The 138779-nt window shown below is 54.5% G+C and overlaps 5 protein-coding genes and 2 long non-coding RNA genes across 13 annotated transcripts in view; 3 read left to right on the forward strand and 4 right to left on the reverse strand.

The window, feature by feature from the left end:
* The first annotated feature begins 19444 nt into the window (after positions 1-19444).
* On the forward strand, positions 19445-25397 carry WDR73 (WD repeat domain 73). Its single transcript, XM_068180786.1, has 8 exons — positions 19445-19530; positions 19607-19674; positions 20049-20137; positions 20809-20897; positions 22030-22097; positions 22772-22936; positions 24049-24423; positions 25000-25397. The coding sequence occupies exons 1-8, from the start codon at positions 19490-19492 to the stop codon at positions 25236-25238; spliced, it is 1134 nt and encodes a 377-aa protein (XP_068036887.1). The 5' UTR covers positions 19445-19489; the 3' UTR covers positions 25239-25397.
* A 4263-nt stretch (positions 25398-29660) lies between these two features.
* ARRB1 (arrestin beta 1) lies at positions 29661-41721 on the reverse strand. Of its 2 annotated transcripts, XM_068180700.1 has the most exons (16): positions 41476-41721; positions 36404-36434; positions 35723-35783; positions 35217-35261; positions 34648-34844; positions 33992-34051; positions 33803-33870; positions 33225-33360; positions 33061-33145; positions 32891-32963; positions 32417-32554; positions 32145-32228; positions 31925-31948; positions 30986-31056; positions 30555-30606; positions 29661-29916 (listed from the first exon to the last, which is right to left on the reverse strand). In XM_068180700.1, the coding sequence occupies exons 1-16, from the start codon at positions 41493-41495 to the stop codon at positions 29805-29807; spliced, it is 1257 nt and encodes a 418-aa protein (XP_068036801.1). In that variant the 5' UTR covers positions 41496-41721; the 3' UTR covers positions 29661-29804. The 2 variants fall into 2 exon arrangements, with proteins under 2 accessions (XP_068036801.1, XP_068036802.1); XM_068180701.1 differs by lacking the exon at positions 31925-31948.
* Positions 41722-43830: 2109 nt separating this feature from the next.
* Positions 43831-84758, reverse strand: PDE2A (phosphodiesterase 2A). Of its 2 annotated transcripts, XM_068180753.1 has the most exons (31): positions 84584-84758; positions 66817-66868; positions 55719-55808; positions 55067-55155; positions 54524-54633; positions 54041-54096; positions 53906-53965; positions 53648-53807; positions 53508-53560; positions 52967-53041; positions 52816-52857; positions 52661-52729; positions 52410-52540; positions 52171-52282; positions 52047-52086; positions 51530-51593; positions 51359-51437; positions 51099-51276; positions 50139-50251; positions 49805-49882; positions 49476-49598; positions 49241-49311; positions 48737-48859; positions 48546-48633; positions 48389-48436; positions 48218-48292; positions 47962-48061; positions 47620-47732; positions 47322-47360; positions 47069-47175; positions 43831-46869 (listed from the first exon to the last, which is right to left on the reverse strand). In XM_068180753.1, exons 1-31 carry the CDS (start codon positions 84649-84651, stop codon positions 46644-46646), a joined length of 2832 nt encoding a protein of 943 aa, XP_068036854.1. In that variant the 5' UTR covers positions 84652-84758; the 3' UTR covers positions 43831-46643. The 2 variants fall into 2 exon arrangements, with proteins under 2 accessions (XP_068036854.1, XP_068036856.1); XM_068180755.1 differs by lacking the exons at positions 66817-66868; positions 84584-84758 and adding an exon at positions 65988-66028.
* LOC137468778 (uncharacterized) lies at positions 53804-58836 on the forward strand. The gene is made up of 2 exons (XR_010996175.1): positions 53804-54123; positions 58674-58836. It is a non-coding gene; the product is annotated as an uncharacterized lncRNA (long non-coding RNA).
* Positions 84759-97537: 12779 nt separating the features above from the next.
* ARAP1 (ArfGAP with RhoGAP domain, ankyrin repeat and PH domain 1) lies at positions 97538-133536 on the reverse strand. 5 transcript variants are annotated; one of them, XR_010996172.1, is made up of 35 exons: positions 133399-133535; positions 125180-125931; positions 118979-119127; positions 117407-117474; positions 116389-116492; positions 115671-115835; positions 114007-114076; positions 113608-113728; positions 113287-113492; positions 112804-112910; positions 112523-112722; positions 112352-112437; positions 111016-111198; positions 109862-110036; positions 108327-108461; positions 107954-108089; positions 107384-107486; positions 107101-107296; positions 106723-106768; positions 106346-106509; positions 105827-106039; positions 104786-104891; positions 104415-104562; positions 104128-104211; positions 103901-103969; positions 103623-103740; positions 102647-102760; positions 102093-102235; positions 101585-101617; positions 100659-100741; positions 100130-100180; positions 99680-99743; positions 99343-99498; positions 98367-98471; positions 97538-98185 (listed from the first exon to the last, which is right to left on the reverse strand). XR_010996172.1 is itself a non-coding variant. In XM_068180703.1 (35 exons), exons 2-34 carry the CDS (start codon positions 125851-125853, stop codon positions 98387-98389), a joined length of 4485 nt encoding a protein of 1494 aa, XP_068036804.1. In that variant the 5' UTR covers positions 125854-125931; positions 133399-133536; the 3' UTR covers positions 97538-98185; positions 98367-98386. The 5 variants fall into 5 exon arrangements, 4 of the variants coding, with proteins under 4 accessions (XP_068036804.1, XP_068036806.1, XP_068036803.1 ...); XM_068180703.1 differs by having other exon boundaries at positions 98367-98404; positions 113287-113489; positions 133399-133536; XM_068180705.1 differs by having other exon boundaries at positions 98367-98404; positions 99431-99498.
* Positions 133537-134204: 668 nt separating this feature from the next.
* LOC137468748 (uncharacterized) lies at positions 134205-136904 on the forward strand. Its single transcript, XR_010996173.1, has 2 exons — positions 134205-135581; positions 135951-136904. It is a non-coding gene; the product is annotated as an uncharacterized lncRNA (long non-coding RNA).
* Positions 135337-138779, reverse strand: part of STARD10 (StAR related lipid transfer domain containing 10) — a 6862-nt gene continuing 3419 nt past the window's right edge. Inside the window, exons 2-6 of the mRNA XM_068180707.1 lie at positions 138236-138383; positions 137914-138017; positions 137610-137727; positions 136785-136837; positions 135337-136710 (exon numbers count right to left, since the gene is read on the reverse strand). Coding sequence (XP_068036808.1) covers positions 136483-136710; positions 136785-136837; positions 137610-137727; positions 137914-138017; positions 138236-138383 — 651 coding nt within the window. The 3' untranslated portion in view covers positions 135337-136482. The remainder of the gene's footprint in view (positions 136711-136784; positions 136838-137609; positions 137728-137913; positions 138018-138235; positions 138384-138779) is intronic.

The raw sequence follows: 138779 nt of genomic DNA on the forward strand, positions 1-138779 counted from the left end.
TGGGCACCAGTGCTGGAAGCAGCCACAGGGAACAGAGCAGCAGCAAATGGAGCTGAGCCGAGTTGAGCCAAATGGAGCTCAGCTGAATACTGCCAGACACAGCCAAGCCCAGGGGACCAGTCAGAGCAGCGCAGCCTGGACAAGATGGCTTGGAGGGTTTGTCTGTCATTGTCTTAGGCCTGGGGAAGGGGAATGCTGATTGCAGAAACAACTACCATCTTCACAGAATCACAAAACATTCTGAGTTGGAAGAAAGTCATAAGGATTATCAAATCTGACTCCCGGCCCTACACAGCACCACCCCCAAGAGTCACACCCTGTGCCTGAGATCATTATCCAAACACTTCTTGAGCCCTGGCAGCCTTGGGGCTGTGACCACTTCCCCGGGAAGCCTGTTCCAGTCACCAACCATGCTCTGGGGGAAAAACCTTTTCCTAATATCAAACCTAATCTTCCCCAGAGACAACTTCAGACCATTCCCTCGGGAGTGTCACTGGTCACCAGAAAGCAGAAATCAGAGAGCTGCCCCTCCTGTTCCCCTCACCAGGAAGCTGTAACTGCAATGAGGTCTCCCCTCAGTCACCTCTCCTCCAGGCTGAACAGACCAAGTGACCTCAGCTGCTCCTCCTACAGCTTCCCCTCAAGGTCCTTCACCATCTTTGTTACCTTCCTTTGGACTCTCTCTAATCATTAATGTCTTCCTTGTATTGTGATGCCCAAAGCTGCACACAATATTCTTGTCTTTGTCTCAGGAAAAACTGCATGTCCCTGCCAGGCTGTGCAAACACCCACCACCTTGTCTTTGTCTTGGCAACTACATGAACTGAGCCAAAAAGGAACTCATCATTCTCTTGGTGGTTTAACACCGTTTTTCATCCATTTATACCAACAGTGCAGCACTTGGTGACAAAGAGATCTGTCTTTAACCTTGCATATATATCTGCATATATTCTTCTTTTAACTGGCTCCCTCCACTGGCTCCCTCCACTCCCTCCCTCCAATCCCAGGGAGCTACGTGACTTTTGCTGTGCATTTACCACACCATGAAAGTCTGAAAATAGTTGAGAAGTGACAGCAAAGCTTTTTTCTTTTACAGTGAAGAAAAGCCAACTGGGAAGCCATTCCCAAACCAGGCTTTACTGCAGCTTTCTGACTCAGTAGTTTTCTTCTCCACGTCTTCCTTCGAAATCTGTGCAATGCCTGGGGAGAGCTGGGCATCTTACAGGGTCCTTCAGTGTCAGTCCTTCAGTTCAGACCTTCCAGGTCATGAAATCATTGGTCTTCCCGGCATACCTCTGATTTGAAATGTCATCTCTCCCATACCTGGGGAGGGTGACCTGACTTTTCAGAGCAGGGATGATGCTGTGTCTGAGATGAGACGGCTCCTCTTCAACCTGACCTGATCAACAGAGCACTCCCCTCCTTCCCCTTCTTGCCGCTGAGACCATTCTCCTTGGTCCATCCCCCCAGGCTAGTTCCTATCTACATTTGGCTGTTACGCTTTTCAAATTACATAGAGTTTCTATTATGAGGGTGTTGAAAGTTAATTTTTTTTCTTTTTTTCTTCTTTCTCTCAGGGAATGTTTCTCCCATTTGTTGCTGAAGAGATTATGAATTACAATACTTAAAAGAAAAAAGATGTAGAAAGGATGGGGAGGAGGGGGGAAGGGGTACAGTTGCTGCAGTCTCTTTGCTGGGGAGTGAGCTCACTGGCAGGGGGGTATTCTCTTGGGGGGGGGAGGGGTGCTAACCAAGACCTGGCTGGGGGCAAAGGGACTGAGCTCAGCGCTCTCTCTCTCTCTCTGTCTCTCTCGGATTGGAGGGCGGACAGTTGTGGTTTTGGACTGCTGCTGTAGAGAGGATTCACTGCTGCTGTGGAGTTTTTTGTCCTTCGCTACCTCTCCTTACTGTGGGTAAGCCTCTGCTCACAAGAGTGGTCTTTGAACGGGGACCTGTAAACATCCAACCTCACTGGGAAGGACCCTTAGCATCTGCTTGGGTGCCTCAGGGGAAACCCAGGACCACCTACCCCCACCCTCTCTCCAGAGGAAGCACCTCCTGGGTGCTTGCAGAAGCCTTGTTGCTGCTGCCATCAACAGGATGTCATGTGGGACACAAGACAGAGAAAAATTTTTAAAAACCCAAAACACACCCCCGCTATGCCTTCTCTCTCCTTGTTTGCCACCCTGGGGTGTGCTTACCTCTGCTGTTCCAACCCACTGCTCAGCTCACCACCCAGAGTGCCACTGAGACCGGCTGTTCCCTGTGAGTTTTGCAAAGAGAGCCACCTGCCCTCCCTACCATCGCCATTGCCATGTGGGGAGGCGGCTGAGCTCACGCCACAGCGCCCCCTGCAGCCACGGGGGAATCGTCGCACCTGCCCTGCCTGGCCGGGAGCCAACAGCGCCCCTGCCAGCTGTGGCCGTAACTACACCGAAGGGGAAAGTGCTTGACGTCAAGAAAAAGCTGTTATTGGGTTACTGGTTTTGTTGTTTGTTTGTCTTGTTATTTTTACTTTAGTAAAGAACTGTTATTCCTTTCTCATATCTTTGCCTGAAAGCCCCTTAATTTCAAAGTTATAATAATTTGGAGAGAAGAGGGTCATCTTTTCCATTCCAGGAAGGTTCCCACCTTCCTTGGCAGACACCTGTCTTTTAAACCAAGAGAGTATACAGAAGCCTGTCAACTTTACTCCACCCACTTCAGACATCTCTGTATGCAATTCCTCCTTGAATAACCCTTACTTTCTGACTCTTACTAACACAAAAAAAAAAAAACCACAAAAAGGAACAAAGCTACCAAGGGTTAAAAAAATGTCTCCTCTCAGTACCTGATAACAGAGACATTATTCACAAGGATAGAAGGTAAATGGAAGACATTTGGGGTCTGGTTTGAATCCATGTAGTTTGTCATGCTTCTGGCAAAGAGGGAAAAGGAAAAGGGGGAAAATTTCCCATGACACAAATATGAAGGGTAACAAAATTGATTTGGGAAGAGCTGCCGTGATCCTGTACTCTACAGCACTTGTGTGCTGGCTTTGATTTACACAGAGCATGCACTACTGAGTTGGAAATTAGGTGTTAACGCTTGAGAAAAGGCATGAAGACAACCATGGGAGCTCTCTGAAAACATCTGCCCACCACCATTAACTGCCCCTGAAATGGAGCAGGGCTATCACCAGCACTGGGAAGCAAACAGAGCCAGAGCAAAAGCATCATTATCTCACACAGTGCCCTGAACCCCCAAATACTACACCAACACTTTTATCATTTTTTCCACCTCAAAACTGATTATTTACTCCTGCCACAAACCCACCCGCAGAAGCTTTTCTCTGGCCCTGGCTGACTTTGACCCTTCACATGTTGCTTCCATTTTGTTCCTGCAGCCTCGTGCCATGACCACTGTGGTTTGTCTTTTCTGCTGTGTGTCATTGAAGAGTTTCTAAAAGGCTGATGTCACCCTTTAATTTTTGTCTTCTCTTTGTTTCACAACCATGCACTCAACACTATTCCTTCAAGGCTGTTACCTGAGGAGTCACAGGTGACCCAGGAAGCTGGGAGCCTTCCTTCCAGGTGGTCACTCAAGTACAGAAGCCTCATGCCATGGGCAGAAGATGGGCTGAGCTTGTCCACCAGGCCCCTGGGGGTGAGGAGAGATGGCATGCACATGTGATGCAGCAGTTTCCATTTAAATGTTCTGATGGGAAGAATGATTATTTCAGCATTAACAGCCCTGATTTGTGGAATTCGGTTATGTGCTGCTGGGAACGGCACAAGCTGAGGTCTGGGGGTGGCTGGTAACCAGTGGGAGTTCAGAGGAGAGGGCCCAGGTGGTAAGTAGAGGTGGAATAGGACATGACAAGATGGGAGAGGATGACAAGGTGACAGTGGAGGGGTGGTGACAGCTTGAAAGAGCACAACAGTTTTGAGCTCCATCTCAGGGGGAAGGGATCTCAGGAAGTCTCAGGTTCCACCTCCTCATATACACAGTCAGTCTGACCTGGTCAAACCAGATTACCCAGTGCTTTAACCATCTGGACCTTGAAGACCGCCAAGGACGGAGACAACACCTCAGGGCAACCTCCTGCAGTGAGTTGAATCTTCCTCATTAGTGTGTTAGAAATAGATGTCCTGAGGTGTAATTCCCCTTTAGAAAAACTTCTTAACATCTTTCAGTGCTCTGCCTTTCCCTTCCCTCCTGAAGCACCTGGGAGGTGCCAGTCTTTGGGACTACAGCTGGGTGCCTCTGCTCTGAAGTCCAGTGATCAATGAGTATGGGGGAAGGTTACATCACTTCTCTTACTGACATTGGGGATTCCTGCTTCTATGTCCTGCTTTTCTTTTCCTTCATTGAACAGTAGAAGAATTTCAACTCCTTTCCACACATCATGCTTCTCTGATGGACTTCTCTGCAAATCCACCAGCAGGCTGCAGGCGTTAGCTGCAGGCGTTAGCTGCAGGCGACTGGGATAGATATTGCACAGTCCTACTCTGGGTCTTATATTACATTAGGGTCACAGTTTGGAGAAAGGCACATGACCAAAGGTCACATGACAACAGCCAAGATTTATTGATGGGTGCCCCCTTTTATGGGGGTTCAAATTTCCCACGCTTGAACAACTGATTGGTCGAGGTTTCAACACCACTCAGCTCACTGGCCAGTGATATGTCTGCATTCATGATTGAATGGGATTGGCTGGGGACCCTGGCTTGAGTTCAAATCCACCCTATCATTGCCTCACCTGGGGACTTGTTTACTTTTATTCTATAATGAACTAGGCTAGCCAAATTGGTTTCTGCTATGGCCAAATTTATCTGTGCAGCTTCAGACCAGCTGTAGCTGTGACAGTCTGACTCCCTTGGGACTTCATTTAATGCATCTTTGCGTCTTGGCAATAAAGGTCAACAATTGCTCTCTCTGTCTCTGTTTAATATTCACCTTATAGTGAATCTAAATTCTATGGCAAATCTAAATTCTACTATCACAGTTTGCTTAAATAGCATACCAAAACCAAAGCTTTAGCAATGCCAAAATGCATATCTCTGCTGTTTCTTTTCTGTTGAGAAACTCAGTTTACATATTTTCAAAGGAAATTAGTTTGCTCTGACATCATTTGATATTGGATATGAATTATATGGTTGTTTTCAGAAACACCTTAGTTTAAAAAAAAATTGCTTTGATTTATATGAATGCTTTTGAAGTTTGTGAGGACCTTTGTCATTGCTGTTCCTGCTTTCAACAGAGCTGAGATAAAATGTTATTTTTGTACCTTTGAGTGTGGAATATTTATAGCAACAGCCTAGCCTATGCCAGTGCACTGTGATTGCATTAGGTGAACAAAATAAGGAGTGACATTCAGAGATGCTGCCTCCTGATAACAGTATGAAGCATTCAGATGAAAAAAAATTACTTATCAGCACTCACACAGTTTTATAAATTGCTACCATTTCACTGAATTTACTGAGAACCTACCAGGGCAAGAGGACAATTTATAACAACAACAACAACAACAACAACAACAATAATAATAATAATAATATGCTAGTTGTTCAAGAGATAGGTGAGTCCCCATGGTTAAAATGACTTTTAGCAATAGCATCTTTTTAGCCATGCAAACCCCAAAGCATTTAGAAAGTTGTCTTTCTGAGAGATAGCAAACCTGCCTCCCCTCTTCTACCACCAAAGCACCTAGGAACTATTCAAGGGGAATGCTAACATGTCTTCCTCATTTCCATCTCCCAGCTTGTGCCAAAGAAGCCACCACGATTGTGTAGGGTCAGTTTCTTATTCTCCTCGCTGCCTGACCAAATCTGCAGATCACAAATGCCACCTGGACAGTCTTACTGTTACACTCACCTTATCAGAGAGGGGACAATGCTGCCACTGAACAAGACCATGCTGCGAGGAAAAGAATGCATCCAGCTCCAGGGCCCCCAACACAAGAAGGACATTGAGCGAGTTCAGAGGAGGCCAGAGAGATGGTCCGATGGTTGAAGCCACTCTGCTCTGGAGCCAGGCAAGAAGAGCTGGGGCTGTTCAGCCTGGAGAAGAGAAGGCTTCAGGGAGACTTTAGAGCCCCTGCCAGGGCCTTAAGTGGGCTAAGAGCAGGATTCATGAATAAGGGAGAGAGACTTTGGGCAAGGGCCTTGAGTGACAGGACAAGGGGAATGGCTTCACACTGCCAGAGGGTAGGGTTAGATGGGATATTGAGCAGAAATTCTTCCCTGTGAGGGTGGAGAGCCACTGGAACAGATTGTTCATAGAAGCTGTGGCTGTCCCATCCCTGATAGTGTTCAAGGCTGGATATCTCTTGGAGCAACCTGGTCTAGTGGAGGGTGCCTCTGCCCATGTGTTTTGGGGTGATTTTATGATGATACTTTATTCCCTAATCAACTGCTTTATGCCCAGAAATGGCTGCTGTATATTTAAGGTGAACCAGGGGGCAGGGCTGCAGCCCAGGGAGCTCTGGCACGGGCTCTGTTCAATCTCTTTCTCTCTGTTGTAGTCGGTGGATACACGGATTGTTACTTCATTGCCTTTGCTAGATCAATTTCGCCAATTTAGGCAAGAAAGTTCTGGTATTTTGGGTTTTCCTTCCCCTGGCCTGGAGGCTTTTCATTGGCAAATCCTTTCATCAGCCTTTCGTTTTTATTTCCCTGAACTGTCCCAGTTTATTGTTTTTCTTTGACACAGACAGTCCAAATCCTGGGAAAGACTGAGACAGTGAAAGAAGGCATATTAAACTCTACCAACTTCACCTGCTGTGAGGACAAGAACCATGCCAGAAATCCAACAGGTTCCCAGCTGCTGTGTGAATTCTTTTTCCTCCTCCTAAGGGCAGCCACCATCTTTGCATCCCAGCCATGCAATGAGGTGCTTTTCTTCCCCTATGTTTTGCGGGTATCTTGCTTTGTTAATAAACAGTTTTACTTTATTTTTCACTTTCACCCAGGGGTATTCAATCTTCTCATTGGAAAAAAGGGATTATTGAAGCCCTTCTCTTTGGACAAAATGTTCATTCCAGGGTGCTTTTCCCCTAAAATTTGTCTCTAAGCCGAGACACCATGGCAGGGATGTTGACTGGATGACCTTTTAAAGGTCCCTTCCAACACAAACTCTTCTGTGATCCTGTGATTTAAGGAATACCCTCCCCAGATTACCTGTTAACCAATTGTTATCAGCAATTAACATGCTGGATGTACAAACTGTAGAAGTCAATCAGCTCTACTCAGCCCAGGCCTATCACACTTAAGAGCAAATTTTAACCATGGAGCTGCCCATGAGCAGATAAATGTGCAAAGGACACAAACAAGAAATACTTGGCTCCACTCAATTCTCCCTTTGAGGCAGTTTTTGTGGTGTCAAATGTAATGATTAAAAAATGGTCTAAGCACATGCAAGAGCCTGCAGCAGTGAGGTGATTTAGCATGGGCAGTGCCAGGTAATGCCCCAGCTGCCAAGAAAACTCCATGAACAACTGTGCTCTGTCTCTGGACTTCTCTGCTTTCATGCTGATTTCCCATTATATTCATTAACCTTCTCTAATGCACAGTTGCTCTGTGTTCTTGTACTTAAGGGAAATTCTGGATTAGTTTGAGTAACACCACTTTGGGCTTTTGCAATATGGTGTAAGCTTTAAAGCTCCAAACCTACATCAATAACTGCAGTCATTTGTTCATTTCCAGGAGGTTTCTGATCACCAGATCCTGCCAGACTCTATCCTAATGTAGCCCTATCCCCTTTCATTTTAAAGCTAATACCTACAACAAAACCCTGATGCTGCATCAGTTCATGTCCATAAACAAAACTCCTGAATACAGAGTTTTAATGACATGGTAATAAAAATTACCATTCTGCACCACTGGCTGGTTGTCCAAACCATTGCCCTGGGAAAAGGAGGAATGGTCTGTGCCTGATTGAAGCTACTTAACCAGGAACCAATGTATTTCTCAATGCTATAACACCCACTTCAGCGGTTCAGTTGCTTCAAATATGACTGAAGTAAGTGTAAAGATCGTTTTGACACTACACCTTTAAAAGACTTGCTTGGGAATACACATTATTATTCCTAATTGCTTCCTGGTAGCTAATTGTGACTGATCTGTCTCTTCACCTCCCTCTTGCTCTGAGTCCTCCAAAGCACCACATGACTTTCCATCTTCTGCTGTTTCTGGGTAAATGCACCAATAAGGTGCTGGGGCGTCAGCAATAAAGTATGCAAAAATGACACAGAAAGCTCAAATTACTGGAAAGCATGAAAATAAATTGCATGCCCAGCTCTTTCAGCTTAAGCAAGAAGCTGTTTCTTGCATGAATAAAGCAGGGATAAGCATGGAGCCCAGGGTCACTGCACACCCCATGGGCTGCCAGGGATGCCAGCTCTCACTGTCTTCATAAAATCATAGAATAACAGAAGGGTTTGGGATGGAAGGGACCTCAAAGCTTATCCAGTTCCATTCCCCTGCCACAGGTAGGGACACCTTCCACTAGATCAGGTTGCTCCAAGCCCTGACCAACCTGGCCTTGAACACTTCCAGGCATGAGGCAGTCAAAGCTTCTCTGGGCAACCTGTGCCAGGGCCTTGCCACCCTCACAGGGAGGAATTTCTGCCCAACATCCCATCTAACCCTGCCCTCTGGCAGTGTGAAGCCAAACCCAGCTCTCTTTAGGCCCTGGCAGGGGCTCTAAGGTCTTCCTGGAGCCTTCTCTTCACCAGGTTGAACACCCCCAACTCTTCTTGCCTGGTTCCAGAGCAGAGTGGCTCCAGCCCTCAGACCATCTCTCTAGGCTCTGGACTCACTCCAGCAGCTCCATGTCCTTCTTGTATTAGGGGCCCTGGAGCTGGAGACAGCTCTGCAAGCTGGGGTCTTCCAGGTGTGCAAGTGCATCAAGCTGCAGACTGTGGTCAGCACATCAAGACAAGGACTGGGACAGGGTAGGTGTAGTGTGCTCCCCACCTGGCCTGGACCCTACATGTGGGGGCCAGAGAACCAGCAAAGGGGGAGCCTACTGCACTCCCCTGGAGGCCCAACCCCTGAGCTACAACCCTTTCGCTTAGGGAGAGCAAGAAAATTGCCCCCAGAGTCCTTTGTGACTGTATGTTGATTTCTTCTACCCCATTGGTCCTTCCCCTTTGTTCTGCCTCTGTGCCCTCATCCCACTCGCTCTAGTGTTCTGTCCTACCCCCTCAGATCCCTATATAAAACCCTGCTTTCCCTACCTGAGTGACTCTTTTCTTCCTGGATCCCTTCAAGGAAGAAGCTCAATAAAGTTTCTCCTTGGAACCTCACACAAAGACCCCATATTTGGGGAAGATGAAATAGGAAAACCTTATAAATATGATTGCCTGGCAAAAGATTTGGAAAATACAGACATTGAGATGAGAACTAGATTTGAAATAACAAACCTTGACTACTGAATAACTAGAAAACAATAGTATAGCCAGGTTGAAAGCAATTCCCCCCTTCTGATTAAACAATGCCCTTTACCTGCAGATAGGTCCAAAGGTCAAATGGAATGCTCTGTCTCACCCCCAATGTATGGTTCATCCCACACCTGTAACCCTCCCCTGAAGTATCAGATATCTGTAACCCCATTGGCCCAAGTCCTGTTCCAGCCCACCTTGAAGCCCCCTGATAAAGTGTGCCCGAGGGAGCGGATGCTCTCTTTGATCTTCCCCTGGGACCCTCACCTGGAACCCTCGCTCCCTCTCTCTCCCTCTCCCTCTCTCCCTGGGCCTGCCACGAGTTGCGCCTGGCAACTCCAAGCAGGGCTTTTCACCCCTTTTAATAAACCACATCTTCTATGACCTGACTTCAGATATCTCTCATCCATCCAAACCGTCCTGGAGTCCCACGCTCTCTACACCCCATGTCTCTCCTTCTGCGTCACTCCGATCACAGAAGGACTGAAATCACCTGGCGTAAGCACAGATATGCCTGTGCCCCTGAGGTGTCTTTTTCAAGACGCTTCTTCAGGAAGGTTGCAGCACTCTGATCACCGCCCGCCGCGGCACTACAGGCCTTGGCTGCCAGGTGCCAGAATGCTGTCAGTCACATTAATTGTGACCATGTCTGGTTCTGGCTGTAAGAGTCCTTCACGTTACTTGCTCAACTCGCACACCAGCTCTGGGGAGATAACTATGAAGCAAGAATACTTTCATCTGCTTATTTTACTAGTTTTTGCATGTATATGCTGATAAGTCTTTTGTCCCAGTAATATCTTATGCGGGGGGAAAAATATAACAGTTTAATCAGTCCATGCAGTAATCAGCACTTATCTGTCATACAAATTGTTACAAGAATTCACTTTTCCCTTTCAGAGTCCTCTCTTGTATTTTTCTATTCATGAACACACACAGAGGGCACAGCTCATTTCTGATTTTGATACAGCTGTCTGTAATGGAATAATTTCCATCTTGTTTTTAGCTTTATTCATTTTCATATATACAAGCCACTGGGGTTGGGTTTTTTGTTTGTTTGTTTTTAAGATATAATAATTTATATATGTGGTTCACAACTTGAGATTTCAATTAAACCTTTTTGATAGGATGAGGCGAGGTTGGACAGGGCTTGCAGCAACTTAGTCTAGTAGAAGATGTCCCTGCCCATGGCAGCAGGGATGGAATGAGATGATCTTTAAAGTCCCTTCCAACCTTAACCCTCCTCAAATTCTGTGTTCAATCCCTTATTTCACTCACTTGCTTTTTTTAGGACCTAGCAGCTTGCTTCTGGTTTGGGATAATTTTTTTTCTGTTCCTTTTTCCTTCATTTTGGGGGAAGGAAACTTTCTGCATAGTAAAATAACTCAGAATTTATTGAACATTTATTTTTTCAAATTCATTGTATTATATTGCAAAATATTCTAAAAAAACTTTTGAATAATTCTATTTTATTGAGTAGCAAAATCTTTTTTTAAATAATTTTGAGTAATTATATTTTACTGAATATCCTATAAAGACACCCTTCTCTTTTAAGTAGAGAAAATGCCTGTGATATCCCTTAACATCCCTGCTAGCAGGATGCATTGCTGCTTCTTGCACACTTGGCGTGTGAGTACCTGCCTGACTACTCCCAGAGGAGAAATGGATGATGGTTGGGTTTTTCCCCAAGAAAGGATCTCCTTGTTACCCAAACCCTTTATTTACAGCTGTAATTTAGGTGAGGCTTAACATTATTAAGGCAAAGTTGTTCTGCATTTCTTTAATGTTCAAATATTCCTGCTGCTAATATTTTTTCCATTAGAAGGGAAAAGAAAAAGTTTGTGCTCTTCTTTTGAGGCAACCAACCAAAGTCAAAGTTCATTTGTTGTACATTCAAATGAATTTGAGGTGTAGTCCCAGGAACAGGACTAACTTCTTCCTTTTAACCCACACAGAAGACCAAGCTCCTGACAAGCCAGTGACCTACTTAAGGATGACTTTCCTGCTTGTATACAGCAGGGAAAAGATTCCTAAGGAAAACAGAGGTGCTGAGTTCCACTAAAAGGAATTGATCAGTAGTGGTTTTAATTGAGTTCTCTTTTCAGGAGACAGGGATTTCACATCACCAAATGCAAACATTAATTCCAAAAATAACTAATTTGCATGGCAAAAAGCTGAAAACCTCTTTCCTTCACTCTCCTGCGGCACAGAGGAGATGTATTTGGGTTTCCCAGACTGAAATAGAGATTTTTGGAGTTCACCTGAGTTAAAAAAATGAATTAAGCATTTCAATTTTAGCTTGTAAAATTATGTGTTGAATTTTAACCTTTTACTTAAGAAACCTCTGCCATGGTACAAAAGGGCATAGGAAAATGCAAATTTCTGAAGCTTCTTGCATAAAGAACTATACTAAGAGATACAAATAACCCAGATAAAGGGGGCTCCTCTGTCTCCAAGCCTATCAAGACTGACAGACGTACTCAGATAAGGACCAAAGGACTAAAAGCGCACGTGCAAAGGGGAAAAGTTCAAAAGTTCAGTCATGAGGAAGACCAGAATCTTCAGCCTCAGAGACCACCGAGAGACCCCTGTGCGACCACCACAGCAAACCAGGCATGCCTAGAAGGGCGTGGACCTATTTAGCATGAGAGGCGAGGACAGGCGGGGCCAGGGGTTGAATATGCATGGGAAAGTTGTGTAATGTATTGCATATGGAACACCTTTGTGAATAAAGATGTGGGTCAGACTGAGGCTCGGGGCACAAGTCTTTATGAGAGATATCTGACTTGTGTCGGGCACTGACATACATACCCACTTCATAACTACCTGAGGTTGTGGAGTCTATTTATTCCGTGTATCGCTTCAAGACCACAAGTTACTCACTGCACACATCAAATATCTATTCTTCCAAGGTCTTGTTCACATTGTGATCTGGGCAGGACAATAACAAAGTTTCTGAGCGACACACTCGTGGGAGCTAGGAAACGGTGTTGCATTTCCAAGTTCAGAACAGTTGTGCAAGGTCAGTCCAAGAGTCCACCCAGCCCCAGTACCCCACCAGTCTCAGGCAGGTACCTCGAGAAGAATATGAGTAGAGCAGGAGCATAGGGCACTTTCTACTAATACTGACACTATCTTCAATTATTTTCAACTCTTAATTACTCAGTTCCTGAGGGAGAAGTGTTTTCGATGCATTTTGTAACCCAGTTCAGTCTCCCCTTTGGTTTGTCTTGAACCTGGAACAGAAGATCATCATTTTATGCTTCACTGGAGGTTAGGGTTTTCCCTTTTGTTTTCTTTCTCTTAGGGAAGTTTCTCCCATTTTGTTGCTAAGAGACAATAACGACCGGTACCTAAGAGAGACAAAACAAGTCGCCTCGGGAACAGTGCGGCTGGCTACTCTCTTATCTGAGGGTTTCTCTCGGAGGAGCAGATACCTCGAGAACTGAGCTGGGGAAAAGGGGGCTGAGGAAGCTACTGGCTCTTCTTGCTCTCCCGGCTTCAGAGAAGGACGGTCGAGCTGCTGCTTGGAGGGAAGGGTGGGGGGGGGGCGGAATTCGCTACTGCCGGCGAGCCCAGCTCTGCCCTGTTTGTCACCTGCCGTGGGTGAGCTTTTGCTCTTAAGAGCAGCCATTGCACTGAGACCTTATTAACACCCTACCTCACCAAAAGAAAAAGCACTTTCACCATCTCCTACGGTGCCTCAGGGGAAAACCCGGGATCCCGAGCCCCCCTCCCAAGGAGCCTCTACCTGCCGTGTTCGAGAGCCACGCTGCTGCTGCCTAGCCCCAGCCATCCCTCTGTCAGTGCTCCGGGTTTTTCTAACACTGTAGCCACAAACCCTCTGCCTGATGGGACGCCCTGCGGTTCCAGCTACAGCTGCAGAGTTTCTGCTGGCTCTTGCTTGCTGCCCCGGGTGTACCCGCCCTGCCATTCCATCTTGCTGCTTGCAAGGCTCCTGCTGCAGCTCCTTTCGCTATCCAGAGGGGGCACCGGATCGGCTGCTCCTGGCGGTTTGTAAAGGAGGCCCCGTCTCCATTCCTTTCTGCCGGCTGCGTCCGCCATTGTCCATATGCGGAGAAACGAGCGAACTCGCGCCACAGCGCCCCCTGCAGCCAAGGGGGAATCATCGCACTTGCGCAGCCCAGCTGAGTAGCCACCACCGCCCCTGCCGGCTGTGACCGGAACTACGCCGAAGGGGAAAGAGCTTGGCAGCCGAGAAGAGGCTGTTCTTGGGTCTCTGGTTTTGTTTGTTGTTGGTTGCTGATTTTGCTGTTTGCCTTGTTATACATACTAGCAAAGAACTGTTATTCCTTTTCCTATACCTTTGCCTGAAAGCCACGTAATTTCAAAGTTATAATAATTCAGAGGGAAGGGCGTCATATTCTCCATTTCAAGGGAGGCTCCCACCTCCCTTGGCAGACACCTGTCTTTCAAATCAAGACATGCTTGTCTGGAGAAAGAAACGTCTTGAATAAAATTAAATAATTAAATGAATGACTGAAGAGACTTGGCCCACTGTTTCACACTACTTTTATGCAGTCAATGTCCTTTGATAACATCTGTCATGGAATCATTTTATTAATATAAACTGCCTCTTACTGCAGATTTGTAGGAACAGGATGTATATCAGGGCAGCTCTTATGAAAAACTGTAGTGACAAAAAGCTCGATGGCAAAGGGCTAGGTTTGTGTGGCTAGGTTTTGATAGCAGGGATGCTACAGGGGTCACTTCTGTGAGAAGATGCCAGAAACTTCTTCCATGTCTGGCACAGCCAATGACAGGTAGCTCCAAGGAAGATCCATCGCTGGCCAAGGCCAAGCCCATCAGCAACACTGGGAGCACCTCTCAGACAAAGCATTCAAGAAAGTAAAGAATACTAAGCAACTTCAGCTGGACAGAGTGAGAATATGTGAGTGCAACAGCCCTGCAGTGTCCAAGATCAGTGCAGAAGGAGGGGCAAGAGGTGCTGCAGGTGCCAGAGCTGAGATTCCCTGGCAGCAGATAGTTCAGCCCATGGTGAGGCAGCTGTACCCCTGCAGCTCATGGAGGGCATGAGGGAGCAGAGATCCACCTGCAGCAGCTGGAGGACTCCATGCCAGTCAAGTTGAGCCTTGACTGAACTCAGGAAGAGTGGAAGAATAGAGGAATACAAGGAAAGTGTTTTATTATTTGGGCTTTATTCCTCATTATCCTACTCTGATTTGACTGATAATAAATTAAACCAGTTTCCCCAAATCAAGTGTGTTTTGCCTGAGATGGTAATGACTGAGTGATCTGTCTCTGCCCTTATCTTGATCCAGCAGACTTTTGGTAGATTTTCTCTCCCCTGCCCTGCTGGGGAGGGAAGTGACAGAGCCACTCCCTCACTACACCTCATGAGAAGTTTTTAGCTGTTACAGACCATGAATGAGAAACAAGGAACACAGGAGCTGAGTAGTCCAGCCTGGACAGGGAAAATAAATGTGCAACTGAGGGAGTAATGAGCCTATCTTGCAGGAAAACCTGTAATTTTGAAACTGAAGGTGACAATTTCATTTTGAAGGTATTTGTGAATGTTGTCATGGCAGAAACAGAACATTTACAAGAGCACGGTTGCTCTGCAATTAATAAAGAGTACAGAAGTGTTTTTCAACTTCGAGGTGAAAATGGCTTGAGACATGCAAAAGGCACTCCTATTAAGCTGCAAAAAGACAAGTACAACCATATTTCACCTTCTATGTGCTGTCCTCTCTTCCCTGCTGCCTTTGTAGCACTTTCTAACATTACCATTACCTCAGTGATGGATTGGGAATTTGCACTGCCCTCCTCTCGCCAACATAGCAAGCACCAACAGATCAGTACAAGCCACATAGCCCACAGCAGCCCATGACCAGATGCATCAGACTGTCACCTTTGCACCCAACGGGTTGAACATTACTAGAGTGGCAGCTAAAGCAGAGTGACAAATTTGTCCTAGGAGATTATTTCATCCAGCCTGTCTCTGCTGTGCTATTCCCCAGACAAACACAGGCCCACCTCAGGATTTATTTTTCACACTGTAAAGCACATGTTTTATTTTAGGTGTGTGACCAAAAGGATTGTCACTGCGATTTTGGATGGACCGCAAGCTGGAAGAATTTGAAGGCAGTGCTGACAGTGGAGCACCTCCTCCTTTGCAGAGTCAGCACAATTTGGTGGGACCCCTCTGCACATCATACTGCCTGTCTCAGCTTCATTTTTCCAACAAGTTCCCCATCTATACTTTCAGACCACTTTAGGCTTTATTCAGGTATCTCTTTGTCCCTTGCTTTTGGCCATGTCAGGTTTGATAGTGAGGAGGCTACAGGGGTCGCTTCTGTGAGACCTGTATTTCCTCTTCTTTTGCCTTTTATATCATTCCTGTTGTGTTTTTCTTGCCCGTCAGACTACTCTCCCAGCTGCAGATCAATTAAATTAAGCACGGAGGCCAAGCAGCCAGCAAATAGTTCATTAAGAGAGTTTATGAGGTGTTGTTCTGAATTCATCAAAACCCTCTTGAGAAAATCCTCCTCTTCTCTTAACAGGGATATGCAGCTGAGCTCCAATCCTGAGAGGACAGGACATACAGAGATATTTTGCTGCCTTCCTATACATTAGGTGTTTTAAGTCACTCAGCAGTGCTCCACAAACCCTTTGCACACAACAGCTGACATCCTTCCACCTCTTCCTCAACCCTCTGCTCATTAATTTGTCTACTGACAAAGAGCTTTTAGATCTTTCTGCTGTTTACTTGCTCAGGCAGGAAGAGGCCCCATGGCACTGCAGAACGACAACTGTTTTGGGCAGTAACAGTTTATAGATCAAATTAATCATTCTTCAATTATCAACTCATGGTGACATTTCACCTCTCTGTTTCCTTGGGAGGCAACCCAAGTGGCATTCCTTTGATTTCCACTCTATCACTCACTGAAAAATGTAAACAAATATTGAAAAAAAAATACTTTAAGATAGTGTGTGAAGATAAATTCTCTCTTATCCTCTTACTGTTTTATGCATTTTTTGCAGGTCAAATGGGTTTGTAAGCTTAACTGAAAGAATATGGAAACATGGCTGTAGACTGGGAGAATGTTTAAAATCCCAGACTAGGAAATTAACTGTTAAGGAATACATTTAGGACAGGTAGCTCAGTGTGCAAGCTGCAAGTGGAGTTCCGCATGGTGGGAAAGGGCAGGAGCCTGAGGCCAGAGGCAGGTGAGCAGCCACTCAGAGACACGCCAGGATACAATAACTCCAAAAGAAGACTCCAGACTATTGCACATGGGATGGAAAAAACTTTTCCTATTAAAAAAAAAAGTAAATTAGAAAATGCTTTAAAGTTCTGTTGTGGTCTTCAGGAAGTAGAATCACAGAATCACAAGATGGTTTGGCTTGGAACAGACCTTAAAGATCATCTCATTCCAAACTCCCTGCCATGGGAAGGGACACCTTCCACTAGACCAGGTTGCTCCAAGCCCTGACTGACCTGGTCTTGAATACTTCTAGGGGTGGGGCAGCCACAGCTTCCCCAGGCAACCTGTGCCAGGGCCTCCCTATCCTCACAGGGAAGAATTTCTGCCCAATATCCCATCTAACTCTGCTCCCTGGTAATGTGAAGCTGTTACCCCTTATCCTGTCACTACATGACATTGTACAGATCTTTTCTGTAGGCTCCCTGTAGGTACTGAAAGGGGCTCTAAGTTTTCCCTGGAGCCTTCTCATCTCCAGGCTGAACACTCCAAATTCCCTCAGCCTTTACTCACAGCAGAGGTGATCCACCCCTCTAATCATCTCCATTATCTCCTCTAGACTTGCTCCATCAGGTCCATGTCCTTCCTGTGCTGGGACCCCAGAGCTGGATGAAGTTCTGCAGGTGGGTGTCATCTGAGTGGTGTAGAGGGGCAGAATTCCCCCCTTCTCTACTGCCCACAGGGCTTTGGATGCAGCCCAGCATACAGAATTTTCTGGGCTCCCAGTGCACACAGCCAGGGCATGTTCAGCCTCTCACCCACCAGCACCCCCAAGTCTCTCTCAGCAGGGCTGCTCTCAAAACTATTCCCCACCCAGTCTGGATTTGTGCTTGGACTTGACTCAACCCAGATGCAGCAGCTTGCACTTCGTCTTGTTAAACCTCATGAGATTCCCATGAGCCAGTTCTCGAGATATCCAGGTCTCTCTGATTGACATCCCCTCCTTCACATGGGTCACCTGCATCATTCAGCTTGGTGTCATCTGCAAACTGGCCAAGGGTCCACTCGATCTCTTTGTCTGTGTCATTAATGAAGATACGAAGTAACACTGGTCCCAGTACCATCAGGACATCAGTGCCATCCTTCAGGAGCCAGTGATCACTGATCACTGATCACCACCCCCTGGATGTGACCATGCAACCAATTCCTTATCCATCTCACAGGCCTGTTGTATCTGCAGAGAATTTTGGTACTTAATGCACTGCAATTAAGGGATAAAATTACTCTACTTATAGCAGACACTGTATATTACCTATTGTTCTAGCAAAAGGGTAACAGTATGTCCGTCCAAACCTCAGCTGTGCCAAAGAAAGCTGAAATATTTAGTTTTATTTTGGGGAAGGGCCAACAAATGATAAATCCAGAAAGAAAAGGGGCAATAATTGAGCTCCCATGTCTGGTCGCAAAAAGCAGGTACGAGGTTTTCTCAGAGGTGTGGTGTTTTGTTGACTGTGGATTGCAAGGTTGGGGAATTGACTAAGTCTCTAACTAAAGCAACCAAGAATAGAGAGACAGAAGAGCTGTCCACACCTGGACCCAGGTGCAGCGGGAGTACCAGACTGCATTAAGTTGTTGTCAGCAGCAGCAACTCTAACATCAGAACAAGCATAAGATGATTTAAGAAGATGCATCACCCTAAATCCAGCGAGCCTATTACCTCTACCTGATGATGGAGAACATTCCAGTGTGCACAAGTGATGCACATTTCAAATCCATAGACTGATTTAACTGATATTCCCTCACATTACCCAGATACAGTTATATTTGCAGATGGCTCATCCTGTTCCCTGCAAGGACATCTCATTCCACCCCCCCTGCCATGAGCAGGGGCACCTTCCACTAGATGAGGTTGCTCCAAGCCACTTTCAGGGATACCATTGCCACACAGTCACAGAACCATCAAATGGTTTAGGTTGAAAAGGACCTTAAAGTTTATCTCATTCCAAACCCCTGCTATGGAAGGGGCAAAGAATTTCAAACATTAAGCATTGAAGATTATACTGGATGGAAAGCTGGATATGATCTGGCAAATGAGAGATGTGACTGTACCTGTGTTTCTGGCTGTGGCTGCTGACAGAGAACATCCTGCAGTTTGATTATAGGCTTGTGTCATGTCTGCAAAAGAAAACAGACCAAAAGGAAGAGGAACAAAAAGGAGAGAACTTTGGCAAGAGCCTGGAGCAACAGAACAAGTGGGAAAGCAGGTTTTATGTTAGGAGTAACACGTCCAGCTCTGGGACCCCAAACAGCAGGACATGCAGCTGGTGTGGCAAGTCCAGGAAAGCCGTGGAGATGCTTCAAGGGCTGAAGGCCCTCTACTCTGGAGACAGGCTGGGAGAGCTTGGGGTGTTCAGCCTGGAGAAGACTGAGAAGAGCAGGAGCCCCTTCCAGTGCCTAATAGGGCTCCAAAAGAGATAGAGAGGGACTTTGGGCAAGGGCCTGGAAGGACAGGAAAAGGAGAATGGCTTCCCACTGACAGGGGCAGAGTTAGATGGGATACTGGGCAGAAATTCTTGGTTGTGAGGGTGGTGAGGCCCTGGCACAGGTTGTCCAGAGAAACTGTGGCTGCCCCATCCCCTGGAAATGGGCAAGGCCAGGCTGAACAGGGCTTGGAGCAACTTGGTCCTGTAGAAGATGTCCCTTCCCATGCCAGGGGAATGGAACTGGGTAATCTTTGAGGTCCCTGCCATCCCAGCTCGCTCCGCCATTCGGGGTTGCCGCACGCTGCCCTTTGGCTCATGCCGGGGCCTCAAGCCCCGTGACGTCATTGCCGCGCGTTGGCCTGTGACGTCAAGAACGCGCCGGGCGGGCGGACGTTGCCATGGAGGCGGCAGATGAGTGGCTGCTGCAGTCGCTGCGACTGTGAGGGACCCCCGGACCCCCGGCACCCGCCACCGACCCGGGCACCGCCAACCTCACACCCGCCCTCTCCCCGCAGGTACCGCGACCTGCACACCTTCGAACTCCAGGCACCCACCCGCCTCATCGAATGGGCCCGCGGGAACCGTGAGTGCGAGGCGGGCAGTGCTGAGGGGAAGAGAGGGACCAGGCTGGAGTCTGGCGGGGTGGGGTGGCTGTGGCTGGCCGGAGGAAAAAAGTAGGCCCAGGGGCCGGGCCGGAGCCCGTGTAGCGGGAGAAGGGGGAAAGGAGCCTGTGGGGTTGGACCAGTCTGGGGTCCCAGAAGGGAGGCCAGGGTGCAGGGCCAGGACCCCAAAAGTGGGGCTAAGTGGCTGGAGCTGTTCCGGGTTCAGCCTGGGCTCGAGCTCAGGGCCTGGTGGTCCATGGACTGTGTGGTAACTCGGGTTTGTCTCAGGGAGGGTGTGCTGGGCAGGGGGGCAGCCCTCACCATGTTCCTGGCTCTTTATGCCCACTCCACCAAGATGTCTGTGTAGCTGGGTATGGACAGTCTGATGGGAACGAGATCCTGCAGCTGATACCACCGCCTACGCTGCTGACAAAGGAGACCCAGGTAGGTGTTGCAGCCAGGGTGGCACCAGACCTCTCTGACCTCCTTGGCCTGATATTTTCAGAGACCAAGCCAGGGCATGGTGGCCTTCATGAGCTGTTACCTGTTGCTGTGACAAGGGCATGCCCAGGGATTGAGCAGCTTTGTTTGAAAGGAAAAGCACATAAGTCACCTATTTGTTGTCCAGTCATGTTATCCTGCAGCTGCTCTGCAGACAGCTTGGGTTGTGGACACTTCATCTCCAGGTATGTGAATGAAAGCATTTCATGGGGAAAGAGAACAGATGAAGACAGCAAGCCAAGTGAAGAAGGAGCTTGCTGAGCAGCTCAGGCCTGGGGGACCACCCTGCAGAGCACTAAGGTTAGCCCTTGAGGGGGTGACCTCCACACTAGAGTAGAAGGTGGTATTGGTCACTAGGAGTGTAGAAAGCTCCTGAGCCAGGTGTGCACAGATGGCAACAAACACAGGCAGAGCTCTTGGAAGCAGCTTTTTCCAGACTTTTGTTCTCACTGACTATTTTGGGATCCTTCAGACCTATATCTTCTGTTGAAAAAGGCAGCACTGGACAGGGAAGAGCTATACCAAGCAAGAGTTTGCCTCTGTCATTTTTTGTGATAACTGAGCACAGGTTGTGCACCATTGTGTGAAGAAATGGTTTTGCCTCTGATTTCTAGGGCCTGTGTCCAGAGAGAGATTTCAAGGTAGAATGTGGTGGATTTTCAGAGCACCCAGTGTACAGCCTGAAATATGTGCCGGACACCAGGTATGACCACAAGGTCCTTCCCAGGATGTATTGGAGAAGGAGAAGGGACTTACTCACTGAGAGCAAATTCCTTTTCCATGCCTGCTTCCCAACCCAGCTGGTCAATCCTGCCAGCTCTGAGACCAGTGTGAGTCTGGGCCAGTTATCAAGAAGTGCTGATGTTGCTGCTCCCTACCCCATTTCTGAGCAGTAGGGGCCTGTAGAGTTATCCTGCTCTGCCTTTCTCCAGCATTTGACACTGTTTGGAGCTGCTTAGCAGCAGAGTAGGATACTGGTGGGTGGTGCCACTGCTCTGCAAGACCCTGTGTGTGCAGGTTCAGAAGCTTTTTTTCCTGCTCTGGATTTAGACCAAACAAATACCACTGGCTGATCTCTTGTTCAGTGTTTCTTCCTACACAAGTCCCCATTGACTACTTTAGGGCTGTCTGGATCATTCTTAGTCTAGTCCTTCTGGAAAATGTGATAATTAAATCATAGAATCATTTAGGTGGGAAAAGCCCTCTGAGACCATTGATTCTAAGCATTCCCCTATCACTGCCAATCCCACCACTAACATGTCCCCAAGTGCCACACACAACTTCTAAATCCCTCAAGGGATGGCAACTCCACTACTGCCCTGGGAAGCCTGTGCCAACGCTGGACACCACTTTCAGGGAAGGAATTTTCCCAGTATCCAACCTAAACATCCATTGGTGCAACTTGAGGCCATTTCCTCTTGTCCTGTCCCTTGTTCCTTGGGAGTAGAGCCCAGTTCCCACCTGGCTGCACCCTCCTGTCAGGGAGTTGTAGAGAGCAAAAAGATGGCCCCTGAGCCTTCTTTTCTTCAGGCTGAGCACCGGCCCTCCCCCTACCCCCAGCTCCCTTAGCCGCTACTCATCAGATCTTCATAAATTATCCTCATAAATGCTGTTGCCTGGAACTGTGTCTGCATGGGCTATGTGGAGCATCCCTGCATGAGGAGTTCAGGGATTATGGTCCTTCCAGCCACCACTCTGCTCCAAGCAGAGGCAGGAGTTCCTACTTACAGGAGCAGCAGACCAGTTTGTCCCAGGCTGGGGAAAACAAGGCTGTTCTCTGCTCCTGAGGAGACTCTTTTGTGAGACTCTTCTGTGAGACTCTTCTGTTTCCTCAGCTTGCTGGTAACAAGTGGCCCACCCGACAGCTCCCTCCAGGTCTGGCAGGTGTCAGCAGAGGACTCTGGTAAGGGTTTCTGAGCTCAAATAGTTTCCCAATGCAGTTGTTGTTGCATCTGACATCTCTAGCTTCCCCTTCTTCCTGTGTGTCAAAAATGAGGAGAGGAGTGCCACTTCCCTGTCCTGAGTGACCACACTTGTGTGGCACAGGCTGGAGAAGGATACAAGACAAGGGTCTACACCAGTTTTGGTGGTTTGGACTTAACAGCACAAACGTCATCAGAGAATTGGTATGTTTAGGCCTACCACAGTAGCCTTGCACTGCAGGTAGTTGGCACAGTGTCCCTTTAGTAACTTCAATGGTTTAGAAATATAGCTCCATCCATTGCCTTTTGGGAGAGGCCATGATCCACCTTAATTCTCTCAAAAAGAGAGAGACTGCTACTGGGTAATACTTGTAAACCACCAGAAAGGAAGTGAAAAAGAAGGAGAAAACTTCTTCATTGAAGATAAACATCTCGATTCACAAATTTTCATTCATTTTGCTCAGCATTTTGTCAATCCTTGCTGGATGAGTTGGAAAGGGGTTTTGCCCTGAAGAGGGGATTAGGCATAATTAGATTTCTTATTGGTTTTGTAGGTCAGTTTTTACCTTTGTGAGGTATTGTTTGAAACAGCTTAATTGGATGGATTACTTGGTTCTCAATGTGTTTTACATCTGTTTCTGTCTCTTCCTAATAGATGTTATTAAATCTGTAAGCACCATAGCAACAGAAAATGGCACTGGGCAATCCTGGGCTAAAATTGCCACCATTTCAGCCAGAGCCCCATGGGTCCTTCATGGCTCAAGACTTGACAGAGTCCAAATTACAGAGGTTGAATCAAGGAAAAATGTCTACACAGCAGGTATTCAAGGCAAGCTTAATGTCTTATTTTTGGAAAGGTGGAGTTTGGGTAAAGCAATTGCTTGAATAGCAAACATTTCACTGAGCAGGTACTTTTGGACATCTGCAAGTGGTTATAAAGATATTTGCCACAAGTATATTGTCTTGAGGAAAGAGGTGACGATTGTCAGGTCCATCCAGCTGCTTACCGCTCTCATTACACTGATTTCTCACATTTCTGCTCCAAATCTGGGCACTACCTGAGTCCTGCAGATAGTTTGTGTGGAGAACTGGGTTCACAGAGGGATGCTGTGTGTGCTGCCTCAAACGAGGGAGGTGACAGCCTGGTTACAACAGGTGGTGGGTGCAGGTCTAGTTTCCTTGGGGATCTCGGGACTCTCTGCCTTCACCTGTGCAGTGACACTCAGTCCCCACTGAGCTCATTGCTGGGGAGGGAAGAGGGGATGTGTGTGTCCAGGGGCAGTATCACAGCACTGAGGAAAAGGAAGGTGAGTTTGTCACTGTCCTGCCACAGGGACTCACAGAATCTTGGAGTGGTTTGGCTTGGAAGAGATATTTAAAGTTCATCTCATTCCAACTCCCTGCCATAAGCAGAGACATCTTCCACTAGACAAGGTAGCTCCAAACCCCGACCAACTAGCAGGCATGAGGCAGCCACAGCTTCTCTGGACAACCTTGTCAGGGCCTCATCACCCTCACAGACAAGAATTTCTGCCCAATATCCCATTTAACCCTGCCTTCTGTCAGTGCGAACCCATACCCCCACGTCCTCTTACTCCAGGCCCTTGCCAAAGTCCCTCTCCAGCTCTCTTGGAGCTCTGTTAGGCACTGGAAGGAGCTCCTTCTCTTCTCACTGGAGCCTTCTCTTCTCCAGGCTGAACATTTCAAGCTCTTCCAGCCTGTCACCAGGACAGAAGGGCTGTAGCCCTCAGAACCTCTCCATGGCCTCCTCTGGACTCATTCCAGCAGCTCCACTCTTTCTGATGCTGGGGGCCCTAGAGGTGGACACATTACTCCTGAGCATACTCCCTGCTTTCTTTCTCAAGAAATACTGCAGCACAGAAATCCTTAAAATGCTTCACATTGGACCTGAGACTTGCCTCTCTTTTCCAGCTTCCAGAGGCAGTGAAGAGCTCAGCAACCTAGCCTTCCTGGACTGCAACATGCTGCTTCTGTGCTGTGCCACAGGCCAGCTGTGCCTGGCCGACATCCGACAGCCACAGAGTCTCGTGCAGGCCATGTCAGTGCCCTCGGTGCCATGCAGTGAGCAGTGGTGCATGGGCACCAGGCATGGAGCTCAGGGCTTGGAATCAAGCTCCCAGCCCGTGGCTCGCCTCTCAAGCAGAGGGCTCCTAGCCCTGACAGACCTCAGGAAAACCTCTGAGTTCTTGGCCTTGGCAAAGGCCAGAGTCTCCTCTCCTAGCTCCAGTGCAGAGTTCCTGTGCGTCTCCTGGGCTCCTGCTCTGGAAGGCTACCTTGCCATTTCAGGTAGGTGCTTAGGGCAGAGATCTCCTTTTCTGTGTGCTTTTTTGATTTATAATTTTGTGAAGGCCCAGTTCACTCCACCTAAAACCCCCCAGTGACAGGGTGGTTTTTCAGTGCTGCCCCTGGAGCCAGCAGAGATGCCAACTAATTGTTCTCTGCAGCTGCCTCTTTCCAACAACTCTGGAAGGGGCCTGGGTGGGTTCTGGAAGATGCCTGCTGTCTTTCTGTGAGATCAAAGGCCCCAAGCTGACCCTGATAGTACCAGTCACAGCCTGGCTGCAGGCTACAGCATTGATAATGCCAGCTGGGCAGCAAGGCTGCCTCTTGATCAGAGCCTTGCATGTTCACACCCATGAATCCACAAACTTTGGGGATCTGGTCTGGGCTCTTTGCAGCAGCTGTTTCCTTGAGACACTCTCCTCAGAGGCAGAGCTGCTCTCTTCTCACAGGTTTCTAGTCTGGGCCATTTTTCCTTGTTCCTGCTGGGAGGTGATCCTGAGCCCAGCTGGACTAGAACAAAGCAGTTAATTTCTGCACTCTCTATTCCTTCTTTATCCTTTTAATTCCCTTTTATCCAAGGTTTTGATGGCACCGTGCATGTGTATGACACACAGAGCTGGGACAGCTCTGGCAAGGAAGCAGAGCCCATCTTCGTTCACAAAGGCCACACATTTGGTGGAGCAGGTGGCAGCAGGGACCCTCCCCTGGTCACTGTGCACACGTGGCATCTGCAGAAACCCAGAACTTTGTTGTCAGCAGCGAGTGATGGTTCCTTGCATGTCTGGGACTGGGTTCAGCCCTGTGGGAAGTGTGGGTAGGTGGTGTTTTGGTGAGATGGGGCATTTCCTGCCTCTGCTGTAGTGTGCGTGGGCTGCAGTGTGTATGTTTGCCTGCAGATACTGCTTGGAGACTGTTGCAGTGAGCAGAACAACTGTAACATTTCTATTTTAATAATAGTAAAAATTTTGCCTGTGTTACTTGTTCTCCTGTGTACCAGCCTTCAGATGAGAGCTGTGCCTGTGGTTCTGGCTGTGGCTGCTGGCAGAGAACATCCTGCTGTTGTTTGATCATAGGCTTGTGTCATGTCTGCAGAAAGGGAGAGGAGCAAAAAGGAGAGACTTGACAAGGGCCTGAACTGAAAGGACAAGGAATGGCTTCACACTGCCAGAGGACGGGGTTAGATGAGCTATTGGGAAGAAATTCTTCCCTGTGAGGGTGGGGAGGCCCTGGCACAGGTTGCTCAGAGAAGCTGCTGCTGCCTCATTCCTGGATGTGCTCAAGGCCAGGCTGGATGGATCTTTCAGCAACCTGGTCTAGTGGAAGGTGTCCCTGCCCAAGGCAGGGAGTTGGAAATGGATGAGCTTTGAGGTCCCTTCCAAATCAAACCATTGTGTGATTTCATGAAAAAAAACAGGAATTTGAGGAAACAGGCTCTTCTGTGGGATATTTACCCACTGTATCCCAGGCCCAGAGCACCAAAGGGAAGCTGCACACCCTGAGGAGTGTTGACATTTATGAAGGCTGTACTTCAAGAGCACCTGGGGAAACCTTATACTGGGAATGTGCTGTACTGACTCATTCTGTGCCATGGCAACAGTTGTCTGCCTGGAACCTGCTTCATTTTTCTCCCACGACAAGCCATGTGAGCACTTCTCCTTGTCCCATAACTCCACCTGGCAGCACGTGAAGTAGGGGCAACATGTCCTGCCCAAGGCTGGGGATGTTAATGTTTTGTCACTTACTAAAGGCATGGGTCTGTGTCACCACCAATCAACAAAAGGAAAAGCCTGTTTGAGTCCTAGAGGAGCTGAGCTCTCCTGCAGGAGTGTCTGAGCATCCTTTCTGCTTCCAGGGGTCCACAGCAAAACCAATCCAGTTGAGCCAGAGCTGAATTGGGGGAAATGGGTTCTGATCAAGAGCCTGGGAGCATTTCTGCCCCAGTGCAGGCAGCAGGGAGGGCTCCTGGCTCTCTAGTCTCTACATCTGCTCTTGAGTCAGTTCCTTCCGGCTGTGGTAGAGCCAAGTGTGCCCTTCCTCTGCACCAAGACCTGCAGGTTCCTGTGTTTAGGAAGTGGCCTTTCTGCCCCACGACTCAGACCTGTAGCAGCCCTAGGAAGGGCAGTGTGTAGTACACAGACATGAAAGGCTCCCAGAGAGGGATCTTGGAGCTCAATGGGTTTTCCTCAAGCATCCCTGGGAGCAGGTAATTTGGCAGAAGTGCACTCAGATTGTGCAGCTCCTCCTTCCTGGGGGAAACAACCACAGAGGGAGGGTCTCACCTTGGAGAGAAGAGCTCTGAGGCAGAGAGACCACTGGAGCCTTCCTAATATGCCAGCTACCTCTTCCTGACTGCCCCCTTTGACGGGACATGTGGAGGAGCTGACCCCCTCCCCCATCACAGTGATGTAGGTAGTGCAACGAGGACAGGGAACCAAATTTGCTTGGCTTTCAAAATGGGGCTTAAGCAATAGCTCAGTTTGTACCCATCTAAACTTCCTTTTTTTTTTTTTTTTTTTTTTTTTTTTCCTAAAATAACTTAAGCCTTCTTGTCCAGCTTGAACCAGATTTGACAGAGTACTGGAGATATAAAAAATAGTAAGTACTCACAGATGCTGTGGGAAGGGATTATGCACATAGGAGGGATCTGGAGAGTTGTACTGGGCTGTAGGGACATTGCTCTCAGGAATGCACCACATGGAGTCTCTGGCAATGTCCACGTGGAATCAGTCTAGTTGTGTGACTGTGTAGACTTTGGCTTTGCTGGAGCCAGATTTATCTTTGGCAGGGAAGGTTGGCACAGCCTCTGACACCCGTGAGGTGAACCAACTTAAGGACAAGGGCAGCTCAAGCTGCATGGGACATGAATGTGTCCAACCTCTGCTCTCCCTGGGACCACGGAGAGGTCCTCCAGAAGGCCTGTCTTCACTGAGGCCATAGAGTTTTAACCCCTGGGCAAGGTAATACAGCTGGATACAGAATCATGGAATCATTCATGTTGGAAAAGCTCTTTAAGATCATGGAGTCCAATCTTTACCCACACGCAGCCAAGTCTACAGCTGAACTATGTACATCTTCAATTGCCACATCTACACATCTGTTAAATCCCTTCAGGCATGGGGACTCCACCACTGCCCTGGGCAGCCTGTACCAAGGCTAAACAATTATTTCAGGGAAGGAATTTTCCCTAATATCCAATCTAAACCTTCTCTGGAACAACTTGAGGTAGGGTTTCTCCTTCCTTGACTGTGAGAGGACAAACCACAGCCCTTCCATGAGGGACTGTCTCCGAATTCAGGTCCACAAATGGAAGTGTTACTTGGCTCATTCCCCAGTACTCGCTCCTGCTGCTCTCAAAGGGGATGAGAAGCTCCCTGCAGCATTAACAGATGTTTGGATGTGGCTCTTGAAGATATGGTTTAGTGGCCTTGGCAGAGCAGGGGAACCACTGGACTCTATGATCTTAGAGGGTTTTTCCAACCTCCATGATTCTGTGATCTCTGAGCAGTTCCTCAGCAGGACACAGACTGGACATGGCTTGTTTAACAAGCAGGTTGTTAGTGCCCTGTGCTCATCAAGTACTGCATGACCATGCATTTCATTTCCAAAATAATGCCCAGTCCCTGCTGTGGGATACAGAATCCTTCATCTCCTCCTTGGCTCCTCTGCATGTCTCTGCACACCAGGGAGGCTGTCATCAGTTGAGGGGTGAGGTGGCATGAGCCGGGCAGGCAGCTGCTGTGCCCTGGTCCTTGCACAGGATGGAAAAAATTCCCCTGTGAGGGTGGTGAGGCCCTGGCACAAGTTGCCCAGAGAAGCTGCCCCATCGCTAGAAGTGTTCAGGGCCAGGTTTGATGGATCTTTCAGCAACCTGGTCTAGTGGAAGGTGTCCATGCCCATGGTAGGGAGGATGGAACTGGATAAGCTTCAAGGTCTCTCCCATCTCAAACCAGTCTATGGTTCTGTGACTTGCTGCCTGTGCCAGTTCCCCCATCCTTAGCCAACAGAAGTGTCCAGGCATTGGGACTGTATTTTACTGGTTTTTTTTCTTTTTTTCTTTTTTTTTTTTCTGAGTTTAATAAACTAGAATAATTTATTTGACAGAACACAGAAACATCACAGACAGGGTGGAGAAACCAAAGCAGCAGGTATCAATGATCAGTACAAAGGAACCACTTTACAAAAAGAAGTACCACGCTGCCCATCAGCTTTACCCAAAAATTACGGAGGGAGGGGGGTGGGCTCAGCTCAGCACCCCACAAACCAGGTGGGAGGGATGGAGCTATCCCTACAAAATGCTCTCAGATGACAACGATGACTGCAACAGCACAATAAATAGTGGGAATGGCCTCTCAGTGAGTGGTAGGAGACCAGAGACCCTTGGAGGGGGAAGGAGGTCCAGGCACCACCAATCCGGGAGGTACAAGCATCTGTTGAAATATTGATTAGGGTGGCAAAAGCCCTGATTCTCCTGTACTCCAGAGAGGTGCAAGATTCCATGCAGGCAGAGCGAAACATCAACCAGGGGGGCTTTGCAGCTTGGCAGGACAAAAGTATCCCTGGCAACATCCCACTGGGGACAAGGCTATTCTGCCACAATACTGCCATGGCTGTGAAGAGGCATTTGAGGCCTCTCCCAGAGCAAGCAGTGTGTGGCAGATGGCACAGACCCACAGGGTCCCCTCTGCCACTGTAACCTGGCACCAGCAGCTCCCAGCTCTGAGCTGGTTTCCTCCAGGGAGATTATACTGGTGTGAAAACAGATGCAGCTGGGAGGACCCTTGGGGGTTGGCCACTCTGGGGAGACTTGGGGGAAGAAAGGGCAGGGGCTGCCCATCCCCTTTGTTTGGAGCAGCTGGGGCAGGGGCCAAAGTCAAAGCCAGGCTCGTGCATCCCAGAGAGGGAACATATGCAGCAGGGCCAGACAGAAGGGGATTAGCCATGGGTGAAAGGAGGGGACACTGAGGTGCACAGATGCCTTTTCCCATGAGAAGGCTGCCTAAAAAAAACACCTCCCCCACAATTCTGCTGCATCCCCCCTCCCTGTAGCAAACTGGTGTTGAGACTGGGCTTATATAAAACTCATAAAAGGGGCATCTCATAGGAAAGGGCTCTAGTAAGTGGCAGGAGGCTAGACAGGGACAGAGTTATAGTGAGCCCCACTGCCTCCTCACCTCCCCGGCCGTGCCCTGCACGGGAAACAGCAGCTCTGGCAGCTGGATGAAGAGACAACACAGCACAGCTGGACGGTTATAGGTCCTGTGGCCATCGGGCAATTGGTAGGCTCCCAGTACAGGTAGAAAACAAAATTAATTAATTATAGAAAAGAGAAGCAGCCTAATGTAGGGGTGTCCCTGGGGCAGGGTGGCGAGCTGCAGGGGGCTCGCTTATCTGTCGTTGAGCTGCGGGGAATTTGTCCGCTCCTCCTCATCCTCCTTGTCATCCTTCATGCCTTTCAGTCGCTGGCGGGCAAAGTCTTCAAACACAATGTCATCATCGCTAGTGGGGACACAAGGGAAGGAGGTTTAGGTGGGGTACAAGGTGAAACATCTCCTGTCTCGCAAAGCTGTCCCAGCTTGCCCAGTGAGCTCAACCTGCACCACCATGTTGTTACAGCAGCTCAGGGGACCCCAAAACTCCCTATCCCTAGCAAACAGCCTTGGTTTTCAAAGCCTTATTAATACTTGCCCAATGCACACAAAAATGAGTCCCTAAGCTCTCCAGCAGGTGCAGCTTTACCAGGGCCATTGGCATTTGCCCCACTCTGGGGGAACCGCAGACCAGCAGGAAGTAGCTGGGTGGGTTAAGTACCCTAAAACCTCCCAAACATATCACCAGCCTCGGGAACACTGTGGCAACAACCTCCCACACCCCCAACACGATCCCAGCGGCCTCTTACTGCAGTTTCTCCTGTTTTTTGGAAAGCCATGCAGGGAAGGGTGAAGGAGGAGAGAAGAGAGAGGGGAACAGCACACGTCATGCGTTACAAGTGACATGCATGGGGTTAATCACATGTGCCAATCCCATGGCACAGCAGGTGTTAGAGGATTGGGGGGGGGGGTACCATGCAAAAGCCATGTTTCACATTCCCACACAAAATGTGGGAATTTGGGGAGGGGTGTATTTTAGTCTCTTACTTTGTATCAAGCTCTATCAGATTTGTATCTATGGGCGCTTCATTCTCTGGAACTGAACAAAGGGATGACACAGGATTAGTCACAGGGTGGTGACTGCCATCCCACGGAGGTGGGTGACACCTTCCCCAGGATCATCTCTGCCCTCCTATCAGGGGTGGGTGAGACCCACCCCCTGCAGTCATCACTGCCATGCCACTGGGATGGCTGAGATTCCTCTGGGGTCATCACCACTGTTCCAGTGTGTGGCTGCAACCCCCTCTGGAGTCTGGCTGCACTGGGGAGATGGGAGCACCCCCATGATTTTAACACTGAGGCCCTGTAAATAGGGTCAACAGGAGCCAAGAATCTCCCTCCGTGCAGCCTCACTGGCTCCCTTTGCCCCCACCCACCCCCAAGGATGCTGGCCCTATCACGCAGGGACAAACACTCACTGTCCCGGTGTACTGGTTCCTCCCTGGGTTTGGGATGCATCAGCGTGAAGGGCAGCTCCACTGCAACATCGCTGGAAGAGATACCAGGGTAAAGCACAGGCCTGCCTGCACTTTACATGTAGAGCGAGGCAAATTTGCAGAGGGGGAGCAGAACAGCACCGCCATTACAGCTGCTGTAGAGACCACAAAGCTGGGCAAACCCCTGTGTCATCCTCCATGGAGCTGCTCAGCAGCTCTCATGGCTCTTGGCTGAGGTTGGACTCGAGGGTGGGGGATCAGCACAGGCCCCCTGAGAAGTAGAGGGGCATCAGGAGGGAGAGCAGCATGACAAAAATCTCTTTAGCTGCTGGGGGGGGGGGGGGTATCCAAAATCCCTTGGGCTTAGGCTGCAGCCAGCAGTGCCATGGGAATGGCAGGAGGTGCACCAAGTTTTCCCAGTGCTCAGTGGGCATGATGACATCAGGGCATGACAGACTAAGCACAGCCCCAAGCTGCCCCAGGGGCAGGTAGGACAGAGCTCAGAGAAGTGTCTCAAAAGGGGAGTAGTAGTAGTAGTCCCATGGTCCCTGTAGGACCCTGTGGGAGGGAAGTGATGTGACAATGAAGACCTAGAAAGCCCCAGAGACTTGCTCCCCACATCCAGAGATGCTCAGCCCTATGGAACCACCTCTGTGCCCTGCTCACTCTCCCCAGCAGCACCCACCGGCCTCTCACTCCAGTACAAGCAGGAGGATGCAGAATTCAAACCTTGACAGCATTCCCAGCCTCATCATCCCAGCCCCACCTCTGACAGGCTTTTTGCTTTAGGTAAGATAGCATCCCCAACACAGTGGAATTCCCAGGGCAGGCATGGGATCAGGTAGCACCCTGAGGGGCTGAGGGGGTGCAATGGGGGGCTGCAGTGAGGACTGGGGGACACTGGGGGGAGTGCAGTGTTACCTGGAGGCGAGGTCTCCCAGCAGGCTGGCATGAGTCAAAGGATACAACACATTAGTCACTGTCCCCTCCCAAGGACACACAACCCACACACACCTTTTGTCCCACCCATGCTGCTTTGTCCCAGGGGAGCTTTAAGGATGATGGGGTCCCACCTGCAGCACAGACTAGTCCCAAGGTTAGAGAGGAGGTGCAGCACGGTGGGGGGGTGCCCAACACTCACCCTCCTCGTGACACCACCAGCTTCACCTTCACCTTGTAGGAGACAATGATGCCCAGGATCTCCTTGTTGGCTCCATCTCTTAATCTGGAGGAAGGGGCAGGTGGGCACCACTGAGGGAACAGCCATGGGGACCATCCCCCTGTCCTCCTGAAGGACCCCCATGGGATCTCCACCCCAAGCATCACCCCTGGAGCAGGGGGCTGGATGCCCACCAGGTCCTGCCCCCATGCTGCAGGGGGAGACAGGAGCCCTGGGGGGCTAGAGGGGCTCACAGCGTGCTGGAAGCCAGGTTGGTGTCCTCGTGCTTGAGCTTCCCATCCAGCGCCAGCCCCCGCTTCTCCCGGTTGTTGGCAAGGAAGGGGGTCAGAGTGTAGACTTTGCAGAACGTCGAGCTCGGGGCCACCATATCACTGGAGATGATTTCCACCATCAGCCAGAGCCCCAGCCACCCACAGCTCCCACAGCCCACCCCAAACATCTCCATCTTAGCTTGGTGAACCCCACATATTCCCATCCCTGCCACAGCCTGAAGAACATCACCTTTCTGGAGGATGCAAAGGGTGACACCCCCAAGATGCCACCAGAAAAAAGGTCTCCATCTCCCTGTTCCTCCCACTGGTTCCTGCTTGCCAAGTGCAACATCCCAATGGGGCTGCACTGGGGCAGGAGACCTCCAAGGCTCCTCTAAGACCCCCCCCTGAGGTCTCCAGGGCTCCTCATGATGTTCCCAAGGAGCCAGTACTCACTCAGCATCCTCCACAGCCACTGGGCACTTGTACTGGGCAGTGTTGAAGAGGCAGATGTCAGCATACTGGCGCACTGGGGTGAGATACAGCAAGATGGAGATCAGGGTAGGCCCCCACGGGGATGGGGACAGGGACACCAGTGGGGTGGGGGACACAGCCCTACTCTTCACCTGAGATCTTGATTTTCTTCACGGTCTTGTTGGTGTTGTTGGTGACATGCACGTTGACACTGATGGGCTCCCCGTGGTAGTATATCTGTAGGGGAGCAGAACAGAGAGGATGGTGAGATCCCCAGGGTCACTCCACCAGTGTACATTCCCCAGTCCTTGCCCACCTCCTTGTCCAGGGATGCCTCAAGGTGCAGCGGCTTGTCTGACATGAGGAACTGCCGGGTGGTCTCTGCCATGGGCTGGGGGCCAGGTCTTTCTGGTGCATACTGGACCTTACGGATCACCAGGCGCACCGAGTTCCTGGGGGAAGTCGAGAGGAGAACTCAGGCTGACCACAAGCTACCCTCTTTCTTGGCCCATTCCGGGTCAAATCACTCTTTTCTTCTGGTCTGCTGGATCAGAAGGATGCCATAGAAGATCTTGTCTGGATGCCCACCAGAGCTACAAGGGGAAAGCCCTATGGCTGGGCCAGGTGGCCCACAGCAAGTGTTGGGCTCCTTGCACAGTGGTGGATATCCCAGCCCCAAGATGTTCTCTGACCCATCCCTATCCTGGAGAACACCTCCATCCCAGCCCCATCATGGAAAACATCGCCATCCAAGCCCCATCCTGGAACACAACTCCATCCCATTCCAGAAAACATCTCACCCAAGGTGGGTAACAAACTGAGGTGCCCCTTTCCTGCTGCCAGCACCAGCAGGATGCCACTCTCATCCAGGCTGGATGGATCCTCTCTTCTTACCTCTTGTGGATCTTCTCCTCCAGGTTCTCAGCACAGAAAGCTTTAACCTCATAGTCCACTCCACAGGCCTGAAAACCAGGAAGGCGGGAGAAAGGAGGCAGAAAAAACCCTTTGCATTCCCCAAACAGGTGACCCCAGCAGTGGCCACTCACCACAGCCTAGTGGCATGGGAACATGGGGGGACCTTACCTTCCCCGTGTCCTCTGGGCCTGGCTGCAGTGTGACAGAGCAAGGCAAGTTGGGGGGAATCTGAAAGGGAAAAGGGGGGTGAGGAGCTTTTTGGGGGGCTACCAGTACTTCCCTATCCTATCCACAATGGAAAGAGGGAAATACAGGAAGGATTTCCTCATTTTACTATTACATTTCCCAAATATCAAAGTGCCACAAAAATACATTATTTTAGAGGGTTTTAATTAATTGGAGATTTTGAGAAATCAGGGCATCAGGACCATTTTTGAGGCCATAGGATTGAGCACCATAAAATGTCACAGAGCTCCAGAGGGCATGGCCAGCATTGCCAAAGCTGAGCTGGGGAAATCAGAGGAGAAGGTGCATGGAGCAGGGGGTCTACCCCCACCCCATTCCCTGCCACAGCTGTCCAGTGCTGGCATGGATTCCCAGTGTTAGCATGGACCCCCCGGTGCTGACACAGACTGCCAGTTTCCCTACCAGTGGCTGCTTTCTGCTTGAAGTTTGAAAATCTACCACCAAAACCTGTGTCTTGATCACAGGTAGCAGCATCTCACCCCCAACCACAACCCCACAGGGCCAGATGGGACCCTGATGTCCCCACCAAAGGGTTCACAGTCCCTTCAAGCACCGCAGAGCACCCACTGTCACCCTACCTCGAAGGTGAAGGGGTAGGCGTGCTCGCCCAGCTTCTTGATGAGCCGCTCCTGCAGTCGTGTCAGGGGCTTTTTGTCCTCAGGGACCGGGGGGAAAGCCTGGGAGTTGGCCACAAACAGGTCCTTGCGGAAGGTCAGCCCCAGAACATCCAGGTCCTCACGGCCATAGCGGAAGGCGCAGGTCAACGTCACAAAGACTGGAGAGGGTGACAAGGGGAGGTTGGTAGCAGGGTGTGGGTCATGGAAGGGACCATCATACCATGGGGGCACCAACACAAGGTGGCATCCTGTCTCATGACAGTCCCACCAGCACCGGGAAGTAGTGATGGCTTGAGGACATGCCATGTTGAGAATATGAGGATTCAGCAGCCAGCTGTGCCTTCAGATGCCCACCACAGCACCCCCATTCTCCACAGAACAGGGAATCCGTCATGGGAACAAGGGGCTGGAAAATGTCACCAAAGGGCCCAGAGATGCCAATGCCTGGGTAAGATTGCATGGGGATGCTAGCATCACCCTGTGGCAGTGCCATTTCTTTAGCCCCAGGGATCCCAGGGGTAGACATTTACCTTTTCTCTCCTTCAGGTATTCAGGATCCACCAGCACTACTCCATCTGCAACAGAACAGCCAGGTCAGAAATGCACCACGGGGACAGCGGGGACACACTGGCAGGGTCAGGGAATGCAATGGCAGGGTTAGGGGATATGCCTCTGGGATGGGGGGACACTGCTGGCAGGGCGACACACACTGTCAGGGTCAGGGAACATGCTGGTAGGGTTAGAGGGGAATGTACAGGCAGGGTTTCGGGGGACACCAGCACAGTTAAGGGGGGACATGCCCCCCTTTACACAGAGAATCATCATCTCCAAGCTGCCAGCCAGGGCTTGGGGGGAACACACATCCAGCAGGGACAGTATGCACCTACCTCACCCAGAGCATATGCACAGCCACAGCGGGACATGAATATTATCCCAAATCAGCTATTTTCTGCTCCCCAGAATCCTTCCCAGAAAGCCCAGCCCACCCTGGCATGCGTCTCCCTGCAACTGAGGTCCCCTTCCTGCCACTACATACCCACGGGGTCCACCACGTCGATGTGGTCCACGAAATCCCTCTTCCCAAGGTAGACAGTGAGCTGCAGTGGGAAACAGGGTGTCAGGGGCACACAGAGCAGACATCCCAGGCCCCCCATGTTGTCACCACCCACTGGGGTCCATATTCCTCATCATCCCCAGTGTCCCTGTGGTAGCCAAAAGCCAATCCCACCCCATTCTAGTCAAAGCCTGGAACCTTTCCAGATGTCCCCAGAGCTGGAGGCACTTTTCATCTGGGGACTCTTGGGTGGCACCCCAGGGGTTTGTACTCCACTGTCAGGCAGGGATGAGCCACCCAGTGTCACCCTCTCACCTTTCTCCTGATGGGGAAACTGAGGCATAGGGCAGGCAGCTGCCAGGCAGAAGGTTTTCTGCATCAGCTCCTGCTGCCCAACCCAAAACCCCGACATGCAGAGTCACCTGCACCCCAGCACTCCAAAACCTGTCTGCTTGACCCCTGACCTTGGGAAAGCCCCCCGCCAGCCCCACTGTGTCTCAGTTTCCCTTCCTGCCACCCAGGCAGGATGCTGAGGCAGACAGTGCACAGGGTGGAATCTGGGTTCAGGGACATGCCCCACTCCCCCACTCCCAACCATGCTTGTGACCCCCACTCCCAGCCATGCTCGTGACCCCATGATTTCCCCCACTATGTCCCCCTTACCTTCCCGTTAGGACTGGCTTTCTTAAACACCCTGCAAAACAGCAAAGGCGGGGGGTGAGTGCTGGAGCAAGGGGTACCCTCCACTCCTGAACCCCCCATTCTGCTCCTGGCTCCCTGCTTATACAGCTGTCCAGCTCTCCCCTTCAGGAAAGGTCCCTGGGGGAAGAAGCATCCACTGGCACAGTCTCATGGTGCCAGGTGCATCCAACCTTCAGCACCCACTGGCAGGACCCAGCTTTGGATAATGGAAGCATCAGGACCCCGGCCCACCCCTTTGCCTGAGGATGGTGCCCAGAGACCACTGTGAAAGGCAGCAGCACCCCAGCATCCACCTGGCCCTGGGGACCAGCATGTGGGACCATGGGGTCAAGGCACGTGCAGGATGAGAGCATCCCACGGGATGAACCCACCTCACCATTACCCTACATGAATGCATCCCAAATCCACTGGAGAAGCAAGAAAAGTCTGGATACTCCTGTCCCCAGGCCTTTTTATTCCCATTCCAAACCATGGGGCTAGCCCCCAGACACCCCTCTCAACTCCCAAAATCATTCTGGAACACCAGAGATATGGGAGAAAGGATGTGGATCCAACATGCCACTGCTGGGGAATGTCACAGCATTCTCAGCCTGTCTCCTGCAGGCAGGAAGTGGGCAGAGGCAGGTAGGGTGCCTGGTGCTACCAGATTTTTTGGAGCCTGCCCTGGCACAAAGCCACCCATAATGGATTCTCCTCAGATAACCTTTCCTCACCTTTAAATTCCAATAAAACCATCCGTGAAGATTAGTAGTGGTTTTAAGCTGAAAAAAGCAATTTCCCAGGGCAGCTGCTTGGCTCTGCCAAAATGTCAAAGGCTGCTATTGGATGATGGACCCTCAGCCACACCAGGAATAACCCTCAGCCACCCCAGTGCCTGCAGCTGTCCACACCAAGCCAAGGGGCACCTTGGTGGGTTCCAGCCTGCGGGTGACTACCACCCCGGCGATGGGGAAGGATGCCTCAGGAGATGTGTGGGCACACCCCTCACATCTCACCTCCCACATCCCTGAAATTCTCTGTCCCCACCTCCCTGTGTCCCTGCATCTCCATATCCCTGCATATCTATGTCCATGCACTTCTGCATGCCCAAGTCTCCACATCCCACTCTCTTAAGAGCCATGGGGACCAGCACAGCCTGGCCAAGCTCTGCCCAGGAAGCAACATCTAGTCTGGATAAGGGAGTGTGGGGGCTGATGGCCCTCATTCCCTTGTCCCCAGACAAGCCAGAGGAACCCTCTGCCAGACACATAAAATATGGGAGACATCCTTCTGGCTGTCCCAAACCACTGGGAACATCAGGAACATCCTGCTAGCTCTTCCTGGATGGCTTTTCCCTGTGAGGGTTGGGGGATTGACTTTTCCCAGCCGAAATGGGAAAGCACTTCCACAGTATGATGTTTGTCATGAGGGTTTGCTGATGAAGGTGTGATCCTGTGCTGGTGCAAGGAAAGATGGAATTAAGGGGAATGCTGCTCCAATTAAATAACTTGGGGAGATAAGGGCCTCAACTTGCCAAGGAAGAGCATCAGCACCCCCTGTTTCTGGGGTTTGAAAGCCATGGGGGGATCAATCTCCAGAGTCAGGGATGGAGGGGCAATGAATGCATCCTCCTGAGAGCCAGAGCAACTAACAGGAGGATTTTAATGGGTAATTTAATGAGGCATTACTTCAAAGCAGGATAAGGAGAATCCCCTGACAGCCTGTCACCTCACACCCCACAGACCAGATCCCAGAAGAAACCCCAAAGAGGGTCCAGCATGCTGGATCACAACCTGAGGTGTGCCGGGAAGCCCCAGAAAAGGCAGCCAAGGCTGGAGGCTCAGTGGGTGCCACTGCCAGCCCCCTGAGACATGGGTGATGCTCCCACCCAGCCCTGGAGATACTAACGGAGCTGCTAATGAACCCAGTGCAAGTGAGATTGATGGCAGGCCTTGCAGGAAGCCATTCCTCACCACTCTGCCTGGCACACACTCGTGCTGGCCCCACACTGGAACGGGAGCTCCATGGAGCCTGAGACTTGCCCAGCCACACACTGCAGGTGCAGAAGCCCCATGTTACGGGTGCAGAAGCTCCACAGAATTCGAGACCTGCACAGCTCCACACTGTGCATGCAGGAGCCCAGGCTGGCTCCCCACTGTGGGTACATGAGCACGCGGTGCCCTCATCTTGTGGGTGCAGCAGCCCTGCCTAGCCCCACACCATGGGTGCAGGAGCTCATATCTCCCCTGAAGCACCAGTGGCAGAATGGAATGGGCACATGGGGACACGGTGGCCTGTTGCTGCCAGCGGGATGACCCTCACCCACCACCGGATCTAGAGGGAGGAAAGGAGGAAGTGTGAAGCCTTCCCTCCCCCTCCAGCCCTTCCTGGTGTCAAAATACTGGAGACACGAGGCAGGAAGTGGCCTCTGCCGCTGCCCATCAGAGGCTTGGGGCCTTGTGCTGGGGCTGGCAGTCCCAGTGCCCTCTGAGCCTGTCATGCTGCCACACAGCCAGATCCCATCTCTCCTGCCCTCTCCCTGTCATGGATCCCATCTCTTAATGAGCTTGTCAGGCACCCAGCCAGGGCTAACAATGGCTTTATTGGGTGGTCAATAATTGAGTGGGGTCTGTTGGATCTTGATTGGGAAGATTTATGAGGATTTAATTCCCCTAGGCATCTGAACAAGATCTGATGGCAACACCATTGATTGCCTTTGAACCCAGGGCAGAGAATTCAGGGGTTTTGCCAGCTCTCATGCTAACAAGGTTGGCTGGCAGATCTAATTAGCTAGAGCCACGTTAGAAGGGACCTCCAGGGATAACGGAACCACCAGCAACCACATCATATGCAGTGGCACAACCCCGTGGTGGCGGGCAGAAGCTCCATGCCAGCTGTGCCTGGATAAGCCTGGAGAACCATGCCAGCCAATCCCAAAACAAGAACATCCCACAAGCTCAATGCTGCATTTTGCATCCCTGCTGCATCCATCTATCTATCCCCTCCCAGGGTCAGCAGCAGCATCCCCCAGCTGGGTCAGAGCTCCACCAATTTCCTCGGCAAGGAAACACCTCAGCTGTGGGATCCGGGATGTGTCTGGATCCTGCTGTTATTATCAGATTTTGCTCTCCAAACAACATCCAGGAAGCAGGAGTCCTGGGCCACCTTCTAGGGCTTTGTCTCTTCCCAGTGGAGATCCCTGTCCTCCTCCCACATCCTATGTTTTCATCTAGGGGGATGAAACAGATGGTAGAGGGACTGAGCAGCAGGTCTGGCAGTAGGCGAGAGTCACCACCCTAGCAGCAAGATGCTATGGTGGAATGCTACAGATGGTACTATTAGGCCAGAGGAAAGGTGCAAGGGGTGCTTAATGCCATCCAAGGTGGGCTCTGGTGTACTGGAACCACTGCAGCACTTCCCAGCCATCAGGAAGCCACCCTCAAGCCACAGGCTACAAATTCCAGTAGCTGGGCATCCTGTGTGGGGTTGCAGCTGCCTTGGCTGGATACTGAGTGGGAAAAGCAGGGAAAGGTGATCAATGATGCCAACAGCCACAAACTCAGCTGTTTCATCCAGCTCTTCCCACTGGTGACTCCCAAGAAAAGTGGGATGCCACAGCAGGAATCAGCAAAAATGGGCTTTTGGGGAAATCAGATTGTAAATCAGCTCTCACAGCTGAACCTCCTGATCAAACCCAGTAGATTTGGGTTTGGAGATCCAAACTGGAGAGGAAGAGGGATTTGTCAGCATAATTCTTTCCCCTTCACCCTCCCCCGGCTCCCACTGTACACACTGCATAGGCAGGGAGCAGATCAGCTCATGCCTCTCCTGCGGACTCGCCTGCTAATGGGAATGCCACTCACCAAGCTCCCCCCGGCACCTGAAAAACCCTGGAGGCCAAACTAGCTGCATCCTGGGGTTTGCACCCAGACAATGGGGGAAACCCAGTGAGTGCTCCAGCCCCCTGATCTGTGGGGCTGTCCACCGGCTCCAGGAGTGCAATATAAATTCTCAAGAATTCAGGATACTGAGCAAGGAGGAAGCAGATGCTGTCAGCCATGGCTGGGGCACCAACACCCAGCAGGCTGGCGGCAAACAGCTGCTTCCCAAAATGCTGGATGAGTTCAACAGGCACCCACAACTCCCATCCTGCCACTCCAAAACACTGCAATGTTTCTGGAAGGTTCTGCCCAGGCAGGGCCAGATCCTCTCATCCTTCTCTCTTGCCGTGGCCTTGTGGGGGGCGGGGGGGGGGGGGGGGGGAAGAGGCTGCACTGAAGCCCCTTGGTCCTGATGCCAAGGGGACATGGAATGAGCAAAGGGAGGTCGATGGTGTTGAGGGGGTGAGCAGGAGCACTCTGAAATCCCTGGTCCTCTATGATTAATGGCTAAGGGTACAGAAAGGGATTGGGGTGAAGAATGGCAGTGTCAACTCCTTGACCTCTCTGCCGGTGAGCCAGCCGGTGAGCCAGCCGGTGAGCGGATGTCACAGGAGATCCCCCAGGCCCCCCTGCAAGGGCTGGCAGAGGTCATCAGGCTCTCCCTCAAATCCCAAGAGCCCCCTGCAGGATGTGCAGCCCAGCGGGTCCTGCCACGGTCTGCACCTGGAGCCCTGGGGAGCACGGCGGGGGGTTCACCTCTCCACAGGGGCCCCTAAAAGACAACATGCCCATGGCAGCATTCCCATAGGATGAAGGCGTCGCAGGCCCTCGTGTCCCTGCGTTCCAGGGCTGGCACGTGCTCCCTGACACCCCCAGCTGTGCCGCATGCCGGGAGTGACATCAGGGCCTGGGTCCCCCGGCGTCACTGCGATGACAACAGCCTCCCGCATCCCAAATCCATCCAGGCTCCAAATCTGATGGGGAGGGAACAGTGACGTCCCCAGTCTCCGGGTCCTCACTACCCTTTGGAAGGCACCATATCCCAGCAGCGGGGCCACCCCAGGGGACCACCAGCTCCAGCGTAGGGCACGGGCAGCGCCTGTCCCACCCTTCCCCCGCCATGCCCGGGCATGCCCCCCCGGGATGCTCCGCTCTGTCCCGGTCCTCACTCACCGGGTGCCTTTGTCTCCCATGGCCCCGCCGATCCTGCGGGCTCAGCCGAGAAACGCCGGCTGGGCTTGGAAAATTACTGGCTGGATGGTGGAAGGAGCGGCAGCGGGGCGGGCGCGGGGCCCGGTGCGGCCCTGCTCGGGCCCGCTCGGAACCGCTCAAAACGTTCGAGCACGTTCGGAAACACTCGGAACCGCTCGGCTCGGCCAGCCGGACGCCACGCCGGCCGGTTCGGGACCGTTCGGAACCGCTCGGGCAGGTTCGGAACTGCTCGGAGCCGCTCGGAATCGCTCGGAGCCGCTCGGCAGGCCTCGGCCCGTCCCGGTTCCGGTGCGGACGCTGCCGCCGCCGCCGCCGCCCGCCCCTGAGAGCGGCGCGGTCCCGGAGTCGGGGGCGGCGGCGCGCAAGGGCCGTACGGGCAGGGAGAAGACACGGGGAGAGGATATGGGCGGGGGGGGGGGGGGGGGCACGGGGCTGACACGAGGTGGGTGGGAAGGCGGTGAGGGGGTAGGAGAGTGTGGGGCAGTGCGCGCGCGGGGACACACGAGCGTGCGCGCGCACACACACACACCCCCAGAGCGGCGAGAGCAGGCGCACGGCTCGGGCGCCCCCCAGCGGCTACACGTGGACATTCCGGGGGCACCCCCCTGTGTGACCAGAGACACGCGTGTGAGAACAAAGACCTGCCTGTCAACGGAGACACGTTTGTGAACACACAGACACGTATGTGAACACAGACACACGCGTGTGAATACAAAGATACGTGTCTGTAAACAGAGGAACATAACTTGCACATACATGCACACGCATCTGCATACAACTGCCATGCACACACACGTGCGCATACATGCATGCACAGATGTGTGCATGTGCACACGCATCCATGTGCACACACAACTACACATGCGTACACATACGTGCACACAGCACAGAATATGCACGCCCCATGTGCACACACATGTACACATACGCGCCCACAACCGTGAACACACACACGCACTTGCGGACACCCCGCCCCCGAGGTGTCCCTCCCCTCCTCCAATGGAATCCGCCTTCCCTCAGGAACACGTCCGTCCTCCTCCCCGGCCTCCTCATTGGCTGCGTCCCCCTCCTGCCCGCCTCCTGTCGCAGAGCAGCCCATGGGGAACCGGCTTCAGGTGATTCCAGTGCTACGCCCCAGCTGGAGCATCCCCTTCTTATCCCGCCCCCATGGCCACCGTGGGGCGGATGGCAGGGACCGAGGATGGACTCGTGGTTTCTCCTCTACCCCACTGTAGGGACACCTGCACCCCACCCACGGGCCAGCTTTACCCCATCCTTGGAGAAACCTGTACCCCACCTTAGGGATCAACCAGGACAAAAGGACAGAAAGAAATGACGGGCCGAGGCTGCGGTCAGGGTCTGGAAGGAAGGCCGTGATACCCTGTCGCATCCAGGAAGGGATGTCACCTAAGGGCATAGAGCCATCGGTGGCAGAGGCAAAAGTGGGGCAGCTTCTGGCTGGGGACCATAAGCCCTGCTCTGAGACTAGTTCGGAGTATTAAAGGATTTAATCCCAGGATTTGAATAGGTGCTTGGAGGAGGATGGAGGCATTTGGTAGTTTGGGCAGTTTTTCACCCCAGTTTTGGCAGCTCATGGAGTGCCAGAGCATGCCAGCACCAAAGTCTCCGTGGACTTTTCCTCCAGGTATCAAATGCCCAAAAGCTGTCAGATTGGGCTGGGATGAAAGTGCTGCATTGATTTTGGATAATAAAGTGCTCCTTAGCCAGATGGCAGGAATGAAAGCTACAGCCCTGATGCATGGATGATGGGCAGACTAGGGGGTCCCCTCTGGGGTCATGCAAGGATGGCTGCAGGAGCCAGAAGAGCAGCTGGATTCTGCCCCAGTCCCAGCCCAGGTACAGAGGGGTTCCAACACAGACCTCATCCTGCATCCCAGCCTAGGATCCCACTGCAGGCCCAGCCTAAGCTGGATCCTGCCTTGGCCCAGTTCCCCCTGCTGCCAGGCTGGATGGGTCCCAACATGGCTCCTGTCCAGGCATTGGGGGGCCCCAACGTGGCAGATAGAGATGAAAAGAGCATCCCAGGGGATTGGAGCATCCTGGGGTTCTGGAACATTTCAGGAGGGAACAGGGCACAGGGAAGGGACAAGAGCAGATGGAGCACTCAGAGGGGATCAGTGAATCCTGGGGCATTGGAGCCATTCTGTGAGAATGGAACATCCAAGAAGGGGCTGGAGCTTCCTGGGGAGTCAGAGCTCCACGGCCCAAGCTGGATTCTCCCCCTGAAGGTGATTTTGGTGTTCTTAAGTTTTAATTGGAGCTCCCCAGACCCCAACAAGGCCACCCACCAACCCGTCACAGGGAGGTTGACATATGAAATTTATTTAGGAAAACCAAAACCCATCAAAAAACAGAGAAATAATAATAAAGAAGCAGGAGGAGGAGAAACAGTAGGGGGGGAGGAGGAAGAGGAGAAGAAGGAGGAGGAAGAAAAGAAGAAGAAGAAGGAGGAGGAGGAGGAGAGGAAGAAAGAGAAGTCATCTCCTCCTTAGGCTCCATTGGAGTCCAGAACAACCAGTGCCTCAAGACAGAAGGACAGAAAAGCTAGAGGAGGTTTGCACACTCACACACGCCTGTGCACACTCATGCGTGAGCTGGGCTGGGTGCAAAGTGCACTCCTCAGTATCCAGAGGGGTATATACAGGGGCAGGAGCTGGAAAAGCATTGGCTACCTACACACACCAGCAGCAGGGGCTGGAAAAGTGGAATACAGCTGGGAAACGGGCATCTCTGTGTGCCCCCACCATGGTGTGGTACCTGGGATGCAGAAATGAAGTGCAGGACACCCCCACATCGATCGGAGAGATCTGTGCAACATCAGGCATCCCTGGATTGGCACTGGGACACAGGGACTGTCTTTGAACAGTTGAACCTACTGGCACGTTGGTACCAGGGCTGTGCCAACGTCATGACAGGGACGGAGCTGCTGTCCTCCTCTTGCAGCTTGGGGATTTGCTGCCTTCTGGGCACCCCTATGGCAGTGTGGGATGGGGGGGAAGGGCTTAAGGGGGTCTTGGAGGCAAAACCATGGGCCAGCAGATAGACTCAGTCACCAGGTGGGTCCAACCAGGGTTCAGGCGAAGCATCTCACTAAAGGCATCTCCGAGTAGGTAAGGCAAAAGGAATTCAGGTCACTTCAGCCACGTGGAGCAGCTCTGTGTTGAGGTCTCCCATTGCTCCTGCAGACACACACTCCAGGTATCCCAAGAACACAGGCAAGTCATCACTTACAAAGCCAAGGAGAGAAGCAGCCACTGTGCAGCCCAAATCCAGGAGGGACCTGCTGTGGCACCACTTGGGATGGTGCCATGGGTTACTGCAGAGGAGTGGGGATGGGGCAGCAAATGGCCCCATGTGCACTCTTGATCCCAACACAACCAACACCAATGCCAGCAGTGCTGGAATTTTACCATGCTGCTCCCATCGCCTTTCCCTAATGTGGTGGTGGACTCATCCAACCCCCACAAGCTGGATGATACAGCCTGAGGGCTCAGTGCACCCTAATCACTCAATACTGAGCACACCCACTCAGCCCCAGCCCCCTCTTCAGCTCTGCCCCAGCAGGGCAAGCTGCTCACTACAGTTCCCCTGCTCATGGGTGTTTCAAGTGGCTTTGGCTGGGGTGATAGAGCCAAGGATCACATACAGCTGGTTGGACCCTGGAAGCTGGTGGAGCCCTTGAGATTGAGAGAGTCCATATGGGTTGGGTTGTGGGGCTGGAGAGACCACAGGAAGGCCAGCAGGGTCCATGCACAGTGGTCTGTAGGACACAGAGGAAAGCATTGGGGTCCATGCACGGTGGTCCGCAGGACCAGAAAAACCACAGGAGGTTTGTGGGGTGCATGCATGGCAGTCAGGACAAGAAGGGAGTCATGGGAAAACACCAGGGTCCGTGCATGACCAGATCAACCATGGCAGACCAACAGCATCCATGCATGGTGCCAAGTAGGATTGGAGGGACCACAGGAAAATGGTAGGGTCGATGCAAGGTGGTCTGCAGGACCAGAGGGACCACAGGAGACCATTAAGGTTCATGTCCAGTGGTCTGCAAGACCAGAAGGATCCCAAAATGTCAGTAGGATCCGTGCACAGAGGTTGGTATGGCAGGAGTTGTGAAGCCACTGTGAGCTAGGGATGCTCACAACATGGTCACCAGAGAAGCTGCTTCTAGTGAGGAGGCTCCTGGGTGGACACCTCACAGGAACACCGATGCTCCTCTACCTATGGTAAGGACATGTATGGGACCAGAAGGTGAAGGTGATATATGGGACCAGATGGACCCTCTGTGGAGCACAGCCTCCCCTGTGCATGCAAACCAGCAGCAGGACCCCCAGCCTTGGCAAGTGTGTAGCCCTTGTAGGGGACATGGTTTTGTGGTTGCATGGGACTGGGCTGTGTGAGATATGAGCCCTTCCATGGGTGAGTGGGTTCAGGGGTCCTAGAGGGGTGGGGCTTTTAGCCAACAGATGCTCAGCAGCTGCTAGGAAGAGGCTGCAGCTGGTTCTCAAGTGTGGAACCCAGCAGGGGATGCAGGCACATCCCCGTGGCTGTGGCCATCCCACTCTGGTGTCTCTTCCCTCCTCCAGCTGGAGCCAACCTTCTTCTGTGGACCTGATCTGTGGTCCATGGCAACACCCCCCATACGCTCTACAGCCACCCTACAGGTCTCCCACTGCCCCTCGCCATCACCATCCCCCTCTGTCCTGCTAACCCCTGTACACCCATGTCATGGTGACCAACCCCGCTATGGGTGCTTCCACCAAGGACATCATTTTCATTGTCACCCCGTGGGGACAGGACCTGCAGTCTTAAGGCAGCTTAAAGCACATCTATCCCCCAGCCCCACTGTGTCCTTTGGTGCTCCCAGCCACCAAGGCAGTGTCCCATGGACCACCGGGTGGACGGGACACCTGAACACCTGCCCCGGAGGGAGAAGATAGTCACCCAGTGGTGGGGAAGGACCAGTGGCAGCTGCTGGCAGCACACAGCCCTTGCCGTGGTAGTCCAGATTCACCGATATCCCCCCAAACCTCCTCCCCATAGGCTGGGGGATGAGGCTTGGGGATGGTCCCAGCCCAGCCATGGCTGTGGCCCCCCCATCACCTTCTTCACTCAGCCCCAGCCTCGGGGGGCTGCCCCACCTCAGATTCCAGGCAGCCATTGAGCTGGGGGTCAGGGGCCTGCTGGTCATATTCCTCATCCAAAAAGTCCAGGGAGTTGTTACTGGGCAACCCCCGGATGGTGAATTTGTGGGAGACCTTGGTCCACTGCTCCCGGTTGCTGGCCACCCGCTCATAGAGCTCCGCTGCCTTGGGGAAGAGATCCTGCAGCAATCTGGGGAGTGGGGAACACATTCCATCAGCACAGGGCTGCACCCCCTTACTTCAATGCAACCCCCTTAGTTGAGTGCAACCCCCATCCCCACTGCTTGGAACACCCCCCAACATCTGCAAGACTTGCCACACATCCCACTCTAAGGGAGGTGGGGGTGGCAGGGGGTCCTCCCCATGCCAGCGCCAGCACTGGGGCTCACTTGTAGATGGGCATGGCAATGTGCTCCATGAAGCTGATCTGCAGCTCGGGGATGTAGGCCTTCTCCCGGTCCATCATCTCAAGTGGGCTGTTCCCCATGGCTTTCTCCTGCATGGGTGGCAACGGGGGTCAGTGCCAGTGGTGCTTTCCCCCCATTCCCAGGCAAGACTTCTCTGGTCACTGCCCACACCCCCCATCCCACTGGTGCTTTCTAGGAGCATTGGCCAAGCCCAACCCTGCCAGGTGGTACCTACCAGGTCACCCTGGGAGAAGAACTCCTTGTAGATCAGTTCCTGCAAGAGACAGGTGTCAGCACAGGGGGTGCAGCCTGGGATGATCCCCTATCCCCACTGCCCTCCAGACCCCTTCCGACAGCTCTGAATCAAGCAGGGATATGGTCTTGCTTGGAGGGACTGGGTTCTGCATGGCCGAGGGTCCTGCATGGAGGAACCCACTCCATGAGGGGCAGATGTGTCCCTGGGGATATGCAGGTGGCCTAGGTGGGTTGTGAGGTGGCACTCAGGGGGTTTGGCTCCACGGTGTGGCACTCACTGCAATCTTCCTGGTGGTCTTCCAGCCCTTGGTCTGGTCAGACAGGTCACAGGAAGTCATGAGCAGGCAGAGCAGCAGGCTGCGGTGCTGCTTGTTCTTGGGGTCATATCCCACTGTGGGCAGAGTGTGAGGCAGGGGTTGGGATGGGGAGCTCAGGACAGAGCTCCATAGCCCCAGCATGCCACACGTGAGCACTTTAGGGACAGCCAGAACCTTCTGTGTCATGTCCCAGCCCTTATCACCCCTGACATAAGAGCCTCCTGTGCCACCTCCCATCCTTGGTGGGATGAGTTTCTACCACCCCTCAAATCCCAATCCCAATCTCCGTCCCAGGATCTTCACCTTCTGCCATTTTCTGGAGATCCTTGAAGATGCGGAGGTGGTGGGCTAGGTCAGTGGCCAAGATGATGTCCCGCATCAAGTCCAGCATGCGCTGGTAGTCCTGTGGGCAAGGCAGCTGCCATGACCAGCTCTGTGCCCCTGCCAGCTCCCACATCCCCTAGGATCCAGGGAAGGGGAGCAGAAGGTCTGGAGAGGACGCAGGAGCTCAGCATGGGCAGGGGGTAGCATGAGAGAGGTGTTAAGGTGGGGGGCTCACCTTTCTGGAGAAGTGGTCAAAGATGTTGCAGCCTTGGCTGTTGAGGATAGCAATGGCTTGGGCAAAGTGATGCCTCTGTGGGAGAAGCCAGGACCATGAAAGCAGGCAAGGATGCTGCCACGCAGCCAGAACCCAGGAGAAATGGTCAGTGAGAGATTTGGGGGATCTTACCTCCATGACAGAGCCCTCTGAACTGTAGAGTGCGGCCAGGACTGATTTCTGCAAGGTAGAGCAGCCAGAATGATGGAACTATGGGGGTGAAGACCCCCACAGCGGTTCCCATGCCTCTCCTTCCCCCTTGCCCATCCCAGCTCTGGGCTCGGCTCACCGAGGCCACCTGGAAGGAGTTATTTGTTCCTCTGTGGTCCAAGTCGTGGCACATGCAGGAGATGAAGAGGGCAAAGATCTCGATGTCTCTGGGGAGGGGGAGGAGGGAAACTGAGGCAGGCAGGAGAGCAGGGAGCACCCCAGCCAAGCCAGGGGTTGGAGAACAGGGGCAGGGATAGCACCTGGCCTTACTCCAGGTAGTTAACGAGCTCCAGGTTCTTGTAGAGCAGATAGCAGAAGTGGGAGACAGAGAACGCGTGCATCCAGTTGTGGTAGGGAGGGTCACGGTACCCCTTCTTTACCATCAGGCAGAACCTGGTCAGGGGCAAAGCCATGCAGGGTGGGTCTCACCCCACAGGGACCTCCACCTTTGCCAGATGTCTACCAGGCAGGCACAGGCATGGGGATGGGGATGAAGATGAGAATGGGATGGGGAAGGGTTGGGGATGGGTGATGGGAGGGAGACAGGGACAGGGAAGGTAGACAGCTGCATGGGGATGGGCATAGGGATGAGGATACAGATGGGGGGCAGAGAAGGTGGACAGTGATGAGGATGTGGATGGGGACAGGGACAGGGACATGGGTGTGGACAGAGATGGGGAAGGAGACGGAGGGGATGAGGTAGGTGGATGGTGATGTGGATGGGGATGGAAATGAAGATGGAGACAGGGAAAGTGGACAGGGATAGGGACTCACCTGGTGAGCGTCTGACGGTCCATCTTGTAGTTGTTGATGAAATTCATGTCTTGCAGCATGCTCAGGATGGCCTGGCAGAGGGGATATGGTGGGTGGCAAGGAATAACAATGCCCAGCAAGGTCCCCCATGAACCACCCCTGCCCCTGCTTAGCAGGAAGATGCTCAAAGGTGCAACCACATCCTTTCACCCCAAAACCCCAGCACCCCAGGTTTAGTTGTCGCCATGGTCCTCACCATGGAGGTGTCGTCCTCAGGCAGTGAGCGTGGTGTGTAGGTGAAGCTGGCAAAGTTGGGGTCAATGGTGGACACAGGCTGGATGCCCTCACTCAGCAGTTTGGTGTATTCATCATCAGACACCTGCAGGAGCCATAGCCAGTCACCCACACTGTGACCAGGTCACCAGGTATCCCAAAGGCCACATGAACCTCTCACCAGCCAGTGAGAACAGAGAGCCCTAGGGTATCACCACCACCCAACAGTGTGACCACCTTGGGATAAAGTGTTGGGGCACCATCCTGGCAGAGGGGGTCCCCATCCCTGTCCCCATCCTCATGCTTCCTCACCTTCATGTGGTACATCATCATCTCATTTGCCAGGTGGCTTCGGTACTGTGCCTCATTCACCTTCTTGTACAGCAGGGACTGTGGGGCAGGATCAGGGTATGGGAGTGCTGGGGGTGGGCAGACACCCTCCAGCACCCCGAAAGTCTACCCTGGCACCACAGCACATCTTTGTGCCCATTAATTCCCTTCCCATCCTGTGGCCACCACCACTTGTCCCCAAGGAATAGGTACCACACAAACACATCCCCCCATCCCCATCCCTCTGTGCTGTGGCAGAGCTGGGAGCCCACCTTGTGTGTGACGCCCTCCAAGTGGAGGACCCCTCAGTACATACATGGGCGATGCTGATGCCGCAGTAGATGGAGAAGGCAGTGGCCAGGTCCTCGTCAAACTTGCTGAACCAAGGGCCATTGATCTTGTTGACCAGCTCTGCCACCCCAATGACCTCTGGAGCAGAGGGGGGACAGCAGGGGTATCAGGCCCTTGTGCTGGGAACAGGGTCATGTCTGTATGCTGGGGACAGCACTGTGTCCATGGGCTTACGGCAGGGTTGTGCCCAAGTAGCAGCGACAGTGCTGTGCCTGTGAGTTGGGGACAGCATGACACCCACATTCTGGGGACAGTGAGGTGTCCAGGGGCTGGGACAGGCTCATGCCCAGGGACAGTACCATGCTCATGAGTTGGTGGACAGGATCGTGCCCACAGGAGTACATGATCATGCCCATGTGCTTAAGGACAGTGCTGAGTGTCTGTACGGAGACAGGATCATGCCCAGGGACCATGCTGAGCCCATGGACTAGGATAAGATCACGTCTGTGTGCTGGGGTCAGTGCTGTGTTTGTCTGTGGGGGGACAGGATCACACCCAGGAACTGTGCCCTTGTGCCAGGAGACAGCACTGAGCCCAAGGGTTAGGACAGGACCACGCCCACATTCATGGGACAGAATGCTGCCCTGATGCTGGGGACAGGACTGTGACTGTGGGACTGGGACAGGGTCATGCCCATGTGCTGGAGCAGTGCTCTACCTATGGGCTGGGAACAGAATGGTGCCCATGGGCTGGGGACAGAATGGTGTTCACATGCTGGGGGGACAGTGCTGAGCCAGGACTGTGCCCCTGTGCTTGAGCAGGATTCATGCCCACAGGCTGGGGATGATGCTGTGCCTGTGCCTGCATGCCAGGGACAGTGTCATGTCCATGTGATGGGTGACCAAACCACCATGTGCTGACTAAGACACCTGCTGGGCCAGACCTGTGCCCCCCTCTTCCCAGTGTTCCCCCATCACTCTCTCACCCTGGCTCTCATTCTTGATGGGGAAGCAAAGGATGTTGCGGGTGCGGAAGCCAGTGCTGTCATCCACCCCACGGTAGAAGAGCGGGTGCGAGTAGGCATCCTTGATGTTTAGGATCTTGCCAGTGGTGGCCACGTGCCCAGCGATGCCCTGGTCTGCTGGGATGCGGATCTCATAGCTCTGTGGGCAGGGGAAGAAGATCACCAGCAAGTCTGGGGGGAGGGACACAACCCCAGGCCCCCCAATTCCATCCTGTGCTCACCTCATCATCCACCACTCCACCATCGAACACCTTGGCCACCAGCTCGTGACTGAGCCGGTCCAGCAGGAACACAGAGCATCTGCAAGACACACCGCTGCCATTCTCACCCACAGGGGAGCTCAGTGTCCCCCCTGAGTCCCCTCACCCATGTGCCCCACCACTACCACTCACATCTCAGCATTGCTGAGGTTCCGGGCCTCCGTAATGATCTCCTGCAGCAGGACAGAGACATCATCTGCAGGGGTAGCAGTGAAGGGTCAGGGACCCCCAGCCAGGCAGCACTGCCCCCTCATTCCTCACTCATGCAATGAAAGCAGGGGGGAGGGTTTAGCTCAGGGTCCCGGCAGTAAGTCTGGGGGGCACAGAGGGATGGGGGCTATGTGGGGCATGTGCATATGTGAGCAGCACATACGTGCATGCACACACAACTGCACATGTGCACACATGTTTCTAAGAGCTCTATGGTCATGCTACATGCACGCATGCATGCAGCCATGCACCATCAGTGCATGCCAGGTTCTGTGCCAGCTCATATCACCCTTCTGTTACCATTCCCCAACAAGGGGAAAGGTTCTCCCTGGCTGGGGACAGAGACCCCATTGCTACCACCCTCCAGGGCTGGGGGTGGGGGGTGGTCATCCATTCCCCATTCCACTCCCTCACCATAGGTGCTCTCCAGTGCACCTACCCAAGTGGGTGAAGAGGTTCTTGGCCACCTGCAGCAGGGCCTGAAGGGACAGAGAGAATACCATTAGTGACTAGTGCAAGATGGGGCACTCACACACATGTGGTACAGTCCTACACATGCTCACCTGGCACTCACACTTGAGCTTCTGCTCCTTCTGGAAGGCCAGGGTGCTAGTGAGCACTGTGGAGGTGTAGCAGAAGCAGTGCTGGATCTTGTGCTCATCTGTGTCTGTGTAGCTGGCGGAGGCACACCTCAGTTGTCCATCCCCATTGGTCCCCCCCTTCTCCATGGCAACAATGCTCCAGCACCCCAAAAGTGAGGGGGTGCAGCCCCACAGAGAGTCCCAGCCAAAATGCTGCTCACCTCTCCCCATTCAGTTTGTTGAAGGCGCAGGCCAGTGCCACCACCTGAGAGGTGGCCCGGCTAATGACAGGGACACAAAGCATGGAGGTGACCTCGCAGCCCAACATGCTGCTCAGCTGCTTGTGCTCCTCCTGCAGGGAGAGGCAAGATGGGGCTAGAACCAGCACCTCTGGCCCACTCCAGGAAGCCCCATGGGACACTGAGGTGACACCCATGTCCCCAGGTGTAGAAGGTACACAGCTGGTACCCACCTCACTGATGTCCTTCAAGGTGATGGGCTTCTTATCCTCCACCACCTGCCCCAGGCGCCCAAAGGTAAGCTGCAGGGTAAGGGAAAATGTTAGCGCATGGCACCCATTGCCCACCCCCCTGACCTCCCAACTCCTCACCGCCTCCCCCTGCTCACTGAAAAGCTGATTTCCTCATCCAGGACACGGTCCCCCACCACCTGGAAAAGATGGGAAGGAGGGGGTACCCATGAGGAAGACACCATGTCAGGGGGTGCTTGTATTCCTCTGTGGGGGTCAGGGTTGGGGGACTGGCCCAGTGGCACTTACTTGGCAGAAGAGCTGGTGGTTGTCCTCAGAGACGAGCAGGAGGCAGCAGCACAGAGACTGGGTCTCCTGCTTCAGCTGGGGAGTAAGGGGAGGGTCAGCACCCGAGCCTGCCCCAAGCACTCCCCAGGTAGAATCCAGTCCCTCCTCTGCCTCCCTGTGCCCAGGGTGCCCACACATGCCACAGAGAGCTAGGTGTCTCTCCCCAGAACCTCCTCCCTGTGACTGAGCAGGTTCACTCTGGAGGCTACTGATGGACACTACTGAGGGTAATACTGAGGTACAGAATAATAGAGAGCAGGAGAAGAACCTGTATGTTATCTCAAAGAGTTTTTGGCATGAGAGTGGCACTGTTAACTCTGGAGACTACTGATGGTTGTTACAAGGCAGATCATTCTGGTCACTACTGATGACTCCACAGCCGATGCCTGAGGCTTTTCTTAGCTTTGGGGAATTTTATTGTTTTGAAATACAACAGGGTTCCCCAGTGTGTCCTGTGGCTGGGGGTAGATGGGGACAGGGGGCTGGTGGAGCAACTACTCACGTAGTTGATGACCTTGAGCTGCAGCGAGGCGGCATCCAGGTCATACAGCTCACCTGTATGAGGGTCACAGTGCTGTGAGGGGCTGAGCATGGTTTCAACCTGTCCACACACCCTACCCTTCCCAATGTCCCTCCACTTACCACAGAGCTGTAGGATCTTGCAGTCTAGGTCATTATAGCTGCTGTCAGGTGCCTTCTCAGGCTTGGCCAGAGAGGTCTGGGAGGAGCTGGTGGAGAGGCTGACCTGGGGCCAGGGCTGCAACTTCTGCAGGGCTTGCAGGCGCTGGAATGCCACCAGGGCCTGCAAGGTTGGGCAGAAGGGACAAGGAACAGCAGGGCTGGGGGAAAGGGTGGTAGGTCCCCAGGTGGCAGGTCCACAGTTCAGGAGGAGTCACTCACGTGTCTCTCTAATGCATGCAGGTTCTGCTCATCTGAGTCAGTCAGCTGGCCACAGTGTACCTGGAGGAGGAGTGATGTCAGGACCCTCATGTCCAGGTCCTGTCCCCAGAGCCCTGCCCATGTTCCTGCACTCACCAGGATGACGCATACCACGGCCCCACTGTTCTTGTCCACCAGCGGGATGATGAGCACTGCAAGCAAGAGAGTGTCAGTCCCAGGTGGGCCCCAGAGACAGCCCGGAGCTGTGGAACTCAGCTCTTGGGATGCATGTCCCCATTACCTCCTGATGTGTCATGACCCACCCAGCTAGCCAGCCAGTCAGCCACCCATCTATCCATCTTCTTGTCCCTGAGAACACCCCTCAGTCCCAGTGCCCACCTGTCCCTCATGCCTCCATCCTGTTTCTACCCACCTGTCAATGCATCCATCACTCACGCACACACTGTTGTCTCAGCCACTGCCTCTTACCACCCATGGATGGACCATCCATCCATCCATCCATCCATCCACTCACATCTCAATCCCCCTCTCTGTCTCTCCATCTACCTACCTACCACCCAGGCCGATGCCCATACCCTCATATATGATCACCAAGACCACCCTTCCTACAGCTCCCACCTTGTGTTCCAGGGGCCAGGGGTGCTGCCAGAGGTCCCAGGTGCTGGCCAGGGAGCTCGGCAGGGAGCAGCCCCCCACATTCCAGCCGCTTCTGCTTCTGCACAGCATCTCTGTGGGGACAGGGATACTTTGAGCACCCCCTGGGAAGGGCACCTGGGAAGGTAAACCCCCAGGAAGGGGCAATCCCCTGGGCAGAGACACCCACGGGATAGGGACAGGCTCAAGGACTGTGCAACACGTGCATATGTGTGTCCCTGCAAGCATGCACAGCCCCTGGACACACACAGCCCATGGGAACATGTGTGTCCCTGTACATACACATAGCCCCTGTGCACATGTGCACATCCAGGATGAAGAAGAGGATGGGAAGGGAAAGAGGATGGCCACAAGTATGGAGATGGAATGAGGATGGAGACAGGGACAGGGATGGAAACCCTCCTGCCTTCCATGCACATGTTTGTTCATGCACACGCCTGTTCATGCACACCAGCTGGGCCACACTTGCATGCCCATGCCCAGGACTGGGGAGGGGGCCGAGCTCACCTGAGCTTCCCGTTGGGCGGCAGCTCATGGGGGGGGTCATCGCAGAGCAGCCGTGTGTCCCCATCCAGCAGGTAGATATAGACATGCTCCTGGGGGAGAGGGGCAGCACACACATGTGTGCAAACGTGTGCACAGCCACACATGTGCATAAACACATGTGCACACCCACAGTTGCACAAGCACACATTCACAAATATATCCCTGCTCACACAGAGAGTCATGTGCAAGTGTGCACACATACCTGTACACATGTGCACCATTCATACCCACCCATGGCTGGGGGGCCCCATGCAATGGCACTGGCACTATGCCCAGCCACCACTAGCATCAGGGTCTCCAGGATCAAGGCCACCAGCACCCCCAGGGTCACCAGCACCCTGGGGCCACCATGAGCACCAGGGTCACCACCAGCACCCTGTTGGTGACAGGTGGCCCATATAGGGGGAGAACCCTGCAGTGGGCTGGGGATAAAGAGACCACCCCAGGCTGAACCCCAGCATCAACCAGCAGATAATCCACTCTCTACTCCCTCCTGGGCTCCCCCCAATCCAGGGGGTCTCAGCAACCCCATAACCCCCACCCACCCAAGAAGGATGCTCTGCTCCACATTCCTCCCAGCCCCCAGGGGATGTAGATGCATTCCCCCACCTACCACAGCAGGCAGCAGGGTGACAAGGGCATGGCGGAGGGCATCACGCAGGGTGGTGGCATCAAGCGCAGCACCCAGGCTCAGTAGAGCATCCTGCAGAGAGACAAGAGCACAGCAGGGGATTACTGGAGGTTGATATCATGGAGAAGGGCACTGCAGCACCCATCCTCTCTGACCCCTGCCATGGCATGGGTCCTTCTGCTCCCAGTCCCCTTGCAGTGCCCTCCAGTCTGCCTGGTGCCTTTTTTGGAGCCGAATCCTCCTGTGTTGGTCAATGTCCATCATGTAGGGAGGTGGGAGGTCCCCAAAAGGGAGAGGAGGCTTTGGCACTGAGCCACACTGCCCTCAGTGCTAGCCATGCCATAAAGCACCAGTGGGAAGAGAAATGGGGCAAGGAGATGGATTAAAGCTCATCTGGGGATTACAATCCCATGGAGGGACAGAGGTGTTAGGATGGACACAAGGAAAAGCTGGGGGGCACAGGGGGCTCTGTGGTGTGACCCTCCCAGCTCTGCTCCTGCCTCCAGCCCTTGTCTGGGAGACTGGGATAAGGATGATGTTATGATGGAAATAGTAGATGCTCCAAATCAGACACTGGATAATGGTGTTGGGATTTGCTCTTCCTCTGGTCCCAGCTCTGCCAGGTGGCTCCAGGCTCCATTCCTGATAACCAGACCTGGGGACCATCATGCACCCCATGACTCCATCCAGGACAGCAGCCCCTTGCAGGGCCATGCCACCCACCCACCCACCCTGGGAGGAGCATACTTGGCCATGGGGTAAGATCCAAGTGGCATTGGGAGCGTGGCTGGTGGTGAGGGTGCTTCCAGCTGAAGACATTGGCACTGGATGTTATTCCAACAGGGCCACATCTCCAGTCACTTACTCACACTGGAGACACATGCACTGTAGAATACAGCCAGGCCTCAGACAGGTGGCTGTCCTGCCATCCCTCTGTCCCACCAGATCCTCCACAGTGGCCCCCCCCTAGGGCAGGAGAAGATGGGGCAGAGCCTGAGCGGGTCCCTTGGGTCTGCTTGGGGCATCAAATGCCAGTGGCATTTTTGGTGTGGGGATGGACAGGTGGCAGCTGGACATGGGTGGCGGCTTTATTAGGGCTGGGAATACAGGTCCATCCCTGAAACAGTGAGGGGAAAGCTGTAGGAGCTAAAAGAAAATATTCCCAAGACAAGGAGACAGCAGCAGATGCTGGCAGAAAGGTTTGCAGCCTAGCAAGAAGGTAGAGAGAGTGAGGGTGGGCTAGGAAGGACATCACACTCCTTCCACTTATCCCACTCATCCCACTAAACTACTTCTCCCACTCATCCTGCTCATTCCACCCAGCCTATTCACTATATTGATCCAATTCATCCAGCTCATCCCATTTGATGGCTCATCCTACTCACCTGCTTGTCCCACTCGTCCTGCCAATCCCACTCATCCCACTCACTCTGCTTGTTCCATTCATCCAGCTCAACCCACTCATCCCACTCAATGGCTCATCCCATTCAATGGATCATCCCACTCCTTCCACTTGCCCCACTCATCCTGCATATCCCACTTGCTCATCCCACTAATTCCATTTGTCCCATTCATCCCACTCCCGGTCCACCTCCTCTAGCCCAGAGCAGAGGTCTACCCCAACACCCTCACCTCCTGTCCCCCAGCCCTGAGGATGCTGCAGACTCACTCTGGGGGCTCTGCTAGGACAGAGCCTGGGCCTAGAGCCAGCATAGCCAGAGCGACTGCCATAGCCACATCTTGGTTACTGCCATAAAAAGCCTTTCCCTTTGCTGTGGAGTTCCCTGTGTCCTACTCCCAGCAATCCAAACCATTCAGGCACTACTCCAGTTTGGGTGGGGGCTCCTTCGGATCCAACACTACTCCACAGATGTCGGGGTCTTTGGATGAGGCTGCATTGGCACACACATCCCCAGCACCAGTGGAGAGATGAAACCATCAGCTACCCCATGTCTGTCACCAGGAATGTCTCTAGGGCCCACCAAGCTGGACTCACACAGCCCTCTACTTGCACCCAGTGGGGACCAAAGCTCTCCCAGGGAGAGCTCCCAGCACCTGCTCTGCATCCCAGCTTCCATGGAGGGCAGAGCTATGGTAACACTTCCCAAGTGGGCACAGGGGGTTAATTAACTTCACTAAAACAGGAGAAAGCATAGAGGGATTGTAATTCCTAGCTGCTGGAGCAGAGTCCAATACCCTCATCCCAGCTCCTGTACACCCAGCAGCTCTGGAGGGAAATGCTGTCTGGAAATGGGCATGGAGAGAAGGCTTTGGAGACAGATCCAAGGACAGGGTATGGGAAGGGGACACAGCATGGCATTGCTGACAGCCCCAGGAGCTGAGCATGCTGCTCCTGCAAAGCAGGTGAACAGCACCCTGTCCTGTCCCCATGATACACACACGTGGCTCTGTCAAGCCCCCACCCACGGACTGTTGTCACCTTTTCTCTGGTCTGAGAGGGCTAGGCTACTGATCTCACCCTGCCAGACTCCTTGAGCTGACAGGGTGACCCATGGGACCTCAATGCTAGCAGGAATTTTGCCAGCTCTCCTTGGCCAGCATCCCATGGTGCAGTGCAACACCAGAGCCATATCTGCCTCAATATTCCCACTAGAGCCAGTGGAAGATTAATGACACCATCCATCTCCTTAGAGTAAGGGCTTGTCTCTGGTCCAACATGGACCCCCCCCCCCCCCCACTCTAGCAAAGCCAAATCCTGCCACAGGCCAACCTCCAGAGCACCACATGCTCTCTCCCTCATGGAAAATGGCCCTTTTTCTCCCCTGCTATTTTTGCCCCTCTTTTTCCCTTTGGATAGCTGCAGAAGCATCCTGTCCCCATGTGTGTGGTGGTGGGGACTCCCAGCACAAGCTCCCGAGCCCCCATCCCAGGCTTCCATAGATCCTGCTGGGATTTCAATGTAGGGTTTTTTAGCAGAGGGAATTCACCAGCAGTGAAAACATGACTTTTTTCAAGAGGATCAGCAACATCTGTCCTCTGACCACCCCCCCCGCCACCAGCTGTGGAAGCTTGGTTTGTCCTCCATGGCACCCCCTGCTTCTCTGGATGTTTATGAAATAGAGAAATCCCATCCTGGCCAGCTTCCTTTCCAGAAAGGTTCATTTCACACCTGCCATGTGGAGGGTGGGGCCTGGAAGAGGAGGACACGGATGTCACAGGGTCTCGGGTCTCTGATCTTGCACCCCTTCTCCTGGCCTTGCTCCTGGGAGATGAATGAAGCCCCCCTAAGGGTGAGGAGGAACCTCCTGGCAGCAGGCAGAAGCTGGATACAGTGCAGTGAGGCACCCACTGGGATGTTCAGCCCTCTTGAGGTTACCTGGACCTTGGGGTCTCTCTCTGAGAGGGGACACACATGAGCACTTGGTGAGTAGAGTTTGCATGAAGCAGAGCTCAAAACTGGGACCTGCCACCCACTGGATTACTCTTTAACCATGGGAAAACAGGCACACAGAGCCAGGCAGCAATACCAGGTGCCTAGGAGCATCCTGCTCCCAGAGGAGTGCTGAGCAGGGCTGCAGGACCCCCACCCTGCCTTGCAAGGGGATGCTGGGCTGGGGAGGCCCCAGATGGATCCTGCCATTGCTGCCAGAGCACCCATGGGTGCTGATTCTACAGCGGGATGCTGGCAGCAGCCCAGGCTTCAGTGGCAGACTCCTGCCACAACCCTCCCCAAAGAACCTCGAGGAAATGAATCATCTCCCTGCCAAGCTTCCAGCCCAGCTTTGCTGTAAAAATTCCAAGTAAATGATCTGCCAGAGGTGACCGCTTAAGCTTGAGGCATCCATGACACAGTGAGCCCTCAGAGCTTACTCGGCTCCTGCCCTCCAACGGGACCTTATCCATCTGTGAAAACAAGGGAAATGAGCCCAATTAATTTTGGCAGTGGATTAGTTTATTAGCCCCTGTCTGAGCAATCACCTTTGGGATGGAGCTGGACATCGCTCTGTCTGGACAACTTCACCCTCAGTTGTAGGCCCCAAATCCAATTAGAGCATCCAAGATGCTGAGTGCGCAGCTCTTGGTGCCTGTGGGCAGTACATCCCCATACCCACATCCCACGCAGATGCTTCTCAATGGATTTTACAGGTTCAGATTGCAAAGGGATTGGGATGCTTGGGAGTGCAGAACACAGCAAGGAGGGGTCTGGGGCACAGCAAAGCACCCCCCTGCTGCCTGTCTCACCAGCCCCAATGTCTCTCACAGAGAGTTTGCAGACTTCAAGGACAGAGGAGCTGCTCCCCAGGGAATTCCCTACCAGGCAGAGCCCTGGATGAGGAGGGTGACCATGTAGTCATCTTGTTCCAAGGCTGAGAGCCAGTGCTGGGGGCTTAGGGCTCCCTCCCACTGCGGTCTCTTCAAAAAGGATGCATTTTTAGCCACCAGCCTCTGGATCTTGTTACATTTGACAGGTGAAAAGCAAAATCCTGGGAGGCAGCCTACCTCCACCCACACAGCCCTTTACCACTCCCTGTGTCTCACTCACAGGGTGCCTAGGTACCTGTCCCTGTCCAAGGGCTCCCTATCCACTACAACCCTGCAGGCAGAAACACCCACCCTCTCTCCCATGCCCCAGCTCTGCCTTTTCCTACCCCTTTCCCCTTCCCAGGAAAAGTGATGGGGAAAATTTTTCCCCTCCTGCCTCCCCTTCAAGGAGGAAGATGCTGCTCCAGGACCCCCTTTTGCCCCCACCCATCACGCCCAGAGTTGTTTCCAAGTGCATAGGGACAGGATGTCCCTGCCTTTGTCACCTCTCCAATGCACGGCTGCAGAGTGACAGCACCACAGGGAGCAGCTGATCCCCTCAGGCCCCCAAGCTCAGCCACAGCTGCCAGCAAACACCCAGGCTCTGCGCCCGCGCCGCCCTGCCCAAGCATTTGCCGAGCAATCTGGCGGCATTAAAAATATCCCAAAATATCCCTGAGCCATGATTCATCCTCCTCTCCCACCTCCAGCAATGCTGAGCCGCCCCAGCCCCCTCCAATTCTGGGGGGCTGCTTTCCCCTGGCTGCTCAGCCTTGTGCTCCAGCCATGGTGGTTAAATATAGCCAAGCTCTGTCTGTGTGTTGGCAATGCCTGGCAGGGCCAAGCAGGACTGGGCACGGCCAGGCAGATCACCAGCTTCTGACACTGGAGTATGAATGGGGAAATGGAGCTACGGAGCAGGGAAGCAACTCCTGAAGGCAGCAGGTTACCACTTTGCTGTCACCAGCTGTACTGTGGGCAGAGTGACACTGCTAAAACCCTGTCACCCTGTCCCTGTTCCCTGCACTGCTCCTTCGTCCAGGCCCAAAGCCACAATTTCCCAGGGAATCCTCCCCACAGAGCTGGGGAAATAGAGGTAGCATCCCTGTTCCCACCCTCCCCCCACCCCGGAGCATCCCTGATACCCTTCAGCTTTGCCACAGGCTGTTACACTGCTGACACCCTGTCACCCTGTCTCTATCACCCCCGACACTGCTCCAGGCTCCTTCCCTCTGCCCCACAGTCACAATTCCCCAGGAAATCCTCTCTGTAGGGGTGAGAAAACAGAGGAAGTATCTCTAGTCCCCCAAAGTAGCAGCCCTGATAACCCTCCAGCAGTGTCCCTGGAGCAAGGTCCAGGGCAACAGAGGATGGAGGGATGGAATGGAAGGTAGAGCTGGCAGCTCTGCCCAACTCCAGCTGGGAAGCCATCCATCCATTTCCTCCCAGCACCGCTCTTAGTCCCAAATTACATTGCTTTAATCAAATCAGGCAGCAACAACCTGTAACACGGTAGCTCCTTAATTACCTCATCTTTTCCAGGGGGATAATGAGGGCAAACAGGAAGGAAACACTTCTGGGATATCTCTTGTCTCCTCATGGCCATTTGCCTGGGGTCCTGTTGCAACATGGATGGGAAGCAAGGGCTGAGGTGCAGGACCCTGTCATGGAGCTACCCTGGCACCCAGTGATCCAGGCTGAGGTTTCCAAGGGCTGGAGGACACAAGTCTGTGGAATTAGCCATCCCAAAAAAATCACACAAGTAGCCCTGCATGCCTGTGCCTACCTCAGTTTCCCTTTCTGTGGAGGTTTCCTACCTCAGTTTGCCTACCTGCAAAGGGTCATGGCCATGCAAGACCTGCTTAGAATGGTAGTAGAGTTTGGTCCAGGTGGAATGAGCCACGCTGAGCCCAGTGTCTCCCTGGAGCTAAGTGCATCCCTTAGCCCCTCCTCCTCCTTCTAATCCTCACTCATACATCAGCCTCCCTGGAGCCTGGCATGCTCACACTGCATAGGACGTTTGCACAGACCATTTGCACATGGAGTTTCTACAGCCTGGAACCAGACAGATGCCACTCCCTGAGGACCCCGCACATTCTGAGTGGCATGTTTTGCTGAACCAAGTAAATTTCCTAACCTCTGGCAGCTCACAAGCCCTTGGGGTACTCCTAGCATGTCCCCCCACATCCTGGTCTGGCCTCCCGGGGCCAAGAGAACTGGGCCGGAGTCAAGGTTGCTTCCTGTTGATGTTCCTTTGTCGGGCAGGACAAATTGGGACAGCAGCCACAGTCCTCAAGGATTTCCGTCCCCAGAACATCGTGGCCTTCTTGGAACAGCTGGCTCGGCGACTAGCCTAATGATCTGTCACTAGTTTGTCACTAATTAGTTCACTATTCTAAGAAATAAGGTGGTGATGGCTGGGGGTCTCACTGTCACTTGTCTCTAAGCCACGTCAGAGAGGGGGAAAGGGACCCCACTCAGCCCTGTGTCACTTGTCCCTAACTCATGTCAGGGAGGGGCATATGGACCCTCCTACAACAGCTGCAGGGAAACTGCTCCATGGTAAGGAGAATCCCTGGTATGCAGGTGCCTTCACCCTAAAGGACAGAAACATCCTGGCACCCAGCTGGCACCAAGCTTTGGGTGCTGGCAGTGACAGTGCTGGGAGAGAGGTGGCATGATGTGCATTCCTGGGACATGCATTGCTGGAAAAACTTCCCTGGCACATAGTCCCCTTCCCATCCACACTAGCTGGGTTTCCAGGACTTTCATAGATGTTTTCTGATGGATTGCAGGGGTCTCCGTGCCTGGCTCTACTTGGGACCATCATGGCAAAGCTCTGGGGATGCAGCCAGAGAGGGCTTGGGGGACATCTAAGTCCTTTGGGTGGATAGGAATCAGTGGGATGAGAAGGGGGATGCAGCGTTCCCACATCCATCTATGCATCCCCTCCTGGTATGGCTGGTGCTAATGGGATCTGCACAGTGATTAGGGACCTCATTTATCAGTCTCTGATGGGATCTGGGAAAATTGAATTCCTGGCCATCTGCAGCTGGGGAGGAATTTGATTTGGGCAGTGCTCCGGAGCAGGGTGTGGGGGGCTGGGGGCTGCCAGAGCTGCCCCCGCTCCCCGGGCATTCCACTCTGCCTGTACAGGGACTGGTCTTATTTTCCATGCCTGAGAGGGTTTGATGGTGGGATGCAGCTCTTAATTGCCGTGAAGGGGTATAGGAACTGGGAGGGTCTCACTACTCAGATGGGAAAATTGAGGCATGGCCAGGAGAAGACGAAAGCCCATTATATGGCAGAAAGGATCACAGTGCTGGTGTTTAATGGGTCAGCACCCAGCCAGGGGTCTGGCCTCCAGCCCCCCCTCGTCTAGGCAGGGGTTCCAAAGCTGTGGTCAGGACATCCAAAGGTGCCAGATACCCTGCATCTGCCAGAGCCAGGCCAGGAGCAGTGATCTCTCCTGCACCAAGAGGAGGGAGACTCGGGAGCTAGCTCTATTCTGTGGCATTTTCCACCCCATGGCTCCCTCAGGCAGGTCCCCACCATCCTCTCCCCCTCATCCACGGAGTGGCCAGGTTGGATATGCAACAGGATACCAAAATCCATGGACTCAGCTCCCAGAGGACTACCCTCCAGACCCAGGCTTACAGGGGATCCCAGCCCACCACCTCCCTGCCAAATGTCACAGGTTGACTCCAAAAAGCCAAGGTCACCCACAGGGCCTATCCCGTTCAGGGAGATGACACCATGTCATCCTGCAACAGGAGCATCCTGTCCCAGCTTCTCACTGCCCAGGATGCAGCAGGACTAACCCCCTCTGGGTGCAGCAGGACTAATCCCCTCCAACTCCATCTGCTTGGGGTGCAGCAGGAATATCCCCATCCCAGCTCCACTGCCTGTGGTCCAGCAGGGTACTCCCACCTCAGACCTCCCTTCCCGGGTGATGTCATGAGGCATGAGAGCACTGGAACCTATAACCCAAACCCCACTGCCCCTCAAAAATCAGCACCAGGCCACTGCAGTGCCAGCACAGGCTGATTCCACACCTGCAAGCAGTGACCCCTTGACCCCTGGCCTGTGGGGACCGCCTGGCTGGGAAACACTGGGATGCACCACCAATCCCAGTTTGGTGATCTAGCTCTACCTCCCGGCCCTGCTGAGTGTGGGAGGAAGCCAGCCCTGTTGCATGTAATGGAAAGAAGCCGCCACGGCCCTTTCCTCCCCTTTATTGCCCTGCTGATGTGTTTGTGTCTGACAGAGGAAACGCAAGGACAAATGCCTGCATACGCAAGTCCCCTCACTGCCCTCAACAGGTCCTCAGCCCACTGAACATGGCTGGTCCCACACAAGGGGAAACTGAGGCAGGAGGAGCCCTGTGAGGCTGGCTGGGGGCCTCCAATCCCTGGCAGGTCAGTAAAAGTGCCTGAGTGTAGTCCCTGAGAGACCCCTCCCAATCCCTGGGGACAGTGGGGGCCTCCCCAAGCCCCTCCTGCTTCTCCAGGCTGTGAACATGTATCAATTATGTTTTCATTCATGATCCACTCTGCAGGTAGTTGCATTGGAGCTTGTGGTAGAGAGGAAGAGGAGGAACAGACATTCTCAGCCTCACCCCACTGCAGGGTGTTGGAGGGTAATAATGCCCCAAGCCCTATATACCCCCTATATGCCCCCCTAGGCTCGGGGATGGGAGTTCCAGATGCAGTCAGTAGCCAGGACACCAATGGGGACAGGAGTCCTGTGGTATTTTGTGGGGGATTAGCTGTTCCTTATCTACCCTTGGCTGGGATGTGCTGGAGAAGGGACAGGATCCATCCCTACCACTCATTCCTCATACATCCTGGGTCACATCCCATTGCCACTGTGGCCTCACACCAGGAATGGCTGGGGCTGCACCTCTGCCCCACCATGTGATCCACTCTTCCTCCTCCCCACTGCCACTCCAGCGCTGGTGGTCTGAGAGAAAACCAGTCTGCCCACCACCCCCCCATATGGGTGTGTTTTGGCCCCCACAGGCTGGGAGTTGTGGCTCCCTTACCCCCCCCCCACCCCCAGATCCCCCTGGGGGGCTGTGTCCGGGGTTCAGAGCCTGCCCTGCTGTCAGCACCCTCCTAGGTCGGGTCCAGTTGGGTTCTGGAGGGCTGAGACCGACAGGGATCACAGGGACCCCCATATCACTCTACTGGTCGGTGAGGAGTGTCACATCCCACCCCCGTGCAGAGCGACAGTTCAAATGTCCTCAAGCCGCCACCTTCCCATCCGGAGGGGCAGGGGGGGACTCATTTCCCCCCTGCCCGGGGCACATTGGCTCTGCTTAGCTTCTTTCTCTCAGTCAGCAGCTTTCGGCAATTTCCCAGAGAGCGTTTCCTTCCCTTCGTTTCCCAGCTTGAATCTCCAGGTCCTTGCTCCTGTCTTGAACCCACAGCCCCCTGCAGCCCCTTAAGCAGCTGAACCCCCAGGGGGACCAAAGTCACGGTTCTTACACCCAAAACCTCAGCACACAGGTCAGGGATCCATCCAGGTGAACAGACAGTTGCAAGATGGGAAGAACTCCCTTCAAGCCACCCCCTCCCCAAATTTGGGTGTGCTCAAAGGCACAGGAGCAGGAAGGACCAAGTGTTTTCCCACCCACATAATGGGATGCAGCCTCCATCTCTCCAAAATGTGCAGCTGGTGTAAGGAGGGTGGGGGGCTCAGAGCTGAGTCCTGCTGAGAGTGCTGAAAGGGCTTCGTCCTTCCCAGCACACCCACCCCGAGGTCTGGCGGCAGGATGGAATACGCAGCCGAGCTCTTGAGGCTCCCACTGCCAGAGGGGCAAGGGGACACAGGGAAGGGAGGATTCCAACCCCCCCAGAAAAACGAAACTCCCAGACACTCCCAAGCACATCGCACCCTAAACGCCCCAGGACAGAATGGACCCCCAGCCCGAGGCCACAGATCCCCCGGGACCCCCAGGGTATCCCTTTCCCCAGGGTAGCTCACAGTGTCCTGGAGAGCCCCCATGGCGCGGCCCGGCTCCTGGCACGGCTGCCGGAGGGCGTGAAGGTCCCCTCGGGACCGGGCCGGCCCCCGCTCCCTGCCAATCCAGCCCATTTCCTCCCGGGATCCCGCCGGGATCCGCACCCCCCCAACCCACTGCCTCCTCCCTACGTGAAGCCCAGCGTGTCCTCGAGCCTCGGGGTGCGGTCGGGGGGGAGGGTTGGGGGGTGGGGGGCGGGACGGGGACGACGACACAAAACGGCACCGCCGCCCACCGCCGCGGGAGCCCCATTTGTGCCTCAGTTTCCCTGTCAAGCTCTCCCCGTTGGGTTCAGAGCCCCCCACCGAAAAGGAGGAGACAAGTGGGTGCAAACGTGCTCGGGAAAGCTCCCTTCGCCCTTGGTGCGGAAAGGGATGGGGAGTCCGGCGAATCGGGAGCCCCGACTCCCAACCCCGCCCCATAGCATAAACACGGGGACCCCCACCGCCCCCGGGACCGAGTGGGAGGGGAGGCCGTGGGAATGGGGGTCCCGGGTGGGAGAGGAGGTGCTTGGGGTGGGGGTCCCCAGTAACAGGGCAGGTGAATCGAGTGTCCCAGGTGTCAGGGGATGTGGGTCGGGGTCCCGGGTAGGAGCGGAGGCGAGTCTGAGTTTCCGTGTGGGACGGGAGGAGATGGGTTGAGGGTCCCAGGTGGAACGGGCGATAGGTGGGATTGGGGTACCGAATGGGAGGGGATGCGGTTGGGGATGAAAATCCGGGTTGAGAAGAGGAGGGTCCCGAGTGGGAGGGAGGTGCGGGGGACCCCTCGGGGTAGAGGTCCCGACGTCCCTACCTGTAGCGCCTCGGGGCCGGGAGCGGCGTCCCCCGCCCGCAGGAACCCGCGGCTGAAAAAGCGAAGGAGCGCGATGAGGAGCCGTGGCACCATCCCGGCACCATCCCGGCACCATCCTGGTCCCGCGCACCCGCGCACCCCAGCGCCGCCCGCGGGCTGCGGGTACGCCCCCGCCGCGACACGCCCCGTCACGATACGTCCGATCACGACACGCCCCGCACCTGCTCCGCGGGGTTCTAAGAAGCGAGGATGGGCGGGGCAGGGAGGAGGGTGCGGGGTGGCGAGGGGATCGGACATCACTCTCCAGCGTGGGGTGGGGGTCCCCGGTGTGGGGCGTGGGTCGAGAGGGTGGTCCCGATGTGAGAATTGGGTCGGGATGTCGCCCCCCAGTATTGGGAGGGGGTCAGGAGTAGGAGTCCCAGTGTGGGGTGGTGAAGGGAGAAACCGGGGTGGGGCGGGGGTGCCCATGTTGGGAGAGGATCAGGGCGTCGCCCCCCAGTTTGGGTAGCTCCGCTCTGGAGCGCGGAGCTGGCAGGGCTTTCCTTGTGGGGCAGGTGCCGGGTGTGCCGTCACGGGTCTGGTATCTGGGAGGGCAACAATCTGCCTCCGTGTTAAACCCTCCCCTCTTTGGGATCGGGCCAGGAGTTTCTCCCTTGCCCCTTCTCCCTCCTGGGGCATGTTTCACCTCCCAGTAAAGCGACCCCTTAAAGGCTGCACCTCACATTTGTGTTGGGGCGGTCTTCCCCTCATCCTCTCTGATGAAGGGGCCGAAATCTCATCCCATCCCTTGCCCTGGGGTAACTCTGATGCAGGGCTCAGTAGAGAAAGTCTTCCCTGCCCCCCATCCTATAGGATACTGAAGGGGTCCTACCCAGCATCCCTCTCTTGGATAGGGAGGGACCCTCATCTTGGGGACACCTTATAGGGTCTGTTCGCCCCTACCCTCCTATATCAACCCCCCATTGCCTTCAGTGAGGAGTGCCACCTCCTCCCTTCTCCCCTTTCCCCCCCACCGGAGATAAGTACCAGGATTTCGGGATGCTGCCCCTACCCCAATGGCCCCAGGGAATCTGCATGGAGGGTCAACGTGCTCAAGCCGTCACACGATGGCCATATGCCACACGAGGGACACCGGCAGCACGACAATCTCCATCCCTCCTGCTCCTCTCGGCAGAAGAGGAAGTTCTGGTCTGGGGGAGGATGGCCTGCTGTTCCTCCGTATCCCGGGACTCCCCTGTCCACAGGCACTCCCGTGTCCCTGCACCCCTATATCCTTGCCCCTCCATGTCCCTGTGTCTCTGCAGTCCTGTGTCCCACTCCCTACCCAGGCACTACCGTGTTCCTGCACCTCTGTGTCCCTGTCCCCAAGGCGCTCTTCAGGGACAGGGTGCTCTGAGGTTTGGCTGGGGGTTCGTAAAGGACTCGAGCTTCTCGCATCGTCTCTCAACCCTCCTTAGGACAGGTCGTGATAAGGAAATGCTATCTCGAGGCAGGGGCCAAGCATGGTAGGGTTTAGGGACACTCTGCATGCTACACCCCCCATCTCGCTCCCTGCACCCCGACCCCCAGGATGCCGGGCCGGGCAGCCCGGAGGACGTTCAGGGTGGCCAGTAGAGTCATCTAGTGGCCAGAGCCACCAGGAGCTCCCGGCCAATCCCGGACACCCTGCCGCAGCAATCCAGGCCTCCGGGTGGTCCTGCCCCTGGGGTGACACAGGGCGACGGGCGTCTCTCCCCGGGGGTGGCACAGGTTCATAAATACCTCAGCCCGACGCAGCCCCCCAGAGCAGCGTCTCACAGTGCCCATCTTTCTGACTCAACACCACCAGAGCCGCCAGATCCCCAAGATCAGGGTGTGGAATCTCCCACTATAGGTTCACCCTGCTGCAGGTACCAACTGTCACCCTAGCCTGGACAGGTCCTGCTGGCATGGATGCGGGTCCGGGAATCCATGAATAAAGCAGGTGGGAATAGCAGGTTCCCTGTGGGGCCAACAGTGGGGAAAATCCCAAGGAGCTGGGTGCTGGCAGGATCCATGTCCTGCCACCTGGCACAACCCTGTCACCAGAGCCACCCATGGAGCAGCTCACAGTCAGCACAGCTGCCTAGGGAACACAAAGCCATTGCTGGGCACAAGGACACAGCACGGAGTTGTCCTTTGTGCTTGCCCAGAGGTGCCTGGGGACAGACAGGGTGTAGGACACAAGGGTGCAGGGACACAGGAGCTGCAGGGACACGGTGGGGAAGGGGCTGGGGGCAAGTGGTGGGACACAGGGGTAGAGGCACAAAGGCCTGGGGACAGAGAGTGAGACACAGGTACAGGGACACAGGGAAATGGGGCACAGGGACATGGCAGTGTAGGGACACAGGAGCACCTAGAGACAGGGGAATGGGACACAGGTGCAAGGACGCAAGGGTGTAGGGACTTGTGCTGCAGTACCACTGTTGCATCCATGCATCATTGCTCATCTCCCAGTCAGTCCCAGGGTAATTATGAGCTGATTCCTGGCTTTTCTGTGTGCCCCAGGGATGGCATTCCTTGGATGGGAACATCACAGCACTCAGATGGACAAACACAGCCTCAGAACTCTGCCCTGGAGCTGCTGGGAAATAACTGTAGGTGCTGAGGAGAGGCAGCAGTGTGGGCTTCTCAGCTGGGCTTCCCATATTTCCATCCATCCTGTAGTTTTCCCTTGTTCCCAACCTGGAGTGGATCAATCAAGTGCTGTGCCTCCTGTCTCTTCCTGGGAACTTGGGGAGCAGCCACGCCGCATCCCATCTGGAGGGTGTCTGATGGCATCAATGGGAATAAAGTTCATGCAGGCAAGTAAATATTAACCTTTATTCCATGGTAATGGAATATTCCACACCAAAGACACTGAGATAAACCCCACTCCAGCTTTTCCCTGGAAGGTACTGGCAGCAAATGGTATCAAACTCCCAAAGTTGAAGATTTTGTGGGGTTAAGGCACCAAGATGAGCCTTCACACCCTGCGTAAGCCTGAAATCCCATTTCTCCCCACCCCTAGCAACTGCAGCAACCTGCCCTCAGAGCAGCATCTGTGGGCACACTGGACATACTGGGAGCACTGGGATGGGAGGAGAGCAGAGCAGGAGGGCAGCATGGCTGGCTGTTCCCAGCTGGGCCAGGACTGCTGTGAGTCATATAGGATCAGCAGTGCTCCATTAAACTGTGGCACTGGTATGGAACCAGGGCCAGATGCTGGCTCTGGGGAGGCACAGGGCTGTGATGCCTTCTGGAGCATCCCTGTCCTCCAGGGAAGGATGGGACACAGTGGCCCCCACAGTGGCCCCCAGGTGGCACATGGGGCTGGGGTCCTGCCCATAGAACAGAGATGACTGAGACTCAACTAAACTTGGGGGACATGGCTACTAATGGACCTGCTGGATCCGTGAATGAATTGGGGTGTTATTAGTCTGGAACTGTTAATCCAAGGTACGTTGACAGTTCTAAATCCCATCAGAAATCAATCCATCTGCTCTTCCACTCTGCACTAATCCCCACAATGGCACCCAATCAATATCCCATTTACTGCTCTGTGGTTTCCCCATGGATAAATCCCACCTAGTGCTCGGGATGCAGCTGCAGTGCCTGAGTGGAGCAGGGAATGCTGCAGGGCAGGGAATTCTGTGGGACAGCAAGTTGAACATGAGTCACATGAGTCACACCCATGTCCTGGGGGGCATCAGGCCCAGCATCACCAGCTGAACAAAGAAGGGAATTGTCCCAGCCTGCTCTGCACTGCGGCAGCCTCACCTCGAGTGCTGGGGGCAGTTTTGGGCATCATAAAATAAAAAAGACATTAAAGCCACTAGGGAGAGTCTAAAATAGGGCAATGAGGGTGGTGAAGGGCCTTGAGGGGAAGCCGTGTGAGAAATAGCTGAGGTCATTTGGTCTATTCAGCCTGGACAAGAGGAGACTGAGGGGAGACCTCATTGCAGTTACAAATTCCTCATGAGGGGAAGCGGGGCACAGGCACTGATCTCGGCTCTCTGCTGACCAATGACACTCCTGAGGGAATGGTCTGAAGTTATGTCAGGGGAGGTTTAGGTTGGATATTAGGAAAAGATTCTTCACCCAGAGGGTGATTGGACACTGGAACAGCCTCCCTAGAGCACTAGCAAGCCTGACAGAGTTCAAGCAGCATTTAGACAGTATTTTTGGGCATGTGATGTAATTCTTGGGGATGGTGCTGCACAGGGCCAGGAGTTAGACTTGATGCTCCTTGTGGGTTTCTTCCAGCTGAGCAGATTCCATGGAGGGGTGACAAAGGGATAAGGAAGGGCCCAGCTGATTAAGTGATACCACTGATGAGCAAGTGATGGAGCCCTTAGAGGGTCTCTATGGAGACGTTTCAGAGCACGGCAGGGCCTGGGGGGCACCAGTAGCCCACACACATGACAGGGCTAATTAGGGGGACAAAGGGGATGGCAGAGCCCTGTTGGCCCCACTGCGGTGGTCAGATCCCTGTGGGGCTGAGATGGCTCTTGGCTCTGTTTCCATACCTCTCTCCCCATTCTTTGGCTGCTTTCCCAGCTGGCTCAAACAGTCCTCGTGGACAAGCTCTGGGCATGGTGGCCACCAGCATCTTCAGCCTGGCTAGTGGGATTTCATCTCCTGAGTTGCACACAGCCTGTCCCATGAGATTATCCTGTGTGGGCAAGGACAGAGCACACCCCCACTGTACCCTCAGAGGGGTGAGGGAGAGGGGATATCCATAGGGACAGCTTGCATCCAGGGAATTAGCATATGCCATGGTGAGAGCATGCATCCAGGGGGACAGTGTGTATCCAGGTGGACAGCATGTGTCCGAAGGGACAGCATGTATCCAAAGGGACAGCATGTATCCATCAGGAGAATGTGTATCCATGGGGACAGCATGCATCCACAGGGACAAGTGTGTCCATGGAAACAGCCTGAATCCCGGAGGACAGCATGTGTCCGTGGGTGACAGCCTGAATCCAGAAGCACAGCATGTGTCCAGAGGGACAACCTGTATCCAGGGTGACAGCATGTATCCATAGGGACAGCCTGCATTCATGGGACCAGCACATGTCCAGAGGTACAGGTGACATCCGTGAGCACAGCATGCATCTGGGGGACACCCTGTGTCTGGAAGGACACAACACACCTGGGGACAGTATGTGTCTTGAGGGTGAGCAGGTACCTGAAAGGACAGCATGTTTGCAGAGGGACAGCATGTTTGACAAGGGACAGCACATGTCCATAAGGACAGGGGCTGCCTAGAGGGATAGGATGTCTCTGGAGGGACACATGGATTTTGGGGAAAGCATGTGCTAGAATGAGAGTATGCAGCAGGAGAAGGGACAGCAGGTGCCTGCAGAACAGCATGTACTGGGGGTACAGCAGCCCCTGGACATGCAGTGCCACACCACTCTTCCAGGTGGCCCAGCAGCAATAAGGAAGATCCCAGCCCAGCCCAAGAATATGGAGTACAGGAATTTACTGCCAGATTAAATAAAAGATGAGGAGATGACATCCATTGGCACTGGCTGTGTCACTCCAAGCTGACCCCACTCCAGCTGCAGGCCACAAGGACTTGGCCACCAGCTCTCACTCATCCCTGCCGCTCTCCTTGGCCCCTTATTTAGGGGTGGGGTTGCTGCCAGGTGACAATGGAGTGTGGTGCTACCATGAGCACCCAGGGATCTGTTCAGAGACAGAGAAGCAAGCCTGGTTCCCACCAGCTTGGAGATCCCAAAGAAATGTGGCACACAAGGAACAGGGTCCCTATCCTGCACTGGTACCTGATTCCACAGGATTCTCAAAAGTAGGCATCAATGATAGTGTCACTTAAGAAAGGGATGTTCCAAGCCCTGACTCCAGGGATGCTCTAAGCCCTGTTCCAATTGGTGCTCCAAGCCCAAATCCCAGGCGTGCTTTGAGCCCTGATCCCAGAGGTGCTCCATGCCTCAATCCTAAGAATGTTCTGAGCCCTCTTCCTAGGGGTGCTCCAAGCTCTGGGCCCCCGAGGATGGTCTGAGTGGTGATCCTGGGACACTCTGAGCCCTGATCCCAGGATGCTCTGAGCTTCTCTTCCAGATTCTTCTTCCAGCTTCCTACTGGTATCTCCAGGATTTTCCTCCCCACTCAGTACAGCTTTCCATGGGCATTCCTTGGCATCTGGATGCTTGTTGCCATTATCTCACCTGGCACCTGCCTGCTCCAATTCTGCCTCATCGTCTCTTCTGTTAGCAAAGCAATCACGCCCCAATTTAACCTGGATTAAAGCAGTATTGCTCACTTGTTCCCTTGCTAGTTCTCTTCCAATTAATTTGTTCCTCGCTTTTATTTCCTAATTAATTCTTCAGGCTCTTTGGCAAGGAAACAACAGTGGTGCCCAGGGTCTCAGGAAGGGATCAGGATTAATTATCCCAGTGGGAATGAGCAGAGGGGAAGAGAAGCAGGGGTTTAGCCCAGCATGGGGACATGGATCTGGGGTGAGCAGAATTCCTTGGACCACCCATAAGCATCCCATACAAAGGAGGACCATGGGATGAGGGGCCCACAGCTTACATAATTTCCATCTTCCCTTGGGAATGTCACAGGGACAAAATCATCACAGAAACTAATATGATGCCTCTGGGGGGGTCACCCTAAGGGCAAGTTGAAGTGGGGGCCAAGTCCTGCAAGGGTTAATGCACAGTACAGCACAGGGTGTTGGAGCTAAAAATACTGTGCCTTCTTGGGATTTGCTCCAATGACTCACTCCTTTCTGTAATTTATTGCTTGTTACATAATCACTTTCATTTTCAGCTGGAGAAAAATTGAATATGTTTTTTTCCCTTTTTCTTCTGGTTTTTTTTTTTTTTTTTTTTTTTTTTTTTTTTAACGAAAAGGGCATTTTAGCACATAAGCACCAGCCATTTTCCCAGTTCTTCCTGGCATCTTCCTGGCAAAGGGCTGGCATGCTGTTGCTGGCTCCAGCCTTCATCTAAAGACTCCTAAGAGTGTGTTGAGCTCTGGGGTCTGCTAAAGAGGGAATAGGGAGTGGGAGGCCTCTGGGTGCTGAGAGGGCAAAACACCCTGGGGGCAGCTCAGTGGGAGGTTCTGGGATGGGATGGAGGGGCCAGATTCATCCATTGCGCCCACTGCCCAGCCAGGGTGAACACCCCCTGGCACTGCTGCAAGGGCACATCTGGGCTTCAGCTGTGTCCCAGAAAAACCAGGGCTGCATCCCAGCAAGCCTAATATGGTACTCCAGCAATTTGAGCACCATGGCCCAGCAAACCCACTGCTATGTCTTAGCAATCCTGGGGCTGCATCCCAGCAAGTCCAGTTCTGTGTCCCAGCAAACCACTGGGTTTGCTGCATCCTAGAAATCCCAGTGCTCTGTTCCACTGAGCTCAATACAGTGCTCTAGCAAGGCCAGTGCCATCTCCCAGCAATTCAAGTGTCTGCCAGCACAGCTGTCTCCACCAAAGCAGGGCAGGACACTCCAGTGGGGAAGGGGGAGCTCTGGCTCAGGCCCTGTCTGGGACTGGGATGAATTTCTGGCAGGGAGGTGAGAACCCCACTCTCTGCCAGCCCCCCTGCCACCTCTGCAGGGGGGCCAGGAAGCCTTGTGTTTGGAGCTGCAGCCTTGGAATTAACTGTGCCAAATGTTTTATTTGTGTAGAAACGCAATTATGTTAATTAAAACATATCTGTAATTACAGCACTTAGTGGCCTATAAGTGCACAAGTGACTCTGGTGACTTTACAGAACCTGGAAGGCTGGAGGGTGGCTTGGCCCCAGAGAGCTCTGTGGAAGGAAAAGCAGCAGTGTCCCCATGGGGTGACAGTGGTGACCCCAGTGCCTGTTCCACTCTGCCAGGGATGGTGCAGCGAGATGGGATGCTCAATACGCACAGTCACATCCTGACCAAGCCACAGTCCTGCTGCTCTGGGAGTGAAGGTAAAAAGAGAATAGGCCTCCAGCACCTCAGGGACAAGGGAACAGGAAGAAAATGGGTCCCTGAGGTAGACAACAGTGCCTGGGCAAAGGGAGTTTTTCCATTTCTGCAGGCAGCAGAGCCTAAAGAGTGTATCTGTGAGGGGAAAATAAATGGGAAGCAGAGAAAGATGATAGCTGGAGCAGCAGCCAACCAGCCCATGAAATGGCTGGGATCCCACAGTCTCTAGGCAAAGGGAAGAGGGGAGGTGGCACCTGTCCCCACCTCAGTGGAACCCTCGTTGTGGGCAGTGTGTTATGGGGGGATAAGAACCCCAGAGGGAACATGGTCTGGGGCATAGGAGGGGCTCCAGGAGAGCATGGAGCAAGGGAAGCAGCAATGGTGGGGCATGGTGCTCTGGTGTGGTGCTCTAGGATCCCCACATACCCAGACACCCACATACCCAGACACTCTCCATCACCAGAGCAGCCAGCCTCCCAGGCCAATACCTGCCAATGCAGTTTCCATCTTCCCCAGCCTCCATCAGTGACAGAAAATTCCTGCAATTGCTCAGTCCAGAGCAAAAACATTTCAATGGACCTGAAGGATTTCACCCTGCACATCCACAGGACACATCCCAGCATGGGCACACACAGTTAAGCAACAGCCTGGCATCTACAAGCAATAAAGGCAGGGATGGCTGCTAAGCCTCCATGTTTAATTGGAAGCCATCATGAGCCCTGCACAATTCCAGACCTGCATAATAATGGACAGGTGCTGCAGCATGCTGGGCAGTGACAGAGCAGCTGGCAGGAGCATGGCGGGAAGGGGACCGGTGGCACCAAAGCTTTGCCGGGTGGGATTTATTTGCCGAGCAAACGTGTGGAGGCTGTTGATCCGGCTGCAGAAGGCTGAGCCCTGTTTGCTTGGCAAACACACTGCTCCGGGTGCTCTGCCCTGGAGTATCAGGTCCTATGCAAGAAGCTGCCCTCACTGTCAGGCTGGGAGAGTAGCTCCTGGGGCTACCAGGAGCCACAGGAATGCACCTGGCCCTGGTGATGGAGCTGGGAAGCCTGGCAGCCCTGCAAGGCTACAAATCCCTGTCCACATTGCATGGCAACCCTGCAAATCCCCGTTGTACAGCATCCCTGCAAATCCCTATCCCCACTCCACAGCATCCCTGCAAACCCCTGGGGCTGCCTGGAGCCACAGGAATGCAGCTGGTCTCAGTTATAGGGCTGGAAAGCCTGGCAGCCCTGCAATGCTGCAAATCCCTGTCCCTACTGCATGGCAGCCCTGCAAATTTTCATCCCTGTTGCATGATATCCTTGCAAATCCCACCATCACGGGGACCTCCAAGTAAAGCCACCAGCACCCCAAGGGAGCCAAACCAGGCAGGAGCATAGCAAGGTGAGAGAGAAAATACACAGTTACCCTGAATCCCTGGAGAATTATCCTTGGATAAATGCAACCCTACAGATGCTGCCAACTCATCTTTCAATTAGTCCATTTAGTTGATAATTAGAGGGGGAAAGAAAGCTGCTGTTGATCATGGTTCAGCATGTGTTCATCACCTACTCTTTGATTTATTTTTTTTTCCCTTAAAAATAGTGTGAATAGAGCAGGAGCCAGGATCTTGCCTGTGCTTTCCATGCCCCATGCTTTCCATGAACAACAGCTCCTCAGGAGCAGGGATCATCCCCCAAGCAACACCACAGATTTCTAACTGAATCCTCCATCTGTGAACATGGCACAAGTGGGAGCCACTCACTGGGCCAGGACTTCTTCTCAAATGATCTAAATATTCCCATGAGCCAGAGTCAGTGCAGGGAGTGGGGATCATCTGTGGAGAGACCAGAGATGATACAGCTCAAAGCCATTCATGCTTTGGAGGCTCATCAGGGCAAGAGTGGCTCTGTCTGACACTTCCAACCCATTTCCCAGAGCAGAGTTGAGCTTTTAACTTCTGAAGCCTCAGCTTTTCCTGAGAGGAGAAGAGGGAACAACTGGGGATGAGGATTGGCTGTACGGACTGCCAGTGATGGGCCTGGTGTGGGTACTGAGGGAGATTTGGAACTGGCAGAGAGATGCAGCTCAGCCATGGGACAAGCATGTAGATGCCATATGGAATATGGAAACAGAATTACTGAGGTTGGAAAAGGCCTCTGAGACCATCAAGTTCAACTATTCCCCCAGCACTGCCAAGCCCACCATTAACCCATGTCCCCAAATGCCACATCCACAGAACTTTTAGAACCTTCCAGGGATGAGGACTCCACCACTGTTCTGGGCAGCCTGTGCTGCACCCCTTCAGGGAAGGAATTTTCCCTAATATCCAAACTAAATCTTCCCTGGAACACCCTTCTGGGCTGGTCCCTGGCACAGCCAAGATCCCACTGGTACTGGGACCAGTGCCGGAGCATGTCAGGCTTTTAATCCTCGATCATGGTTTCCATTAATTAATGGCTTTTCTGTGGTTGAACTGCTGGCTCCAGCTTCTCTGCCACACTGTGCCTGGACAGAGCACCAGCTGGACAGCTGGCAGCCAGGTGCTACCTGAAAAGAGTCCCCAGCCTTGTCCTCTTCCCTGTGTCACAGTCTCCATGACAGGGCTGGCTGGTTCAGGAGCTGAGATCCAACTGAGCTGCACCGGTAAGGATGGAAACAGGCTTCCCAGAGTATCACTATGGTCCCTCCTTGGACCACAGTTGTTCTCTGCTGTGCCTGCAGATTGGGGGTTGCAGAAGGGAGGTGACTAGGGGACAAAACTGGGGTCCCCCTGCCCATGCTATAGCTCTCCACATTCTCAGCTGGTATGTGGAGCTTCCTCCAGGCTCTGTGCACGGCAACGCACACCGTGCCTGACTCTGCACTTCTCGCCAGCCCACGGACCTGCTGTCCCTGTCCCTGTCCCCACTCAGCGGGGGAGAGGGGATTCTCCAACAGCACCGAGCCCCCATCCTCACAGAGCACTCCATCTTCACCAAAACAGCATACCCACACACCCCAGGAGCCAGCTCCCACGCTGCTCCTGGGGGAATGAGACCTTCTTTCCATCCCTGCATTCCCACAGCAGCAGCACAGTGGGACAGGTTGCTTCATCTTCTTGAAGTAAGGGAGATGGCCACAACTGGATATGGGGGGCTCCAAGGACATTACCCTGAACTCTGTGTTCCCAAACCATGTGGAGCTACTGGCACCCGTTGCCCCTCCACCTAGTCCGCAGCATGGCACAACACAGCACAAATCCTACTCCAAGCAGTTTCAGCTGTGTCCTGTTGATCTGGCAGGTGCAGGACCAGTGACAGGTACCTGACTGGCACCCACAGCCATTCCCAGGAGCATAATTTCCCTGGAGACAGTCAGACCCAACAGCAGGCCCCCTCAACCTCTTCCTAAACCTCGTAGGGTTCATTATACCCAGCTACCACCGTGAGAAACTTGTTTCCTGTGACATCCTCTGGAGCAAGAGCTCACCTGGCTCTGCTGCTGCATGCACCTGCATCTGGGTCTGACCAAAGGAAACCAGCACCCAAAGGGCACCTTAGTGCCTTAGTGCCCTTGGGCTGATTTTGGGGAGTGCTTGGCCCTCTGCAGTTTTGCCAGCATTTCCAGATGGACACCTCTCATGCCTCTAGACCTGCTTTGTCCAAAGCCAGCACTGTTTTTCCTCACTTGAGCTTTAGCAAAACACTCCCGTTTTGGGGGTTTCATCCAGTAGTGTTGCTGACTCAGCATCTGTCCCACTCCCCAGTGAGGCCAGGACAGGTGCAAGACAAAACCAAACCACATGACAGGTCCCAGAGAGCCTTTGGCTCAGCCAAAGCGGGAAAAGCATGGATGGGAAGGCCACAAGGCTGTGCTGATGGAGAAAATGGAGCATATTCTGCTGAGGGAGAATGGAGCACTGCATGCCTTTGTCCTGGCAGACCTAACACTAACTCTAGTCTAGCACTAACTGTAACCCATAAACCTACACCTAGGCATAGTTGTAACCCTAAACTTAGACCCAGCCTAGCTCTAAACCTAAACCTAACTATAACCCTAACACTAAACTAAGCCTTAAATCTAGCTCTAACACAGTAAACTAACCTGAAGCTAAATTCTAACCCTAGCCCTAAATCTAATCCTAGGCTAACGATAACCCTAAATCTAAGCTTAAATCTAAACCTAAACATAAACCTAAAATTAGTACTACTCCTAATATTAACCTGAACCTTAGACTTAGCCATAGAGGAAACACCAGCCCTAGACTTAACCCAAACTCTAACACTACTCTTAGATCAAACCAGACCCTAAATCTTTTATCTTAGATCTAGATCTAACCTTAAAGCTAAACCTAGATTTAGCCTTAACCTTAAACCTATCCGTAATCCAAACACTAGCCCTAAACTTGATCATAGCCCTAAACCCAGACCTAAATTTAGTCCCAACTTTAGCAGTAGCTCTGACCCTAACTCTAACCCTAATCTTAGATCTACCCCTAACCTTAGCTCTGACCCTGACCCTACTCCTAACCTCAGGCCCAGCTTCAGCCCCTCAGGAGCCAAAGGGAGGCCAAGCTCTACCCCTGAGGTACTGCAGAAGGACCGAGGGGGTCCCCACATCCTGCAGCTCCCAAGGATGCTCATGCTCAGGATCCAACACCCTCCTCTCAGGAGGAGAGCAGGAGTTCCATCCGCAGGAGTTCCATCCCATTGCAGGAGTTCCTGGCTTGAGCAGCTGACAATCAAATTCTTGAAAATTGCCATCACCCTGCTTGAGTCAGGAGGTTAGGGACTCTGGTACTGGCACTGTTCCCCATCACTAGCACCACCTTCCTTGACCCCAATTTCTTACTTAAAGCCTTCATGGCTTCCACCTGCTTTTTCCATGCAGGAAGGATGCTGCCATCCACCTATCTGTGATCACACTAGTAAAAAACACAGGGAAAGATCTGATTTTGGGGAGAGAAAGGGAAAACACAGCAACACCCACAGCTTGTGTCCTTCCAGCCAGGCTCAAGCCAAGTATTGGCTTGAGGACAGGGCTGTGGAGACATCCTTGCTGCAGGAGTAAATACACAGGGCAGCTCTGGTGTGAGGATAAACCCCAAACCACCAAGAAGCTGCACAGACATCCCAGAGCATCACCACCAAGCAGCAACATCCTCACCAGACTGATCTATGCCACCGCTTGGCAGTGCTCCATGCCTCAGAGCCAAGCTGGGGACCATCAGACCAGCAGGGGCTGCAAATCCCTGTATTCCCAAATCCTGGCTGCCCTGCCAGCTTTTGCCTTCACAGGCAGTAGCATTAGGGCTCTACTGCAATGGGGTGAGATTAAGTGTGCCTGTCAACAACAAGGGGTTTGCATGGAGGTTTTCATTGGAGCATCAGCATCTTCATGCCATAGCAAGCAGACACTGAACTTCAGGGGACATGGACAGGTCACCCACCAGACCTCACTCCACAGCCAAGTGAAGCATAGGCACATTCAGCTGGCACCAGCTCATGAGAAGAAAAGGGGGAAGAAAACCCTCCACCAGTATCTGCCTTTCAAATGCTCCTTTATAAATATCTTCTCACTGCCTTCTGAGTCACCCAGCTGAAATGTGCAAGTTATTAACAGCCTGGAAAGGGGCTGGGAAGCAACTGGGAGCCAGAGGAGGATTCTGGCTAAGTCATCACTTTGTCCCAGAGCTGCACTGGCAGCACTGCTGTCTGATTTTCCCTCTTTGGGTGGAGAGCAAAGGGCTCTGGGGATGCCGAAACACATAGCGAGGCTGTCCTCAATGGCTGCAATGCTCAGGCTAAGCCCTAACCCAGCCCCAGTCACACCCAAAAAAGTCATGGTTTAATATTTTCAGTGGGAAATGCACCCCATCCCACTTCTAAATCCTTCTCTTTGTTCTATTTGATTTACCACTGAAAATACAAACTGACAAAGGCCCAAAGGGCTTGAACCTACCCAAGAATCTCCAATGTCCTCCCTCCCTTCTGACTCCACACACCAGTGATGCAGGCAGTGCTCAGGATATGGGTCCAGGAGCAGGATTTGGGGACAGATTCCCTTGGAGCAGACCAAGGGCTGCTGCTGCCAAATAACCAGCCTCAGGGACATTCCTGAGCCAACACTCAGCAAGTCCCATAGGCTGCCATACTGGTCCATTCCCTGAGGATCCTGTGTGGATGACAAGGTTTGGGGACAGATTCCTACAAGGTGTTTCCAAACACCTTCCTACACATTCATAGCATTCATACACCTTCCCTACAAGGCCAGATTGGATGAGGAACAACCTGGTGTACTGAAAGGTGTCCCTTCCCATGGTAGGGACATAGGAACTGGATGGGCTTTAAGGTTCTTTCCAACCTAAACCAATAATCCCACAATTCAGGCTCCAGCCCCACAAACATCAAATCTTGCTGTCACTGCCCATTGCTGCAAGGCAGGTGAGACCCCCCCCGCCCACCCTGACAACCTCAGCTGGGGGAAACCAAGCTCCAGGCTGCCTGTTGCCCACACTCAGCAACCTCTCCACTGCCTGACCCCGCTGCTACTGCTGCTGCTGCTGCTGCTGCTGTGCAGATGGAGCCATGGTAGCAAACAAAGCATCTCCCAACACTCACTGTCCAACTCATTCCCCCCTCCAGACAGGCCCATCCATTAAGGAGGACAGGAGAAATTTGGATAGGCAGAAAGTCCCAGGCAGCTCCGGGCCCTGCTGGCATTTCTGTCCACAGCCCAGCACAGCTCCTGCTGAGCCACGTGGGAGCTGGGAATAAGACAAAAGTAAAAGCAAGGACCAGGGTCAGAGGGAAGCAGGAGGAAAGAGGGATTCCCAGAAATTGTTTCTGCATCCACTGTTGCCCCCAGGGAATCCTGCATTCAGCCCTAGATAGATGCTTAGCCTCCCAGAGCCCCCAAATCAGCACAGCTCACAGGGGATGAGCGGGGCTCTGCTGTAGATGATGGCCAGGGTACACTCGGTTAGAGTCCTCACTAACGGAGACAGAATCTGGCCCAATTCCCAACACTTCAAAACAACTGGCTATTCTGAAGCTGAAGATGCTCAGGGAGATGTCCCCGGGTGATGAGGGGAAATTCCTTGCTCACACTGGAGACCTCCCATGGACAGGTGCAGGGTGCTGGGAAGCTCCTGGCATATGCAGAATGCAGGAAGCTTGCAACAAGGAGTTTTCCCTCTATTTTCCCTGACAGGCACCTGCAGGCTCCAGGGCTGGGTGCACAGGCAGGTGGGTGATCCTGAAGAGCCCCAGTTACAAGCGCAGGAAGAGCCTGAGGCTTTGAAAAACTTGGAGAACATCACCTAAGAACCCCAACAATGGAGGACCAGGTTAACCTCATTCCACTGAACCCCTTTCCCTGACAAGCAAGTGCCTGGCAGGGGAGCAGAGACATCCAGGCCAAACTGACAGGACAATGGAGTGATGGAGTGAGTATTTTCCATGACATTTTACACATGCAGCCCAGGGACTAGCAATAACCATGAAGGGTCTGGGGGGTTCTCCAAGGGGTTTGACAGCCTGCCCTCAGCTTTGCAGGTGCTCCAAGGCTTCCAAAGGGTGGCTGAGCCCAGCTCATGCCCCCTGCGTCCCAGACAGTGTTGTGCCCTGAAGGAAGCCCTGACCCCTCCCAGCCTCCACAGAGCTGGATCCTTCCCGCAGGGATGCTCAGAGCTGCATCTCCTCCTCTGTGTTTTCCATCCGCAGAGCTCAGTGGCTTCTTCCCCAGCCCTGACTGCTGTCGGATGCTGTGACAGCAGCAGCTCCAGGCACCCTGACACCCCACCCACCTCTAACCAGGTCAGCGTCCACCCACCCGGGAACACACTTCCCGGCAGAAGAAAAGGAGGAAATGGGTTAAAACGTGACCTGGAAAATGCTGCACCTGCATCCCCTTGCAAAAAATGCACCATGTACATGGCAGAGCTGGGCCACCACTGGATCCCAGCCTCACGCAGCACTGCCAGCCAGCATTGAACAGGGCTGGAGGGGAGGCAGGGAGCAGACAGCACCCCTCCCCACAGCGCCAACTTCACCACTGCAACCCCTCTAGGGAGCACTGTGGGGCCAAGGGCATCATCCTCTGACAACTCTTGGGAAGCTTTTCCACCTCTATATACCCTTTGGTGTTTACAGGAACAGGAACAAATATCTATGAATGACATATCCTGGGTAAAAGGGTAAAGCAGCTGGACTCATCATTCCTACCTCGCCTGCCAATGTCTACCTGGGCAGAGCCAGCCCAGCTACACCAAGCTTTTCTGTCATTTACATTTTTTAAAACAGCAGCAGAGGCAGGAGGGAACATGGGGATCACATGGCATTTCAAGACCTTTGTGTGTTTTGCTTAAAGAAAAGGACATGTGCCCATGTTCAGGCAGCACCAGAGAAGGATCTCTGCAGGGAACAAAGCACAGAACCAGGGAGTGAGCCAGGAGAGCTGAGGGAAGGATGCTGCCTGCAGAGACAGACCCAGCACCCACAGAAGCGTAGGAGGATCAGCACCTACTGGGGCCTTGCGAAAACAGATCCAAGGCACACACTGCATGTAGGCAAGAGAGATGCTGGAGGGTATTTTCTATGGAGAGGGACAAGGTTCTCACCCAAAGGTCAACTCATGAAGGTGTGAAAACCCCGTGAGGGAAATGTGTAGCGCTGGGGCAGGAGTGAATGGAAGCTTCCCTGCACCCCAACAGTCCTGTCATCACCTAAAGCACCTGCTCCAGGAGACCCGAGGCTGCTCCTGGGCACATTCCAGTGCAGCAACGTGCCTCCTGGTTCTGGTGGTCCTGGTGTGAGCAGCTGAGCCAGGCAGTTCTGCCAGAGCCTGAGCATGTGGAGCTAGCACTGTCAGACAAAGGAATCCAAGCACTGAGAAGCCTTCCTCCTTTTTGCCCTAGACCTGTATCTCTTTCCTGTGGTTCAGCTCACCCTCCCAGAGGGTTTTTCGAAATGTGGGATCTGCTCCCACTGCAGTAGGGGGAGAAGGGATTGGAAGCACCCCAGATCTCTTGGTACCCAGGAGCCAGAGCACCCACGTACTGTGAACCATCCGTGCACAGCCTGCTCCCTAGCAGCTGTGGAGCCTCATGAGCGCTGCACATGTGTGTGCACAGAGACATGGGTCTCTGCCAGCCCCAGCCAAGCCTGTGGGCAATGGGAATTGAGACACTGCAAGCTTCCCGTTAGCCAGCTCAGCCCCTCTTCCCACGTGGGCTCTTCAGAGCATCACCCTTCCCTGCTTCCAGGGAGCACTGTCATCCCTCAGCAAGGTCACCCATGCTCTCACACAAAGCCCGTTGTGTCTGCTGCAGCATGACACCACCAAGACCCCTGTAGCCCCATTCCCACCTCACCATATACAGACAGGCACTGTGACACTGGGACCCCCAAATCTATTTGGTGAGTGGGTGGGTGTGCAGGGGCTGGTTTCTCTAGCCCTGTGTGAAGCTGCTGAAACCACAATTCAGAAGCCTGACCTGCATTTCACAGAGTCACCCGGACCCCCCTGTGGCCCACCACTGGGCCAGGAGCCTTCTACCCTTGCAGGAAATCATTATGTGATGAGGGTGATGGGGAAACAGGGAGATTCAGTTCACCAGCCCTCTGGCACAGAAACACAGTGATGACCTGCCCCAGGGCTAACATAGGTGGCAAGTGGGGAACAGGGAGGGGTTGCAGCCGCTTGTCATTTCCTTGCCACCCCCTCCCTGACAGCTGTCAGGCAGAAGGAACTTTTTCCTGCGTCCCTGACGTCTCCTTCGCTCCTTTGCCCAGCATTACGCCCAGAGCATCCCTCCCTCTCGGCGTGGTCCCCCATCCCCGGTGCCGGCGGGAGGGAACTCACATGTCAGATGCGGCTGCCTGGTACGGCTGGCTCCGGCAGAGAATAGAGTGTCCGCAGCCCTGGCCCATGGCTCTGCATGCTTCGGCAGCCCTCCCAGCCCCGCCGCCACCGCGCCCGATTCTCGGTGCTGGCTGGGAGCGGAGACTCCCGCCGCGCTCAGCTCGCTGCTGTCACCGAGCCCGATGCAGCGCGCCGAGGCGTGCGGGAGGGGAGGACGGAGCGGGGGCGACGCTGATTGACGGCGCTGCTGCGGCTCCGCGGGGCTGGGCGGGGGCCGAGCCGCTCCGCGGAGGGGCCGGAGGGGCCGCACCTGCCGCCCGCCACCGCCCACCCCGGGCCGCGCCCGGCCTCGCCCGTGCGCCGCGCCGCGCCGCGCCGGGGAGCAGCTGTCTTTGTCTAGAAATTGTCCACGGGTCCTGCCCTCCCCGTTCTCCCCGCGGGAGCCGCCGTCCCACCCTGCGCCTCTGGTCCTGCTGGGACCGCAAGCCCCGTCTACCGTGCTGTTTGTTACTGCCCCGGTGGCATCGGCAGCAAAAAGCACTACTGGGCATCACTGTTCCTGCCTATCCCTGTCCCAGAGGTACTGAGCAGCACTGGTCCCACAGGTTCCTTGTCCCAGGGGTAATGAGATGCACTAGGCAACACTTGCACCACAGGCAGGTTGCTTTCCTAAAGGCACTAAGCAGCACTGAGCAATATATTTACTCTTTTGTAAGGGAAATGGCCTCAAGTTTTTCAGGAGAGGTTTGGATTTGGTATATGGGACAATTTCTTCCCTAAAACGGTTGTCACATACTGCAGGCACCATGCCTGGGGGGATTTAAAAGCCATGTAAATGTGATACTTGGGGACATGGTTTAGTGGTGGGCTTGGCAGTGCTGGGAAATGGTTGGATTCAGTGGTCTCAGAGGGCTTTTCCAAATCATGGTTCTGTGATTCTATAATATAGGACAGCACTGGGCCACAAACAGGTCCCTGCCAGAGAGTGGACGCCCTGTAAACAGTCCCACCCACATGGGTGGTCCCCCTTGATTAGCTTGAACGTGCTAACCTCCTGTCCTGGGCCCCATGGGCTGGGGTCTGGCAGTGTGAACTGTCAGCAGGGTGGGACAGTGTCAGAGAGTGGGTGGAGAAGGGTAAAAGTTGCTGCAGTGCCGGCACTGCCTGTGCTCTCCAGCCAAAGACCCAGTGCATGGGAGCTACACTCCCAAGGGAGACCCTGGGGAAGGACACCCATGCTATACTGAATTCAGGTCAGAGGTTTCTATGAAACCTCACACCTCCTGGCACAAGGTGAGGGAATAAAGAAGGAGCAACAGCAACCTGAGCTTTCAAAGATATTTAAGCATTTCATCTTCTTCTAGTGCAAGCACTAGAGACAGAAAGGGAAGCTCCTAGGGACCAGGTCCTGGGCAAAGACTGCGAAGAGATCATCCAGCTGATGAAGATCTTGACTCAGGATCATAGAACCATGGAATGGTTTAGGTTGGAAGGGACATTTGAAGCTCCTCCAGTTCCACTCCACTGCCATGGGCAGGGACATTTTCCACTAGACCAGGTTTCTGCAAGCCCCATCCAGTCTGGCCTTGAATGCTTCCAGGGATGGGACAGCCACCACTTTTCTGGGCAACCTGTGCCAGGGTCTCACCACGTCACAGCCAAGAATTTCTTCCCACTATCCTATCTGTCCTTACTGTCTGTCAGACTAAAGCCATTGCCCATTGTTCTGTCACTCCAGGCCATTGTCCAATGTCCCTCTTCAGCTCTCTTGGAATTCCTTTAGGCAATGGAAGGGGCTCGAATGTTTCGTCAGAGCCTTCTCTTCTTCAGGCTTAGAACTCCCAACTCTCTCAGCCATAGGAGGGATGCCTAAAGCAGATGTGTTTCAGTCCTCAGAGCATCTCCACAGTGTCCTCTGGACTCCCTCCATCAGCTTCATGTTCTTCTGATGCTGGGGCCCCAGAGCTGGAAGCAGCACTGCAGGAGAGGTCTTACCAGAGCAGAGCAGAGCAGAGCAGAACAGGAGAATCCCTTCCTTACCTGCTGCCCACACTCCTGGGGATCAGCCCTGGGTATCTGTGCTGTCAGCGCACATGGCCAGGGCATCCTGAGCTTTTCATCTGTCAAGTCTTTCTTCCCAGGGCTGCTCTCAATCCATTCTCCACCCAGTCTGTGTTTGTGCTTGGGAATACTCCAACCCAGTGGCAAGACCTTGCACTTAACCTTGTTGAATTTCATGAGGCTGGAACAGTACCCCTTCTTCAGCCTGTCCAGGTCCCCCTCAATTCCATCCCTTCCCTACAGCATGGTGATCACACCACAGAACTTGGTGTTGCCAGTAAACATGCCAGGGGTATCCTGAATCCCACTGCCTGTGCCACTAACAAAGATGCATGTCTTTGCTCTGCTCTTTACCTTGCCCTCAGCATCTCTGGGCCACTGGCAACACGGAGCCATGGACCTTTGTTCTCAGCCAGCAGAGCCACACAGGTGAATCTAGGAGTGTGTCTGGGGTCTGCAGGCTCCACTGCATCCCTCTGCAGGTACCTGCATCCTCTGCACTCTCTCCCTATGCTGTGTGCTGCACCACAGGCCCAACCCACACTCCCAAACTGGGAACTTGGCTTAGTGTATTGTGATTTTGCACCAAAAGGAGCTATTTAGGTTGCTCTTCACTAGCCTTGCAGACCTTCATCTCTCCAGCATCATTTAGCTGTGGGGAGAAGGGAGGAATGTGCTTTAAAGTCATTGTGGATGGGCTGCTGCTTCCCTACTCCATTGTGAATTCACCAGCTGGGACATTAGAGCAGCAATAGATATTAAGGGATTAGTACTCAAATCACATCAGTTCCTGTCAAATTCACCAGGATTAATATCCCCATGGTCTACAGATATAGGAAGTGGATTGTATCAGTTACACAAGATCCTGTGACACTGTTATCTGCAAGGGGAAACTGAGGCAATTACTTGCCCAAATTTTCCCCCAAGAGCTGAGAGTAGAGCTGGGACTAATTTGAGATTATTTTAAGGACCATCACTTTAATCTAATCCTTATTTCCACCCTGAGTCTCAGACTTAATGACTTAGGTTTTCATCATCTGGCTGATCTCATATCCTGCATCCCTTTGTGGGGGGAACCTGCTGTGGGGCACCATGGGATGCCCTGAGGACTGGGAGCCATTCGAGCACTCATTCATCTTCTCCCACCAAAGTGGCTGGTGGCCAAGTTGGTCCTAACACTGAAGTGGCAGTAGTGGATGGTGGAAGTAGGGTGGCTGCCATGTATGGGCCATCCTACACCCTGCCAACCCCCATCATCTTGTAATCTACAAGGAGTCCCCTCCTTTCCTGAAAAGCTGGTTCCCATGCTTGTTTTTCCCAGCCTCTCTTATTCCCCAAGAGATGTTTTTGTCTTGCAGTGGTCCCCAGACAGAAGCAGCTGAGAAGATCAGAGCAGATTTGGGTGCAAAGACCACCAGAAGAAACCATCCATCTCCAGATGCCAGGCAAGGACCATCATGTCTGCATATTACCATGGAATCATGGAATCTCTGTGGGATAAGCCCTTTGAGACCATCAAGTCAAACCATTCCCCCACCACTGACAAGCACTCCGTCCAGCACTTCACTGTGGACCCCAGTGCCACATCCATATGTATCCCCACCATCCCACACGCTCCAAATCCCCTGGGATTCCTTCCATGTGGCCAGTGTGATGCCTAGCTCTCTCCCTTCTTATTCCCCTCTCCAAATGTCATTCCTGGTATTTAAGAGACTTGTTTTTCTCAGCTCCACATCTGTCTGTACTATTTTCTACTCAAGAGAAAACTCTGCCCCATATCCAAGAAGCTTCTTAGAGTCCTTCTGCAAATGGCAGCACAGTGTGTGAAGTCCCAGGAGTGTCACAGAAGCTAAGAATAGGAAAAATCCTCCTGGAATGTTTTGGTGTGTTTAATTAAAAATGCTCAGTTTGAGGTAGATTTTGGTGGGTTTTTTTGTTTTGTTTTGTTTTGTTTTGTTTTGTTTTGTTTTTTGGTTTTTTTTTTTTGTTTTGTTTTGTTTTGGTTTTTTTTGTTTTTTTTTTTTGTTTTTTTAATAAATGCCTGCTAATTCTTGCTTGGAAGCACACAAGGCATTTCTGGGTGGGCATTGCTGTGTGGGCATCACTGGATGGGCATTGCTGGACGGTCATCTCTGGGTAGACCCCTCCACCCTGTGGGGAGTAGAAGGAATGTGCCTGGTGGAGGGCATGCTGTCTGTGGTGGCCCGTCTCCTCCCTGTAATGCTACCTGTCTAGCAGGGTTGTTATAGAGCACAGACATGCCTGGTCCAATATCCTGCTACAAAGCTGGTCAAACCAGGGCTTCATTGATCAATCTCACAGGAGTAAAGCCCCAGTGATGGCCAGTGAGATCCACCAAGAAACTTTCTCCAGGTCCCCAGAGAGGCAGCCTGACCTCCTGGCTGGATGGAGAGGGTCCTGGGAGATATGGTAACAGTCAGAAGTCCTGACACAATGTCTCCTACAAATCTCTCTTGTTTCTCTTTGCTGGAGCTGCTGGGGATCCTGCACTAGGCACCAACATGGGCTGTGTTTCTTTATTTACTGCTGGGAAAGCAAAGTGTTGCCAGTGCTCCGTAGGCAGTGTTCCGTCTCCATGGTCTCATGCCGATATTTGTAGCGTGAATACGAAACGAGCCTTGCTTTTCTTTCTACTGATACTCCTCAGCAACCGGATTGAATTCTGTGGGCTCTGAATAGGCAGGCTTTGTCCTCAAGCACGTATTGTGCAGGATACCAATTCCAGCTCTAATGGAGATGTATTTGCTGATACAAAGCAATTTTCTCCTTGAATACTTTTCCTACAAATGGGCTCTACATCACGCTCAGAGCTGTGAGCTCTCTTGCTGTGCATGCAAGGAGATACTTCCCTTCCTCTAAAGACACCCAGTCCAGCTTCCTGGGATGGTCTGAGCCATGGTACACTTTCCTACTTTGAATCATAGAATCACAGAATCATTAAGGTTTGAAAAGCCCTCAAAGACCACCAAGTCCAACAGTTCCACACCACTGCCAAGCCCACCACTAAAATTCATCCACAAGTGCCACATCTACATATCTGTTTAATTCCTCCTGGTCCTACCACGTACATGGACATATCCATGACAAGGCTAAATTTCAGCAAGTTTTGGAGATTGTTTTTCCCCTTTCTGATTTTTCCACCATTTTCCCTCATAAACCTGAGGAACCTTTCAGGGAGGGAAGAAAATAGCAAAACAGAGAAAAGCTTTTCCCTTTCCATTGACATTTATTCTGGGAACAGATAAAGAACAGAAGAAAACACACAGAGGAACCTGGAGCCTTGTTTTTATTGCAACGTCGGTACAAGATGTTCTCAATGAAAAAAAAAAAAAGGAAATAAATTCACAGTGAACCAGAAAATTATTCCCGGTGTCCACAGGTCCAACAGCTCACCTGTGATCGGGGCAGAACAGGGAGAAACACCTCATGTGTATTTTGGGGTGGAGATGGGTGTCCCGGGGAGCTGTTTGGGGCCTGCTGGGGTGCAACATATCCATTACATCCCACACTGGGGCAATGCTGTCACCAGTACCAGCCCATCCCATGCTGGAGCTATCCAGGTTTGGTGCTACTGGCTAGGAAGGTGCTGGATTTGGGATGGACCTTCTGAACATCACAGGAAGGAGCTAGCCCTAGCCTGAGGAGGCAAGGGCTTTCTTTGGCTTTGGAAATGGGATTTGGAGAGGGAAAGGGAAAGAAGAGGAAAAGGAAGGATGATGAAGGGAAAATAAGGAAAAGGGGAAGTAAAAAGTGAAAAGGGAGATGGAGAAGAGGGGAAAAGGGCAAAGAAGGGGAAAGGTGAAGGGGAGAGGGGGAAGGGAAAATGAAAGAGGAAGAGGAAATAAAAGGGGAAGGGGAAGGGAAAAGGGAAGGGAAAGGGGAGGAGGAAGAGGAAGAGAGCTGAGGCAGCCACCTTCTCCAGGGTTGTTTCACACCATCATAAGCTGGTCTCAGCAACCCCCCAGCCTATAGCCACCCTCACCCACAACTCCCTCAGCCTGCAGGCCCCTGGGATTAACAGGGCAGCAGGAGAGCGGCTGGTGCCAGCTCCTGCAGCCCTGTCCAGCAATTGCCACTGAACCTGCCCTCCAGCCTCTGCCAGTGTGTCCTGCCTGGTCACATCTGTCAGCTGGGTGCAGGAAGGGACAGGGACCTGCTGGCTCTATCGCACTCAGGACATCATGCAGGTGACCTTCCCCAGTGCTGAGCCAGGAGAATGAGGTGCTCATGGACACTAAGGACCATGAGGGGACACTCTGCCCCCACTTTCCAACCTCTCTTTTCATTGCACCTCAATTTTTTCTGTCCTCCCATAGTATGATGTGTCCCTGAGCCCAAAGTACAGGAAAATATCCCTGCAGCGCCATTCTCCAGGTGGCAGCTTCCGTACCTGGGCTATGCCAGGTGGGACACTCAGCACACAGGCAGTGGGAAACAGGGATTTAAGCAAGGCAGCAGGATCAGACCCTGGTCCTGAAAACTGTCAGGAGTCATAAGGATGATCCCAGGGCTCCACCAGGTACCACAGCCCAGGTACCATCCCCGTAGTCCTCCCACATACCAAGGACCCAGACCTGACCCCCTCCACTTATTCCTCATTCCAAAGATGCTCAAGGTTTTGGAGATCCTTTTTGCCACCCCTGAGCCCTTCCCAGCCCTCACATTGCTGCCTATGGAAGAGGGCATGGGGGCACCAAGGCATCCAGTCCCAGGGTGGCACTGGGGTGCAGACTGAGCCCAGAAGTCCCAAATCCCCTCTTCCCCCTTCTGATCACCCAGAGGCAGGGGTTCACCCCTGCTTTGGAGATGGCAGAAGGAGTGGAGGGGCTTTTCCTTTGCACCCAACACTCCCATGCCCCCAGGGTGGGTGGCAGATGAGGTGGGAGACAGGGGACAGGGCAGGAACCAGGCAGCCTTGGTGACACAGGAAGAGCAGGATGGAGCTCCTTGTTCCTGAGAAGAGGTGTTCCAGTGTTCTGCCTTCCAACAGTGCTGGGGCAGATAAGAAGTTTCCCTGCACCTTCAGTAGGGGTCAGGGTCAATCAGTGTCCCCTTGTACAGTGTCCCCTGGCCCATGGGTGCACCCAGAAGGGGGAATGGGGGTCCCATGGAGAGAGGCTGCCTTTGAGATGGTCCTTCAGGGTCATTGAAGGGATCCATGCGAGTGCTGACCACCATGGGAACTCTCTAGCTCCTGCACATTATCCCTCCAAATCCAGCAGCATCATCTCCAAAGGATAGCACGAGGCTTCAAAAGATTCTTCCCAAAGCTTTCCCAACCACCTGTATCAAACCATGGCTGGTGAGCAGGAAGGAGAGAGCTCAGCTTCTCCAGGTGGTGATAGCATGTCCTCTGGATGACAGCCTTGCTCCCCACTATGCTCCAGGGCTTCTTGGGGTGGGGAGAAGTAGTGATGAGGTTTCCAAGCATAAAGAGGGAACTCAGTGCTCTTCTGGGGAGCAGAAGTGCCTTGAGGCATCCCTCCCTCCCAGATGGGGGCTTAGCTCTGCTCCCAGCCTGCACAGGTGGTTCTGCAAGGACCGTTCCCACCATGCTTCCAATGCCAGCCTCTGGTCCCTTGAGCATCCCACCAGGTGGGTACTAATCCTCAGGATCTGGCCTTCAAGGGCAGCACCTCATGGCGGGGCTGAGGACAATGGTGTTCGCTCAACACCAGCCACATCAGGTGCCACCAGTGTAGCACAAAGGTTCATGGCCAGGGGGACATGCTGGGAGGCACATGGGGCTGGCATGCTGCCGCCCCAGCTGCTGGCAGCCAGGTAGCCATGGAAACCTCCTGGCGGGATGCTGCACAGATAAATAGCTAATTTGAAGTGATTCTCCTCAAAGAGCTTTTTTCCCCTGTATTTTTTTTTTAATATATAAATCCCTGAGATTTTTTTAGGTTTACCTTTGCTTATTTTATTGTTTCCCTTTACTTTATTATTTTTCTTTATTTTGTCATTTGTTTCGTTTTTGGGTTTTTTGTTTGTTTGTTTGTTTTTTCTTGATTATTTTCCCTTTGATTCAAGACCTGGCCTCCACGAACACTCAGAACACTCAAGACAGAGGTTTGCCATCTCCCTTGTCTTCAATAAACCAAAGCTCATTGCGATTTCAGTGGCAGCCCACATGGAAGTGCGGTGACATCATTCAGGGCCACATGTCCATGGAGTTGCTGCTCACCTGGGTATGTATTTAGGTGGGATGAATACACATGTGTGCACCTGAGCATATATGCATGTGTTTGGATGCATGGTCATGCATGGAATTGCGGATCCAGGCATGCCATGCCAGTGAAAGCATACAGCATGCTCATACACACATCTGGAGTCACAGCCCAACATGGGCTCCTTGGGAATCTCCCAACAGGTGGAACAAGGGCAAAGTGAGATTTTGGAGTCCTGGTGAACAAGACAGGTGTCATCCATGAGTGGATGGGCAGAGCTGTGCCTACTCCTCTGCAGCTGCACCCATGTCTGGTGCATCCGGGTGCAGGGCTGGGTAGGGGATGGGTGCCCAGCCTGCAGAACATGTGGCACATCCATGTCATTGCTAGAAGCACTGTGGTCATTAGCCATGGGGCTCCAAAAGATTGATTCCATAGGGATTTCCTTGCCTTAACCTGCAGAACCTGCTGGGGTCTTGCCTGTAGCTCAGGGAGCAGCTCTGAGCCTCCACCTGGGGAAGGATGCCCCAGGGAGGCTCCAGAGATGCTTCAGATCCCTTCTGTGACCCTTCTACAGCCCACGGGGACACTGAGTCCCCCCAACATCCCCGAAAAACTCATCCCTGTTTCTCCCCACCTCTAGAAGTCTTGGAGCACAGAGGGGAGCAGGACTGTCACCCAGAGGACATGCAGCAGCAAGGATGCTGACAACTCAGCAATTATATGTATTTGCCTGTCCCACATTGCACACATTTCCCTGGGGATCCTGGCCCCAGGGGATCCTAGCTGGGCTCTGTGCTCAGCCCTGGATAGGGACGCTTCAGGAATATCTCTGGGCTGACAACCCAGAAGCATTGCTGCTCCAGTATTAATAAAGAGATTGAAAGCTCTGTTATTTTTAAATAAATGCAAATTAACATCTACTTAATGGAGAAAGACAAACCCAGATCCTCATCAGAGCCATTGTCGTGACAGTGATGGATAAACAGCCATCAGCCAGAGCGTCCTGGTTCAGATGCCAGACCCACATGCTCTGGGATGCAATGGCACCACTGGCCTCTGCTGGGAAGAAGGTTGTCAGCTGGTTGTGCTCACTGGTCCCTATGCCCACTGGGAAGGTCCCCCTGACAGTGAAAATCCCAGTCTGGCTCTCATCTCTGCCATCCATCACCATCCTGATTTAGCCATGTCTCCTTGACCAGCTCTGGCCATGAAAAGCCAAGGGCAAACATCCCTTCCTAAATACCTTCTCCATTCTCCCAAGACACCAAGCTCCCAACATCTATCACCTGCAATGTGGCATTGAGTCCCTGGCACTGCCAGCACCCCATTGGAGTTGGGAGAGGCAGATCCCCCATCCCTTGGGACCCTCCTAGGCACAACCCACCTCTGCAGCCTCTACTCCCCCCATACCAGCCCAACATTTATCTAGCTACTTCAATTTCCTTCATTTTTCTTATTAAGCCTACTGATGAGTATGAGATTGCCAGGAAGGAAGCTGGGAGTGGACAGAGCAGGGGGAGAGGGGAGAGCACTGTGAAGAATAAAAAGCTTCAAGCAGCTGGGCCTTTCCTCTGCCCCTTCACTTTCTGCTTTTAAAACCCTCTCATGGGCTCTCCTCTCCCTTCCCCAACATCCAGAGACCCTTTCCATCACTGGGCCAGGCTGAAAAGTGAAATGGAGCATGGGGAGGGGGGTTCCTGTGTCAGTTTGGGCAGTGGTAGATTTCCTCAAATCTTTCACCAGCCTGATCTCATTTTCTGGATGGGTAAACTGATAGCTGAGAGATGAGGTGAACCCCTTGGGAGCATCCTGAGTGTGTTGGCAGCCACATGCTCTGATAAAAAAAAGCATATATGGAGAAAAGGCAGGAGGCAAGGAAAAGGGAAAAATCATGGGAAAAAGGCTGGAAAAAGCCAGTGACAGTTTAATGGGGCTGTTGATGAAATAATGACTAGTTTAAAGTCTGTTGGAGTGTGGCTGCTCTCTAATAACACAGGACCTGATAATCTGCTGAGTTCATTACTGAGGGGGGAGGGGGAGTGCAGGGGTAGAAGCCATTCAGTGGGACACAGAGCTGCTGTGGGTGTGGGATGCAGGGGAGAACCCCTGGAGACAATCTGTACTGGTGCCATGGGGTGATTGTGGCATCATGCCGGGCTGTCCAGCCACCATCTGGCTCCTCCTCAGGGTACCTGAGATGAGGATGGTGAATGTGGGGTGTCCCCACCACAAGACACAGTACCCAGGAATGGCAGCATTCAGGGCAGGCAGCACCTCAGGAATGGCAGCATTCAGGAATGGCAGCATCATCCTTGGTGGCACCATGACCATGACTCAAGCCTGGCATTCAACTAATCTATATGTCTGGCACACAAGGTCACTGATGCTACTACCACTACCAGACCACGGGCAAGGACAGGGACAGTGCCAAGTGCTCCGGCACTCCAGGAAGAGGCTGTGGGTCTCAGCCAGGTCCCAGCTGAGTCCCAGCCTGTGCTTATGGAGAAGCCAGAAGACACCCTCACAAGCCCAACCCCCACCAATGTCAGTTTATTAAGTTGTTTGTAAATGTCTCTGCAATTAATCACTTGCCGATGTGAGGTGTCACATGATGTTCGCCTCCGCGGTACTATGAATAGTGAGAGCTGGAGAGAGGCCTGATCCATCCTGCTCTGGAGTAATGGGCTCCCGGATGGGTCCATCTCTGCACAGGGCAATGTTGTACCAGCTCAGCGCAGCAGTACAGTGTCCTGGCCCCTCCTGTCTTCACTGGGCTTGAGAACATCAGGGCAGGATGTTCCCAGTTATCATCACTGCATCCTGGCTGCCCTCAGATGGGCTGTCAGGAGCTCACTGCCCATCTCTTCCTCCAGAAAACAGTATGAAGGTGAGGGGAACCCCAAACGTCATGCTTATGGGAGCCAGGGGCTACCAGCACCACCATTGCATACCTCCTGCCCACTCCCAGTTTACCTCAAGTGGGCCACCAGCAACTCCCTATTGATCCCTTCCCCAAAAAGTGTGGTTAGAGATGAAGGGAACCCCAAATCTCATGTTCATGGGATCCAGAAGGGTCCCCAGCAGGGTCCCCCTGCTGCCTCCATAGTCTGCCCCTGTTCTGTTGAGGGGTGCAGGGTGGACAGACCCAACCTTGGCTGGAAGCTTGGCTGGTTGGAAGCTGCAAAGAGTTTGTTCAGCTCCTGGAGCAGGGCAAGATGAAGGGGTTGGATGTCCTAGTGGTGGAAGAGTGGGAAGGAGGGTAAGAGGAACAAGTTGCATGGCCAGAGAGACAGGCAGGCTGCTGAAGGAGGGAGTAGATTGAGGGAATGGTGGTGGGGCAGGGGAGAGATAGAGGTGTGGAAGGAGGCAGGGAGAAAGGGATGTAGGGAGGGAGGGAGGGAGGGAGGGAGGGATGGATGGAGGGATGGATGGATGGATGGATGGATGGATGGATGGATGGATGGATGGGTGGGTGGATGGATGTCTAACAATGTTGAGGACTAATGGTATTTCTTGGCACATCCCTGGGGTTTGGTGCCAGGCATCCGCTCCCAGCCCACAGAGTCCTGGGCACTAGAAGCCCCATGGGGCAACCTGGCACACCAGAATGAGAGAGAGGTCATGAAACCAGGGGTGGTGAAGGCTCTCCCGCTCTTCCCAACACTTGGGTCCTCACCCTGCCACAACAATGAGGGGCCTGAGTCACACACTGGTATAATTGAGGCTTGCAGGGTGCTGTTTTCAGGGGGAGGTGGGGACACAGGTGCCTTCTGTCTCCCTCTTAGTAGCTCCTCCACCCCCTTCCAGCACTGCAGGTGACACTGCCAGCACCGTTGCCACCATCCTGCACCCTGGCAGCGCCTGCAGGTGATTGACAGCCCTCCTGCTCCCACGCATGACTCACCGACAGCCCCTGTGGTGGCTCAGCGTGAGGAGGGGGCGGTAGGACACCCCCACTCAGGGCTGCCACAGACAACTCAGCAGGGAATGATGCTCCCAGCCCTGCAGTTACACCCAGCCCCCTGCATCCCTCCATCCCTGGGGACCAGCATCCCTGCCTCCCATCAGCCCTGCACCCCCACATCTGTGGGGATTAGTATCCCCACATCCCTGGAAACCAGGGAAAGCAGACTCCCAGCTACCTTCTGCCACTCAGGCTGAGCTCCAATGATGTTCCCCACCATGATGGCTGTGAGATGAATCTCAAAGGGTTTCCATGAGGAGTTCTAAGGTCACAAGCACTGGCAGACAGCAGCAGCACACAGATCAGCCATGGGCTGTGGGGAGGAGTTCCTATGGCCGCCATGATAACAAGAGACAGCTCCCAGCCTCTGGCTTTGAAATGCCCATTGTGCCTCACACTGCAAGGGCCAAGGCCCTGAAACACACCTGCACACGTTTCTTGGTAGCTCCCACCCACTCCTGGTGATCTACAGTGGCAGTCCAGCACAGACACCAACTCTGGCACTGGCACAGCATTCTGGCTGCACTGGCAAGGCTCAGCAATCACAGCAGAGGATTGTTGGACTGGGGTGCCACTGCTCTGTCCCCAAAAGGGCAGCTCACTGCCTTTTCCATGGCACCCATTCTCTGGCAACCACCCAGAAGGTGCATCCAGGACCGTCCCTCTGCACTTCCAGGTTGCCAGCTCTTGGTGTCCCCTGCCCTTTGTGGCTAGCAGAGACCTGAACACTCCTACTTCATTTCTTAAGACCTTTAATATCATCAAGAGGCGGCAGTGGGACACAGGGGCTGTTCCTGCCATCTCCATCCTGATGGATGGAGGACAGAGACCAGGGGTACCCCCTTCCCAGTGTTGGGTGAATACTGAGGTTCTTGTCATCCTGCCCTACCCTGCATAGAGGGGACCCTTCCCCAGGAGTGATGGGAGTATGATGATGGCGGTGCCTCGGGCCAGGCATGCATCCCATGAGAAGGGCTAGTGTGGCATCCCACAGGAAGGGCAGCTCCCACCTGCCTTATCATTTTAGATGAGAAAGACTTAAAAATAGGGGATGGAAGAGGAAACGTAAAAGCCCTCAACTGCAGCTCCCAGCTAGGCTCTGCTTCTCCTCCCAGAGCTGGGAAAAGAAGTGGTGGCCAAAGGCAGCTGGGGCACAGAATCGGGGGGCTGACATCCTGTGGGCTGTCTGGCAATTGCTCTCAAGCCCAGCTCTGCTGGGGTGGGGAGGTGGCCTCGCTGCCATCTCCCCTCCTGGTTGCCTGTGGTCCCCACAGTGGAAGGTGAGAGGTCCCAGTGGAGGCTCTGGAGGCAACAGGACCCTGGCAGGTGCCGGAGTGCGGGACTGGCACAAGACCTCACGGGCTGCCCCACTTGGAGATGAACCTGTGGCACAAGTGGAGAGCAAAGTGTCAGCGAAGGGGACACAGCAGGCACTTCCAACCTCTTTTCACCTCTGGGGACACGTGCCATGTCCCCAAGCCAGGATGGCAATAGGACAGACAGAGCCACTGGCTCTCACTGTCATCAGATCAAGACAGAGTGTGCAGGCAGGGGGGAAACTCACTGGCATGTCAGTTTTCCAGCTCAGACGTTCCGCAGAAGCTGGGGACAAAGGGCAGACAGATCACCTTTCATCCTCAGCCTCCTCCTCCTCCGTGTCTGCGCATCACTGGCAGCATGGCACCCAGGGGGACACAGGGAAAATGCCCAGCAACAGAAACCATGGTCGCCCCAGGGTCACTGCAGTCCCAGAACCTCTTCCCATGCTGGCCCCGTGGCAGGGGACACTCACCCACTGTCCCCTGGGAGCCCTGGTGTGCTGGTCCCCTGTACCAGACCACACCACCACAAGCATACTGTGAAGCATAGCCAACCCAAAGCCCCTGGAGGCTTCCCCACTGCCCTCTGTTATAAACCTGAGCCTGTGCAGGCATTCCAGGGCAGTAAAGATGCTGCTCTCTGCGCTTGGGGCATCCCTGAGCACTCACTGGGTGATGCCCAACTGATGCTGTTGAGGGATTTCCCTGGCACAGCGCTGTCCCCTGGTTTATAACAGCAACAAGGGCCCAAGTGATTGGCAGTGAGAGGCGGTGGGATCATTTCTGTCCCACCACCAGCCCCATGGTTGGGCAAGAGTCCAGCACCAGCACCCGTATGGTTGAGGGACACTCGATGGGTGACAGCACCCAGGCAAGACAGCTGTTGCAGACAGATAAGACAGCAGGATGGGGAGGTGATCTGTGACCAGGACAGAAAACCCAACCCTGTTAGAGGAAAAATCAGGAGCATGGCAGCATCCCCTCTTTTTGCATCACATGATTTGGGACCCCCTGAACCCAGAAGACTCCACCAGCCCCCAAAGGATCAGCTAGCTCCCTCAGATCCATCACTGGAGATGATGCAGTACATAAGTAATGGGAGCAGGAATGGGAGCCAGGATATCCCCCACCCAGGTTTGGAGACCAGGACCTGCCCATCATGTGATGCAGGGGGGATGCAGCCCTGCGTGGAGGGCCATCCAGTGCCCCGAGATCACTCACAGTTAGGGGGTCAGTAGCAAAAGCAGCCACACTGTTCCGCATCTCGCTCTCATTGCCCCGCAGCGGGATGAGGGAGATGTTACCCAACCTGGCATCCTGCTGCGGCCGTGCCACCCGCATCTTGGGACGCTCCGAGGGCCACAGGGCACCCCCATTCTGCAGACAGAGGGGACGGTGATGGAGACCAGAGACTCATCCACCCCAGGACCTCTCTTTTGCCCTGGTGCTGGTGTTTAGGGATGTTTGGATACTCCAAAGTGTTTCTGCTGGCCAAGCATCCCTCTGGGACTGTCCCCCATGGGGTGTGCAGGGGGTGATCATCCAGCCCACTCCCTACCTGCACCTGAAGAAAGGTGGCAAACCACTCCCGCAGATCGGCCTGGGTGTCACAGCACAGGTACCTGTGGAAAAAAGTGTCAGCAGACAGAGGAGGTGGTGGAGGCAAGTAAGGTGTCTCCTCTGCCCACTCCAGGGACACCTGCCTGCTCCAGAGACCTCAGCTGCTGCTCTGCATGAGACTCCAGGGGACTGAAGGGGACAGCCACAGGCCTCAGGAGGAACCTGTATGGGGCCATGAGCGCTCAGCCAGGCTGTCTCCACACATATAATGTCCCTGCCAATGTCAGGAGGGTGCAACTGGATGATCTTCAAGGTCATTTCCCATCCAAATAGTTTCATGATTTCTATGATTCCCCATCTCCCCCTGCCATGGCAAAGACTCCTGAGAGCTGCCATGTGTCTGTCTATCCCAGGGAGAAGTTTAGTATCCCGTGTCGCCTTCCCTCACCATTGCTGCTTCTCGTGCTTCTCGTTTTCGTAGAATACTGTAAAACCCCAGCTGGAAGAAAGGAGTGAAAACATGAATCCCAACAGCCCACGAAGCTGTCCTCTGCTGGTCAAGTACCCCAGCAAACCCCTCTCATCCCTGCCAACCCCCATCCCTGCAAACCCCCCACTGTCCCTGCAACTGCCCACTCCAGCTCCTCAAACCCTCCCCCAGTTCTGCAAATCCCCTCAACCCCACAAACACCCCCGGGGACAGTGCCAGGAACAGGGCTCGGAGAAAGACAGGGCAGGGACAGCGCCGAATACAGGCTGTGGACAGGGCTGAGAACAGTGCTGGGGACAGCCCAATCCCTGCTGGTTCGATCAGGCTGCAAAAGCATGCTACAGGGCTGCTCTGACACCTGGTGGCAGAAGGCCTGGCCAGCAGAGGACGGGTGTAGCAGTCAAAACTGTCCCTGTCTTTTTCCCTGTCCCCATCTCCACTCCTGTCCTCATCCTTCGGCACCACAGGCTACTCCTTTGCTGCTCACCACGTCGGGGGTCGAAGCTTCTTTTTAACACCCAGGTAGACCTTCAGGTTTCGGACAGGCCACTCCTTTTCTGGCTTGTGACTCTGGGGGAACAGGGAACCAACACTGGGTTGGTGGCTGCCAGACCTATCCCCACCCACCACAGTCCCCACCGTTGCTGGGATAGGATCCGCCCCCAGCAGGGAGGAAAGGCTGTAGTGATGTGGCGACAGGGAGGCGGGTGAAGCCCAGCATGGAGCAGAGCATGTGTATGTCACCCATGACAAGCGCCACAGGTAGTAGGAAAGGGACATAGGTGGCCTGTCCCTGCTAGACAGTGCCAGTTGCCTTCTGAGCTGGGACCAGCACTTGCACATTGTGACAGGGTCTCGAGAGCCTGGCACTAGACATTCCTCAAGGGATCCCACCTCATACCCCTCCTCAGCATCATGGCTACAGCCATGGCAGTGGAGGACCCAGACCCACTCTGCCCAGAGCACATTCCTAAACTTCCCACTGTCACTGTGGCACAGCACGAGGACCCTTCCAGTGCTGGCTGTGCCTTGCCATGACCCAAAAGCACATGCCACACTGGGGACCCTCCATCCATGTTCACATGCAAGCAGTGTTGACTTACAAGAGCCCGATCCAATGCCTGCAGGATGGGGAAGCAGCTCAGCCCATCCCTATCCTCTCTGGTCCCTTCCCCAGACCCAGCTCTAGCTGCCTGGAGTAAAGGACAGCAGGACCCACAAGCCAGAAGGGCCAAATGGGGAGATCTGGTAGCACCAGGGACAGTTCCAGTGATTGGCACATGTGTGCTGCAGGATTGGATTTAAGACTGACCCTGGACTGGATCTGAGGTCAATCCTGGGCACACTTGTAAGGGCAGAGGGCATGGGAGCCCCTGCACCCCAGCTAAGTCCCCCATTCCCCTCCCTACTCACGCTCTCCAAGGGGGGGCTCCGCTGCCTCAGGCTCTGTTCAACAGAGGAGAAGGGTTAAGGCAGAGGTAGGGGACCCCTCCCTGCAGCTCCCCTGTGCCCACGGGCTGGCCATAGGGATGGAGTGGTAATGTGCTAAGGTGCAATGTCACATCAGGGCAACCAGGAATAGGGGGGCAAGGAGTGGCTGTCAGTGCACAGCCAGTATGTCAGCATGTGCCCCCTCAGCCCTGGCACTGACCAGGAGCTCCAGGATCTGCTCCAGGTCTGGGTGACAGCACTTCAGGGGCCAGCTCTGGCACTGCCCGTGGCTGCCTGCACTGCCTGAGCAATGTCAGCCCACATGGATCCCATGTCCTCAGGGCATCCCCACAGAGTCACAGTGTGGCAGGGCAAGGCAGGGCAGGGCAGGGTGGGGAAGGGCCAGAGAAGGGCCAGGGAAGAAAAGGCAAGGGAAGGAGATGGGGAAGGAGAAGTGGAAGGAGAAGGGGCAGGAGAAGGCAGGGCTCACCCGCACTTCTTTGTAGAGGCGCAGCCAGGAGTGGTTGAGGATGAAGTAGCGATCATGGAAGCCAGTGCTCAGCCCAAGCCCCAGCAGGTTCCTCTCCTCCCGGAATTTCATCATGCCATGCTTGCAGTCACCCACTCTGCTAGCTGGAGGCACATGCCTGAGTGGCTCTGGCTCCCCAGGGGCGTCAGGCCCCCGAAGGAGGGCACAGCCAGACCCTCACCCCCTGTAACAGCAGCCCTCCAGCTGCTGCAGAGTCCTGGCATTGCCCCTCAACTCCCAGGTCAGGCAGGGCAGGCAGGACTAGCATCCCTACTCTACTGCTCTGGTCACAGCATTTGGCCATGACAGCATATCAGGGGACTCCGAGTCACATGCTAACTGAGCTGGTGCCTACTCGGATCCCATACCGTTCTCTTCCCCATTCCCAACCCTTTCTCCACCCCCTCCCCTCCACTCTGCATCCCCATCATTGTTCAATCCTCATCCCATCCTATCCCATCCCATCCCATCCCCCTCCTTCTTTCCCTGCCTAGACCATGGCCCCTGCCTCTCACCAAGGTAGATGAGCATGTTCTCCATGGACATCTGTTTCTTCACCACCAAGTAACTCTCTGTCCCCAGGCAGTGCAGGATGGGCAGAACTTTCTCCGAGTAATGCAACGGCCGCTCTGTAAGTCAGGAGACAGGCAGGTCTCAGAAAGTGCACCCAGGGCCAGCTCCCATCCAGAGAGTGTCACACTTGTGTCCTGAGGGTCTGACATGGTCTTGCCACTAAACTATGTCCCTAAGTGCCACACCTACAAGTCTTGTCAATTTCTCCAGGGACATTCCACCATTGCCTGGGGCGGCCTGTGCCAGGGCTGGCTGACAACTCCTTAGTTGAAGGAATTTTCTCAAATATCCAGCCTAAACATCCCCTGGCATAACTTGAGGCCATTTCTTCTTATCTTGTCACTTGTTACCTAGAAGAGACTGACCCCTACCCACTGGCAGCAGGAACTCAAGGCACCATAAGGCAGGAACAGGCTCTCATCCTGTTTCTGTTGATCTCTCCCTTGCTGCTGCCTATGGCCAACATATGGCCGCTCACTTTGGTGGCCGGAGAACCTGGACACCTCCCCCCATCAAAGCTTCAAAGGCACTTGAACTCCTAAGGATACAGACAGATGACCTGGCCCAAACTTCAGCCCATCTACAGTACTTGGCCATGTGCAAGCTGGATAAGGTAAGCAACTGTCCTCCCCTGAGCACCCGGAGCCCATCCCAAATTGCTCCTTGGTGCAATCACAAGGGCAGATTTTTCATACCCATCCCTATATCCATTCCCATCTCCATCTGCATCTCTATCCCCATACCAATCCTTATTCCATCTGCATCACCATGTCTATCATCTTCTCCATCCTCATCCCTACTTCATTTCCATCTCTAACTTCATCCCCATCTGCATCCCCATCTCCACCTCCAACATCATCCCCACCTTCATCTCCATCTCTCTACTCCTCATCACCACCCTCATGCCCCAGTACCAACCTGCCTCTTCCTTCTCATTCACTTCGAAGCAGCTCCAGTAGTCCTTCTCCTTCATGACAATTTTTCGCCGGTCCAGGATCTCAAAGGTGAGCTCCTCAGCCGTCATCGTGGCTGGGATCTGAGAAGGAGGGGGCAAGTCTCCATCAGTCAGTGCCCAGGCCCCTTGATCCTCACACCACAGATGTCCAACTCAGTGTGAGTACCCATGCCACCACAAAGGCTTGTGCATACAACAAGGGGACCTCTGTCCCCTCTTCACCCTCTGCCCAACCACTCACCTTGACATGCTGCTCTGTCTCTGTCTTCTTCTCCTCCAGGTAGACAGTACAGATGAAGTCCCCAGCTTGCTGGAGGGCAACAATAAAGTGCTTCAGCCTGCAGCTTCCCATGTGTGGGTGAAATCCCCCCCAGTAGTGTAAACATCCTTTGCCCAGGACATGTCCAAGAGATGCTACAGTAGACATTGAGGGCCCCAGGAGAAAATGTCCTCATGTCCAGGACCCACCTGCGTTCCACTGGATGATGCCTCCCGCATCTTCATGATGGCTGTGATTTCATCCTGCTGCTTCTTCATCTCTTGGTCATTGACCTACCAAAGAAGAGAAGCCATCAGGGCTGATCAGACCATTCTAGCTCCAGGCTTCTGGTTTCCAAGGTTTGAAAATACATGGTCCTCTCTCCCCTTGTCTCCAAAGCAAGATGTCTACAGACAGAGCAGACCTGACTTCCTCTTCCTTCCACCTCTCTATTCCCTGTGAATATCTGCACACTGGGACCCAGGGGTGAACCTACGTTAAAGATCTCCACATAGTGACTGATGAGGTCCTCCACCACACGTCCTGCCTTGTAGTCCTTCCCATCCGTCTGGAAGAGTGTGGGCCCGAAGACAATGGCCAGGTTGTGTGTGTTCATCTGGTTCTCCCCAGAGAAGCACTGGACCCTGTGGGAAACTCTGTCAAGATTCCTGCCCCAGAACGCTCCCCAGACCCCTCCCTTCAACCCCCATGCAGGATATTATACTTGGCATCAGGCACAGCTTGACCCCAAACTCCTCTCCTTTCCTTGCTGGGGACATGAGCAAAAGGATAAAGGCTCTCCCACACCCCAGAGCCAACAAGGACCCCACAGTGGAGAGGTTCATGCCCAATGGGTCGATGCCATACCGGAAGAGGTGATTGATGAGCGCCTTCAGCGTGGCCCGGTTCACTGGAGGGAGGGCAGCCAAAAGCTGCCGGTACTCGCCAACCTTTGCCTCCTCATCCTCCAGCGCTGCCAGAGGGAGAGAATGAACATGGAGGATCACAAAGTGGAGATTAAGGTTCAGGGCCACACCATCCCCTCTACACACTCCACTTCCCCTCTCCTGTCCCAACATGGGGATGGAGCATCCCAAATCCATGACGTCAGAGAACATCCCAGGTCTGCAGAGCCAGAGCATGCCAGAGCTGAAGCATCCCAGAATCATGGGACCAGAGTAACCCAGCATCATGGGGCTGGAGCACTCCAGTTCCATGTGGCCAGTTTGTCCCAGCTCCATGGGGTTGGAACACCCTAGCTAAATGGGGAAGGAGCATCTCAGCTCCATGGGGCTGGAACCTGCCAGTTCCAAGGTGCCAGAGCATCCTAGGCCTGGAGAATTCCAGGTCCATGGGGTGACAGCACACCTGCTTTATGGGGCTGAATCATCCCAGACCTGTGAGGCCAGGGCACCCCGGCTCCATGGACATCCCAGCTCTGCAGGGCTAGATCACCCCAGATTTATGGAAACAGAGTATCTCAGCATAATGGGACTGGAGCATCCCAGCATCATGGGGCCAGAGAATCCCAGCTCCAGAGAGCTGGAGCATCACAAACTGGAGCATCTCAGCTCTCTGAAGCCAGAGCATCCCAGCCCCATGGGGCTGTAGTTTGTGTCTGTTTTTCTACTGGGTGCATCTATCGCAAGTGTCCAGTGAGCAGATCCAAAACGGAAGGAGGATCTGGCTGTCTCCCCTGGCTCAGCCCCACCCTTGCCAGAGCATGAGTCTGTACAGGGGCAGCATAAACACACTCCACTCCCCACCCACCACTTGAGACCCCTGCACAGGGGAACAAGTGGAGCCCAGACATATTTCTCCAAACCATGAAGGGGACAAATCAGCTGCACAGAACCGGGTAGCCCACACCCCTCCTCCTGCCACCCCCAAGCAGCCCCCAGGGCTCACCTGTTACCCACAGCCAGTCTGGGGCCCACTGCCGAGTGAAGAGCCCATCCCCAAGGTCACGGAAGAAGCGTTTGAGGGTGTTGGCAACATCATCCACCTGGTGCTCACCCTCTTTCAGGCAGACGCAGCGTGCATCCCGCTGCAGCACCTCTAGAAGGCTGGTGGTCTTAGAGTTCTGCCCGCTCTTGCGGTAGATTCCCTCAGACGTCAGCCCTGTGATGGAGCCAGTGGGAATGAGACCCCCTCTGCAGGACACAAACCCCACTCCCGGCCGCCCACCAGCTCCCCATCAAACACTGTCAGGTGCCACAGAGTATCCCATCCCACAGGTGTTCCTGTGACTGGAAACAAAGCCCTGCTAGAGATGGAGCCCTCCCACAGAGCTGGAGCAGATGTTCAGGGAGGGAGGGAACCATGAATCACGAACACATAGGGTTCTCAGCCTGCCACACCATACCAGTGGATTGACCTGAATGCCATACTCTGGTCCCTGCCAGCATCCCAGGACTTGACCCATACCGCACTGAGTGATGTAGTCAATGCAGCGGTCCACCAGCAGGGGGACATCCGACTCTGTCAGCTGCTGCTCCGACAAGGTGTCTCCCGAGCTGCTTGCAGCCTTCTGGATGGTGTGGACCCAGCCCAGGAAATCTAGCTTCCGCTCCCCTTGGATGTACAGCGTCCTGCCAGCATGCCTAGGCTCAGCAGGGGGTCACGTGTTCTCCCCAGACCCCACTGCATGTCTGCAACCCCCAGGAAGGCTGGCCCTGGGGGCCTGCAGGTGATCCAAACTCAATTTTAGGGGTCTATAGTCATGGCAGGGAGGGTAAAGACACTCCAGAACAAGGAGGGGTATTTGGTTGGGGCGGGGGGGGCCTTCTCCCCCACCTTCTTACCTCCGCCTCTCCACCAACACCAGAACCTCGTGGTCCCCCTGGATGGCTGGAAAGGAAGGCAGGGAGCCCATCACCTACGGGAACATAGGGTGCCACAGCTCCCCTAGACCCACATCCTGTGGGAGGCTCTGCCAACAGGTCCAGCTCCAGTCCAAATGGGACAAGCAGAGATGGGGAAGAGGATGGAGAGGGGGAAAAGGATGGAGGATGGAGAGTTAAAAATACAGCTGCATTCCCTCTTTCAAGGAACACTTGATCTCCACAGGAGCGATATCCACCAGACTCCCACCAAAAGCTAGGTGCATCCTAGAGCAGGATTTGGGGGACGCATCCCCCCCCCCAGCCAGGGGGTTCTGCCAGCAGGACAGAGGTACTCACAGAGCTCCTGCAGCTTGCGCAGCTGGAGTGGCTCCTGCTGACGACCATCCTCAGAGCAGATATGAAGCGTGGAGCCGACCAGGGCAAACCAGCCCTCCTGGGCATGCTCCAGGGTGAGACCCCCTTTGTAATGCAGTCGGCCAAGCCGCTCAAAGTCTAGTGCCAGCAGCTCCTCGGCACAGGGGTGGACAAAGGACTGAGCCAGGGAGGAGAGGAATCCATCAGCACCACTGCATCCAGTTGCCACCAGCACCCAGGGCCACCCCAGGCCCCTGCATCCCACCTTGGCAATAGACTTGAGCCATTCTCGAGCAGAGTCAGGGCTCTCCAGCCCGAAGAGGTAGAGTCGATCTGCCGCGGTATACACCTCAAACGTGCTCTCAATCCTTCAGGAGGGAGGAAAAGGGGAGTCTGGATATCCACAGGAGTGAGATAGAGCTGGGTGGGCGATAGGGGTGTTCCAGGGGTAACAATGGCTGATCTAATGTGGCATCCCCCCTCCATGGCCCCAGGCACTGGAGCATCCCTGTGCTGCCAGACTGTTCCAACAGGAGACACAGGGACTGCACAGGGGCCACAAAATGGTTACAAAGGAGTTCAACTGGGGTTCCAGAGGGATTACAAAGCAGCTGCAAAGAGGTCGCAAAGGTGTTAGAAAAGTATTGGAAAGATGCTCCAAAGGGGCTGCAAACTGTTTACACAGAATCCTTGCGAAGCCATCAGCTCAGGGATCATTGGTGGGGTTGGGGACTACAGTCGCCTCGTGCCACCCCTCATGGGGGCCACTACAGCTGTGCCAGGCCCTGCAGGAAAGGAGTGGCTGTTGGGGTGCTTCAGGGGAGTGCAGCCTTACCCATGGGCATGGAGTGGGTTGTTCACCAGGCAGACAATTTCCTCCACCCTGATCTCACCATTGGGCACAGTGTTACGGTTGTTCTCATAGTAGCTGAGCACACCATCCTGCAGTGTGCACCATCGCCGGCTGAACTCTGTACAGCACAGGAGAGCACTGAGCAGCCTCCCTAAGCTCTGGCCCACCCCATGGCACCCACCAAACCAGCCTGAGCACTCCAGCAGCACCTACTGGGTGCCCATCTGATGTGACCACCCATCAAACCAAGCTACCAAGTAATGCTGCACTTCCCCACCACCTTTTCAATGACTGAGAGAACAGGGGAAAATGCTATCAATCTCCCAGCTCCCTTTTTCCTGTCTCACATATGTACCTTCTGGGCCCTTCCGCTCACTGATGGGCTTGACCATGGAGGGGGTCTTGTAGAGGAAGCCATTGTGGGTAATAGAGGGCAGGTGTACAGAGTAGGGCTTCTCCTCACTGCACACCATCTCCAGGCGTGGTGGCTCTGCAAGCAGGGAGATCAGTCTGTCATGGGGAGCTGGCCTCCTCCCCCAGCCCCACAGGGCAGCTGGGTTTCCCCCATCTCAGCACAAAGAGCATCTCACAGGCTGCACCCCGAGCTCCCACCACAGCACAACTGGGGTGCAAGGAACAGTGCTGGTATCCAAATCCAGGGCTGCCTGGGAGTCATTCCACATCCCAAGTCCTCCCTAAGCACTGAGCTGGGACTGGATGGGAACAATGTGGGGAGATGGGGTCCAGGCTCCCCCACCACTAAGGTCCCTCCCAGGCTGTTCCAGGACCCTGCTGCTCTGCAGGAGGTGCAGGGCAGAGCATCACAGTCCTGCAGCTGAAATAACAGCCCAGAGCTCTGTCACTGCCTCCTCATCTGATCACACTCATGTCTCCTGCCTCGATTTCCCTACCTTGCCAGCAAGATGCAACCCCCACTTCCTCTGGGATGAAGAAGAGATAGGATGCAGGTACACCCCTAAATCACACCAGGTCTGGGTGTAGGGTACCTGGAGCTCTAGAACTGGGGAATCCAGGATGAGGCTCTCCCTGCTCTCCCAGTCCAGCCCTGCTTCACACAGTGCTGGGCTCATCCACCCCAGCAATCCCAGCAGTATGAGCCCAAGCTTTGGATTTCTCTGGCTCACTGGGGTGGCCTGGGAGGCCTCACAGCTCTCCCAGACACCTTTAGAGCTGACACGTCAGGAAAAGCTGGGCCAGCCCCAGACCTGGGCAAATTCCAACTTCCACAGGACAGATTTGGCTGACAAGGCAAGGACGGAGGTGACAGCTCTGGCAGGCGCTGGCCTGCCCCCCACACCTCTGTTCCACCTGCCCAAGCGTTCCTGCCCCCTTGTCCAACACCTGCGTTAGGGTGCAGATCCCACAGGAGCCATCAGCCCTCCTGGAGTCAAGCTCAGGGGCCGGGGTGCACATCCAGCAGAATGGGACTGGTCATTAGGGGGTCAGCCCTCCTGCCCTGGGACATGTTGGAGGTGGGGGCTGCCCATCTGACAGAGGAATGTCGCTTGAAGCTGCCTGGAATGCCCACAGCATGCCATGATGGTGTGGGAATACTCTCTCCTATCCCTTCCAGTACCTGCAACACCCGCCTGCATCCCCAGCTGGGCTTCAGACCTGTGTTCTCAGCTGGGATTGAGCCCCCAGGGGCACAGGGGTTCCCGAAAGCCTCTCTTCCCTCTTTGCGGGGTATACAGACCCTCAACAGTGCCAGCAGATGGAGAGCCTCCTGCCAGGAAGCTGCTGGCAGGACACAGAGCTGGGACCAGCTCAAAACATAGCTGTGTCCCCCAGAATACCCCAGCAGCAACTCTGGGAAAGTTGCCAGTGGGTGTGAGCTCATGGCGGAGCTTCAAGGGGATCAGCCCTTACCTGAGGTTTTGTTGTGGAGCAGGAACTCCATCTGCAGCCGCTGCCCACTTCTCTCAGCCAGGGCCAGGGGTGTTGGGCACTGGGGGTCCCCAGTGTCACAGGTCACCGATGCCCCACAGAAGAGCAGAGCCTGTGTCTCTGCCAGGTCACTGGTGGTGACGGCCGCACACAGAGCCTGCAGCAGAGCCAGGAGGCCAGTGGTGAAGCTGATGGCTCTCACTGAGGAGGAGGAGGAGGAGAAGACCCCCAGCAAAAGGAGCCAGGACCAGTGAGCTGGAGACAGTGAGCTGCTGGACCCCCGGCCGCCTCCCAGCCGCCTCCCAGCCGCCTGGTCAGAACAAAGGAGGCTCAAACTGGGAGAAAAACTTTGGAGCCAGCAGCGAATCCCTCCCTTAAGGAGCCGGGGTGAAGTCATACAGCAGCGGGGCGGGCCGGCCAAGCCAGAGTACGAAAACAAACAAGCCCACATGCGAATTCCCATGGCTGACTGGGCCCCCCATGTACTCCCACCGCTTGTAAAAACACTGGAGAAGCCACGGCAGAGGCAAAGCCATGGCAGAGCAGGAGGCGAAGGTCAGCAGCCAGAGTGCCAGGATGGCATTCCCTGCATGATATTCCTTGTGTGGTCACTTAGTCTGGCACCCTGCAAACAGCCAGCACCAGGAATGGGTGCCATGGGTGGTGATTAGGAGTGCTGGCCAGGTACTCCTGGGGAGGGATGTCAAGCTGCCTCAACTGGGGTGTACCTCCAGCTCAAGCTCACATAAGCCCCATCCAGGCCAGAGCTTGAACCCAAAAATATTTCCAAGCCAAGGAGAGGTAAACCTTAGGGCTGCCTGGCTGTGGTAGGGAGACCCCATCTCGGACAAGGCTCTCCAGCCTGCAAATGAAGCTGGTTACACCCCACAGCAGAGATGTTACCCTGTCCCCACAGCTGGCTCATCCTTCCTGGAGACCCCAGACTTTGGCTTGGGGTGCACAGTGAGGATACAGGGTGTGCAATGGGGGCTGGGGGGATACAGACAGGGAGGGATGGTGGGCAGTCTGCTTGGACACAGATTTCACTCCCAAAAGAGCCTCAGGACCCCAGCTCAGCACCACTTTGCACCCAGGCAGAACCCCCAAGCGGGTGCCCATCCCTGGCAGCCACTGACCCTGTCAAGCTCCTCCTGGTTGCCAAAGAGTGGGTGGTAGTGGCGGTACTTGCCCTCCCGGTATTTGGCGATGAGGAAGCGCCTTCTCTCCTGGCTGCTGCTGGTGGGGCTGATGGCCTCACTGGGAGGCACATTTGCAGCCCAAAACTGGTTGGCCATTATGTTGCCAAACTGCTGGAAGAGCTGTGAAAACAATGACAAGGAGATGCCAATGTGACCATACTGCTGGGGCATGGGGGGGGCTTTGCTGGGGGCGGGGTGCTGCCCCAGAGGAACAGTGGGGTGCAGGAAGAGGATGGGTGGTGTAGGGGAGTGGGGAGTGGGAGTGTGCAGGGTGCAGGTGCACCCACCCACCCACTGCAGCCATGCAGCATCTGACAGCCCCCATAGCCGCCAACTCCCCTTCCTGCCCCAGAAAACCACATCTGGAAAGCAGAACCCAGCTGTGGGAGGTGGGGTGGTGCTCGGTACCCATGGGGACAGATTAAAAGTGCTTTTGGTGGCCCTTTGCCATCCCGCTACCCACAGCTGAGCAATGCCATTAAGAGATTTATCAGGAAGACCCACGTCACCTCAATACCCACGGGACACTGCCAGCACCCCACAGTTCTTAGGGATGGAATGGATGCATGCGAGACGAGAAGGGGCGGTGCGAGCTGGGGCCCTGGGGATGCTGGGGTGGTTTCAGGCAGGGTTCCCAGAGAGGGGAGGGAAAACGGAGCAGCCATAGGCCGCAGCTGGAAGCGGCTGGGAGCTCGAGGAGCAGGCAGTGCTGGAGGCGGGGGCTGCGCGGGTGGGACGCCAAGCAGGAATGCAGGATCTGAGCAGGATAGACGGGAAGAACAGAGCTCTGCCGGCGGGAAATGGCCGCCAGGTTAGATCTTGAAACGAATCCCAGCTGCCCCGCCCACCTATTCCCGGCCCTGGCTGCGCCGACACATTCCTCCGCGCCGGCGGCCTTACCGCTTCGGGGAACTGCTCTGCCCTCGGCCCTACTCCAATCCCACAGCCACGGCCCCACAGCCACTCCAGCCGCTCTACAGCCATGTATCCACGGACAAAGAGACACCGTCTGTCTGTGGCACATGAAGAGCTGCTTGTCTTTACCGGCATGCTGAACTGGCTGCCAGGGGTCCACAGGGACAGAATAAAAGGCTGCTGGGGGTCCTCTCCCCAGCCAAGCCACACCATGATGTCCCCCCAGGGGCCTGGAATCAGCCTGGAAGAGCCTTGCCGTGCTCCAGCAGCCCACAGCCCACAGCCAGCAGCTCCATAATGCAGAGGGAACAGGGTGTTGCCCCCAAAAGGGCTTTTTGGGACTGGTCTGTGCTACTACCTCAATCAGCTCCTCAGTCCACACCTTCCTGTCCATCTTCAAGCTCCGGACTTTGGTGATGCCAGGACCCAATCCCCGGTGTTCCCCTGCCAGTGAGATGAGTCATTAGGGACCCATTTTGTGGTGTGAAAGGGCTGGGATCCCCATTTGTACCCCTCTGGTTATGGGTACCTGCACATCTCTTGCAGATGACAACACAGAGATTGATGGAGGCCCAGTCAGGTTTGGGGGAGCCGCAGTCAGCACAGAAGCGGTTGGACTCCACCGCCCAGATCCTCTCAGCCACCTCTGAGTTGGAGAGTGCCTCAGTGATGGACTGCTGCATGGCCTCCACCCATTCTTCCTTCTCCTGCTCAGAGTCAGCAGAGAAGCTGCCAGGAGGGATGGGGGTGAGATATACTATGGCTCAGGGTAGGCAGCACCCTCAGCACCCCCTCCCCACCCTGGCTCACCTGAAGATCCTGTATGGTGTGGTGAGGTCAAAGCCTCGGCGATCCACCTCCTTGACATTCCCCACATTCATCTCAATGTAGGTGATGCCAATCCCCAGCCGATAGTCCTGGTGGGGGAGGGTGGGCAAGAGATGAGGGGGGATGGATGATGGGATCCAAGTGCCTGAGAGCTGGGGTAACTCTGTCCCTTCACTGGCCAGCTCTCATCCTGGGTGTACCTAGGGCACCACAGACTCTGGAAGCAGCTACAGTGGGTGTCATGCTCCTGGGAGATCCCAAGGCTCAGAGCCAGCAGAGAGGGAGGGCTCAGGGGGCAGCACCCCTGAGCTGCTTCTGTGCTGTCCCCATTTGAGGGGTGGCGACAGGCCTGAGTGCCCTGGCTCACTCCTGCTCTGCTCAGGCTGGGAGTACAAAGGGAAGGAATTTCCCCCTTGAAACGGCATCAGGGTCCCCCAGAGTGCCACAGCCCCCCCAGCAACCCACCTCCGCATTCTTGTAAAGGAATACTTTGTCCCCAGCCACCACCACAAAGAGCTTGTGCTTAAAGCCCCGCAGCTCCAGGAAGCCACTCTTATCAGCTAGCTCAGTGGCACTGTCAGTGGCTAAGGACATCGATGTCCTTGCTGCAGCTTTGCTCTTCCGCTCCTCTGCAATCTGCTGCAGGGTCCATATCCACTCATTGCGGTCTGCTGTGGGGCCAAAGGCAAGACAGGTCAGGATCAGCCTGAGCCCAGGAGCCAATGGGACTCATCCCTTGGGCTGGGAAGGGAGAGGAGCTGGGGAACAGGGACCCCTGTCACTCACCATCATTCTCAGCCCGGAACACGAAGTTGCGGTTGTTGGTGACAACCTCAAATTTCTGGTCCCCAACACTGGAGACGCGGGAGATGGAGGAGACGGGAATGAGCCGCTTGGAGTAGGTATCCTGGGTCAGGGAGTGGGAGACACGCTGCTCATGTCTGTGGCCTCAGGGAAATGGGGCGGTTAGTGCCCCAGGTTCCCAATGCTCCAGCTCCAGTGTCCAGGAGGCTCTGAGTCTCCCACATCTCATCCCCAGCATCCAGCCATGGCTGCTCCATGGGATACTGACCCTTGGTACAGCCACGTCTCCGAGTTGGGATGCCCAGAGGGAGGTGGCCCTGCTGGGGCAGCTCCTCTGCCACCTTCTCATCCCAAGCCCCCAGATCCATCTTCTCCACCCACCTTTTCAGTGTCAAAATAGCGGAGGTAATCAGTGTCAAGCTTCACCCAGCGCTTCTGGTAGATGTAGGACCTGAGAGGGGACCAGAGGGACCCATTGGAGAGAATGCCCTTGAACTCAGGATGATTCCGCTTGTGTATTCACGCCCTAGTTGCCAAAAGCCTGGGGCCACCTCGTCATTGATCCTGCCCTGTGTCCCCAGCCCTCGATGTCCCCAACCCTCCATCATGTGCCGTGTCCCCAGCCCTCCATTCTGCCCTGTGTCTACAACCCTTAATCAAGTGCTACATCCCCAGTCCTCCATCCTGCACAGGCCTGTCCCAGCCAGCTCTTGAAGTCCCGAGCCCTTGATCCTGTGCCCTCATGTTGCCACTGGGGATAGCAATGGGGACTTCATGCTTTCCTCCAGGCACCAGTTAAAACATGAAGCTGAGAACAAGGGCTGCCTCTAGAAGACAGGCAGGATCCAAGCCAGGAGACACATTCCAGGAGGGGTCAGTGGCACCAGAGCAGAGGAAGAATCTGTGCATCTCTATCAGGATGGGGATACAGATGAGAGGCAGGATCCTCTGGGGGCTGGAAGACAGCTCACCAGAGACCCCTTTGCCCTCTCCAGCTGAGAATGCAGACCAGCCACAGGAAAAGGCAGAAGACTCTTCTGCCCATACCTTTAGCAGTAGGGCTGCAAGAGCAGCCAAGCCCTTAACAACACAGCTCCAGCAAGCCCTGCCATGCAGCCCCCTACCAGCATTGAACATCCAGGTCCCCCCCTGCTGGTGGGGTTGGGGGCTGGTGTGGCAGCAGGGACACGGTTGCTCAAGGGCTTATTTACTCAGGAAAGGTTTGCTGGAGTAGTTTCCCAGGGACCTTCCAGCTGCTCTCACTTCCCTAGCAGCACAGCTGCTCTGTTGCAAACAGCTAAGCTTCCTCCTTCTCAGTGGAACTGCTGCCTTGGGGCTTAATTGGAGCCCAGATTAAGAAGCTCCCAAATATCCATCACATCTCCTGCTTGATTGTTGCCTCCCAGCTAGTGCAGGGGCTTTTTGAGTGGGCTCCCTGTGCACACTGTGCTGGTTGTGCTCACTGGGTTCACTAGACTCCCTGGGGGATCACTGGCTCCCCATGACTCACTGGCTCCTCACTCACCCTGGAGCACACAGACACAAGCCCAGCACTTCCTCTGTTTTACTGTTGTACCACTCTGACTATCCACCATGAGCCTAGGATTTGGGGCTGCTATCCCATAGGATAGGGGCTATCACCACCTCCTCCTGCAGCAAACTCAGCAATGCCAAATGCACAGCTCAGCCAGACACCCCACCTCATCCCTGACAGCTTCTCTTGTGGTCACCGCTATTCCAGGGCTCCCCCAGAGGAAAAGCAGCTCTTTTCCCAGTGATGCAAGGTCTGAGAGGAAGGTTGAGCTGCAGCCTCCCCTTCTCAGCAAAGTCAGTACAACAACTGGAGGCACCTGCTCTGAGAAAGGCTCTTTCACAAAAAACACATTTCTAGCCTAAATCACAGGTTAGAAGGGAGTGGAAGGAGCCCCTAGAAATGGATTTTCACCAAAGCAAAAGTACACACCCATGAGCAGGAATGACAGATGAGAAAAGGAGGGGACAAGTACCCTTCTATGTCACACAGGGACCCCCAGTACATCACTCACCCCTGTGGCGGGTTCTTGTCCAGCCACCCTGCTCTGATGGTAGGTGACAGCAGGCTGGTGGCACTGGTGCCCTCCATGCTGTCACTAAGTATGCTGGGGCTGCTGCCAGGAAAGGCGTCGGGTGCAGGCAGGTGCAGGCTGTGGTCCCTCCAGCTGCTGCCACCACTGGGGATGAGGAGCCGAGGGAGGGGGTTAAGAGCTGGCAGGTCTCGGGAGGGGCTGAGGCTCCCCGGCATGCTTCAGCCTCCCTGTGACCTTCCCTGAGGCGCAGGCAACGCAGGCCAACTGTATGCAAGCAGGGACACTGGGGATAGTCCCCCCGGTGGGGTCCCAGCATGTCCCCCAGTCCCAGGGACAGCCTAGGCCTGAGTCCTAGCTCTGGGAGGGGGGACAGGGGCACCCCCAAGACTGCAGCCCCAACCCAGTGATACGCAGAGCTGCTCTCTGCTCACACACACTCACACATGCTCACATGCACAGGTCCTGCATGTGTCCATGTGTGTGCACACTGTGGAGGTGTGCATACACAAGAAGCCCTGACCTGTGCACTCACCTGCTCTGCCATGCACAAGAGCTCTCTGCCTGTGCTCACACCCCCCACACAAACAAAAACACCCCCTGGTACACGTACACATATCCCTTGCCTATATACACACACAGCATGTCACCAGCATCATACACACATGCCCTGCACACAGCACGGCAGCCAAGCTCGTACTTGGCAGGGGGTGCATTGGGGTGGTCCTCGCCAAACTCATCTTCACTGAAGAGGCTGTTGAAACGCACGGACCGTGGTCGCCCCATCCTAGGCTCAACATCCTCCTGCAGAGACACACACTTGTGACACCTGGGGTCTCCTTGGTGCTGCCACTGCACCGTGAGGGTACAGGGTGGATGGAAGGAGAAGGGACACTATGCCATGTCACCAGCCCATCCCCAGCTCAACGGGTGCCCACAGTGCCAAGGTGCCCTGGAAGAGGCATGCTGAGACTTAAAGAGAGTAAAGTGTAGCCAAGGGAGGAGCTGAACACCAGGATGGTTATTTATAGCAGCTAAAAATGTCTGAGCTTCATGAGAAATCTCGCATTGCCTCCTTGGCCCTGGTGTTCCCAAGCCTAGGCAGATGGGGGCTTCAGGTGTTCAGGGGGCTCTGCAGCTTCTGGGACTCCTCAAATCCATCTGTTCCCACCCCAGAGAGCGAGGGAAGCAGATAGAAATTCATAATCCAGGGATTACATTCAAGATGCAGTGCTGGAGATGTCTACTAGCACACACTCTGGGCATGTGAGTGTGGTGGGGTGCTGCACAGCTGTGGGTGCTCCCCAAAGACCCCAGAGGACCCAGTGAGTGCTTCCTGGGGACACTTGGGTGAGACCTGGTGGGTGCTCCCCAGGGACCCTCGAGTCCCAGCACTACTGAAAAACCTGATAGATACTTCCCAAGGACCTTGAAGAACCGAGTTCCATCTCTGGGATTCCAGCCCCAATGGGAGACACAGTGGGTGCTTCCTGGAAGCCCTGGGGTTCCAGCCCCCATGGGAAACTCAGGGGGCACTCCCTAGGAACCTATGGGAGACCCAGTGGGTGCTCAGTGAGGCAGAACCCCTCTCTAGACACTGCCAACATGCTCCTCCAGCCCCAGCCAGTATCTCTGGAGCATCCCAAGGCTGGTACCTGTCCTTAGGGCCAGTCATCCTGCTAGCTCCTGCCCACCTCCAGCCCCATGTTGGGACCAACCTTGGCCATCTCCCCCGTTGGTCTGGCTAATTCCTCCTCCCACGCCGAGTCCTCGTAGTCTGAATCATCTGACAAAGGAGAGGGAAGATGCTGGGAATCAGCTGGGGTGGAGCAAGGGGTCCCAGTTTCCCCTGCTACCCTAGAGCCTGTGGGGAGGATGATGCATGGCTGGCTTCCCCTTGCTTACCCTTGGCAAATAACCATCCCATTCTTGTGACAACAAGGGTTTTATCAAGGAGTTTGGGGAAGAGCTGGTAAAGGGCAAAGTCCCACTAGTGGCACCTCCCAGCACTGTCACAACACTCCTGGCCTCACCAGAAGGGGACTTGGTGACACCAGCCCCAGCACTATGGCTCCATCCAGGCTCTCGTGTTTCTGCCTGGGAGCTCCTGCTGCTGGGGGTTCCCAGGGGCTTTTTCCACAGCTTGTTTTCCTGGGTGGATTCCCCTCCCTCCTCTCCCATTCCTTATCAGGTCCCGAGCTTGTGCACCGTGGAAATGAGATCCCAGATGATGATGGGAGCGAGATGGTTCCTCCTCACTCAACACTCACATCAGCAGGAATCCTGGTCAGGATTGTAACCTCCCAGGAAATAAGTGGTCCCAGACAGCCTGGCCCTGGCAGACACCCTCTCCCAAATCCCACTGAGAATCTGGATCAGATTCCTCCCAAAACCCCAACCCAGATGATGGTGTTTGGGCCCTGGCAGCAGGCAAGGATGCTGTCAGGCTGCAGGGGGTGGAGGAGTGCAGTTAGATGCTCACCTTGGCACCACAGAAACCTCCTGCAAACTCTGCTTCCCAAACCCATCAGGGTGGGAGCAGCTTTCCTCCCCACACCCCCCAACAGATAAGCTCTGTCCTGATAACCTGTCCACGGCTTCTCCCAGCTTCTGAAACACACCCCAGCTTCCAGTTAAACCAGTGCTGCTGCCTGCAGGGCTGCTGGCCTTGAGAGGCAGCCCTTCCTCCTCCTTCCAGAAGAGTTATTTCAGCTGAAGTATAGTCCAACCAGGGCCGCACCCTGAGACCAAACCTTCACCTCTCCATGGGGGTCCCCAGCTCAGCATTGCTCCCTGCAGTTGGCTGAGCCCCAGGGACACCCTGAGGATGGGGCTGGAGGACGTAAAGGCACAGTCCTGGGACCCCAGAACCAGGGATATCTGCATTTCAGCCTCCTGATAGGTTCACTTTTCCTCTGTGAGTGAGTGTGGGTGCTTCCAGCACCCACAGATACCTTTGCTCTGCCCTAGGAGAGGCTGCACCCAAAACCCCACTTCACATCTCACATCCCCTGAAACTCCCAATCCAGGTCTTACACCCCTTCCCTGAAGCCCTCAGCTGAGACCTCACACACCCTAAATCCCCCAGCCCAGGTCTTGCACCCCTGACTCCCCCAGCCCAGAAGGCAAGAAAGAGGATACAGAAGAAAGAGACCGCAGCAAGGGCAGAGGAACAAACTGACAAGAAGGAAGGCACAGCACCCATGGGATGGATGCTGATGGATTGGCAGCCAGATATCCCAAGGCAAGATTTGTGATGGGAAGACTGGAGAGGCCTCCCTTGTACTCACCAAACTCTGGCACAAAGGGAAGGGTAGCCTTGGAGGGCAGCGCCGGTGGTGTCAGTGCTGGCACCTTGGTGCGAGGCAGGGGAAACAGGGAGGACAGGGTGATGCCGGGTGCTCTTTCAGTGATGGGGACCTCCTCTTTGGCAGGGATGCTGTGGGAGAGAGGAGCAAGCACTGCCTTATGCCAGCCTCTGCCTTACTTCCCAACCCTGATACACCTGCAGGGGCATCACAGAGGACCCCCAAAAGGTACCAAACCCCAGCAGACCCAGACCCACAAACCAATTCCTAAGACCCCATGGTAATGCCTTTCCTGTGCTTGGGTTATATGACTACTTTTCTAGCCTGGAAATGCTTTCCTAGCATCCAGCCTCACTCCCCTGAGTGTGCTTCACAGCTCAGGATCCTTATCTGACTCTGGGATACCTCAAGCCACCCACAGCTTTGAAGACACATCCCAGAGCAGGTTGTTTTCTTTCCTCCAGCCTAAACAATGGCAGAGTTGCTTCCTTAGCTGGTTTGCAAGTGGCCACAGGGTTCCTTGAGCAGGATGGGGGTCCTAGGATGCTCAATGCCACCAGCTTCCTTATGGTGGAGTGGACACTGGAGATCCAGGGTGACTGCTACGGCAGCAAGAAATCCTGGAAATGGAGCTTCTCCTGGCTCAGTGAGCAATGCTCCCAGCCCCAAAACCTTGACCGGGGGGAAAGGGACCATGGGACCTCCTCTCCACAGAGCCCAAGCAGCTGGGCTCAGCCACTCCTACCTCCTGTTCCTTGCTTCCTGCCTTCCTGAAACTGAAAGGTGGCAGGCAATCAATAGAAACCTCTGGGATAATGGTGTTTTCAAGGGCAGGATATTAAGAAGTTTCTCCAGGGTATAAAAATACAAGGTACCTTTGAAGCATCTCTGGATCCAGGGAGAGGGCAGAGGCAGTGGGCAGAATTTCTACCCCAAGCCCCAGGTAGGTGAGCCCCAGGGGACCTGCATGCTGGCACCATCCCCATCCTTGCCCCAACTACCTCCCACTGCAGCCACAAAAAGGAACAGTTCTTCCCTCTGAGGGTGGTGAGAACCTGGCACAGGTTGCCCAGAGATGCTGTGACTGCTCCACGCCTGCAAAGGTTCAAGTCCAGGTGGGATGGGGCTTGGAGCAACCTGGTCTAGTGGGAGGTGTCCCTGCCCTTGGCAAGGGCTTTAAGGTACCAACCAATCCAAACTATTCTGTGATCCCATGATTTCATGGCCAAGGATGCCATCAGCATGCCATGGTTTCTGGGATGTGCCTCCCAGCACATGGCTTGTGCACAAGAGCTTTGCCTTAGCTTGGGGTGAGCTGGAGAAGAAACTTCTCCCTGGCTGGAGCAGGAAGCAGGCAAGGACAGGAGTGCTGGCTCTCCCTGGGTCAGCCTGACCTCATTTCTCAGCAGCTATTTCCATGGGAACCAGCCACAACCATCCATACATTGGGGAATGCTGGCAGGGAAGGAGGGGAGCATGGGCAGGGGAGTGTGGGCAGTGCAACAGCACTGCTCCCAACACCACCAGGCAGGAGCTGCTGGAGCACCCAGGTGTGCAGAGACCCAGAGACATGGAAATGACAGTGCACAAGCCACAGACCCTCCAGCAAGAGCCTGGCTGGGGTCTGCGTCTGTGCAGTCACCCAGGATGGTGTTTGTCCCCTGGGGTGTGGTTGGTGGGCTGCAATACAAGCCCCATGGCCAGCAGTGAGATGACAAGCCTCAGGCCAGGACAACCCCCATCTCCTGGATGGGGACTTCTCAGGAGGGTTTCTGGCTCAGCCCCAGTCCTGTCCAGCCCCTAGCCCCACCATCCCAGGGACTAGCAGGATGGGCATCCACTGAGCTCAGGCACAAATAACACCCTAGTTTCCCAAAACACCCTCCCCACTGGTCTGCCTGCTCCACCTGTCATCATCTGCTGCTGTAGCATCCCTGGGCTTCATGTCCCCCCATGGCTCCATGGAGTAGTGTGGGTGCCCTGCACTTCCTGGATCCCCATGCAGCCATGCCCAAAGGATGCCAGTCCTGCTCCAAGCAGGGTCTGGCTGATGCCACCTCTGCCATTAGAGAAGTGGCAAACCAGTGCCTTATGTGCTGTCCCTTATCAGAGCAGCACCTTAAATGCTATCCTTTATCTAAGCCTCTCTTCTAAGGGGGCAGAGAGAGCTGTTCTTCCACAGCCACCACCCCAAAGCCAAACCTCTGCCCAGGCCACCACCCTGCTAACCCAGCCCTCTGAAAAGGAGTCTTCTGTCATCACTTCCTTTGACATCACTTTCTACAATCCCCTCCCCCCACCAGCTGCTCAGGGGGCTGCTCTAATCCCTAGACCATCTCCTGGGCATGGAGAGGGGGTGCCCCCCCTCACTGACAGCCTCATCCCACAATTAGGATGCAGACATGCTCATGGGATCCTCTGTGGGGTGTCTAGGTCTGAGCCATCAGTGGCCAAAACTGAGGGGCTCACAGCCCTGCTGCTAGCATTGGGAGGGCAGCATCATGTCCAGAGCTGGTGAGAGAGCTCCCAGTGTTGAACACAGTTGCTACCATCAACCCGTGGGAGGTAGTATCTCAGACATCCCACACCCAGCAGGGCTGGGATGATCCTATCACCTCCTGGCACAGAAATGCTTGGGGTAGCCCAGGGTTTGGGGGGATGGTGAGAACTCGGAGGTGAACACAGCCTGGAGGAAACCACAATGTGGCTCTGCAAGCAGCTAGGAGGAAGCACCAGGGACCACAGCAGCACAGCCGGAAGTGAGGAGAAATGGTTGCGTGGCGTCACCCCAGAAATGCCCAGGTCACTTGCTCTGCTCCCAGGCTGTTTGCATATGGAGGGGTGCTCCAGCTCTTCCTCAGTCCTCATTCTCAGAGGTCCCTCCCCTGTGGGCACTTCCACCTTCACAAGGTGGATCTCATTCCCACCCAGAGACAGGGCCAGACCAATGCAGCTGCCTCACCGCTGCTGTCAAAGAACCCCGGTCCCAGGCTGGATGCAGTGAGCATCACCCTGATGTGGGCAAGTACCATCCAGACCTGGGCAAACATTACCCTGATGTGGGCATCAGCTCAGCATGGGCAAGGATCATCCAGACATGAGCAGCCATCAGCCCCAACATGGGGGCAAGCATTCCCCATTGTTGTTGGTCCTTGGGAAGCCCAGCATTATTCCCCCCAACCCCAGGCCTTTCATGTTCAGTGGCTGCAGGCGCCCAGGTCAGGTCCCCCCATGGGGGCAGGAGATGGGTTTGGGGCCAACAGCAGCACCCTAGGGCTGTGGAGCTCCCTTGGACCCAGCACAGGGCACTTTGGCCAGTCACCCATCACTCCAGGGAGCCCCAGTGTAGATAGCTTCCCAAACTCCCAGCAGATGCCGCCCCACACGAAGAGCCAGGACCCAACACCCAACATAGGGTGACTCATACCCTCACCCTCCTGAATGCACCCCTTGTCCATGCCAGCTGTCCTGCACCACAGCACCTTCTCCACCCACAGGCATGGCCAGGCACCAGCACTGGCCAAAGAGTCATAGAACTATGGAACGGTTTGGTTGGGAAAAGACTTTAAAGCTTATCTCATGCCATGGGCAGAGACACCTACAACCCCAGGTTACTCCAAGCCCCATCCAACCCAGCTTTGAACACTTCCAGGGATGGGGCAGCCACAGCTTCTCGGGACAGCCTGTGCCAGGGCCTCACCACCCTCAGAGGGAAGAATTTCTTGGGAAATGATAGCTCTTTATTTTTAAAATGTTCTCAAAACAAGAACCCACTTATAACCAATATATTCCTGGTCATACAATTAAAGTGACTTTTAAAATCAGAGTTTTGGGGTTCAGCTGGTTAGTTCTGAACTCCCCAATATATCCACATAATACACATATAACATACATATGGATGCACAAATATACTCCTGTATATATTCACTAAAGCATCAAGATCTATGTGAGAAATATATATACACACACCTTTACAGACACATACACCCATACATATTCCCTTTTGTCGCTACCAAGCACCAAGACATATATGTAATCTATATGTTATGAGTGCATGATGGCACACCAGGTGCCAGGGCCCTGTGGCCACCCACCTGTCCCACACTAGCACAGCCCCCGGGGGTCTGTCACGGTGACCCCAGAGTCCCCCAAGCCACTGGAGTACCCTTGTGTCCAGGGGGTGCTGTTCAACCACTGCTGCCTGGCGAGGCCACAGGCCCAACCGGTCCTGAGTCTCATGGTCCTGCATGCAGCTCCCAAGGGACCCTTATGCACCCCCAGATCCCCCGGGGCAGCTCCAGTGGGGAATCCCAGCCCCCGAGTGCACGGCCTTCGAGGTGCCGTGCCAGGAGGGGTAGCGTCTGTTCCGCGGCAGAATGCCCGTCCCCGGGGCAGGAGGAAGTGGGGGACCAACAATGCCTGTGAGCACACAGGCCAGGGCAGGAAACACCCGCTGGAGCCGGCAGAGCGAGAGGCGCATCCGGTAGCGCCGGCAGCGTTCGATCCCATCCCAAAAATCCCTCCGCCCCGGTCCCCGCCGGCTGCTCCTGTGTGGCACGCCTGGCACTGTGCCAGCCGTGCCCCCCTACCTGGGCAGGTGACAGGAACCACGGTGGGACCGATCGGCACCACGGGGAGCGCTGGGGGAGGCCGGCAGGGAGCGGAGCTTCTCACCCCGGCACTTCCTGCACTGGCTGAAACAGCAAAACTTCCTGAGCTGGCCGAAGCAGCAGCATGTCCTGCATACCAAATCCTCACCATGGCCACTAAGAACCCACGGCACGGCCAGTACCAGAACGTTGGCATGGCTGCCACCAAACACCCAGCACGGACAGCACTAAATCAGCATGGCAAGTACCAAACTGATGGCACGTCGAGCACCAAACCAGCACAGGTTGCACCAAAGTGGCAGCCATCAGCCTCATCGTGCCCGGGCAGCTTTCTGGCCAGGGCAGGATGGAGAGTGGCTTCAGGAGGATTTGGGTGACTATCCTGGTGCAGAAATGCAGTGGTGGGAACACTTCCTGGGTGCCAGGATGGACACTGTTGATCCGGAGTCCAAGGAGCTCCAAGGACAGGTGCTGCCCACCCCATGGCATGCCAGCCCCCTACATCAGCTGCCTGAGCCCCCTCCCCAGCTCAGCATCCCAGCCCACTCCCTGCAGGTAGGGGTCAGAGCACGGGCAGAGGGATCACTTCCACCCACCCTACCACAAAAAGCCCATTGGGACACAGGGATGGGAAGCTGGAGGGGGATCCCAGCCACCAGCCCTCCCATTCTCATCCTGACTACACACATCCAGCACCATCAGTCCAGCTGGATGGTCCCATCCAGCACTATCAGTCAGGACAAACCCAGCCTCACTCGCAGGACCCCCCTCAGGGGACCAGCTAGACACCCTAGCTCCAGGAACATATCCCTTAGAGTCTGTGGGTCCTGGGGAGGTTGTGGGGAAGGACTCCCAGGGTGGAGGGACACACAAGCTTGGTGACATTCCCTCACCTGACCCCGGGAGGGTGCTGGCACCCAGGAGCTTGTTTGCCCCCTCCAAACTGCACTCCCAGTCCTCAATCCACATCTGCTTGTGCTCTGCAGGATTTAGGAGTGCACTGGGTGACTGGGACATCAAAGGGGGGGGGGGGGGGGGCGCTGCGAGTGCTGCTGTCCCAAAATTCCAGCCTGCTCCCACATCATCTGGCCACAGCAGCTGGCAGCAGCTTTGTCCCATGTTCCCTGCATGCGGCGGTTCACTATCTTGCACCCACTGGTGTCAAGAGTTCCTCAGGCTTCAGCACTGCCTAAACTGCAGGTAGGGGGAAGGCAGGGCTCTGCATTGTTGCGGGGATTGCACCCCAGCCCATGCCAGGCTGGAGTGACCTGGGTGACTGGGATGATCAGGGTGGATACATCCAGCTAGAGCCAAAATAAATATTTCAGCATCCCCTGCCCTGATGGTGGTACCCCAGAGAAATGTGCTGTGGCCTGGGGCAGGGGTACTCCCATGGGACATGCTGGGGCTGGGGGTACCCCCAGGAGATGTGCTAAGGTCTAGGGAGGGCATAGGTACCCCAGGCAACACATGTCGTGACCCCTAGGGTCCCACCCACATCACAGTAGCCCCACACACAGACCCAGCCGCCTTGGGGCATCACCAAGCCCATGCCCCTGCCCCTGCCCCTTACCTCCTCTGGGACACAGCCCTGGGGGGGAGCACGGGGGCATGGTCAGGCAATGGAGGGCCCTTCAGGCTCTGGCACTTGGTTTCCAGTTGGTGTCGCTTGGCTGGCAGTGGTGGCAATGGAGGTCTCGCCCTGCTGTTGGCAGGGGGCTTCTCCCCAAGGGCTGGCGGAGAGGGGTCCTCCAGGACTGGGAGATGGCTGCAGGATGCAGGGTGGGGCACGGGGCTGTCCCCCAATAGTGATGGTGAGAATTTGAGGGGGGGGCGGCAGCCCACCCTGGGTGGGATGGGTGGGGGCAGCTGGGTGAAGCTTGCACCCTTCTCTGGTTCCAGCAGTGGGGTCCCACCGGGCACTGGCAGGCACCGGGGCTCCAGCTGCTTTGGCCCTGTTGCAGTGCTCAGGCGGAAGATGTGGCGTTTCATGGGGACAGGTTTACTGGCAGGGGGCTGGTGAGTCCCGGCAGGTAGCGGGGCCTCAGCGAAGGCTTTCTGCAACCCCAGAAGGATGCGGCGGCGGTGGCCGGGCAGCAGCACCCCAAGGTGGGTGAGCCCCTCGTCTGTCAGAGCCCGGCAGTCCCACACTGACCACAGCTCACTTTGCTGGAAGCTCTCCACATACTGGTCGAGGTGGAGGGCAGACAGCCAGGCAGCCACTGGCAGAGATCCCTCCTCCTCCATGGCAGGGGGCTGGCCACAGAAACCTGCACTACTCAGTGCATCTTCTGTTGCCAGTGAGGCTCAGGATGACATCAGGACCTGGAAATGGAGACAACAGGATCAGGATCAGTCCCAAAACACACACCAGGTGAAGCCTGGAGTCCCAGAACCAACATTCCCAGTGAAGCAACCTGGTTTTCCTATGGCCTCCAACCATGCTGTGTCCCCTGGATCACCGAGTCCTGAACTGGGCAGCTGCAGGGGTGTGGAAATGCTGGAGGGTCCCAGTTTAGGCATAGAAACACAGAGGCCATCCCTTTAGAAGTGAAGGCACCATGGGGCCCCAGCTTGGTCCCAGGGGGTGACATTTGGGCTGTGAGACAGAGCAGTAGGGGATTATCCACATTGTGGATAATGAGGGAATATGCCTGAATATGCCTGATTCAAGGGCAGGGCAGCTGTTGGCTGCATCTCAGGGCTGTCACCCTCCAGGACACAGCTCCCCTGGTTTACAGCAGCAAGCCAGGATGGAGTTACATGGACAGCTGGATCCAGAAGGCTGTCCCCTCTCCTGGGCTGTCCCTATCACAGCCAGTGGCAGGGTGCTGTCACGGGAGCCTCCAACCCAAACCACATCAAACCCCTCCTCACAAGACCATATGCCCACCATGGCATTACTCCCAGCTCCAGAGCCCTATCTGTCCCTGGCATTGCTCTAGCATGGCACCACACCCTGGAGTGCTGGCAGGGCACCTGTGCAGCACCCTTGGTGCACACACCTAGCGAAGTGCCCTTGTGGCATCCAGAGCTTGGGACATGGGGCTCACGTGGTGTCTCAGCTCCTGCAGCAGAACATCCATCCCACACCATAGCTTTTGGCAGGGCAAATCCCTGTTATCCCAACAAGCAGCAGATGGGATACCCTGCCCTTCCCACGCACCAGCATCATGGTCTCGGCAGGCTCCAGGCAGGAGGCAGATCCCATCGTGCCGGCACACACAGCACTGCTAGTGACCCCGGCACCATCTTATTTTGTGTTTGCTGGAGGTTTTTCTAGACCTGCTAAGAAGGAGCCAGAGGATTTCCTGGAGCTGTAAATAGGCCAGTCTGACCTGCCGTCAGAGTCACATTTTCTGTGACTCAGGCAGGTCCCTCAGCAGCACTTGCGGTTTTGCTGCAAAGTACACAGCTGAGCAAGGCTCGTCCTCGACCCGGCACTAACTGGACACTGCCGAGCCTGAGGCACCATGAGGTCCCCACAGCCAATGACCCTTACACCTTGAGACACCAACATCTCAGTGGTGCTGCTGGGATGTGGCCACAGTGCCACTTCCCTGGCACTTCCTGGTACTGTTTGGCTTTGCTTCAGGCTCCAAGGACCAAGTGTCCAAGGAAGAAGCAACAGGGACCCAGGACTGGCTGACCCCTGTGGCTCCTTGCTGGCAGCACCAGAAAAATCAGCAGCATGCAGGACTTTCCCACTGGTCCCAGCAATCCCAACCAACACCACAAAAATCCCTGAATCAGAATAAAATTCTCTCTCCCACCTCCACACCTAGAAAGCCCTCATCTATTACTGAAAATGGATAAGTAATGGTGCTGGGTGACACTGCTGTCACCACATCCCAGTGACATCAGCACAGGCAGGCTCAACCCCCACTGGGCACTACCTCTGGAGGAGCAGAGGGAAACACAGTGACACCAGTATGGGGCTCCCACAAATGTCCCCCATCCTGACTAGAGCAAAAGAGTCACCACCACTGTCACCAGTGCCAACATCCCTGGTGCTGTGCCAGGACATTGATGCAGTGGTGGGATAGACCCATCAGGAAGGGACAGCTGCACCAGCACTCACCATTGGCACTGCCCCAGCACTATCTGGGGTGGCTGAGGGCCCTCCTTGCTGCTCACCAGGGACGGGATGGGGACAAAACTCCAACAAGGGAAGTGCAGGGTCCCCGGTGTGCCAGGCTGGCAGCTGGGGCCCATTGCTGTTGGGCCCTTTGCCCTCACCAAGTAAATCATTCATCAGGCCTTTTCTAGGTTCCCTCCTTCTATCATTAATCATTAAACCTCTGTGCTAAACAAGATGAGGATATTCCAGAAGCAAAACCAAGACAGGGAGATGCCATAAGGCAGCGGGCTGCTGGGGATCGGGGGGGTAACCCCAGCTGTGGCCCCTGCCAAGCACAAATCCTCCCAGTGCTGACCCACTGCATTCCTCCCCAGGATTAGACAACACCACAGGGGCTGTTTTGTAAGAGACTTAAAGGCTGGACAAATAGTGTGAGGAGGGAATGGCAAGGGCTGCCAGCACCCTGGCACTGTGGCTGGTGCTCTGGGGGGATAAGTCAGGATGCCAAAATACATGAGGACCAGACCCCTCAGCCCCATCCCAAACCCACACAGCCCTCACTCTCCCAGTGCTGGGGATGAAGGATCTGGGGGTGCCTGGTGCTGGTCCCCTTTATCTGGACCAAGAGGCTTAGCAAGCCCCTCTATCCCCAAACTTGGGTGTTAGCTGCCTTTCTGGGGGCTCCTGCAGCTACCCCAGCCCACCTCAGATGCCCTCAACTCAACAGAGCATTTGGGATGCACCTCTTCCCCCAGCAGAGCTGAACATCCTAACCCAGGGAGGAGCCCCCCATGATGCAGGAGTGTGCCCACCCTTCTCCCACTGCATCCCACCACTCTCACGGCCATGGGATTCCCAACCCTCAGGTAGGGCACTAATGAGGGCTGGGCTTGTTTAATTAAGGAGCTGTGTATGCCATGGAAACTGTGGGTTCTGACTGGAAGTGACAGGCGAGCATGCTCCTTTCACTGGCTCCAGCTTCCCCTGCGTAACCAATGTTACCCCTAACGACATGCCAGGGATCAAGTAGTGTGACCAGGGTCATCAGTATGTCACTGACAGAGCTGCACTCAGCACTCAAGAACCAGGTAATAAAGTGGTGGCCATCCCACAGCTCTTCTCTGCGTGTCCCTTCGATGGCACCCAGAATAGTGGCCATGAGCCAGGAAAATCCAGCACAAGAGCACTGTTGGGTGTCTGGCACCCACTTGATTGATCTAGTTCCCATTGCAATTCCTCCTCCAATGCAGGCAAACCCTGCCTGCACCCCACGTTCCCCTTCCCCAGGTCTGTGGACTCATTAATCAAGGAAAGCTAATTACCAGCACACGGTCCCTCGGCTCAGCAGAAGGAGGTGGCCAGCCTGCCTGTGGTTCAGCTGGCGCAGTGGAGGTTTGCCAAGGGGTCTCCGCCTACCCCAGTACTTCCTCAAACGCCACCTCAGCAATGGGAACTTTCCGGAAAGCCGAGCAGAGTTCTGAGCTAGGATGTGGTGCAATAGCCACCCCAGGCCCCACCAGAACTGTGAGGCCTCACTGCGGTGATGCACTGACCACAGCCGCCATGAGGGACAAGAAGGCCGGATCTTGAGGCAGTGTGAGCCCTGGGTGACAGAAGGACAGGGCAGGGCTTTCAGCAGGAGAGGAAGGAAGAGCCAGGCAGGGAGATCTCTGGGAAGCGAGAGCTCAGCAGTACTGCGGCAGGAACCAGGTACCAAGGACAGGGCGTAGTGGGGCAGCAGGACAAGCCGAGCTCTGGCCACTGGACAGAAGGGGACACACAGGCAGGTGGCTGCCATGTCCTGTTGCTGTTGAGCAGGACGGGAACAGAGGGACTCCAAGTTAGAAAGCAAGGAATGAAACTGATTTATTTCAAATGCACCACTCTATATATAGGGAACATTGTGCGGACTAATTTCATTGGTCTTAGAGTAAAAACATCTCACACCATTGGTGTGCAGTGAATGATGCACAGTGGCAGAACATATCTATAAACAATGTGAACAACAAGATAGATTAGAGAATTATTTACATTCTTTCCCAACTGTCTCCCAGGCTCTCGCCTGGTTGGAAAAACCCTCTCTTTTTCTCTCTGACTGAACTGAGAATATCCATATGTCCCACCACCCCAGGACCCCTGTGGATTCCCAGAGAGGGCAGTAAGCTGTTACCTACCAGGGTTCCTGTGGGCAGAGGGGACAAAGCCGAGTGGCAGAAGGACCTGTGGGAACAGGGCTGGCCACCAGTGGGAAGAGGGTTCTTCAGCCACTAAGCTCCAGCAGCACTGGGCAACCAGTCTCACACCACAGCAATTTTTACCCTTTCCTGCCTAAATTAAGGAGAGATCCTCAGACAAGGGGCCACGGCCAGCCAGAATGAGGACAATGTCACCAGTGTCCCTGCTGGATCCAGGGGGTGAATGTGATGTCTCCAACAGACCTCCTAGGGCTACCACAGATTCTCCATCCAGCTGGGAATTGAAAACACCACATCCTCACCCCGAAACTGCCCAAGCAGAATCCTCAGCAAGCAGTGATTACCCCAAAGCAAACAAAGGGTCCTGGGACAGCACCCAGAACTCCACAGACCCCTTCCCACCCAAACCTTCCACGCTCCACCTCAGAGGGTGCCCATCTGCTCAGCAGCACCCAAGGTCTTTCCTGGGAGGGTGAGGCTTTTTCATTTTCAACATCTTCTCAGCCAAAGAAATTGCAATTGATATTCAAACCCCTCAGGTGCTGTTCATGGATCAAGTTCAAGCTTGCGGAATCACAATCCAGAGCCTCCTCCCTCTGCCATGAGTTGCCATTTCCAGGTGGTTCATGTGAAGAAGCTAGAGGGTGCCCAGCCCCCTGCTCAGGGGCCTGAGGGCTCACACACACACCAGGGTGTGTCCCTACATGAGAACTGCCCCAAGCCGGCTCTGTGTGCAGATGGAGGGTGTGCATAGAGGTGGAAGGTGGAAGGTGCACTATCCTCATAGTGATGAGGTGGATGAGAAGTTAGGGACAAGGGGCAGGAAAACTGAGAGTTCCTCATTTCCCCAAGGTCCCACCTGCATTCCCCTTCTCCCATGGGGAAGGTGAAACAGATCTCAGGCTGTGGTACCAACAGACAGATGAGTTTGCATGAGCAACAGCATTCCCTTCCAGAATGTTGCTGCCTGCCTTGCAAATCTAGCCAGAAAAGGGGCAAATATAGCCAGAAATGAGCAAATCCAGTCAAAAAAAGTGGTAAATCCAACCAGAAATGGGGAAATCCAGGCAGAAAAGGGGTAAATACATCTGGCAATGCTGTCGCTACCCACTGAGTTCCACTGGAATGCTCTCAGCTCCTGACACACTTTATGGAAGCTGCCAGCAAACTAGGTCAGGAAGCCAAACCCCACATGCACAACCACTCCAGAGGAGGCCCAATGTCCCAGGGTCTGGTGATGCTAGGGGGTGAAGGTGGGGGGAGCGCTGTGCCAACAGCCTGGCTGCAGAGGATGAGTCCCTGATGGGTCCCCTGGGAAGCATGGCACCTCCTTCCTCCATGAGAAATCAGCCCCATCACCCAAAATCCTGCACTAAAACCATGCAGGTCCCTGTTTCACTTTCCCGTAAGTGGGAAGTGAAAGTGTCATGGGGAAGGGGTGACCCCTCCAGCTGTGGATGGGGTGTACCCTTTTCCAGCCCTGATGCCCTCCCACCTCATCTTCATGCTCACTGAGGTGCAACTCTAGCCCATGCACAGGCCCGGTCCCCAACAACAGGGTCACACCATAACAGGGCCACCCACTGGCCACCACAGCACTGCAGATAAGCCAAGCCAGGGGATGCTGCAGCAGGGACAGAAGTACAGGGACCACCAACCATGTGCACCCACTCCCACTTTTTTGCAAAAGACTTTCTACACAGCCGGGCTCTCCCTCACCTGTAGATTTGAGGGACTCATCTGCAAAGCATCCCCAAGCATCAAACCCCCCACAGCCACAGAGTCCTGCCACAGGAGCTACATCATTCCCTGCATGGGTGAGCATAACTCCCTGCCTCCCATGAGACACCCCCAAAATCTCAAGGGCTCACCTTGCTCTGAGGCTAAGTTCTGGCAGCAAATACATCTTCAATATTGCTCTAAATATCCCTATCCCTGATGTCCTGGCTGTGGGCCCATAATGCATCCCCAATAGCTGCTGGAGTACCCCCAGAAAACCACCATAAGTTCTTGGAGGAGCTTTCCTTGCTACTTTTCTCCCAGCACCCTAGAATAGCCACTGACCCCTAGCACTCAGCTCTGTGCCTCCAAAAATTGGCTTTTGGGGCTGAACCCACAAATTAAAATTGCTGTCCCTGCAATGGTGCTAGACCTAGGAACCCCCCATGCAGGTGCAGCGCATGGGCACCCCAAACACCAACCTGACAGCCCCAGCAGTGTGAAGGTGTCCATGGACCCAGCTTGCCATTACTGGAGGACAAAGCAACCACCATCTCAATTCCAGCTGCACAGCACTGGTAAAGCTTCAGGCCTCGCCAGACAGACTGGGAAGCAGTGAGGAAGAGGAAAGCAAGGGCAGCCCACTACCAGCATCACCTGGTATCTGGGTGCTATTGGTGGTGGTTAGTGTGACACAGGCACTGCTGGCAGGGGGCCTGGCACAGCCGCAGCTGACGCTGTTTTTTGGCCGTGAACAGGGACATGCCAGATCCCCAGCAGAAAACAAATCTGCCAGCTGGGCCCTCAGGGTCCCTTTTCCCAGCTTCACCCCTGGCATCGGCAGCACAGCCACGCAGCATCCCCCAACATGTCACTCACCCCAACCAGGCAATAGGACCCCTGCAGTGGCACAGGAATGAGGGCTATCAGCAATGCCAGGGCTCCCTGGAGACTGGGACTGAGCTGGGTTATACCGGGGTTGAGCTGGGGTCTGCTTAGGGGACCTGCGATATACTGGAAGTGAACTGGAAAGGCTGGGGTTAAGCTGGGAAGTGTTGGGGTGAATTGGAATATACTGTGGAGGAGCTGGGATGTGCTGGGGGGAGCTGGGGAATACTGGGATTAAACTGGGATGAACTGGGATGTGCTGAGGTGAACTGGGATATACTGAGATTCAGTGGGGGTGCCCTGGGAATGAGTTAGGGTCTGCTTGGGGCAGCTGGGGGGCACCTGAGGAGTACCAGGGTTCAACTGGAGTGTACTGGGGTTCAGCTGGGATTGAACTAGGGTATGATGGGGGTAAGCTGGAGTCTGCCGGGAGTGAACTGGGGTCTCCTGGGAGGAAGCTGGAGCGTACCGGAATTGAACCAGGGTTGAGCTGAGATATACTGAGATTGTGGTGGGGTGTTCTGGGGGCGAACTGGAGCATATTGCGGTCGAGCTAAGGTGTGCTGAGAGAGAGCTGGGGCATACTAGAATTTGGCTCGGGAGTATCAGTGCTGAGCTGGGGTATACTGGGGTTAATCTGCAGCATGAGTACCCCAATCGGGGGGGAAGCACACCACTGTTGCAGCTGAGCCGGGGAATAAGCCATACTCCCCCCACCGCCCCAGCAGCTCCCAGTATTCCCTCCCCCCCCCCCCCCCCCCCCCGGACTGTGTGCCCAGGGACCCACAGAAACACGTGGAAAGAAACACGACCTCCCCCAGGAGAGAAACCGCGCTGAGGAGGTAGAGTGCCCTCCCTCCCCCGCCCGAGCTGGGGTTGCCCCTCCAGCCCCACTGGAGCACCCAGTACCTCTGTCTGGTGGCAGCGGCGGCTCCCAGAGGATGCCGGGGCGCTTCCCGGGGCGGGGGCACTCAGGGCCCCCCTTGCCAGGCCCAGGCTTGTTCTCGCACGGAGCTTTGGCTGCCTCATGGAAACAGGATTCGAGGGGAAGACTGCCAGGACTTTCCCCAAAAAAATAATAAATTGGTTGTGTGTGGGGTTCTTGCCTCCCCACAGAATTCCCAAGGTCTTAGTCGGGGGTAAGAAGGAGAGTGGGAGGGCTTGGGGACGCAGAGGGGATGTGGGGTGTCCATGGCCAGCCCTCACGGCTGCCCAGCCTGGGACAATGGCCCTTTCATCCCGGCACTCAGGGACCGGGACACGCTGGCTGCCTGCTCCGGGGTGGGAAGGCCCCCCTGCTCGGCCCCTCGCCCACGCGAGGCCACGGGCAGGAGGGGCCACGGCTCAGCCCCACAGTTAGGGTATGGTGCTCAGTGGGGCTCAGCCAGGGGACCAGTGTGAAATATCCTAAAAAGCTCATTTACTGCCTGCATGCCCCCTACTCCTGGAATTCCCACTCCCCCAGTCCACCACATCCCCCTGCTCCCTACCCCACTCCCCAGAGCCATCACATCCCCCATGTTATCCCATCCTGCTCCCCAGAACCATCACATGCCCCTGCTTTCCTATCCTGGACGCTTGGATCCATCTGGGGGGGATACCCTCCCAGAGCCTTTGGCAGAGGGTGCCATGCCTTTACCCCATTTGGGAGGTGTCATACAACAAAGTGTTGTCTGATACCCCAGGGGCCAGCGGCAATGCCCGAGCCTGATCCCTGAAGGGCTGAAGCCTTGTAATCCTTCCCAGCAGCATTTCAGGGATTACCCATGTCAGTACCTGAGGATGTCCCCAGCACAGCCCTTAGATCACTACCCCCCTCCATATATCATACCTGCACCCCAGCTCTTCTCAACCCCCCTAGCACCAGACATGTGCCAGAGCATATTCCACTTCCCTTGGGAGCCATCTTCTCTCTCTGGTACTGCAACTCTGGGTCTCCAGCTGTACTTCCCAGAGCTGACAGACCTAAACCCTCCCCAGAAGGGGCTTTACCCCATCACCTGCCCTGCTACATGTCTCCCTGGCTCCAGAGCCGCTGCAGTGTGTCCTGTATCCAGTTCAGCTACATTTTCAACCTGCCAGGCAGGTGGTGGCCGGGTTCCTTTTTAATTGGGTTCTATTTTTAGTTGGGATCAGTGCAGGAGTGTGGGAGGGGGTGGAGAGTGTGGTGGGTGGAAATTAACAGGAGAAACAGGAAGGAAGTCCCTAGCGCCCACCCCAGCCCCAGAGGTGACAGAGATACAGGCACAGAGGATGGCACATGCTGGACAACGCCACCCACCAAGACCCTGCTAGGGTGCAGAGAAGGGCTGGGACCTGCTGAGGTGTTGGGGTGCCACAGCACTAGGAGGACAGATGTGGGGTACACAAGCAGCTTTGCCCCTGGGTGCACCCCAGGAGGAGACAAGAGTCCCAGGGCTCCACAAAGGGCCCACAATCCCTGGGACTGTCAGCTCTGTTCCCCAGTATTTTCCTCCCTGAGAAGCCAAGATGTATCCCCCCAAGAGTGCCCCCAAAGTTCAGTCCCCCATGTCTCCTCTCCCAGAGGAGGTTTTGGGGGAAATGTACTGGTGGTAATGGCTTGGCTGGGGCTGTGGGAAAACCAGCTACAGGGGTGTGTAGCCTCATGCCCAATTAGTGCCCAGTGCAAATTAATTTTAGGGGTTTCTCTGTCACCCTCTGGTGGCACCACCACCACCCAGAACCCCCCTGGAGGTGACGCTCCCACAACCCCTGAGGGTCCCACCAGCACCCACCATGAGCAGGGACACCCTACCTGAGTAGACTATGTGGACAGGGATGGCTCCCAAAGGACCAAGGTGGGACAGAGGCTGAGTACCTCCCATGCCAGATTTAATTATTTTATTCCGAAATAATCAGCTCTGGTACAAGGTACAAAATCTCTCATGTCCCTGTGCACCCCCAGAAAAGGAGGGGGCAGGAGCATGGCCTAAGACCAGCTCCCAAACCCCCAGTCAAGGCCTCAAATTCCAGTGGAGGAAGGGTTCAGGCACCCGGCTTGGAAAGGGTCCCCAACCCAGAAAGGTGGGGGAGTGGACAGGAGCCTTCAGAGACCCGCAGAACACCTGGAGGTGCCAGAAGCCCCCCCCCTCCCCCAAGTCCTTTCAATGTGCCTGAAGATGCTGGGAGCCCCCAGAGACACTGGGCACACCTGGAGGTGTGAGCTTACCCCAAAGCCTCCCCCAAACAAACCTGAAGATGCTGAGAGCCCATAAGAACCGCCCCCCCCCGCATGAATGGAGATCCCAGGAGCCCCCAAAACATCCACCACAGCGCATCTGGAGGTGCCATGAGCCCCTCAACACATCCCACGTGCCTGAAGGTAAGACCCCAACATCCCCTCCAACATGCTGGAGGTGCCAGGAGCCTAGAAGCTTCCCCTCTACATGCTTGGAGATGCCAAAAATCCCCAAAGGCCCTCCTTCCCAGCATGCCAGGAGGTGCCAGGAGCCCCCCAAAAACCCCTCTGCATGCCCAGAGGTGCAGGCAGGTGCCCAAGCACCCCCTAGGGGTCTGCTGGGGGTGGGGATCCCATGGGATGAAGGCAGTTCTGTTGGACCATAACAGAGATGGGGAGCAAGGATGGGGGGCAGAGGGGGAGCTCAGTGGAAGGGTCTCCAGGGCTGAGGAGCAGGCACAGGGCCTGCCTTTTCCTCTGCCCCCCCAAAAGCTGAAGGTCACTTTGGGTTTGCCACCTACAGGGAAAACACTGGTGTCCCACAAGGGCTAAGTGACCAGACAACCCCCCAGCTTCGCACCCTGGGGGACCCACTATGTCCCTGCTGTCCCCAGACAGGGGTACAACAATGGGAGGGTCCCCCTGAACCCAAAATGGGGGTGCATGTGTACAGGTGTGTGAGATAGAGACACAAACCATGTTGGAAGTAGGGGGATAGGGAGAGGAGCCCGCAGGTGGGGTGTCACGTCAGGCTGTCCTAGCCAGGGGAACAAGGAAAGGAGCTCCCAGGGGAATCAGGTCAGGCTGTCCTCGTCACTGCCCTCGCCACGGTCCTCCTTGCTCTCAGCCAGGGAGCTCTCATCAATGTTTTCCAGGGAATCCGCATGCTGGAGGGAGAGCTCAGAGAGTGCCAGGGCTGGGAGTCGGCTCTGCTCCGGGAACAGCCAGGGCTTGAAGTGAGGGTCATGCTTTTGCTTCCACTCAGGGTACTTGAGGCATGCCTTGTACATCTTCTTCATCGCCTGGGAGGAAGAGTGAGATGGGCACAGAGACCCCTTACCCCCACACCAGCCCCACCCCCATGCCACAAACTCACCTTGGGGGCCAGGAACTGGGAGGATTTGTTCACCACCCACTTTGGTAAAGAACCTAGAGAGAAGCGAGGGGTGGCTGGGAGTGGGACCCACAGCATCCCCCAGGTGCCTAAAAACCAGGACCCCCACACATGTGACCCCCACAGCACTCTCAATGGATACATGTGGCTAGAGAGAGGGAACAGGGTTCAATACATACTGCTCTCTGCTCTTGCAGAGGTCAAAAACAGTGATTTCAGCATTTTGGGTCCCTCTTCAACCCCCAAAAATGAAAGATTTCAAAAGAACAGGTCAGGTTTCCTCCTGACATTGCTACATGCTCCATGTCTGGCTCTGGCTGCATCCCAAGATGCTCCTGCTGATGAGCCCTTCCAAGCCCACCTTGAGCATATCCACAGGTCCTCCTGAACCCACCCCGAGTCCCCCTGACCTCAACCTGAGACTTCTTGAAGCCCTATTGACCCTGCCCTGAAGTCCCAGAGCCCCAAGAGAATCCCCACTGAACGACCCCAGCCCAACCTGAGCTCCCACTGAGCTCCCATTAAGTCCAAGTGAGTGCCTATTCAGCCTTCCCCTAGCCCACCCTGAGCCCCCACTGAGCCCCCCAAGCTAGTCTTGAGCTCTCACTGAGCCCAAAGCTCCCATTAAGCCCCAATAGAGGCCACCCTGAACTCCGAATGAGCCTACACTGAGAACCCATGAGACCCCCACTAAGCCCCCCTAAGATCCACAAGGGCCCCACTGAGCCCCCCAAGCACACACTGACATGAGGGAAGGACTTGAGGGTGCTGAGCCCCAGGGCACAGAGGTGGGGGTCCCTCTCTCACCTTTGGGGTCCACCTGTGCTAGGTAGGTGATGGTGCAGCTCTTGGCTCCTGTCCCCTCGATCAGGTAGCCTGTCTGAATGGAGACAGCCCGCACCATGTCCTTGCGAGGGGGATACTTCTGTGGTGAGGAACAAGGAGGGAACATGAGTCAATGGCAGGGCAGGTGGGGTACAGGAGGCACCAGCCACAAGTAGGGCTGTCACAACCCCCTCAACTCTCCAACCTATCTCCCCAAGTTTTGAGTGAGCCCCAGCCCCAGCCCCAGCCCAGCACCACAGGACCCCTGGTGCCCTGCTAAACTCACAGGATGCTTGACAGAGTAGTTCATGATGATGTAGTCAGAACCCGTGGGCAGCCAGGAGCGGAGTGTGACCACGTCCCGGTTCTTCAGAGGCTTGGGACACCTCCCTAGGGACAGCACCGGGTGGGATGTTCCAGAGTGAGACACCCACCTTGAAGAATGGGGTACCCTTCTCCAAATCCCCCCCAGACTAGTATACAGGCTCCTCCCTTCAATGCCAGACACCATGGATCCCCCAGATGCCAAACCCAGGGGTGGAGTGGTAGCAGCCCTGGGATTCAGCCCTCCCCCAGGACCGCCCAGATCCCCCTGGCCCCCTCCTCACAGGCGTAGTAGCCCACATCGGAGTTGGCCGTCAGCCTTCCGATGTCAAAGGTCTCGATGACATTGGTGTCCCACTTCTTGCGGTACTCGATGTCATGGAGCACGTCGTACAGCGTCTCCGCCGGCACGTCCCTGCACTCCATCCTGCACTGCAAGGCAGGGGGCATGAGAGACCTACCAGGGGCCCCCAGGGTGGGAGAGTGGCCATGGGGACTCCTGGACAGAAGGTCAGCTGTGGGGAACCCCATTAGGATGGCAGTGGGGACCTCGTGGTGGGAGGATGACCATCGGGACCCCCAGGTGGGAAGGTGGCTGTGGGGAACTCATAAGAGGACATCACTGGGGACCCTCAGGCAGGAGGGAGGCAGTGGGGATCCCAAAGTGTGAGAGTGGCTGGGGGGACCCCTGGGAGAGAAGGAGGCCATGAGGACCCCCAAGTGGGAAGGCAGCTGTGGGAAGCCCCAGCAAGTGAGGGGAGCTGTCTCCTCTCAGATGTTTATAAAAAAAAAAAAAAATCAATGCAACCTCCTCCAAGAAGGCCTCAG

The sequence above is a fragment of the Anomalospiza imberbis genome, chromosome 2 (genome assembly GCF_031753505.1).
Source record: "Anomalospiza imberbis isolate Cuckoo-Finch-1a 21T00152 chromosome 2, ASM3175350v1, whole genome shotgun sequence".
Taxonomy (NCBI): Eukaryota; Metazoa; Chordata; class Aves; order Passeriformes; family Viduidae; genus Anomalospiza; species Anomalospiza imberbis.

What these genes read in the sequence shown, in the direction of transcription:
- WDR73 (XM_068180786.1), top strand. Translation starts at nt 19,490, where the DNA reads ATGGAGGCGGCAGATGAGTGGCTGCTGCAGTCGCTGCGACT. An exon ending in TGCTGACAAAGGAGACCCAG is followed by an intron (nt 20,138 to 20,808) that starts GTAGGTGTTGCA and finishes TCTGATTTCTAG; the next exon opens with GGCCTGTGTCCAGAGAGAGA. An exon ending in AGGCTACCTTGCCATTTCAG is followed by an intron (nt 24,424 to 24,999) that starts GTAGGTGCTTAG and finishes CTTTTATCCAAG; the next exon opens with GTTTTGATGGCACCGTGCAT.
- ARRB1 (XM_068180700.1), bottom strand. Translation starts at nt 41,495, where the DNA reads ATGGGAGACAAAGGCACCCG. An exon ending in AAGCCAGTCCTAACGGGAAG is followed by an intron (nt 35,784 to 36,403) that starts GTAAGGGGGACA and finishes TTCCCACTGCAG; the next exon opens with CTCACTGTCTACCTTGGGAA. An exon ending in CTGGTGGTGTCACGAGGAGG is followed by an intron (nt 31,949 to 32,144) that starts GTGAGTGTTGGG and finishes GACTCATGCCAG; the next exon opens with CCTGCTGGGAGACCTCGCCT.
- ARAP1 (XM_068180702.1), bottom strand. Translation starts at nt 125,853, where the DNA reads ATGGAGGAGGAGGGATCTCTGCCAGTGGCTGCCTGGCTGTCTGCCCTC. An exon ending in GTTCCGGGCTGAGAATGATG is followed by an intron (nt 113,493 to 113,607) that starts GTGAGTGACAGG and finishes TTGGCCCCACAG; the next exon opens with CAGACCGCAATGAGTGGATA. An exon ending in GCTCCACAACAAAACCTCAG is followed by an intron (nt 108,462 to 109,861) that starts GTAAGGGCTGAT and finishes CCCTGCTTGCAG; the next exon opens with AGCCACCACGCCTGGAGATG.
- PDE2A (XM_068180753.1), bottom strand. Translation starts at nt 84,651, where the DNA reads ATGGGCCAGGGCTGCGGACACTCTATTCTCTGCCGGAGCCAGCCGTAC. An exon ending in GCGGCATCAGCATCGCCCAT is followed by an intron (nt 49,883 to 50,138) that starts GTATGTACTGAG and finishes CCTGCCCCACAG; the next exon opens with TCCCTGCTGTACAAGAAGGT. An exon ending in TTGACCACTTCTCCAGAAAG is followed by an intron (nt 48,062 to 48,217) that starts GTGAGCCCCCCA and finishes CCTTGCCCACAG; the next exon opens with GACTACCAGCGCATGCTGGA.